Here is a 144179-nt window from a genome sequence, read left to right as displayed (position 1 = left end):
AAACTATGTCCAACTGTTGTTTCTTTTTTTTAATCCAGTGTCTTTAGAAATTGAGTGTAGTTTACTTTCTGTCCCCACTTTAGAATGACCTTCGACAGGCTTTTAATATAGCACAACTAATTATTAAAACTTAAAGAAAATGCAATTCCTCTGCTTAGCATTTAGTTCCGACAACGTACCAGTAACGGTAGGCTTGAAAGCCTGAGAATGGCCCGGCTGCATCTTTGTTTCTATGGTTTTTTCCATGTATAACTTGTATATGAGCCAGTTTCTCTTTGACGGTCCTGCATAAAGGCATCCCTTCCTTTAGGCAGATAGCCCTTGAGTGCTTTGCCATGATAAAATAAACCAAACCTATAAAAGGAAAATTCAGATCTGTAAATAAGGTGCACGTGTCACTTCTTAAATTTAGCAGCTGAAAAAGGAGCAGTAAGTGTAGATGAACAGATTGTTGATATTTATTATAACCTTGAAAGACATTCTCAGAGTTGCCAACTCTCCCGATTTAGGTGGGAGACTCCGGATTTTCGACAGCTCTCCCGCCAACCCATTTACAATGTATTTCTCCCGACTTTTCTTATTCTTAATATTTCTCACGATTTTTATGGAACTTGGCTTAATACTTCATTATACGAACAAAAAATAAAGTGATTTTGGACATCTGAAAGCAATTGAATTTTATCTAGATTATATCTAATACAAAACCTTGTGAATCAGATGAGAATTTCTACTTTGTGAGTGAGAGCATACGTATCCAAAAACGTCGTTCTCCAATGGGCATTGAGCTTCACTGCGTGTCATCTGGCATATATCAGCCAATGAGCACAAAGCAAGCTCAAGGCTGTTATTTATGTTCTTTAGATATTTCGTTCATCTTGTCCTGAGTTGTGTGAGTACAAGTGCCTTTGGGAAGTAGTTTTAGAAATTATCATCTTTTGTTATGTCTGCGAGAAAGGTGAAACGTTTCAAAAATCGTACACAGTTGACTTTCCTTTCGTTATTTCCTCGAAAATGTAATAAATTTGCGATGTGTACCGTCTGCCGCTGCGACTTTTCGATTTCGCATGGTGGAAGGGCAGATGTTCTCAAAAATGTGCGTACACAAAAACACAAGGACAACATGAGTTGTTTTGAAAAAAACGGAAAATTAAATTTTTCTTCGGAAACAAGACCAAAAAGTTATTAATGCAGAATGTCTGTTCTCTACCTTTTACTGGAGCACAACATGCCATTGAATGCATCGGATCATGCTGCAGCTTTATTTAGAAAAATGTTTCCTGATAGTGAAATCGCTAAGAAATACTCAAGTACAAGAACCAAAACAGGTGCAATTGTTAAAGAAATGGGTTTGAAAAATAAATATACAGTTATTGATTGCATTAAAACAGCTCCGTTCTGCCTGTCTATGGATAGAAGCAATAATACCGATTCAAAACTGTATCCAATTGTTGTTTCTTTTTTTTAATCCAGAGTCTTCAGAAATTCAGTGCAGTTTATTTTCTGTCCCCACTTTAGAAGGACATTTGACAGGCTTTAATATAGCATAGCTAATTATTAAAACTTTAAAAGAAAATGCAGCCCCTCTGGATAATTAGCTTAGCACTTAATGCCAATAATGCACCAGTAATGATAGGCTTGAAGACTGTTGTTACAGGCATCTTAAGAAAGGAAAATTCAGATTTGCAGATTATGAGGTGCACCTGTCACCTCTTAAATTTAGCTGCTGAAAAAGGGGCATCTTCTTTACCAATAAATGTGGATGATCACATTGGTGATATTTATTATCTTGAAAGGAGTTCTAAAAGGAAGGAAAAATTGAAACAGTTCCAACAGTTGTATAACTAATATTAGTGATGACGGATTTAGAAAAACTTTTATCACCAAAAGCAGGCCTATGTGGCAATTGCTAAGTACAAAATAATGAAGTTTCTTTCTTAACGAAAGCAAACTCTGCCACTTTTCATAACATTAGTGCGGAATTGATTAAAGTGTCTTTTTTTCCCTTAAACAATGCAAGCAATAAAAATGTTTTTTATGTGTAAGGTATTTTTGTGTTGTTTGCATTTAAGAATTAGTAACTATTTAAAGTTAATTCATTATTAAAAACTATATTTTTATCATTTAAAAAGTCTTTTTAACATTTTTAAAAAATCTCCTGATTTCATAAAAAGGTCTCCTGATTTTTGAGTGTCATAGGTTGGCAAGTATGCATTCTAAGCGTATAGAAAAATTGAAAAAATTACAGCAGCTGCATAGTACTGAAATCCGAAAAATTTTGAAATGTGTATTTACACACTGGCTGTCTTTAAAGAAATGTTTATCTATAATCGTTGGCCAATGGAACCTACTTCATGCATTTTTTAAAGAAGAAATGCACCTAGAGTTAAGATAAACTGCTCTATTGAAAGTTATAAAATACCTTAAGTGGAGATGCAGTGACTAGTTCCACTGTTAAAAATAGATTTGAGAAAACGCAAGTAATTTCTGCACTAGTGAGCAATTTAATTGGCAGTTCTCAATACTACAAAGTATAAGCACAAATAATTATATATTTTGTTATAATTAATAATTTTTCCATGTTCACTTTTATTTTCATAAAGCAATGTATCTAGTTCTTGGTGATTGAGAGCTTGTCCATAAAATTATTTTGTCTTAGTTCCTGTTTCTATAGTAGTATCCATCTACAAAGTTTTGGTGCAAAGTGCTGCTTGATGAATAATACAATGTCCAGTGCAAAAGTTATTCTGAACATTTTCTTCTGCTATATTTCTTAATTTTACCATTACTCCATTTTTTTACCTACTCTAGCAACTACACTGTTACTTGCAAATCTAGCCATTTTATTCAAACAATTTATATTTATTATTTTTTTGATTTCAGGGAAAATATCCTGTGCACCAATTTTTCCTTTTATAAGAATTGCTTCCAGTAATTATTCAAATACTTCAAATTCATCAGTAACCTTTCAGATAAAAATTCCAAGTTGTACTATAACTCTGATGCACTCTAATTAACTGCTATTGAGAATGCTGTAAAATCTATACTTTTTTCTTTTAATTGACATCGTAAATTCTTAGCAATTTTATGAATAAGTTCTGAAGCAAACTAATATTTTACTGTTTACGGAAAAACTGTCTCTCTCTGAGTGAAGAAATTCAGTAGACTTATTCAAACAATCATTAAGGAATTTGCCAACAGTAAATGATTGTTTTATACTGATGTGCATAGTAAAATGTGGGTGAACTGTTATTTCAATGGATTTATTTGCTTGAGGGGTGATTTGATGTCATTGTAAGGGGAAAAGAGCTATGTTTCGAGAAAGTGAAACTTTTCTTTCTACAGTTTGCCTTCAAACATTTCATGTTTTTCTCAATGATTCTTTTTGTAATATTAAAATACACTGTATTCTTTTGGAACTGATATTCCCTTTACAGTGAAATGAGGGGAGTCTCAGCCCTGGCTAGTTTGCAGCCATCTTACACAGTTAAAAATGCCCCAGCCTCCAAAGGCTATCTTAAGAGGGCGTCACTCTCCTCGATCAAACCAGCGGGACTTCAAATATATCAAAGGCTGGGTTAAATAACTCAACGCTTATAAATCATGGAAGTCAACATACATACAAAATCGGATACAGTCTGTCCCCAAGTGTTGACCAGAGGGAGCCCATCCCCTCGGATAACCTGCGATACCTGACAATGTAACGTTCCCACAACCAAGGGGCAGATAAGACAATACCAGTTCAGTCTCTGCCAAGCCTGAACCTACCACCGAATAAATGATGTTTCTAGTCCTGTGAAGACTGATTATTTACCCTAGAAAATATTGGCTGTCTAGACATTGGTTTAGCCAGTTTACTAGATAGAACCTCGGGTCTCCTCCCATAAAATGGTTGTTTCTGGAATTTCCAACCCAGTCGACCCCTAGTGATGGTATCCATCGTCAGCCCAGGCGAACCTGGTTACTAGTGGGAGCCATGTGGAGGCCGCGTCACTGCCCCTGTAGTTGTACTCACTCTCAGAAGGTCCAGATCGAAACCCGGGTCTCCTCCCAAAAATGGTCGGTATCAGAAATCTAATCCTTCCCAACCTGAAGGGAGTACAGCTATTTGTGCCACATTTCCTTTACAAACAAAACATGAAATTTTACTGCATATACAATACATACAATTTTACTGCAATACAACATACAATTTTACATCATTCGTAGGCTATATAAAATTCCTTTAGGAGCAACTTGCAGTGTGCAGGCTGCCAGTCTTAGACTGTTGCTCTATACCAAATGTCAGCGGTTCTAAACCTTTTGACTAATGTGTACCATCTAAACAAAAATTGACAAACTTTAATACCACCACTACATTTTTATTACTATAATTATTTTTCAATTTCTCAATAGAAATATTAAAAAAAATATTGCCATTGGCACAAGCTGTTGGTTATTTGTATTAAACATGCACACATAAAAAAATATTATAATAAAAATTGGTTACCATTGTAATTATCAAAATTTAAGTTATAATGCTTTAATTCTAAAATTTAGTGTGAAATTTGGGCCAGTTTAACAGAGATCAGTGTCTTTATATCTGGTCTTATTTCACTTATTTTTAACCGTAAAGAAAGAAAACACCTCAGATGTTAGGGGAGATCATGGATGTTAGAGAAAACACTCAGGATTTCGGGGTATTTAATTTTTGAATTTAATAGTTAAAAATACTTTGTTCCTTTGTATACCACCTATTTTTCTCTTAGGAAGATACTTGCATACCACCAGCGGTAAGCATACCACCGGTTGAAAATCGCTGCCATATGTGAATGAAAGGTCTGTACCACATTCCTTATGAGGATTAATTTGCACACATGAAAGTATTTTTACATGAAACAATATTGTATTGCAATCACTGCATTACACTAGAACACTGAGCCCAAAAAATGCATGTGAATCCATTGGGGGGGGGGGGGGGAGGGCCCTTACCCTTACTCTTTTTTGACATAGAATTGTGTATCTGTGATTTGTTGCATAAAACAAATTAACAGCCTAGGTGACAATAAAAATTTACACAGTGAATTATTTCTATTACAAAGTCATCAAATTAATGCACATTTCTTGGGTTTAAGGTTTTGCTAGTGTGAATGAACCTTTAGGAAACTCAAGGCCAAGAAACACCTCTTATTGCTGAGTCATCATTTAAAGTGGGATTGAAGTGTGATTGTGAATACAAAAAATACTGCACAAGGATTTGGCAATTTATTAAAATTGCACAACATAATTATCTTCCTAAGAGTGCAGTACTGTTTGATTGGTAGTTTCAACGGTATACTGATTTGAAATACATATATTGTTTCAGAATCATGGTGTATAATTACAGTCAAATCCTTATTTGCCATTTATCAAGGAACTATTGAAAATCATGCAAGTTTAATTTTAGACAAGATATATTTATAATGTTAAAATTTATGATATACGTATTATGCTAATCTAGCAGCTTTTTATCTGCTTTATGTTTAACTTTCAACAGTTTCAAGATGAAGTAACTCTTTCTTCCCAAATATGCTCGATATCTGTTATAAATTTGTAATGGGAACTGTGTTCATTTGTGCCCACAACTGTGCACAACAGGAATGATAGCAGAGCTTGTTGATGATTGGTTTAAAATTTTTTTCCCCCTCTTGATATTTTTTTAAGTTTTGATGTGTTTTTCATGGGGCCAATCAAAATAATTGTTAAATTGAATATAGAATGAAATCGAACATTATTAAGTTAGGGTTGTTCTATAATAAGGGTGTAAAATTTTTGTTAGTTACGCATGCATGAATATATAATTTCCATTCCCCATTTTAGGTACATTATGTATTAAATGAAATTATCACAGGTGGATTGGTTGCAGAGGATAAAATGCCAAATATATTGCAGGCTATTGAGGATCAGAAGAAATTAGAAAAAAATGAGGTAAACATTATTTTGCCTAAATTCATATATAGTTCTAAGTTGCCATGTACTACAGTTTTGCTTCATTTGTGAGTTATATGGCATTGCTATCAACTTTAAATTCGAATTTATTGCATTTTTAACTAAATATATATTTTTTAAGTCAATGAGTCAAAATTTACAGTTAGAAAAAATTCTGCTTTGAATATTTACAATGAGGTAGATAAATGATTAAAAATAATGGTATAATTTCAGCAATAGTACTTTAGTTAAAAGTAATCTCAAAAATTAAATTTTATTAACTTATTGATAAATTTTGCTGTAGCTGAACATTGGAAGATCTTGTTTAACTTGTGCTGCTTTTCTAACATATTTAAGAAATTTTTATTATGATAGCATTCATATTGTACTCTGTTTAGCAGTATTTAAATCCTATTCTGTTTCTTAATTTTTAACTGTATAGAGTTTTAAAAAGTGTTCTTGTAATGTACCATTTAACATATAATCTCAAGTTTGGTAATAAAATGGGGGGGGGAAACCTAGTTGAAGTGAATCTTACATTTAGTTAACCTCAGTAAGTAATAGGAAAAAAATATAATGTAATTCATAAATATGAAATTTATTTCTATAATAAATTACCTAATGCATATCAAAAATTGTCAAGCCAATATAGAAAAAGTAATTTAAAGCATTTTAGAGCATAATTGCAAGTATTTCAGTCTGTTGTTAAATAAGAAATATGTATTTTTGTTAATTTGATATTATTTGAGCTAAATACGTTTGTGTATTTTTTTAGATTCCTGTATTTTATCATGAAACTCATTGATATGACATCATTTTGCTGTTGTGTGTTTCATCTGGAATTTGTTTATTATATCTGTGCTATAAATATGTATGTAAATAGCTGTATTTGAATGTGCTTGGAAAAAAATTGAAAATGAAGATTATTTCTGACCTGTCCATCTCATTTTGTAAAGTCAAGTAAGGTTGTTTAGTAGTGACTGAATGATCAGATAGAGAAATAGATGTATGGTATAAATGAGAATTTTTATTTGCAATCATATAAAAATGAATCTGAAAATTTAAGCTTTCATCAGGTTATTTTAAATTGTGTTTGTCTTATTTATAATATTGCAGAATTTATCTATGTTGACATTCCATCATTTACTGTCACACGAACAAAACTGATTTAGCAAATATATGTACAGTACCTGATGCTTATTAAAATCACTTCTGTTCCAAAAACTTTATTAAGCAGCTGGTTTTAATAGATGGCAGTTAATGTATTATAAAGCATGATATCAGTTTTAAACTTTAAAGTAATAACTAACAACTAATTTATTATGTAAGCCAAAAATAATGATTAAAAATTAATACAAAAATTACACTATCTACACAGTTTTGAAATGCGTTTTTAAAAATTTTTATAAAAATATTTTCTAATTATATTCTTGATGAAATTTTCTGTTTTATAAACAATTGTTCTTTGTTTTTTTTTTCATATTGTTCAACACCCATTTTTTATTTGTATTTTCAACTTTTGGAAACTGCTAGTAGATTTGGATTAAAATCATTCAATTGAAGAATTTTTCATAGAATTTTTTTAGTGCTATTTGAGATTTGATTGATGATGGCATATCATTATGTTTTTCTGTATCAGTTTTGCTGTAAGTTTCTGCAGAATTTTTAATACTTTCATGGTCAGTTTTTGCACACTTTGTCTCAATATTGTTGTGAAATGACACATTTTCTAAAATTAAATCTTCATAGTAATCACTGATGTCTGAAACATTAACCGTAGTTTGCAATTCTTCTAAGGCTTCTACTTAAAAGCCACATTTTCGAAAACATATGTCTTTGGCTATAATATGTATGGCTTCTAGCTGAGATATCGAGTTACTTATCTTTTTCAAAGTGCTGGCATTTTCACAAAATTCAATTTTGTTCATCATTTACTGAACCTGAACAACTTTCTGTAATGACATTTGAAAGCTTTCATAATGCCTTAAAATTAAATGCTGAGTATTAGAAGTTATATTTGCAGAAGAGACACTAATGTTTTTCAGAAAGAGCCCCAGTTTTCTAATTAGCATTTAGTTTTTTATTTCTCTGGCTCATTTCAAAAGAAAATTAGTCAAAATACTATTTGAAACCCATGAATTCTTATTGTTATGATAAATCTTTGATCTTTTTTCGAACATTGAAGTTTTCTGCTTTTGTCCATAACCAGCCAGTTATTGACAAAACTGACCAGTTTTGTCAAGTGCGGCCTTATTAATTCTTGGGTACGTATTGCATGTTAACATAATAACTGACTCCTTCAGTTTCTTAAACCAACTACCATTTCATTTTTAAACATTGTGTGTACTGTGGTAATATTATGTAATCAAAGTTAAAAGTGCCAGAGCCCTATGGAAAATCATTGGGGGAAAAAGACAAAAATAAATAAATATCATATTTGTAAAATAATTAATAACTATAACTAAAACAAAAAATAGATAGTAATTAAAATAAAAAGGTAATCAATATTTATAAGTCAATAAATGTAAAGCGATAAATAAAAATTCGAAAAATTGTTTAGTTACTGATAAATAATTAAATAATGAAATAAAATATTGGGCTTCATCTTATTTGCGGCTCTGGCTGGAATTAAAATTTCTCTTAAAACAGAAATAATGGAAGTCAGACTCTGGGTGAATTTATGCCCTCAGTATAATGTTTTTGTTTAAGGTATGATGGGAATAAAGCTCATACTTTTTTTCAACACACCAGTTAGAAATAGTTTAATCATCACTAATGAGAACACAATGCTCTAAACAGTGATAGGATAGAGAGGAAATTTTAGCAGAGGATGTGTAGGCATGAAAATAAAGACATAAGAGTCTAAACTTTCCGACTATGCTCCCTTGCTACTATAATTCCAGCACTCAAGCAGAATGTGACTGAAGAAAGAAATTTCCCAGAATCTAGTGGTTAATTGAGAGCAAATTAACAAGTGATAATTTTCATCTCTATATTTAGTCGCATTAGTCCAAAAATTCTGCAAGTTCTCTTTCTGCTAGAGGCCACTCATAAATTCACTGCACTTCATGGAGAATAAGTCTTTGATATGTGGGTGAGATTGCTTACCAGCAGTCGAGTAGTAAAGCTGAATGCTGGTAGTTCTGATTTGGTGTCAATTCCAGGTGAATGGTCTGGCTGCATGGTCATTTTTGTGGTTTTCTCCATTTATAATGTGTATACAAGCCAGTTTTTCATAGGAAGTCCTCCATGAAGGCATTCTCACTCCTTACACAGATAGCCCTAGTGTGCTTTGCTGTAATTAAGTAAACCAAAACCAAACCAATTGGGTGAGACTGTTCTTTTCTTAAGTGCCTCAAACTCTGTCCAAGGATTTGCTTCTCATCCAAAAAGAGGTATGTATTCAGAAATTACAATCAAAGTTTCATTTTACTTTATTCATTAAAAAAGTTTTCAAGACCAAAAGAACTTTATGCTGTAATTGTGATTCAGTTGCATAAAAAAAGTGCAGGGAAACCTATTATTTTAGACCTCTGGTGTGTGAAATTACAGTTTATTTCAAAAATCAAGTAGTACTGGATAAGGCTGCAGCACAGTTTAAGCTCTGCCTATAATGCAGTCCAGTAATAATGTCTGTAATGAATTTCATATGGCTTCTATTCATTTAGCAGTCCAAGTAAAGTGTCTTGTATCCTGTTATCAGCTTCATGATAAACTGTTCTTTCTTCTTATCATACAGTTTGTGATGAATATTATTGGATTTGACTTTCTGCAACTTGTGAGCCTTACCAGTTGATATAAAATTCTCTTCTAGCATTTAGCAAATTAGTGAAAGGAAAGAACTTTTTTAGTTTCATAGTTTAAAACTGTTCTGAAAAAAAAGAAAAAAAAAAAAAAAATTTCATGCTTCCTTGAGATATTTGCATTTTTAATTAGTTCTTCAGTAATTATTGTTACTTTTTAAAGTAATCTGTATGATTCTGTTTGAGAATTTTCCAATTTAAATGTAGTTTCTCTCTCTCTGCAATTACCAAGAATATTAAAATCTTTTTAACAGTTTATCCTTTTCATTCAGCCTTAAGTCTTTTCGCTTGGTATTTCAACATGTTATAAGTTAAGCAGACGACAAATTTTTAAAAAAAAAAAGTACGTCTTCCAATGATTTATTCAAAATTTATTTCCTGTCAGCAGAAGCATTACCCTTTGTCTGTTTTAGTTAATTTGCATCTTAATAATTATAAGCATGACCAATGATTTCCTTGCTTTATCTGTAGTCTGCTGTTACTACTTCCTTTTCCATTTAAAGACTCTTAATGTAGAGTAATGCTTAGATGCATTTCATGAACTTTTTTACAACTCTTTGTGAACATAATGTGTCTGTTCCAAAACGAAAATTCTTAATGTGGAAATTTAAGAGATGGGATACAAAAGTTGCATTCCCACCTCCTCTCAGCTAGTATGGGCAAAGATCTCTAAATCAGTGTCTCACAGGCACCTAGACAAGAGGGTAGGAAAATTTCAGATAAATTCGTTTTATTGAAGCATTTACATTTCTGAACCATAAAGCTTCAGTCCACAACACATAGAATGAATGAACTGTGAAAAACATTGATAGGGACATATAGTACATTTTGGTTCTTTTGCCAGTCTGAGTTTAATAAGCGGCGGAGATGAGTTTATTAAATGATAGTTTTCTCTCGATTAATGGGTATTTGTTTTGGTTCGTAGAAATTTGAACTTAATATAAGCAGCTGAGTTTATTAACTAGGGAGTTTAATAAGCAGATGGTACTGTTATGCTAATATTGTGATTTTTTTTGTGTTATGAAAAGTTTCACACATGGCCATATTAAATAAGTGCACAGTATACCTATGTGTATTTTTATAAATATTTTCATAAGTATTAGTTGTATTTCAGATTTCTATGTGTTAAATTTATAAATTTTTTGAGAAATCTGAAGAATTGCTGTTTCCTGATGTAAAGTGATTTTGTAAATGAGCTTTGTATTTATACTTCTGTTGAAAACTAATGCAGCATTAATCTGAATGGAAAACTTGTATAGTGATATTTATATTATATGCATGGATAACCACCTCCCTCCCCCCAAAAAAACTGCACTAGTCAGCCAGTTTCATGGAAAATGATAATTTATGCTTATGATTACACTTTGTATCATTATTTCGCTATCTGTTACTTCCCAAGTAAAAATGCTACATGTTGTTGAATGTGCATATTTCCAAATTACAAATGTTTTCACATTAAATTAATTCTAATATATTTTATTTCCAAAATTTATATTGTCTTTAGATTTAAAAACTGCAGTGCAAATACTTTTTTTACTTAAAATTGTAAATAAAATCAAATTAGTGCATTTGAGAATGTAATGAAAAGTATAATTTTATATTGCAGTTTGTTTAATGCCTATAATTATATAATAGTTTTTCAAATATGGATTTGTCCTCATAAAACCGTTCAGAAAGTTTAGATTTTTTAATGTATTTCATAATGTGGTTTTATAGAAAATATATGTGAGATATTGATAAATGAGATTTTCAGAAATTACATTGATGTTTTGCAGTGTTACATTCCTTTTTCATAAAAAAAAAAGAAACTAAAATATAAATAAATAGCTTTTTACTTTTCAGTGTATATCATTTGAATCATATGACTAAGCCATGTGAGTAGAAGTTATATAAAAATAACGTGCTGTACCTGAAGAAAACTGTACAGTTTGAAAGTTTTGTTTCAGTGTAAAACAAACTGCTGGGAACATTTAGGCACGAGACTTATTCAGTTTTCTTGCTCTTTCAGTACAGTTAGTAATGAGAGGAGCAAGGGAGGAAGAACTACCTTTAAAGATAATTTTATAGTGTATATGCAAAAGCATTATTTTCTATTATTTATTTATTTGCATTGTTTTCTGTATCGGAACAAAATTCAAAAGGTTTCAATGTCTTTAAGTTACCGAGGTAAGAATATTTTTTCCTGCAGATATATTTCAAGAATTTCAATATAGCCAGGTGATCTTTACATCATATCATGGCTAGTATTCAATGTTTTGCAGCAACTTTTGGGATGTGTTGGCTAGGAAGATAAAATGTGAATTTTAAAGAGTTATTCTGGCAGAAGGATAAACATTCTATTGGGATTTGGGGCCAAGTACTGTTCCAGCTTTCAAAGAGCATATATGCCATTCTTAGTTATTTTGAATAATTTCCAATGCTTAGTTTTTTTTTTTAATAAGGGACCATTTTCTTAGTTTCTGTTAAGACAAAGTTATTTGCAGTGCTTTTCTTCTCCCATACTTCAGATACTCAAGTAAGGCATGATCTTATGCTTATGACATGATTTAATTTATTGTGCATCACTGCCTAGTATCATAACTGGGAATGGACAAGGTGCATGAATATCATCAATTAGTCAAAGCTATATATGTGAATGAAGACTGTATGCTTTGAAATAAACTCACTTTATGTTCACATGAGTGTGGATTAGCCAGATTGAACGTTGGAATTATCTGGTTATGTAAGCAATGTTTTAAAGGTACATAGATTTAAAATATGAGCAAGAAAAGTAAAATTAATGTCTGGAGCAATAGGATAATTTAGGTATAAAACTGGCGAAATAATCTGTGCTTGAAAGCATAAATTGTGATGAACTAACAGTATTAATGGAAGATGTCCAAACACTTTCTTTTTGTAAAGATGCAGCATCCAAACATCTAGGCCCATATTATAATCCTGATAAGCAGCTTATAAATTAAATAAACTTATGTGTATAATCGAGCAGATGTTCGTTATAACGATCCCGTGTCTTAAAGAAAGAGGACATTATAACAAGTGGCCTTTACAATAAAAATAACTTAATATATGCCCATCAGATGGGGATTTTTGGCATTTTTTGTTCTTTCTAAAGGCTGGGCTGTTAATATACTTGTTCAATAATAACACTCATATATATATATATATCATTTGTAATGGAAGATGTCCGGCGACAAAATCGCAGACGAAAATGTCGAGAAAAAACAATGCAAGGTCGCAATCATCGTGCAAAACACTGTGGCAGAAAATAGAGCAAGAACAAAACACCGTGTTATAATATACTCTTTTGAGAGAGAAAAAAAAAAAAAAAATCGAAGCTCCAAGAAGCACTTTGCGCTCGTGACGAAATTTGGTATGCAAAAAAATCTTGATCAAACATACAGATGATCAAAGTTTCAAGGCAAATGAACAGGAATTGCGATCATAGCGCGCAGTTCGCAAAGTATAAAACCAATAGCTGAGGTGGAAAATTTATCTTTTTTGTTGCTGCCATTGTAATTTCTTATAGAAGCAACTAAAGATGCTATTACGACAATATCGAAAACCTTACAGACAATTAAATGCCTTCGAACGTGGTCGCATTGTAGGGTTGCATGAAGCTGGGTGATCATACCGAGTAATAGGCCGCCTCCTACAGCGTACAGACACTGCTGTGCAAAGATGTTGGCAGCAATGGTTGCTACAAGGAAATTGCTGATGAAATGAAGGCTCTGGAACACCAAGGAGCACAAATGCGAGGCAAGTTAGGATGATTGTTCGCTAGGTCCCAACATCTCAACGGTATCATTGTCGACTATTCAACGCACTAACAGCCACGTCTATACCTCCCATGGTACCATCCACAATCTCACGGCGCTTGTCTGAGGCGAGGTTACGCTCACAGAGGCATTTAAGACGTTTGCCTTTGGCCCCACAATATCGCCGGAGTCGTCTGGAGTGGTGTCGCAGCCGATCATCATGGCTGCCATCACACTGGCATCGTATAGTGTTCAGCGATGAATCGCGCTTCACTTTTGAAGCAGATGACCACCATGTTCGTGTCTGAAGAGGACGGCGCCAGCGGTCCCAATCAGCCTTAGTTTTACAAAGGCTTACAGCCATAACCCTGGGGCGATGGTGTTTGGCGCTATTTCTTATGACAGCAGGCCATCTTTAGTCATCCTTTGTACATCTTTAACAGCTCAACGATATGTTGATACCATCCTGCGCCCTTTAGCATTACCGTTCATGGCATGTCATCCTGGGGCCGTTTTCCAACAAGATAATGCCAGAGCACATACTGCTCGTACATCTCTAGACTGTCTCCGTGCAGTTGATACTTTTCCTTGGCCAGCAAGGTCACCAAACCTTTCACCAATCGAGCATATCTGGAGCATGGTAAGCCGCCAGATTCGTGCGCCACAAAATATCGCAGATCTGGAGAGACAATTGATGAATGCCTGTCAGAATGTGTCGCAGGATGACATTAGGAACCTCTACCACTCCTTGCTTCGACGAATTCAAGCATGCATTGCCTCCAGGGGTTGTTCAACCAACTACTAATTTGAACACTCAATGAGTGATTGTGAGTCGTGAACAGGTACTATGACCTTGATTTTTTAATCATTTTTTTAACTGTGTATGAGCGATACACATTTTCAATTTCATCAAAAACAATCACTTCCTCACGGTGTTTCGATTTTTTTTTTTCAACAGAATTTATGTCGCCGTCGAAAATAAAGCGGTTCAGAAATATCGTCATTGCATCTGCAAATTATCATATAACGATAACATTGCAGATGTGTTATTCAGGCCTTAAAATTTTTATATATGTATTTGAATAGTGTTTTGGGAGTGAAAGAAGGAATGAGGAACATTTTTACCTTTATGTTTCATATTTTTGAGTTATTTTTCTGCTAAAAATGCAAGAACACTTAAGTATTAAAAAAAAACTGAAAATAAGTTGAAAATTAATGGTATGCTTAGCACCTAATAGAATTTTAAATTTATGTATTGTTAAAGGTCATTTAATTGGTATCTTTTATAAAATTGTATTGGCAGTTTCTCATGAAAAATATAGCCTAAAAATGATTAGAAAGGGAGGATGAGTAACTGCATGGGGTTATCTGTATGAAAATTGTTTAATTTATGAAATTATAAAATTATTTTCTTCTATAAAGTTCGCCCAAATGGTAGTAACACTACAGTTGGGTTGACAAATGGTTTAATGGTGTTGGTGTAAATAAGCATACAAAATAAAAAATTATACATACGGAATATATGGGCTAAGCATAGTTGCCCTGGAGTTTGAAACAGGTGTCCCAGTGGTCGACGAGATGATGGACACTCTGGCTGTTGAAACCGAGGGGTTGGCTGTGGAACTAGTTTTCAACAGCAGCTTGGACCTCATTATTGTCTGCAAATCGCTGTCCCTTCAGAACTTTCTTGAGTGGACCAAAGACATTTAAGTCACAATGTGAACGGTCAGGACTGTAGGAGGTATGTTCCAGAGTCTTTCAGCGAAATTGCTTTAACAATGCTTTGCACGCAACAGCCGTATGAGAACGAGCATTATAATGCAAGAGAATAACCCCCTGTGACAGCATGCCACGTCGCGGTTCTTGATTGTGGCACAGTAGCATTCCAACAGCAACGGGCTATCGACGTCAAAGAAGGACGTAGGAAGATTACAATACTGTTAATGTCTGATGTAGTAAGACCTAGACGATATATAAAAGTTGTTAAGGAATTTTCTGAGGCGTGAGTTGATTTGTTCTGCACGACTTTTCTAGCTGTCTTAGCTGAACAACCCGTTTTTTGGCCGCGTGGATGAAGGGTGTCGCTATTCCATTTTCATTCGTTTGGTGGGCGGATCACAGTGATGACACCAAGTTTCATCAGCGGCAATAATCAAAGAAAGAAAATGGGACAAAAAATTGTAAAGTTTTCCATGGAAACATCCGTGCGGTTACTCTTCTGCTCCTCGGATGTTTTGGAACCCATTGCACACAAATCTTTCGGTATTGCAATCCTTCATGCAGAATTGTGTGACCACTTTCTTGGTCATAGACATTCCAACCGCTACTTCGCGAGTGGTGATTCGCCAATTATTTCCCACGAGACTGTCCACAGCTGCAATTGATTCCTGGGTGATGACCACATGCGCTTGACCTGGTTGTGCCTTGTCATCTGTACTGCTTCGTTCTTTATGAAAATCGCTATATCATCTGAATACGTGACATCTATGACACTGTGTGGCATACACTCTGTGTCATGCACTTTTTGCATGCGATGATTAATTTCTTCAGCACTCGTATTTTCACCCGTTAAAAATTGCACAACTACACGTTGATAACGTTTGGAGGCATCTGTGATACTGTTACGGATTTTGTATTTAATTTGCTATTTTTAGCGGAATTGTAATTAAAATTGTTTTATTTCCCCGTGCAATGCAGCGCGTGACGAGTTTTAAGAGAAAGCTACGCCGAAAAAGTAAAAATACAGGAACACGCTCATTTAGCATTTCATAAATTGATATCTGGTAATTGTACTTTTTTGCTATCCAGAAAAATCGAGAAAGTACCAAAATGTTCTCAAGCATGATTAAAAAGCTTATAAAAGTCGGATCAAAACGTCTCAGTTTATTAATTGTTTACTTAGTTCTTGTTGTTGACTGTAGTGAATTCGCGGCGAGATCGGATGAGCTTTTTTTGCTTTGAATTGAGTTCTATTTAACGTTTTAGTAGTTCAAAATATAACTGTTGTGAGATATTGTACGAATATCTCTAGGGAAATTTCAGGTTTTTGTTTTATTTCTTGACATTAGAATAAATTTTATTAACTTTTTATCGACTTGTGCATTCAATCCATTACGAACCCATACGCACGCAACATTTTTTAGTGGCAGGAGTGGGGTTTGAATGCCAATAGCAAGAGCAATGGAAGAGTCGTTAAGACAGCTGATAGCAGCTTTTGCTGCATTTAAAGCAGAAATAAAAGCGGGCCAAGAAGAGATGGAAGCTGGTTAAGAAAAGATTGAATCAGGACAAAAAGGGATGAAAAGAGAAATTACCTGCGTAATAGAAAATAAATTTGAGGCTATGGAAGGCAGAATAGACACGGTTGAAAATAAAGTTGGGCAAACTGAAGAAAAAGTTTTTTCTGTCGAGGAACAAATAGAAGAGAGAGTTTCGGCTGTGGAACAACAAATCGATTACAGAGTTTCTTCTGTTAAGGAACAAATAGAAGAGCGTTTCTGTTGTGAAACAGCGAATCGAAGGAAGAATTTCTGCGGTACAACAACAAATCGAACAACAAATTTATGACAGATTCTACGGTCGCCAAAGAAGTTGAAGAAATTCATAGCGACGGTAGGGAGCAATACAGATAATTTAAAATTTTTACCCTGCCTGCTCGTCCCTCTCTGAAGCTATCTATATAATGGGAAGACCTCTTGGCAAGTGTATATGACACAATTTTCTAGAGTAGCGGATGGGATTCCCAAGTTAAGGCCTGTCATGTCGCTGCTTCGCTGAGAGCAGACGCTACAGATATCCTTCAGACTCTTCCGGAAAACCAAAGGCTAGATTTTGAAGCTTTATCCGGCGCGTTTGAGCTGCGCTTTGGCAAGAAATGTGTAAAAGGCTACAGTAAGCTTCAACTGAAATCCCGTTCAACAGAATCCCACGGAAACACTCCTGGAGCTCACCACGATGTTGAGAGGCTGTCCCATCTCGCCCATTTCGGAGTGCCCGACAGAAACAAGGGAAATCCTGTCGCTGCAATGCTTCATCGACGGCATTCGGGAATCTGAAATACAGAAAGCGCAGCGGATGTGAAGAACTGATGTTCATCGGTTGTGACCTTCGTCTGCCACTTGTTTGGTCGTCTTTTGGATGCACATTCAGGGCCTGAGGAATACATTCAAGATCTCCAGGCCCGGTTTCAAGTGACGCAAAATTTTTCATGAGAGCGAGACAATTGGCGACGGAGAAGATGAAGACCCGATACGACACCAGAGCTACTGGACATCGATTCAACAAAGGAGACAAGTGTGGTTGTGGAATCCGACTCGACGGAAAGGACTCTGTCCGAAACTACGGTCACCTTGTTATGATCCGTATACCGCAGTGGCTATCGCACCGACGGTGCGAATAGCTAAGAGGCTATTCACACCACTTACGTTCGCGCATGCGCACAATCAGCCCAGCTACCAGCATTTTAAGCCGATTTCCGTAAGGCAGGCGGTAGCGAGAGCGAAGGTTGTTAACCCTAACTCAGCAATAGAAAGAGTTGTTAATAGTTCACCAGAAAGAGAATAATTTGCAAGTAATAATTATCAATTATTAACACGAGGTCAATCTATATACATGATAATGTTCAGGAATTGATTAGATAAAATAGGGATTTAATGATGGTTCTAATTGCAAGCGAGGACGTGTAATCTTTAATGTATTGACAAAAAAGCTACAGAAGTTACTTAAATTCTTTTATTGAACAGAGGAATTTTTATGCAAACTTAGACCCTAGTCTAAGACTGTCAGAATTTATTGTTCAATAAGAAAACTTACTGAAAATTATAATATTCTTATATATTCATAACGTTTTCAGTATCCACACATGTTTATAGGTTCAAATGCCATATTTCAAAATCAAAGTTATTTATGAAATAAAACCTTATAAAATCTGATAAATCATTTGTGTGTGCAAATTTTTAAATCTAAATCTGTTACATTAAATTATTTCTGCCTTTTAAATTACATCCCATTATTTATTTCAATTTATTAATGAGTTTGTAGTAATATTTCAAAATTCTTTGAAGTACGTTTTGTGTCCTGAAAATGCCAAGTATTTCCATAAAAAAATAAACAGGGATACATAATTATTATTAACCAGTTTTATATGATTAATTGTTCATTTAATAATTGATTTAATCGCTTTTAACTTATTTCATTACATAGAAATCCTCTGTCTAATTTTTATTATCTTTTCTCGGACGAAAATTTTCAAAGAGGAATGAATTAAAGTCTTGATTGCGTAAAACACATCTTTGAAGCTAAATGTATTCTAAGAACTACAAAAAATGTAAACAAGATTTTGTCCTTCTCCCGAAATCAGTCATTTAAACTATTCCAACCGTTCAAGAAAACGATAAACACTGCGAACATAAAAATCTGCCGTTTTTTATATATACTTTAATAAAAGGAAATGTGTTCCTTCTTTTTATAAGGAAAGGAACCCAGTTTCCTTTCTAAACTTTTGAAAGTCGCCAACGCTTAAAAAATGATAAACCACGCCAAGGCTTTTACAACACTTATACAGTTCGCATACATAGAATCCCTTCTTTTCGATTGGGTTCAAATGACGGATCTGACAACTCAATGCGCATGCGTGGTTAATGTTGGTGCGAATAGCTTAAGCGGCTAATCGCACCCCTGGTGCGAATAGCATCGGCCTCCGTATATAGTCCTAAACAGGCTGAACGACGTCGTGGTTCGGATCCGTAAGCCATCGAACTCTAAGTCTAAAGTCATTCATTACAAGAAGTTATTTCCTTACTATGGCCATAATACGTTGCCTTTGTAATTGTAAATAGTAGTTTAAGTAGTAAAATTTTTTTTTTTTCGAAAACTTTATAAAAATTATTTTAAAAATACGAATTTTTGAAATAAAAAAGTCTGAATTTTATTTCAATTAAACCTAAATTTGGAATTATGTAAGGGAAAAAAATGAATAAATTTAATCTGAAAGTCGATACTATTAAATATGTAAGAAATTCAGTTAACACTGTGGGGGTAAAATTTTGACCGATAATTTTAAAAAAGCCTGCTGCGATTTTTACGAAACTTGACATTTTCCCGTAATATAAGGCATAGAATTGAAATACAGAAAAACATGAAATGTCATTTAAGAAAAAGTTCGATTTTGTGTCAAAATTCGCATGTTAGATTAATGCTATACATAAATATAGTATATATTTTAAATCATGCTTTGGAGACACGAAAAACGGTAGCTGAATTTCGTCAAACGTCCAAGTAGAACAAGAGATATAGGACTGACCCCCTTTTATTTTGAGTTCGGTGTATCAGTAATTTCCTACTCATTTTCGTTTTTTTTTTTTTTTTTTTTTAAAATTCTCAAGTTTCTTTCTTGCTTTTAGAGCAAAAAATTATTAATTAATTCAAAATCATGAAATATAACGGTAAAAATATTCCTCTTCTTGCGCTCCTAAATCATTATGTGAATACACATTTGCGGTTTTTAAAGCCTGAAAACCACATATTTGCGATGCTATCGTCATGCGACGATTTCTAGTAGGTGCTTTATCTTTTACAAATGTAGTTTCGACTACGATGTTTTATAGCATGATGTTCTAGAAATCCAATGTTTTCTTGCTTATTTTTTCTCTCATGATGTTTTGTTATGACGACGTTTCCACCATCCACGGTTTTCTACGCGATGTTTTTGCGTAGAAATGGTAGTTAAAACGAAGGTTGAAATGGTTAAAACGAAGGTACACTGCTCAAAAAAAAAAAAAAAAAAAAAAAAGGGACAGTCCTATATCTCCCGATCTACTGGGCCGATTGACAAAATTCAAACTGCGTTCTTCATGTCTCGAAAGCGCGACTTAGAATATATATTAGATTTATATATAGCACTATTCTAACATAGGTATTTTGACACAAAATCGGACTTTTTCTGAAATAACATACCAATTTTTTTACATATTTCGATTCTACGACTCAAATTACGCCTAAATATGAAATTTTGTAAAATTTGGAGCAAAATTTACGGAGAAATTCACAAATTTATGTTGGCACTATTTTTCAGTTTGCGCCAAGAATAGTTCACTTGGCGAACTTCTTAATATATGGCAACCTAGTTTCCTTTCCCGTGAGAGGAAAAAAGTCACCATCGTTCCTTTTTTCCAAATAATATTCTTTATATTGTATTTTTAATTATAATTTATTATTTTAAGTAATTTTTTCTTTTTCGAATTTCATTTTAATTGTTTAAGTTGCATGCTTTTTTTTTCGAATAACTTTTAAAAATTTCCATTTACCTATTCGAACTGCGTAAATAAAGGTGCAGCGTTTATTTTTTTTCAAATAGTTTTCTTTATATATATTTTTTGTCATAGTTATTATTTTAGGTAATTTTTAAATTCTTATACTTTTATTTTAATTGTTTGTGTTGCATTGTGTCTTCAGATAATTGTTTTAAAATTTTCTATTTATTCCTTCGAACTGAGCATTTTAAATAAATTTTCCAGAATTTGATTTTATGTATTTGAATTGCGTTTCTTTCGGAGGAATACTTTGTAACCCAGATTACGATGCGTTTGAAAACTGCATATATTAAAAGAGCAAATACAGTAAAGCATAGTTAACACGCCTTTCAATGTTCCGTTCAGAAAAGATATATATAAATAAGAGAGATGTATAACCGACATTTTAACTTAGGATGACTTGCATACACTGCTTTAGACAGTTTTATCATTGTGCCCATTGCTTTACACAATTTTATCCTACATTTGGTTTCTTAAATGTTATTCATATTTTAGTCAAATATTTTATTTTTGAAATCGTAAGAATCAAATATCATAAGATTAAAAAGTTTTAAATTAAAAAAAAAAAAATACAAATACTAAATTTTACCCAAAAATTTATTTTTTTTTCTCTTTTTCTTCAGGCATTCTACTTTATTCTTGCTCTTTTTCTTTAGGCATTCCGCAAGTATATTAAAAAGCATCCAACTTTTCGAAATATCTTGATATTTTTGACAATCATTTTAAGTAAAGTTATCGCCTTCCATTTCAAAAGGCCCACAAACGGCCGAGTCGCTGAACACTGGTAGTTCACTCCGGGGTTCGAATCCCGGTAAACGGGCTGGTTGCATGGGTGTTTTAGTGGATTTTCTCATGTGTACCGTGTATGCCAGCTGGTTTTCCTTTGAAAGTTCTTCACAAAGGCATCCTTCCTTTTAGGCAGATAACCCTGCTTTGACGTAACTTAATAATCCAATTCAATCCATTTTATCAATATTTGGTCAGAGCCTTTATCAGTCTTTAGAGGCTAAACATTTTGAAGGTATGAGATGAAAGAAAAGACTGGTTTCATCAAGAGGTTTTGGTTTATTTAATTATGACAAAGCACACTAGGGCTATCTGCCTAAGGGGAGGGATGCCTTCGTGGAGGACTTTCTAAGGAAAACTGGCTCGCATACACGTTACACATGGGGAAAACCACGAAAACGCCCATGCAGCCAGCCCGTTCGCGGGATTTGAACCAACGAACTACCAGAGTTCAGCGACTTTAGCGCTCGGCCGCTGTTTCATCAGGAGGGGAAAAAATCGCCTTTAGGTGACATTCACATACAATACTGGATAAACTCCTGAATCTTCAAATAATTCGGTTGAGAAAATCATGGGATTCTCCATTTATGGTACGATATGATGTTCTATAACGTAATTTAAATTTATACAACCATATAGTCTAAAACCAGTCGCTCTTCACTTTAATCTGCAATGATATCGTTTTTGTCTTTTCTGATAACACAAGCTCAATTGATGGTATTTGCTAGTGTACACGCCCAAGTGTTTTCTCTTTGAACGCCTAAATTCTTTGAAGTAACCTGAAAGTATATTCAAAAGCGTCCAACTTTTTGAAACATCTTGGTATGTCTAAGAGCCAAATTTTCCCTGCAAATTTTTGCTTGCTTTTCTCCCTAATTTTTCTTCTTTCCTTCTACAGTTATTTTAAGTGCTCACACAAGAAAATTAAGATTTTTCGATTGCTAGATTTTCATAAATTTTGCATTCTTGTCAATTTTTTAAAATATCAATTGCATCAACTGTGTTTCAGCTGAAGACAGCTTTTCATTTTCTAGACATTTTAACTATAAACAAAGTATAGAGCAAAGCCCAAAGGATAAATATTTTGATTAAAAGATTTTTTGCTAAATGACAAAGAAATAAAACAGTCCAGCAGTGTTTATTCTTCACCACCGAGTGACCCGATTCTTATATCGGCTGAAACAATCTAAATCATATTAAAGATCATGTTTTTTTATACAATCTATAACGCGAGGGAAAAATTAGCTTCTTAAAACATTTTTTCTAAGAAGATTAATATAAAAGATTATATTTTTATATATATATATTTAAAGCTGGGACTTGAACCAAACTGTGAAATTTTTAAAGTTTAATTTACATGGTGGTTATAATTAAAGTTCCAATTTGAAATGGTCATAAAAGGAAAACTACCGGACCAAATGTTATCAAACTTGGGAATCGTGTAAAGGAGGTTATGAAAATTTATTTTCCGCGGAAAAAAAAAAGAGTTCAAAAACTCACCACCAGGGGTAAAATGGCGCTGTATACAATATTGTTAAATGAAATAAGACACGAAAACATCTGTTTTAAAATGCGTTTAATATTTTGCGAAACGTGTTACAAAGCAGGTTCAACGTAGCGTCCAGCATTTTCCGAAAGTAAGTTAAATCCTGTTACTGCATTCTCGACAGCAGCTCTTAGCATATCAGGAGGAATGTTACGGACATGTCAGTGTATCACATTTTTCATTTCTGCCAAATTGTTTAGATTATCACCATAAACAGTGCTTTTGAGATAACCCCATAGCCAAGAGTCACAGAGGTTGAAGTCTGGTGGGAAGAGGGGAAGTGTTGGCTTATTAGACTTTCATTCGTGAAATGTTGCCTAAGTAACTGTGCGACACACGTGAGGTGGGGCCCAGCCCTGCATAAAAATCGTAGTATCTAAAATGCCACGTTACTGCAGTTCATGTATCACGAAACATTTTAACATAACTCTAAGTGAACTGCAATCACAGTGGTCCAGCTGTCGACTGCTCTTCAGAGAAAAATAGTTCAGTTATAATACTAGCTGTCATTCAACACTAAACGGTGTGAAATGACTGCTATGCAATCGAATGCAGTAGGAGAATGCAATAGAACTAGATAGATAACATGAGAGATTTCTTTGGCCCAAATCGATTAAAAGCGTTTTGAATCAGTATCTTCATGTTTTAGTGCCGAATTCAGACATCAAAAATTACTAATTAGCGATCTGTAAGAAAACGATTTCCAGATTGTACGCACTTGTGCGAGTGATTTGCGATCTCACATTTTCTAATCGCTAATTCGTGGTTTTCACGGACGAATTTCTCACTTACACGGATGGCGCACTCGACTTTTATCGAATTTAACGCCTTTAAATGGTAATTTGACTACTTCAAAGTTTCTTAAGGGTATACAACATATTAAACCCGTGTAACAAAAGTTTAAGTTAGATTCCGACCCATATTTCGTTTAACAATATTGCATACAGCGCCATTTTCCCCTGGTGGTGAGGTTTCCAACTTTCGTTTTTTCGCGGAAAATGAATTCCCATGACATCCTTTACACGGTTACAAAGTTTGATAACATTTGATCCAGTAGTTTTCCTTTTATGGCCGTTTCAAAGTGAAATTTTAATTATAACCACCCTGTATATTATTAAATTTTAATTTGAAGCTATGCGTAATATGTATACCATGCGTAAGATTTTCGCTTTTATGGAAAAAATAAAGAATCGAAGCAAATGTACTTAGGATATTAGACCAAAACTGAAAAAATTTCCCCTCCCTCCGAAAATAAAATATTGAAACTTCGACCATGAATTTATTGAATTATCGAAATATTCAATTTGACTTATCTTCTAAGTCCAAGTTCCGACAACAATTCCGTCAAAAATTCCGAATTACTGAAGCTGAAGTAAAAGGTTTAGTATATATTCACTGTATGTTAATAAAGTAATAAGAGTGTAACAAAAAATAGATTATAGAATTTACGCTGATGCAACTATTTGTCTGAATGCACAACATGTAATGGAAGAGAAGGCTTGTAGAGATCTGTTTTTGACATGCCTCTAAAAGTAGATGTCATACTCCTTTTGTCTCTTCAATGTCAAAAAACTTTCCTTTGAGAGACCTTTAGTTTTGGGGAGGAAAAAATCATAAGACAAATTTGAAGAACATGCAGGACAATTGAGTACACATACTTATTTTCGGAGCACAAGCGGTTCTCCGATTGGTTATTGAATAATGAAAAGATGCATTGTCATGAAATACAAAACATTTGGAATACGTTTTCTGACTGAAAACGTAAGATTAAAAGTCATCTGCTTAATTCGCAGCCATTTACAAGTCAACTACTCGGGCAATTGCAGAATCGTTTTGATCCTAAGCATGTAAGACAAACGTAATATCACTGGATTTAAACACTTCTTTAATCTTCCGAGAACGTTCCTTCTTTAGCTCATATTCCAAGAATATTAAGTGAATACAATTATTGCAAAAGAAATTGAATATTCATTTGCACTACGGCTTGGTAGTTTACTAACGATTTAACAAAACTTAAATTCTGCTTTTAGTGTCAAAGAATACAACAATATTTTAAATATTTACAAATAAAATATTAAATTGGAGATTTAATTGGAGCCTCACCAGTTGCCTAGCATTTGAAGATTGTTAAATACTAATTGTTTGTTGCGAAGTCTAACCCAGGCTGCATGGTTGGTTTTCGTAGTTTTCTAGGTTCTCTTTACAAAGGTTCTCTATGAAAGCATCTTAATAAAATAGCTCCCATGTTCTTTCTATGTTCAAATAACCAACTGACCTAGTTTAAGCGCGATTTCCAAGGGAAGTTACTAGCAAAACCCGAATACTCATTAAAAATCATGTAGCTTGCCAATCGGGAGTAACATGAAAGATACGGCGCCAATAATTGAATTGCTGTTACGGTACGCTGTTTCTAAACTTAGATGGTCATTCCTTAATTAAATAGCCCACCAGCGGCCGAGCGGTAAAGACGCTGATCATTGGTAGTTCGGTCCGAGGTTCGAATCTCGCGAACGGGCTGGCCGCATCGGCGTTTTCGTGGTTTTTCTCATGTATAACGTGTATACGAGCCAGTTTACCTTAGAAAGTCCTCCACGAAGGCATCCCTCCCTTTAGGCAAAGAGCCCTCGTGTGCTTTGCCATAATTAAATAATCCAATCCTTAATTAAATATAATTGATTTGTAACTTCTACTGGAACTGTCGGTAAGAATTGAAGTGCAAATAAATAATATCGTGTGCAATCTTGATTAATATAAAATTTAAAATATTTGCATAGAAAAATATTTGCATTCAGACAAAGTTTTTTGAAATATTTGCAATTACTTTATAAGAAGGATTTATTAATAACCGTAATAATTACTTATTATATTACTGATGATTAGGATTCAGTTCTTGACAATTACATTCTAAATTAGAATTTTAGGATATAATGAAAATACGCTACGCACAAAAATACATTTTAGGATAAAAATGAGTTGGTTTTTTATGTTTTAAAATTTCTTAAATTCATTTAATAAACATCGTATCCTCGTTGTTAATTGAATCCTGAACGTTGGGTGGCGTTTATAGAATTATTCTTACTTGTCCACAGAATCTGCTGACTTATCCAGCCATTAAGTAGCTGCAGATCATTTTTACATAACCATTGAACTTCCATTAATTCAGTCTCTAGAGGGCTGTATGTTTATATCATAATTTGACTTTTATAAAAATGATTATTCTAAATATTATGTTTCTATAAAAACATACTGTGCTTTAAAAATGTGGATGATAGTATCAGCCGCTCTTTCAGCCACTTCAAAAGAAACAGTTTGTTTAGAAATAAATTATGCAGTTAATGTCATAAAATTCAAATAAATATCAAGCGAAAATTCTCAGTTTTAGACAATTCGATTTAAACGAAGTAAAGTAGCAGACGATAAAACGCCGAAGGTCAAAATTTACTCTTGCGAAAATTTACTCTTATGTTTTTTAAAAAAGGAAGATAGAGAGAAATTAAAAAAAAAAAAAAATAGTTAAAAATTTGAATAATATCATTTACAATTTAAAAAAAAATAGCTTTTCATATAGTATTAATAAATATTTATTACGCTTCATTGAGGGAAAAAATGTCATATAATTAATTCTCCGTAAAATCTTACTTGAAATTGAAGGTTAAAAATAGCTGTGGCAATTCACTGTAACAAAAATCCATAGACCACATTTGGCGTTATTATCGCTCAAAAAAAAGATGCCAAATTTCAAAACTCGAATATATGTAAATTCGTGTATATCTTAGAAAGTTTTGAATAAAAAAGTCTAATTTTTTGCAGATATGTTTAAAAATACACCTACTTTAAGATGATGGTAAAAATTTTATAGGTTATAATTCAAAATTTTTTTCGAAAAATTTATAAAAATTATTTAAAAATAGAAATTAAAAAAAATAAAACACAAAAATTGAATAAATTTTATTTGGAATGAACCTAAATTTCGAAATGTGAGAGAAATAATCAAAAAAGTTTAATAAAAAAAGAGATATTAATAAATATTTGCCAAATGCAATTAACATTGAGGAGCTAAAATTTTGAGAGCTAATATTTTAAAAACTACTCGTACGATTTTTACAAAACTTGGTATTCTGGCATAATTTGAGACGTAGAATCGAATATGGAAAAACATTGGTATGTTATTTCAGAAAAAGTCCGATTTTGTGTCAAAATACCTATGTTAGAATAGTGCTATATATAAATCTAATATATATCCTAAGTCGCGCTTTCGAGACATGAAAAACGCAATTTGAATTTTGTCAATCGGCCCAGTAGAACGGGAGATATAGCACTGTCCCATTTTTTTTTAGCAGTGTACATCAATTCTGTTTCTATCTTCTTCCAAATAAGCTATTTTCTGATTTAGACTGAATTTGTGTGGATTAGCTTAACTTGCTCCTTTGCCGTAGACAGGAGTGTTAACTGTATAGATAATTCTTTATTTCGGTTGGACTGACTGTGAGGTTGGTAGATTTGAAGTTGTTATTTCTAACTCCACTATTTCATCTGTGATCTTGAGGGTTGAACTGCAGTCAGTTGATAAGAAACAAGATTTTACTTTAAAGTCAAAGGTGCACTTATGGCTCAGGAATTGATGTCTTGATCCCTTTAGCAATGAAGCACTGGTCGATGCCAAGTCCATTACACATTTTACTGATGAAATATTTTCTCTGTGTTAAAGAGAGAACAAATGACTTTATAAAATGGAATACTTCGTTGAAAACAAGTTTTATATAAAAGGGCAAATTAGTTTGAGGAGAATGTTATTCTCATGCTTTTTTTTAATGTATTGGTAAAATTAATGTAATATGGGTTCCCAGGGTTCAGTGTTGACCCCAATTTTTTTCTGCCTGTATTTGGCTGGAATTGAGAAGATTATATCAAGGAGATGTGAGGTTAGTCTATTTGCGGATGATGTTGCCCTTTGGAGCTATGGCTCAGATGTGAGTTCAATTGAGACCAATATCAATTTTATCCTTGAAGAAGTGTGGAAATTCTCGAAAGACCACAAATTGAGTTTTAATCCAACTAAATCTATTGTTATTTTTTTACCACTAATAAGAAGATTTATAATTATCATCCAAAGGTTTTTATGAATAATTAGCCTCTTATATATGACAAGTATCCCAATTCCAAATATTTGGGCTTCGTTCTCGATCCAGAGATCACTAGTAACAAACATGTGGATGCGCTGTTTTTTAAAGGCAGAAAATGCCTAAACATTCTGAAGTATATCTCGGGACGTGATTGAGGAGCCGATGCTTGCACTTTGAGAACTACTTACTTAGCTATCATACGACCTATTTTGGAATACGGTTTCCCCGTTTACTGTTGTGCCTCTTCCACCAACCTCCAGAAATTGGAAAGAGTCCAACTCAGTGCTTCTCGCATTATAACTGGCTTGCGCAACAGTTGGCCGAATAAAATTGCGTTGTATGAAACAGACCTTCAACCCCTCAGTCTAAGAAGAAATGCAGGCCTCGTAAAATATTATAATAAACTTCTCAGTTACGGTTCCCAGAATAGGACTTCAGAATTTCTGCAGCACTGGAGTAATAACCAAACACTTAAGAAAAATAGTCCACTTTGTCAAATTGAGTATGCTGGTATAATTGACCGTAATGTTGAGCAGCGTTCCTTGAAACAATGTTTAGATCCGTCTGAGGGACTTCCTGGAGTCGGGTTCCATGCGGAACTTTCGTCTCGAGTTTCCAAGAAAAATTATATTCCGGCCCTGTTACGACAATCTGCCTTGGAAATTATACATGCAATTCCCGCTGAAGCTACCCTCATCTATACTGATGGGAGTAAAAGCGAGGACTCTCGCTCCGGTAGTGGTGTTGTCATTAAATGCACAAATGGAAATATTGTTAAAATAAAGAAAAGAAATTCTGACTTCAGTTAGGTTTTTAAGAGTGAGCTTATAGCCATCAAAGAGGGACTAAATGCTGTTTTGTACTTTACAAATCTTAAGGCAGTATGGATTTTGTCTGACGGTCGTAGCGCTATCAAATATCTTTCAAACTGGCAAAGAGTTGGTGATAGGGCCGGAACTGCAATTCTTAGCAAACTTAGGCAGATCTCGTCACTATGTGAGGTGCATCTTCAGTGGATTCCTTCCCATGTTGATATATGGGGGAATGAAATGGCAGACATACTGGCGAGGGAGGCTTCTGAAGAACCTTTGCCATTTATCAATTCATTGACATATCTTGAACTGCATTCCATTAGAAGACATGCTGACAGGCAAATTTGGCTCGTTCGCCCGAGTCATCCCTGGTATCAAGCTGATTGTCCTGGAAGATCCCTTGCTATGGATTGCGAAAGATGTGTTCAGGCAACAGTTTCCCGATTCTTCAGTGGGCACTTGAGGGGACTTACTTTTGAGAGTGGTGTCAAGATGCACTCAATTTGTTCTAAGTGTCACAATGCACCCGCATCACCGGCACATATCCTTGAGTGCCTGGAGTTGTCTCTTGTGGACCTTTACGGGTCTCCTAAGCTTGTTTTCGATTTTCTAAAGGTGTATGGACTCGTGGACCTCGTCTAGTATATTCCTAGGCATGGAGATTAGTAACAACAACAACAACAACAACAATGTAATATGATAATGACCTTCCCACAGTAAATTGTCCCCTCCCAAAATAAAGAGCCAAAATTAAGGAACATGGCATAAAAAATCAAGAAAATTTAATATGGTTTTCATATGGTTGTTGGAAAACATAAAAATGTCCTTTAAATTTGAAAACTATTTTTAAAGCTACTGAAAGTTGCTGACAACTTTGAAAATCATTTATATAATTCTTTTTCATCTTATTCAGGAAATGTTTCTGATGAACTAAGGGGAGTATATAGTGTTTCTAAAAGAACTGAACACGGGCAGCATAATTGGAAAGTACGTATGAAATTTTATGATTGTTTTAGGTACTGGAAATAGTTGTGATGTAACTGTCCAATGAAGTAATTTAAAGAAAGAAAAAATAATTAAATTTTCAAAAATGTGTTATTGAAATTGGATTTTTGGTAAATAAAAACAATAAGGATGCAAAAATTTAAGAATATGGGTAAGACATGTCTTATATATTCCATGAATAAGTCTTAAAATTTCCATGAATTATTTTCATAAAATGTCAGAGTTATATGAACTATTATACGTTATTAATATATATTATTATGTGTTATATGAACTGTATTACATTATTTCTTTGTTGTCAGCTGGACAGATAGTTGGCAGGTTCACTTAGTCTGTGCAAATATAACCAAGAATTTCGTACTGCAACTTCTATAGATAATTTTACTTCTGGAGTATATTCTTCTGAAAGGAAGGATAATTTTTATATCCAGTTTTATTGCATTAGGATCATAACCTAAATGTTACACAAAAGATTCACTGGACTAGAAAATACTAATTTCTAATTCATGCAAATAATATTACGAGTTGGCTGTTTGCCAATATTTGAAACCCGTCTACTTTCTATAACAAAGATTCTATGAACAAGATTTCCTTTTCGAAAACCTTTTTAACGATTAATACGTTTTATGCTAGTATGCATAGTTATTGTCTCTCAACGTCATAAATCTTTTACTAAACTGATATTTCATTTTTAGAAAAGTAGAAATACATACATTTCGCTACTCGGTTAGTCTACGACTCCTGAAAACAGTTTCAAAATTAGATACCTCAGTCAGCTTTTACCGCAACCGGGAGTGAAATGTTTTGCATTTTATTTTTAAGAATAAGTATAAACGTTTACTAAATATAACCATAAAGATCAGTATAAAAAGTTAAAATAGTATAAAAAGTTAAATTAATAATTTTTATGAAACTAATTTTTAAGAGTACTTATACACGAGTATTTGTCTTACTTAAAATATTTTTGTAATTGGAAGTATACATCTACGACTGCCAAAACCAACGACTGCCAAAAAGACCGCGTAAGGACTTGTACGGACATTATTTACGGGCCCGTATTACTACTACTGTCTGTATTTCGGCATAAAAATATCATGATATCATTTGAGGCTAAAAGTAGTCTCGGCACCCAAAGCTTCTGATTTGTTAGAATTATGAAATATTTTCACGGAACAGTTAAAAAGGAACGCCAAGGGACAGGTAAAAAAATGTACTATGTTACGAAATGTAGAGGCACGGTGAGATGGCTTCCCCGCAAAGCAGTTTTAGGATTGCCACAAAATGGCAAGGGAAGGCAGGGTTGCCACATTTGGCGAGAAATCGCCCATTTGGCAAAAAAATTGGCGATATACCATGGACGGATGGAGAACCTTCTGGAACGAATTCTTACCGGTTTAGCTCAGAATGTTCTCGAACACAAGCCGAAAGGTATATAAACCTGCTGGTCCGCAGTCAGTCAGCTGCTGGTCCGAAGAAAATTGGCGATATACCATGAACGGATGGGGAACCTTCTGGAACGAATTCTTACCGGTTTAGCCCAGAATGTTCTCGAACACAAGCCGAAAGCTATATAAACCCTGCTGGTCCGCAGTCAGTCAGTGTGTTTGTGCCTCGTCTAGCGAGCTGATAGTCACTCATTGAGCGAGTGTCTCGAAGTCTAGCCCCGAGGTGGTCGTCGAGTGCATCGAGAGAGTCTTTTAGTGAATCGCGAATTAGTGCATCGTCGAGTTTTGTCTTAGACTGTGTCGAGAGCTATACTCTTGTGTATCATCGAGTGCATCGCGTGGGGAATCTCGAAAGTACGTGGCGTTCCGAGAACAACCAAGCAGAGTTGGGAGCTGTAGTCGGGTGCTTTGCAGTGAAGCTGTCTCCACCGTTGTTGCCTGACAGTGTGACGGCTGTGTCGCTGATCGTGTCAACGTGGTTTTAACAGATCGACGACTGGAAAAGTGATTTTGGAGCTATCTGATTAATATTGGCAAATAAAGTGTGTTTCGATACTTCATCAAGTGTCGTCTTTATTAACTCCAAATCTACGGAAGAAAATAATGTAACAACTATTTTGCATGGGTGTCCTTTGCAATACTTCTTATTGTCGCGAGAGGAGAGGAGGATCAGAAACAAGTACAAAAAATTATGCTAAAAATTAACGCTTACGTTTGGCACTTGCCATAAGTAACAATGCTCTTCAAAATTAACGCAACTGATCAATTTAAGTGTTATGTAGGGGTAACATTAGAAATGAATATGAAAGAAAACTCCAAAAGAATATGCAAAGTCTCTCCAAATATGCATTCAGTGATCACCAGAAAGACACGCAGAAAGCCTCAGATGGATAATCGAAAAACAGCGTATTCAAGAAAACCATAACGCTAATGACTATCTTTTACGTCAAGATATTTATATTGCCTTTATTTGTTAAGAAGCTTTGGTGTTTGCAGTTCAAGTTATTTATATCAATAAAGCACTTATGGAATATCTAACTTAAGATGAGTATTTTAATGGAGGATTTTGAAAGGAGGTATGGGTCTCATTCACCTTAAATGTAGGGAAAATGTAAGCCGTCCGGGTGTCCGGACCTGCTCTCATCTGTCACCTGTCAGCTCAGAATTATGCGGAATGTCACAGACTGATAGTATGCGATGTTTAGCGATGAGTGCTGCATCATGTTTGGGACAAAAATCATTGTGTCTTGATTTGGAGGTCACCTGGTGAATGGCATATTCCAAACCTTGCCATCGAATTACACACATCTATCACTACAGGCATTATAGTATGGGAAACCATAACTTTCGATAGCCAATCTGTCGTATTAATGGTACCTGGAATATTGACAGTCCTGCTACTCTAATAAAGAAGCTCACAAGAAATCTGAAATTTGTGTGAAAGGTGGAACATGCTGGGGTATTGACATGGTAATTATTTCATGGCATGCCCACATTACAGGCAAGACTGATGACTTCTTGGAGCAGTCTGAACCCCCATTCTACAAAGCCCGAGACGACAGATATTTTGTTCAAATCGCTGTTAGGATTCGTATAGCCAGATTACGTATCTCAGGAAATTTATTTACATAGTTACAGAGCACCAAATCCGATATTTGAAATGCATTGTACAGTAAGTGTTAGTTCATTTTCCGTAGGCTTCCTTTTGATTATAAATCGGAATAATCTGCAGCATACATCAGAGCATGAGGTGGGGCGGACCTTACTGAAGAAGCAACTGGACTGTATACTGCAGAACCTCGTGTAATTCTCTTAGTGTTGTGTTTCTGTGATCATGTGTATCATTCGTCTCTTTCATTATGTCAATAAAATTTTATGCTACAGAATATATGATACACGGTATGCTACAGAGTCTTCGGGCCCTATTTTAGAAAAAGTTGCTTTATTTACTTTCAGTTAATAATTAGTTGGTCTATCTTTTACTTATACGACAGCGGCAGCACGTTGATTCATGCTGTCAACGAGTTTCCGATAGGCCTTGGCAGGAATTTCTCTAAAGCTTCTCTTAAAGATGAAAGCAAAGTGAACAAGTGCTTGAGTGAACAGCGGGTGGACGCCCTTGTACAAGAAATAAATTATACCCCTATGGAACTGCGAATAAATTTAACAGTTGGTGATTCAGCAAAAAATTTTGGTGGACTGTACGTAATACATCTATTGGGTTTTTCAAAGAAATTTGATTCATTCAGTCTGTAGAGACATTAGGTACTTTTGGAAGCAGGCAACATGAAAAATTACAACGCCTTCGCCGTGCAGACCACCACACCACGAAGGCATGCGAAGAAGGCGGGAGAAATACCTTATAACTCTATACCACAGCTTTTGTTTCGCCTGCAGTCGGAGAATAATAGGTACATTAATAAAATGATATTTGCATTCATGATAGCGACATGTGAGTTGTATTCTTGAACTCCACCATAATAATGCAGACTATATAACTCTCTGCAGATTGTTATGGTACTAACAATCTACCCATAGGTACCGCTATTACTAAGTCATCACCGGTAGGAGGAGAACTGGAATTTTTTAACGTTTGTTTACTAAATCTCATTGGACATGCATCGTAAATTTGTGTCATTTGTTTTCTTTTCTTATAACTATACTTTACCCCATCCATGTCTCTTCATATTACCTTTTGCAATAGGTTTTGGCGTGTAAGTTTAGCCGAAGTGTCCCGTATGAAAACATCACTCATGCAAAACCGGCACTAGAAGTGGTGCAATAAGCGCAGCCCTACCAGTTGGCAAAAAGCCTAATGTTGACGTGGCACCATGTGTCAATTATTGTCAAAATGATACAGGATTTGATTTTCATACTCATATTTACCACTTCATTTACACTGTACGCATCTCTGATTTGAGTTAATGCAAATCTTTCGATGGGTCGTGATACTTTTGCTAATGAAGTGTACATATTCGATAAGAATATGTTCACTTTTCGTAATATGTGAATGTTTTGAATGCATTTCTGATAGAGTTTCAGCATATACATATATATATATATATAAACTTAAAGCATCTAAATATATTTATATACTTCTTTATATATATATGTATACACACCCATTTTCAGTATGAATGTTGTTCCTTTACTTTTGAATAAAGTTTGCAAAAGAATCCTGAAAACGTGATGTGCGAATGTAGTATAAAACGAGATCAAGTTCCGACGACTTTTGCATGCCGACGACTTTTGTTCCGACGACAGTTAAATGCGCTGAGCGAATGCTCAAAGGGGAAAATTTCATTAGCTTTAGATACAAAATCTGATATGATAATTGCATTTTCTGGAGTAAACATGGAGTTCCTCTTTAACATTCTCATAAGCTAGTTTAATAGGAAAATTTGATTTTAAAGGAGGATGGAAGGAAGTGAAAGATAAAAAAGAAACAGAAATTATTCTAGAAACTGAATGATTAGCGGAAATTTTCATGAGCTGAACAAAACTGCTAGTAATGGAAATCACTGAGGTGTTTTTCTTTAGCAGTGGTTCATTACTTTACATAACGGGAAAGCATTAGTTTTAGACAAAAATCTTTTGATAAATAAAAGTAAATTTCAGAAACTATGATATTATCGAAGTATATACTAATCTGAAATAAGTGTATAATAAACTGTGATAGGTAGTCTGTAATAGGGTAATGTACTTGTATAATATGTATATAACCTGAAATTTTAATATATCAAAGAGAAATTTGCAGCCTTTCGTAATAATTAAAGTTAATATGAAGATCAGTAGTAAAGTTATGAATGAATTATAAATGTTTCATCTGACTGAAATAAGGAAATAAAAACTTTCAGGTTTCTCGAATTTGTCTGAAATTACTCTAGGCAAAGAATTCGGGAACTTATCATTCTATTTAAGTATTTAATTTTCAGTACAATTCTTTTGGTCATAATATGAAAATAAATTTAACTGATGAGACTTTCTAACTCTTTTGGAAACTTATCAACTAGTCATACTCATTTGAGCTTTTACTATATTTTGCTATTTCAGATGCGTGATAAAATTGGTGACAGAAATTAAAATATGCTAAATTATCTGTAAAATCTAATTTTGGATGACAATAGAAAATACAAACTTTCAATTATATTTCCATTTTAGGTGGATTTCCTTGTAAAGGAAGGAAGAAAAACTCTAATTCTCAATCAAAAGCGCAAAAGAATCTTAAACAGTTTTGTTCTTATTTTCTTCAGATTTTCACTTTAATTTTCGTTTTACAGTAAATTAATCAAAATAAACTTACAGTTCCAAATTAGAATATTGATTCTGTTTTGCTTGTATTTGGATATAAGGTGTCTAAAATTCATATTAAGACATAAAGAGAATCTCATAAAGTATATTTATAAATATTCAGACTATAATTTGACAAGTTTGATCTAATGTTCCATTACATTTATAACTGTAAAATTATTATCATTAATAATATTAACTCACAGGCGACTGATATAAATGTATGCGAGCTTAGGATAATGGCAACTGTTATTTCCTTATTCAATAAATATATTAGTAGTCACCTTTGAGTACTAAGACTGTGCGTATTATTATAAAGGGTTCCTTCGTGACTTTGAATCCATATTCAGGCAAAGTTTTTTACTGAATTCGAGTATAATAGTAAAGAAAAATATCTGTTATGATAGTTTCATGAAAGAAAGAGTGTAAAATGTTTATTAACGAGTTATAAATATGTAAAATGAGGAATAAATATTTAAGATTTTGTAGAAAAGAATAATGTTCATGTACTCGCTTCACATTATTCTGTAATCCAAAACTCACTCAAAGGGAACGAATGCAAGAGGGCCGTATATAGAATGAATAAAAAAAAAATCGCGGAATATTTTATTTCGATGAATTTGTAAGGTACAGTAACAGACAAAGCCGTGCCTACACATTTTTTTCACCTGAGGCAAAGCGGTAAATGTGCGCTCTCTGTATACAATGCAAGGTTATTTATTTACCTATTTGTGGGGGTGGGGGAATAAATAAGTAATACTAAATGATGTTTGAAAACATAACATTATACAATACTGATTGTTTAAAAGTTTTGGATTTTACATTTATTAAATTCTTTGTTGCATTTATTGGAATATTTGAAATTTATTAATTACGAATTAAAAAAAATTCGTCTTTGTGAAACATTAGTTCTAAATTTCTTACTTTATGTCTTTAATATATATATATATATATATGCATTATTGCACACATATATATATATGTACATATAATCTTACATATAGAACAAATTAATTATATATGTTTTATGATCATTAAAAGTAACTATTCCTAGTGAAAATACAATAACTCTTTACAGAAATATTTAGTTATAATTTTGTATTTTCCACAAAGTGAAACATATATAATGATTATCAATTTCGAAATGGAAAACATCAAAAATATGCTTTTTGAAAAATGGCAAATAATATTAAGTATAAATAAAACGTCTGCTCAAAAATTTATGGCACAGATTTTTCAAGCATATTTATAATTTAATTTTTCTTGCTTTTAAAGAAGCAAAATCGTCAATAATTTTTCAAAATCTATTTGATTGCTTGACTCATGTTCTATAGAGATAATGGCCATGTTTGAATTTTTTTTTTTTTTTTTCGTAGTGAAGTTCTTTATTATATATATATAGTTCTTTATTATTTTAAGTTTGCTAAAGCCACTAGCTACAGTAACTGGCAACGTTAAAAAAATTCTTAACGCTGTTTCCAAATTTGGATAGGGTTGAACTAAATTATAATCTTAAATTATTTGTAGAAGCTCTAATCTTGTAACTGCTTTTGTGTTCGGAATTATTGGAATAGCATACATGGTTTTTAAAACTTCAATTCAGTTAGATATTTCTGACTGAATTTTTTCAGCGTTCTTATCATTCGGATAATTAAGTATACGCTGTCTTTAAATTACTTAAATCTAATGACATTAATTGTTCACCAGTTAGAAACTGAAAATCGGAAGAAATTTCATTTAATTTTTCGTATCGCCATTTCAATTGCGAAATTAAAACGTCGAACACTTCTTTAATTTTTATAAAAATATATTTTTCTGAAAAACTACAATTTCTATCAATCGATTCCTCACAATTTGATTTATTAACTTTTCATTTTCGTTTCTCTTCAAATTCTCATGATAGTGTTACGGTTTTTGTATTGATTTATTTAGTTTGATATTTTTAATAGACTTGTTATTAAATTGTTTCATTTCCTCGTGCAATGCTGCATGCGACTTATTTGAAGAGAAAGCTACCGCGGAAAAATTAAAATACAGGAGCACGCGCATTTAACATTTTAATAATAGGTATCTCGTTATTGCACTTTTTAATATCCAGAAAAATCGAGAAGTTTCTTGTGCATTTTAAAAAGCTTATAAAAGCGGGATCAAACCTCTCAATTCAGTTAAGCGAAGCTCTCAAGAAAAAATCTACCCAAGATGAAAATATTGACCCTATTCTTGATGTTTTCAATAATCTTCAATTTTTACAAAACATCCTGTTAATAGTACAGAAGATGCGAACATTTAAATCACAAATAGAAAAATTAATCTTAGGAATGGAAGCCGTGCAAATTATGTTAGCCTACTCTGAATTTGAAGATTAATTCTGATTGGATGCGTGATTCAAGTCTTCACCCACTCATCTAGCTCTTCACAGTTAAGTTTACTGCCATTGCCAATGATTCTTTACTAACTCTGATTTTTTCTCGTCAATTCTCCGCTTTATTTTCTCATCACACTCTTCCAGCCATGCAGGCTTTCCCTTCTTTTCTGTTTTTCCCCAACTCTGCTCATTTTTACTCTTCTGATGTGGTGGTGCGTGTTGTTACCACAGGGACTCCGTAATATTTCCTCATTGGCATTGTCATCAATTCAGATAGTTTGTTTAGAAAACTGATGTTGTCTACTGTAGCGAATTCGCGGTGAAATCGGATTAGCTTTCTCTACGTTTCTCTGTTTTAAATTAAGTTCTGTTGAAGTTTTTAGTAGTTTAAAAGATAACTACTGTGAGATATTGGGATATTGAACGAACTTTAAGCATTTTGTTTCATTTGTTGTGATAATAATAAAATTTATTCACTTTTCATCGGACTACTACATTCAATTCATAACGAACCCGTACGCACGCAACAATATATTCATCTCTAAAGCTGAAGTTTTACATTTTTCAAAAATGCATTGAGAAATATTTTCTCTCATTTTTTGTAATGAAAGATATAGTCCCTATATTAAGCGCGCGGCTTTATAGACAGTTATAGTGTTTGACTGCAAGGCTTTATTTACTTTTTCGATTTCTTGCAATATTAAATTCCACGCAGATAACAAACATAAAAATGTAAAAGCGATTTCTTTCAAAATGCTGTTATTTTCAGCCCATTGCAAAGATTTGTGATTAAATGCTATATCTTTCAATAATCTATGTACTTCTGTTATTTGTAGATCTAAATCTTTAACATCATTTACTCTTGATGACCATCCTGTATCCGTATGACCTTTTAATGTTCTTTTCAAAACAGACATAAGGGCATCCCATCTATTTTCTGAAGGTAGGAAAAAAATATAAATCCTCTGTACAGTGCCAAAAATATTAACATACTTGAATTTGTTGAAGCGGTTGATTTGTTAAAAAAAAGAAAAAAAGGGACAAAAAAGAAAATCTCAAAGGTTTCAGATTTTAAATTATATTCAAAGGGGCGTTTTTTAAACATTTTGTGTGTTACCTTTATTTATTAAATATCATGTTCTTTGCACTTAAACCATAAAATTCAGTTCAAGAGCAATATCAGAAAATAATTTTAAATTGAGCATATCTTTAGAATTTCCGATATACAGTCTCAAGATAAAAATGATAGAGATAAAAATGATTTTTCTGTACAATGTTGCCATTGCTCGCATTGAAATCCTTGAGTTTGTTAATCAAGAATTCGTATGTTTTATAAAGTTTTACAAAGTATGGAATCGATAATAAAACAAATTCCAAATTTGTGCTTCCAGATGTCCAGTAGGATTACGTAATTCAAAATTCGATGGCTCTAGGTACCGTTGTTATATCACAATGCGAGAAACATATATACATTTATGCAGATTCTCCGTTATTTAATTTCTTCAAATATAATACAGGGCGGTAATATTTGGTGGCAACAGTTTGAAAAGCGAAGCAGACGTTCAGAGTGATTCGACGCAAAATCGCAACTATAGTCTCTCAGCGACAAAGCTCCTTTGGACAAAAAGAAAAGAAATGGTAAATTTCATTTTCGATCACCCTTGTTTATTCTTCGGATGTTATTACAGAAGGCGTTTATGAAATTACAATTGCAAAACTCAGCAGTTATGTCGCCGTCTATGTTCAGTTAGTGGACTTTGGCAAGTTTGTTGTGACTAAGTAAAGAGCTAAGTCAAACTTAAAGCTACTTTCAATGTAAAAATTTAAGTGTTAAAAAATATTATATACACTACTGTGAAAGCTCATGTCTTTTGAGAATAAATTAATGCTATTAGTTTTTCTTTTTCTTTTTTTAGCTGGATTGTTTATAACGCAAAATTCTTTTAATATTCACTGTTGTATTCCGAAATTAAAAGTTAAAAATCTCAAGTTTTAAAAATAAATTTCTGAATTTTTGATTGAATAGCTAATTTGGCGCCTCTTCTATTTGTTCACCGGAAGCAAGTGCCTCACCTGCCTCACCCTCGTCTCGGCCCTGGTAACAGAGACCAAAAACATGTAAAGTCACGATTTTTTAGATTTTTTTTTTTTTATTTTGGACATTTTTTACTTTAATTATGTGTATTAGACGAACCTTCATCTGGAGCAGAACATAAAATACCTTTAACAAATGTGTACCATTATTGGTGAAGTCTTCTAAATGAGCTAAATCAGCTTACGAACGAAGCTTATGGGTGTAAGCTGTGTAATATATAGTATGTGTGTGTGTGCACACACACACGTTTGTACGCACATATATATTGCGCTGTATCTATATCCCTAATGTGTGGATATCACCCATTTATAACATGTTGGGTTACACGTGATGCGTGTTTGGGGTGTGCTATGTGTAAGTTTAATATATTCGGGAAATATATTTTAAAAATTTCATTTGCTTCAAACATAGTTTAGTTGAAAATTTATTTCAATAATATTCAATTGTACATTCTACAATGTGTTTCTCTACATTTACGTTTTTATATTTTAAACTTACAATTTTTTTCTTCTCTCCCGACTTAAAATTTAAGATTTTTTCTTTATGCCGAATTCTTCTTTTCTTCTACTTCTATAGGTGCCTAATCCCTTGCAGATGTTTCTCAAAATATAATAAACAGTAATAAAAGTAACTGAAGGGAAAAAATTCAAATTTATATTTATTTTTGCTCTGAAATCCAAATTTTGGTAGCTGCAAGAAATTTCTCTTGGGTCATTTATCTTTTCAAATGCAGTGGTAGCTAAATGTTATATTTTCAAACTAAAATTTCTTTCAAATAATTCTAGTGTATTGAACTAACCGGGGCTAAATTACTTATTTAAACTAAAAAGGAGCAAATTTTACTAAAACTTTTTAAGTTTCCAGAGAAACACCTTCGAAGTGGGACAAAACATGAGAATAAATAGTGCAATCGTCATTCTTTTATTTATTAAAATTTTCTTCGACATATGCTGAAAAAAGTATACATTTTTGTATGCAATCAATTATAAACTTCACATTTTCTTACTACAACTTGTGTACATTTCGATCCTGATAAAGTTTGTAGCTTTGGAGAAAAAATTATTAGAAACTGTCTTTATCCCACATTGTAGATGCTTATCGATCAATTGAGTTCTTTTCTCAGACTTTTTAATTTTCGCCAGCAAAAAACACTATTTGCATATGAATGTGCTCCAAAATAAAGCGATTATTCTCATCACAAAAATTCGTAACTGAAGGCATTTATGTTTTGACAAGCAGAACTAAAATTTAATCAAATATCTATCTTCAAATTCTTGAATACGATTTATATCACACTGGTAAATTAATTAGCTCCGTTTGTAGGTCTCCTGGTACATTATTCAAATTCGTTTAAATGGTAATGAAAATAATGTAAAACTAGGCAAAAAATCATTAAAATCAATAGATCTATCTTTCTTCAAGTTCTTGTCGTAATAACACTTATTTTATTTGGATATTTTTGAGATTTTTATTTGAAATAATAGGACAGAATTTAAGATGTAAGATATGTGCGAAATATCTTGATTTGAGTTGTGTTTTCCGTAACTGCAATTTAACTTTTAAAGATTTAATATAAGCATACATTTCAATGATAAATTTATTCTTTCCTTGAAGTTGTTTATTGAGAATATTTAAATGGTTAAGTCAACAAGAAATACTAAATTTGTTATCCATGTGTTATTATATAGCTCTCGATGGTTTTATTTATTGTGTCATGTAAATTTTGATACCATGTATTAAGTCAAAAATCTATTTTAATACAGCTCCTCGGCTGAACTAACTCACCTCATTATACTAAATAATTTCTCTGTACTCACTTTCGTTTTCTTCACACAATGCAACGAACAGGATGATACATAACTAGAAAAAGGATAAAATTTACTATTTAGTAATTGTTTTCAATAACTTGATCCATTTACAGACTTTTGAGATGGTATTTACAATAAATACATGACTAAAATGTATACGCGGATCGCAAAAATTGCTTCGGGGACCGTTATTTTGAGACCACTGAGCTAAAATATTACGAGTAGCATGAAACAGCATTTTAGGACAGATACTTGCCGTCGAGTAGCATCTTTTAACATATGGCCGGGAGATCTCTGTATTTCTCTGAATGGAAATAGCTCCATTATAAAATGGGCCCATCAGCGGCTGAGCGGTAAAGACGCTGAACACTGGTAATTTGGTCCGAAGTACGAATTCCGCAAAAGAACTGGCTGCATGGGTGCTCTCTTGGTTTTCCCCATGTGTAACGTGTATACAAGTCAGTTTCCCTTAGAAAGTCCTCCGCGACGGCATCTCTCCCCTTAGACAGATAGCCTTAGAAGCTTTGCCGTAATCACATTAACCAAAACAAAACCATTATAAAATATCATAGAGTTTCAGGGTTGGAGATTTGTATGACGTTCCATACCGAAAGTCCATTCTTTCTAAACATTGAAAGTACAGGAGAAGCAGTATAGACTAATTCCCGTTTCTGCATTGATTATTACAAAATCCATTTCTTGCCTTCTTTCCAGTTTAGGAGTAAAGCTGCTTCGTAAGAAATTAATGTAATACTGACCTTTCTATGGCAATTCAGAGGCAAAACCATATTCACAATTTTGATGTACAACGCCGTTTATTGGGTGTAATTGTAACTAATAACTTACACAGTAAAATTTTGTAATTTTATGGGTTTATGTAGTAATTGCGCTAGCATGAGTTGTTAATTCTTTGAAATAAGTCATTTTTTAAAATTGTTTACGTACTTCCGGACATTTTGTCACTGACTCTTGATGAGTATTTAAATTTATAACTTAGTTCAAAGGAATGCAGGAATGATTAAAGAGGATATATTTTTTTGAGATGCATGAAATATAAAATGGCTTTGTATTTCTGCAATATTCCAAAGGAAAGTAATACTAAATAGTTCCATTTCTAATGTTTAAGACTCATAGTACTTTAATATTTTCCATTTTATTTCTTCTTACCTTCAGCACAAGGCATGTGCCCTTATACATCTACTGTTCTTAAGTTATTGACCTTAAACTGAATAAATTGATTTTATTCTGATGAAACAGTCCTTTGAGAAAACAAAGCACTTAAGAAAGATTTTATTCTTTATCTAATTCGGTATAATAACCCCTGGTATAATTATGCCAATAAAACCACAACAGATAGGTTTCTCCTATTTTCAGGAAGGATATGTTTGTCACACATGAAGGAACTATTTCCTGACCTTAATCGAATGCAGTAAGTAAAAGAGTAAGAAGTTCCGCTTGGCCAACGAATTCTTACACTGACCTATACTTTGTAACATCCGAGATAAAACTAATTCGAGTTTAGTTAAGATCTTTGAACCGTCCGTATTAAACCGAAAAACTTTGTCTATTAAGTGCACTGTAAAAAAAAAAAAAAAAAAAAAAAAAAAAAAAACCTGTAAGGTTACTAAGAAAATTCGATGCCATGGGTTATTTGAGTAACAGCAACAGGTGTATTCTTTGTAACTTTACAAGAATTTTGCCTGTAATGGATACAGATCTTTTTCTTGTACTATCACAGCATATAGTTATGTAGTAGAACATATTTTTCTCATATAAAATCCCAAACGATATATTTGTAATGGTTAGATTATTTGCGTGTAATATTACAGAAAACAATTATGTAAAAAGAACATGTTTTTCTCATGTAAAATCCCAAACGATATATCTATAATGGTTACAGATGATTTGCGTGTAATATTACAGCAAATAATTATGTAAAAAAATATTTTTCTCATGTAAAATCTCAACAGATATATCTGTAACCGTTACAGATTATTTGCTTGTATTATTATAGGAAGTTATTATGCGAGTAGAAGATACTTTTCTTACATAAAATTCGAATGGTTGTATCTGTAAAGGTTTCAGATTATTTCCTTCTAATATCCCATTAAGTAATTATGCATGTAGAATATATTTTTCATAGGTGAAATACTAAAGTATATGTCTATAAAAGTAATACATGTTTTGTCTAAAGTGATGCTTATTATAATAAAATATATTGAAATCAATATGTTTTGAGTAAAAGAATGTTATCTGTATGCATATCTATATATACATACAGATATATGCAAGTGAATCATAATAGTTTGGTTTTTTAAATTAGCCAATATGACCTCAGAATAGCACTAATTTAAAAGATGTGCTTTCAACAGCATTCAATGTCCTTTTTCAAAAGGAAACATTATTCTGTTTCAGAGTATTTTTGTTTTATGAAGAGAAACTTATGTCTGATATTATTGAAAGGCCTTTAATATTATCATTTTTATTAATTTAAAAGTTCAAATTGATATGCTACTCCTTACATTAAATCACATGTTATAAAATACATAAAATAATACCTTTACATAAAATAATGGAAAGGCATCTGGAATTTATATTTGCCCTGTAAAATAGCTGAAAACAAAAACAGTATGTTTTATTTGCATGTTTTAGTGTAAATTAATAAGATATGTTCTAGAACTTCCATTTTAGTAATTTTAGCTAAAATAGAAACATTTTGCTTTAGATTTAACTTATATGAGTAAACGTGTTGCATGTTTATATGATCATATTATTACAGTAAAAGACACTTTGTGAAATATTTCTATGAAGAACTCAGAACAGCTGTTCTTCATGTTTAAAAAATATTATATTCTCCCCTTCTAAAAAATGACATTTTCAGTAAATTAAAGAATTCAACATAGCAATGAACTCCTTTTGTTACTACAAGGAATTCAAAATTTTGTTCATACGCTTGAATTACAACGTCCAACTAATCTTTTTATTCTTATCTGCACTCAGTGTTTGTCAACAGTCTGCTATTGTTTGAAATAATAGATGGTAAATGTATAACGTTTTTACCTTACCTTCATGTAATTTCCTTTGAATTAATAGATAAAAGTCTTTCATTAAAAACCTAATGTCATGCTTTTTGAATAAGCATAAAACTTCACCAACTAACCTTAATTTGTAAAGCCTTGCTTCCATTAAAATTCTTAATACTTAATACAAATATGCCTTTGACAGATTTGTTTAAAAAATTAATACTTCAGTTTGGCTTAAAATTTAATGCATTTAATTTTACCTGTAGTTTTTTACAAACATGATATGTAATAAATCTAAGCTTAATATTAACTATTTAGTATAAAGTAAAAAAGTATTCCTAGTTTTTATAAATTTACAGATTTGCATACAAAATTGTGAAATATACATGTGATAACAGAAAACAAACTTTATGCCCTATATATATATTACAGCATGTTAATTAAGAAAGTTTATTGAATTTATAATTTTATTGTGAAACACTATGAAGCAAATAATATGCTAATTAAAATACAGAAGTAAAAATAATTTATTCCTTAATTCATAAACTTTACATAAAAACCTGAAAAAAGAATTAATTAAAAAATAACACAATATAACATTTCATAAAAATTCGTTTCGACTGCTTGTTAAAAATGAATGGTTTTTCCTCTTTGCACATGTAAACCATGTCTCCTAAATAAAGAAAAAACATTTCTTTTAAAATCATAATCATGCTCTTAAAAAAAAGCTTATAAAAGAATGTTAATAGATGTTTTAAACATAGAGGTAGGAAAGGGAGGAGGGGCCAACCGGCGCTAGAAGTGAAGCACTGCTTTGAAGCTTGGGTCACCAGATGTAGTGTTCTTTGTTTACATTCAGAAGCTCGCTTGACAGGATTCTGATAGTATTTCGACACACGACAGTTCCATAGAAATCGAAAAAGGGACACTTTCGCATGAAAGAAACATTCATAGTGTGATGGATAATAGCAATTTGTATAGTTTAGTGACATTTACGCAAAAATTACATCTTGGTTATTTTTCGATAACTAACAACAGCGATTTTGATTATGAATCATGTAAAACTTTCGGGTGTATGCTAAATTAGTGTAAATTACTTTATAGTATAACATTTAATTCCGTTCAGAATGAAATGTTGTTTAAAAATATGTTGTTTTCATATACTTAGGACTCTGAAGTGTTGTAGAAAAAGAAAATATATACATTTATATGTATATTTACGACGTAATTACAAAATATTTACATCCGAACGCGTCAAATCCCATTGAAGTTAATGGTAAATGACCCAATGTTTTGGTCACCACGTAGGGATCGCCGGTGCTTCAGAGCAGGGTACGGGAGAAACTTGTTTAGGGCTACTTCATCTTACTTCTTACCTCCATGATTCTCGCTGGTAACCTTTTACGACTCATTTTCAAAACAAGTCGCCGCTTTTTCTTATCAGATTGATTTTTCCTTTCAATACTGGCAAATAATTACATAGAATTTTTATCAGATAGTACAGTTTTATGTCTAAGGCCATTTTCGGTAATTAAGTCAATTCGGATGCAATCACAGCGCTTACCCGAAGCCGAAAACATAGAAAAGGTAAAGTCAAGAGTTAAATTCATCAATTCTAATGAGAATGCATTAGCGAAGTAAAGCACTGCAGTTTTACATAATTTCTGAGTAAGCTATTCGTACGAATTGAAATATTTCTTGCATTTAAACTTGTGTTCCAAATTAAGATTTAACTTGAAATTAATGTAGATAATTACTGAGAGCATTAGATTTTTGTAGAGTAGTTTACGTGAGATGAGATCGCTTGGGGTCACGTGATATGAACCGGCGAATCAGGATGTTGAACCATGAAAGCATAGTAAATTCTTAAATTAATGTCTTTTTACAAATTTATTGGCTTTTTATAAAGTTTTAAGCGATATTAAAATGTTTATGCCTTCAAAATAAAAAATTCTTAGAACTAACAATTTTTTAATATTTTTTATATGTATACTGTATGTTGTCGCCAATAAAGTCTGCTTGGCGAGATATGCGCCGGCGAAACGGAAAAGTACCAAATTCTCTGCAAAACTGCTAAAATTACCAACACTTTGGCTTATTTAATAACTTTCAAAGTCACTCCTTTGTTTGCATTTAGAATTTATAACTTTAATTTTCCACAGAAACTTGTTTTTGATTTAAAAAAATTTCATTCACTTCTGCATCTATTAATAAATGCAGAAGGTTTTTGTACCTTACATAATTTTAAACCTTATGTAACCTTACGTAATTAATAAAAAAATCAAAACATAGATCAGAAACTGCATAAAATTTAATTAATAATTACTACAATTGTCACACGAAAGGCTATGAAATTAATCAATAAAACAAGAATGAGATAAAATGTATAGAATTAATATTCCACATGTGTGAAGTTTGGAAGTTTTACGTTAAATACTTTTTTTAAAATTAAGTATTTCTAAAAATGTCCCCTTAGAGAATGGGACCTTTCATAATTAGAAATTGCAAATCCTCTTCGCTAGTCTTTCATAACATTGCTTTTCTTTTATTAACAAGAAATATTGCATTCAGTTATTGAATTTAAGATTTCCAAAATTAATGCTACTGAAAGGCATGAATACTTAACTTAAACTTGAAATTAATTTGGGTACTATTGCGTTTTGAGGACCGTAAAAAAATTGCAGCGAAAATGTATGCGCAAAAGCGCCAAATCTTGCGTACGCGCTGATTTCAGATTGCGTAAGTTTATATAGTTCTATATTTCTTATATATATTAAGATATTAAGTTTTTATTATATATTAAGACGCCATTGAAATACTAGTTTAATTTTTAAATCCTTTTTTGATATCCTATGGATTTAACAACTTGGGAATTGCCCATGACGAAAAGTCTGCAATAGAATTTTGGGTAAAGTGGTAGAATCACCCACTGTTTGACGCGTTTTTAAGAATTGCGCATACTCGGTATCCATGTACACATCGACCTATTTTCACTTTAAAAAAAATCCCAGAATTGCACAAAAATGGCACTTTGCACACCCTTGACTTTATCTATGTACACATCGACCTATTTTCACTTAAAAAGGTAAAAGAAAATTGACAAAAATCCAATTGTTTTTACCCTTGTAAAAAGCGGCAAACAAATAAGTGAGCGATTCTGTACTTTACCGAGAATATTTTCAAAAGAAAGGCATCATTCATTATAGAAAATTACTTTTGAACAACCAACGAGATGAAATTATGCTTTAGCGATAACTCGGTAGCGAAATAACGATGCAGGCATCCATTCAGTTATGTTTAGCAATTTTTATATAAATTATAATAATGATCTGAAATAGTTATTTAATCTTATGCTTTTATTCAGTCATGTTTAGCCTTTTTTATATAAACTATAATAATAAAAAAGTACGATATGAAATTAACCTTTCATCTAAATTAAAACATTAATCTTAAATAATCATCTTAATTTGGTTAACTTAAAATAATATTAAAAAATAAATCTTCATATATATGTCTAAAAATAAAACCTTTATAATTTCCTTTTATTTGAAAGATATCTGAATTTTGCATTAGTTTGGAAGAGTAAATCATTGGGCAATTAAATGCCAAGCTATAAGTGAACTAATGTAGTTTACAAATGCACTGAATTTTATTTTCTGCATTAACTTTCAAAGAAAGTAAATTTTTTTTTGCATATTTGCATCATTTGGATTCATAGAATATGGCAAAGCATGCAAAGGCTATCAGCCTAAAGGGAAGTATATATTCATGGACGGCTTTGTAAGGAAAAGCAGCTTGCACTTCTATTGTATTCATGTGTATATATATACATTTTTAATGCTAAAATCAATGCTTCATTAAAATTTATTATTATTCTATTTTTAATACTAACATACAGAACTGTTTTAAATTCCAACAAACAATCATAATTTATTTTTAAGAAAACTTATTTTATGTTTTATATATTATGCTACATGAATAAGAGAAACATTTGTCAAGAAATGTATTAAACTTGTATTAGCAGATTTATGCTATCCTAGTAACAAGACTATCATACTTCAAAACTGTATTAAAACTGGGCAAAATGAAGTAAACATAAATATAAATTCTACATTAAAATGTTTAAAAACTTATAAGTATGCAATGGTAGTTATATATACAATATAATATATTTTGTCATTTATAAAATATTAATGAAATGATATTTTTGGAAATAATGTACAAAATTTTAGTTTTCGTTTATAGCTATTTTAACGAATTTTTAGAACACTATTTTAGGTCATTTCCATCTTTACCCTGTTGATATTGGTATATTAAAATATATGAAATAATTAAGTTGCATCTAATTAGTAAAACAAAACACTACGAAAAGTATGATGCGACATATTTTTAATCAATATAATTACTTCATTTTGGAATTATAACATTATCGTAAGAAATTAATACCACTGAAAAAATATTATTACACTAAAGAATAAACGAGATTCTCTCAAGACCGTGTTGTTAAGTTTTTGTAATTTTAATTCATAACACATCTCGTACATAAACATATCAAACTGAATTATAAACGAAGTATAATTAATCAGGTAATCCTAGAAAAAGAATAAACTAAACCTAGTAAGCAAAAAATATATACATTACATTCAGAATTCTAAATGTTTACATAAACTTTTCTCGCAAAGCCTGCTGGGAAAAAGATGTCAAAGGTTCTGTGGTCAGACGATTGCAAACGAACGCTAACATGATTAATTTTGTTTTCAACAACCACATTATTGTTTCAATTAAATACCACAATAGTGATTAAATTTTGGAATAATTAGTTATAAATAATACGGTCAATTTAAGGCGTAATTTATCGGATGGACAATGACAAAATAATAGTATTAGATCTGCATTTGGAATAAATATTTTATACTCTTTCAACTCATTAGACATTACGAACACTGATATTACTTAATAGCAAAGCTTAAACGTTAAAATGCTTACTCAATACATATAGCATTGCAAAGTGCATAAGAATAATCTGCATAAAATGAACAAAAAATATTTCAAACAGTAATTGTAACTTACTTACCTCCGTTATACAACCAACAGGCATTCAGCCATGTATTTTTTTGCAACTAGCTTTCAAACACCTTTCTCCTGATTGATCTCCAGTCAGTCACGTGATTCTTCCGCGCGGCTTCTGAAACATTATCTGTAATGCTACACGCAATTCATCTGTACTCGCCACAGATCGCTTTCCAACTGTTCACATTACAGGAAATTCTTGTGTAACTTTTTGATTTCTGTAACTTTACAAAACTTTTGCTTGTAAAGAACGACCTTTTTTTTACAGTGTGTATTTGATATCGCTAGTGGTTTTTAAACTGTTTCATTCGTTATTAATCATAAAATCGTGTAAGATATTTATTAAATTTGTCATTCCAATGAGAACAGGGGCAGTTAACTGGCGTTAAGATTACTATCTTCCTTCTGATTTATTTTGCCAAGTAAATCCTGATATACGATTACAGCAGAGGTTTTCAGCCAGGAAGTAATTACCCCCAAGAGATGGCAATTTCATAGTTTCAAGGGGAAATATGGTCAACCTTCTATTTACATGTTAAGTATTTGTTTTTGATTTATGACCATAAACTACTATTTTGTTCAAGTTTTGTTATTTATCAACATTTTCTATAATAACTGTATGAGTATGTTTCGAGTTTGTAAACGAAGGACGGGGAGAAAGGATTGTCAGGCAATGGTAAAAGGGGTGCACAGGGCGAGAAAGGTGACTACTGGTCTATAGCCTTCTACATTACAAGTGGATGGTGAGGTTAGATCCACTTCTAACATAACAAGGTGGTAAGACTTGTTGCGCTGCAAGTGATTAGATTTGAGTGATTTCTTTAATTTAGTCAAAACAAAGATTATTTGCTTTAACTCCGTCACAATTTTGATCGAGAGCTTCCCAATATGAGGATCTCGTACTTTTTCACGTAACATATCGAAAGGACTTGCTGCTCTACAGAACTATATAACTATATGTTTCCATGCTGCAAAGGCATTGCATTTGCAAATATTTATGCTTTATTAGGACTAATGGCATATGCGTTCGCTTTAGCTGAGCATTACAACGTCCAGGAAAGTGCTCAAACTAAATGTTCTTTCCTTCCTTCCTCTGAAAAAGAAAAAAAAAAAAAGTCAAATATTAATACCGTATAAGAAACAAAAACTACTATACACATACGTATTTAAAAAGTTTTTTTAATGCCTTCCGGTAAACAAATTATATCAGTAACAAGCAAAAACAGATCGGGAAAGGCCACCATACAATACAGATCCACCAAAAGTAAAAGCAGACTAATTTTATATTTGTAAATCAAAATCGCATTAGGAACGTTTATACCCACATTTATTTATTTAAGAAGTATATGAAACATGTAGACGTGTTTTATACAGTTATGTTTTTAAAAAAATTCTAAATTTTTAACTGTCATTTAGCTTTTATATACTTTAGTATCAAACTGAAATTTTAATCAGGGACAGTTACATGGTTTTTAATGGAATTCACTTATTTATAGAATGAGACTGATACTTATGAAAAATTACTGTCATGCTGTTAGTCGCTTTATTACAGGAAGTTATTTACATGCGGTTTTAGACAACAAAAGCGTATTACCTCAGATCGTGATATATCAAGAAGTATTGATATAGTATTATAATTACTTTTATTTTACCTTCAAGCTATTAAAATCATGCTTAAATGAGACTGCGTATTCTTACATAAATTTAAAAAGCTGAATTTGCTAATAAACTCTCATTTTCTTTAGTTCATGAGAATTGATTAAAAGCAAAATGTAATTTTATCTAAAACCGGTGCTGGCTGTTTTCAAATTATTTGTATCCTTTCGGGATCAATCGAACTTTAAAGTGAAAACACATTTAAATTTATAGAGACAGATGTCTACATTAAGTATGGTAAAAATAATTTAAATTCAATCTTGTTGACCATTGTGCAAAATTCTGAATGGTTCTGCAAAAGCATTTTGAAAGGTTAGGGAAGGAGAAGAGGCTAATGGCGATTCTATCCTCTATTCTATGGTATTCTCGATCAAAACTGAGACGCAGCTTAAGAAGACAGCACATATGTGTTTCACTTAAACAATCTAACCCAATCTACATGGTCTTTCGCTCACAGATATTTTTACACATTTATCTTCAAAAAATTAATAAATTTCTTTCTTTATATTGTGTTAAGATAGCCCGACTGCTTTCGATCGTAAAAATTAAGTTCTTATATTTAGATTACAAATAGCGTAAACTGAAGGCAGTTTTGTTATTGTTTGATTTTTGATTGTACTAGTGGTCGAAATTTACAGTTAAAATCAGTGTAAACTTAAGAATCCTGAAATAGAACGAAAATCACTTTTGACCCTTAGTTTTGAGTTTAGTCTTTTTTTTTTTTTTTTTTTTTTAATTTATTTAATTTGCAGGTTCTTTTCGTTTTTGATTTAGGATCTTATTACGAAATATTTATGCAATATTTGAATGGAAAAGTTTTTTTTTTTTTTTGTTTTTTTTTTTGTTTTTGTTTTTTTGTGTGTGTAGTACTGAGGTTTCTGTAACTGCCCTGAACAGTAATAGCAGCTAAAAGAAGCCAGCTACTACGCCAGCGGTCGCGGATCGAATCCCTAGCACTGGGCGAATAGAATGTCTTTGCTGAACAAGGACAATTTAAGTCCACTGATCTGCAAGTCCTCTCAAAAAGGTGATGGTAAGGCAAAATGTATGAAATCCTAGGATTCCAAAGAATAGGTGACATGGTACTTTTACAGTTTGTATAAGTGTTATTTTGTTACTAATAAAAGGTCTAAAAGATCAGTAGTAGATCTAGTCTAAAAGATCAGTAGTATATTCAGACTATGCATATTTGTTTATTTACGCAGATATTACTTAAGCTTCATTCTTCGTTACAGAATTATCTTGGACATACTAGTATTTGCTATTTAGTAGCGCTATAGCAGCTGGTATTTACAGTGTAATGCGCGTATAATGCGCACGTTTAACACAAAAATTGAGATGGAAATTTACGAGTGCCTGCTATACGTAGGATATAAAAACGATAGCTTCAAAATAAAGAAAAGATGAGAGTACAAAAATTAGATTTCTACATGTACCTAAACTTTGTTTATTTAAAAGAATGACATACCTTGTGAACTTAAAAACTTTCATTATCGGATAACATGAAATTTCGCCATAATTCCTTTTCCGTTATATCTTTAGGAACATCATCGAATTCTGTTTCATCTTCACCATAATTATTACTCTGATCCATTGATAAATAATCATCTTCCGTTCCATCTAGATTGTTAGATATGCTACATTTTTTAAAATAATTTTTGAGCTAAGTCGGTTTAATTTCATTCTATGCTTTTATTGTCTACTCGCACACTATTTCTAGTCTGGCTGGCATGACGCATTTGGTCTGGCGCGCATGATGCTTTTATAAATGCTTTTTCACTTTCTAACATCCATGTATCTCACCGACATTTAAAATTTTCTTTGAATGGTTTATTGATACACTTATCTAAAGGCTGAACTAAGAGCGTTAATCCGCCTGGAATAACTGCCATGTCTTTATTGCACTCTTTCAACAATTTTTTCGTATTATCCGTTACATAGGATCTAACTATATCCCAAACTAAAAGCCTTTCTGGATTCTTTAAGGCAAAAAGGTGCTTTCGCCAGACTTATTATCCCCAATTTAATGCCGTTTTGATTCATCCATCCTGTCTCGTAAACATGAATGAAAACACCATTCGGGAAATTACATTTCGGCATCGTCTTTCTTAACCACGTGCTTTAATTTTGTACCATCCGCTAAGCAGGAAAGCACAGGTGAGATTTTTCGTAACCTGTTGTTTTTATGTTACTGGAGTTTTACCCATATTTCTAATATGTGACACTAAGTAAGTTTTTTGCCTCCATAGGTCAATAATATACTTTTGGAAACTTATCAATATGTTGTCCAAATCTTTCGGAAGCCTATGCGAAACTTTTGTTTTCTCTCGTAGAACTAAATTATTCCGTGCTATAAGTCAACTACACTGCTTTAAAATTTTCACTTTCTTTTGTATTCTTTTTCCCCCTCTTAAAGGCAAATAAGTGTATGCAGTTTCTTGTTACAAATAATCCATTCTGGTGATTTTCTAGTCCCTAGTCGTAAGACTTTCTTCTAGGTTAAGCAATTTCGTTACTTCTTTGCAACAAGCATATTTATTCTTTGGCATATTAATTATCGTGATTTCATTTATTTTCACCCACGTATAGAGGTTTCATCAGTTTCAAACATCCTTGATACAGTACGATTTACCATTTTCTTTCGCAAATTGAATGATTTTGCATTTGCAATCAGCACTGGGTTTGTTTCGTTTGGCAGAAAACATATTTATTACTAAAAAGGAACATTAGATCAACTGTATTTCAACTAAAGCAAATGCGATTTACTATAAAGCCTTCGTTTTTCACTTCAAAATTACGGCTTCAAATGACTGCAGAAAGAGAAACATCTGACTCCTAATTCCGTAAATTCATTTGCGTCAGAAGTGCATTCGTACCCCAAATTATGTCCCCCTTTTCTCGAAACCCTTGAATAACATCCTCATGCACAACTACATTGAATACAACCGATCTTTTTGGAGAATTATTTATTCCTTCAAGCATTTGCCCCACACACATACTGTTTCCCTTATGGCTTGTCAATTCAATATACTATTGTTCGGAAACCTGGAAGAAATCTTCGAATGAATGACGTCAGAAGATACGAGTATCACACACGTATCTGTCAGCTTTGTTCGTAAAGAAAAGGGTGCACTTCATGCGGTTAATTTACCTAAAATTAAAAAAAAAAATGTAGTTTGAAATTATACACCATTATACACCGGTGCGCGTTATACGCCGGAATATGCGGAATGTACAATGTATATATTTGTTCTATGTATTACTGTTCAATACAGCTATACACTTTGTAAGATTCTCACTAGTGTATTTCTCAGTTACTGTAGAAAGTGACGAATCTTAAGAATTAGTTAGCGAATTATCGCTTAAGTTCGTGTAACAAGAAACAACAAGACGGAAGGGTAACTAACTCTTTATTGTTTCAATAAGATTTAACAAAACGCCGTCTTGGAGTGTACATTAAAAGCGACACTTGGGCTTGAACTTAAGAGACTAAGAAATAAACTAAAACTAAGATTAACTAAAGAGATATAGCAGAAGCTATCAAGATTCTAATCGGATTGGCTCCTTAACTCTATTTGACTACGAAGCTTATCAAGGGCCTGAGTACGGCCGAGCGTAATAACAGCTTTGAGAGAGTAGCCAAAAGGCAGACGCGCGCAAATCAGAAACTCTGATTCTCTCTAACTCAGCAAGTAGAACTTCGCGGTTTAAATACCACTCCTCCTCATTAAGTATTCAGAGTGATTCCAAAACTACGTTCTGGCCGGAAGTAGTAAGTTGAAGTTAAGAATCTGACAGGAAAGAAACATTAACTTAAAATTTAACTGTTAATAAAATTAACATAATCCTTACAACTTTCTGATTTGTCTTAATTAGAAGATGACCTGTATTCTATTTTAATAGCAATTATGCCTAGTTGTTTCTTCTACTCAGGAGTTATACAATTCTGTTACTGCTAATTTTCTGTATAATCAATACTTTGCTTTTCAGTATCTTGAAATGAATTGGATTGAATTATTTGAATAACGGCAAAGCACACGAATATTTTGAGTTTGTACAATTATATAATTGATTACTGTGAACGCATTAATGTTAATTTTCAATGTACATTTTTGTAATAATATTTCTGGCGAAATCACTTTTTTATACTTTTAATTTAATACCTTTATATTATTATCTTACATATAGATTGGTAATATTGAATTATTTTTCATATTTGATCCTTTGATTTTTGTTGAAAATTAGGCAAGAAAAGTAACCTTAGTTTCGAGTAAGTTCTGAATAAAAGTCTAGCGACTTCAGGGCGATCAGACACAGGCGCCTTTTCTTCAGGAGGCTATTTTTTTTTTCAAACTAAGTTTTTAGCACAAAGGGCGTTAGCTTAGAAGGGCTATTAATTTCGTTTTGGCATTTTTCGCTGATTCACTATAAATGGCGAATCACTTTTTAAATTGTTGCCTTTAAATATTAGAGCCCTGTATTATATTTAAAGAAATTAAATAATGAAGAATCTGCGTAAATGTATGTATGTTTCTCGCATTGTGATAAAACAACGGTACCTAGAGCCATCAAATTTTGAATAACGTACGTCTCCACCCGAATATGGGCATCTAGAAGCCCGAATTTGGAATTTGTTTTATTATCTATTTCATATTTTGTAAAGCCTTTATGAGTTTTTGATTAAGAAGCTCAACGATTTCAAAGCGAGCAATGGCAACACTCTACAGACCCCCCCCCAAAAAAATTATCTCCAGCGTGCGAAACTGTGTATCGGAAATTCTAAAGATATGCTCTTTTAGATATTTTGTGATATTGCTGTTGAACTGAATTTTGTGGTTTAAGTGCAAAGAACATGATACTTAGTAAATAAAGGTAACACACAAAACGTTAAAAAAAACGCCTCTTTGGGCGTAATATAAAATCTGAAAGCATTCAGATTCTTTTTCTAAATTTTAAACCTTACATCGTATTTCCTTTCCTATTTGATTTGTGTTTATTAGGAACTTATATATTGCAGTAAGTAATTTTCTTAGCTCATTATGGATACATACAATTTTTTGTTTGCTTATTTTGATTTAATTGGTTGCACACTGCAGGCTAATATCATGTGTTGGTACACGTAGATCTACATATATTATATTTACTTGTAATCTAGGGCGCATCGGTGGCCGAGGGGGTATGGTGCTGAATACAGGTAGTAGGACATGGTTTCGATCCCTGGTGAACGGGCTGGATGCACGGATAAATTTCGTGTTTTTTTTCCATGCTTAATGTGAATACAAGCCAGTTTCCCTTAGAAAGTCCTCCAATGAAGGCATATTAGACAGCCTTCCTATACTTTGCCAGGTTCAAATAATCTAACCTTACTCGTAATCTCTAAAAGATTTTCCTTGTTGTTTGTGTTTCTGAATTATATACAATTTTTTTTTTTTTTTTTTTTTTTTTGTATTTACTGAAATTTTGACTGATAAATGATGTACTGCTTGCTGATACCGGACAAGACAAGGGCCTTTGTAATTACAATAAGCACCGTTTAATGAGATCACGTATGTCCCTTACTATTTTGATAACATTAAGCGATGCGAAAGATATTTTTCAAAATATCAATGGATTTTAAGTAACTTAATATAAATACAGAGGGTTTTTTACAACGATTTCGGTAGAGAATTAAAGTTTTGGAATAAAAATTTCTGGCAGCAGCTTATTATCTGAACTGAGAAATATCGTCTACTACATTTAAATTTATTCTTCTTTCAAAATGTCGCGTATAAACAAGCTGTGAATTGAGGGCCATGTTTTTGTACTTTCCGAAGAGAAATGTTCCTTTTCTATGACTCAAAAACGTTTTAAAAATGCATGGTATTAGAATGTCTAATTGCAAAATAAGCAAAATAATTCAGCGGCCATATTTGCAGCAGTAGGTCGCATTTTCGTCGCTCCTCGTGTTTCGTCTTTAGCAGCGGAAGTTTTTATTTTCAGGTGCTGAAACAAGTTTTATTATTTAGCCCACATCAGTAGGAATACGTAGACACTAATGTTTTGGTTCTACGACCAACGGTTCATTAATTACGGATTCATTAATTTCTCAGTTTAACATCCAACGGGGCTGAACCTTAAATTGCTTTTGAGCGACCGCCGGAAGCCGAATCATATTGAATTTTATATCGCTGGAAAGAGGACCTTACAAGGAGTATTTACAGACCAGTTTCAAGACAATTGGTTAATTATACCGCTAGTAATTAATTTTTAAAGTAAGTGATTCTGCAGCCACGAGGTGTCCGTGACCCTCGACCTTTTCAAGCGATCCAACGACCACCTGCTGTCCAGCGACCCCCCGGCGTCAGCGACTTCCTTTCTATCAACAAAAGGGGAAAGAAGACCAACAAAAGGGACTGTGTTTTAATTCGTCTTTTCGCTAATTAGGCAACTAACTGAAGTAGCTCTTCGGAACCTTCAGTTTTGGACTCCTCATGTGACAGGGATTACAGGGATATAAATTTCAAATTTTTTGGACGACTACAACCCGAGTTTTCATTTTTTGTGACTTTATTTTGGACAGGATTTTCACCTTCGCGCGCCTGTGTTTACGTACAGTGTTTACCTGATTTATGTCCATCTCTTGGATTACACAGTGACAATATTTGAACGATTTCTGCAGAAACTCATTATACAGAAGAAGAGCAGAGAAAATAGCGGCCAAGTGTCAATTCGCTTACCGCGGCTGCTTATAGATAGTACAGAGAAGGTTAGCAACCAAGGTAGGATTGCCTGTTTCTAATTAAATCAATTAGTTTAATTAAGAATCGCATTACTTACTGGTTAGACTCGGCTAATTTTAGTCATTAACTTCATATTATAAAATAGGCTTCAGGTATAACACCGGATACTGTATAATTATCAAACTATGTCAATTTGTGTCATTTTGCGCTATCTAATAATATCTATTACTGCTATGTTAATTTAATTACAGTTTCTAACGCTACAATTTTGCTGTGATCGTGTGCATTTAATTTGTACTCTGCACAGAAGGCTCTAGCTCCCATTACAAATCTGTTTTATTTACCTCAGTTCAAACTGGCTCATTAATTATATTAATTGCCAGTATAATTCTCTTGTATCAGTATTTGATAATATGTTTTTACGGAATGCATAAACAGTAGCATTTCTTATCAGAGCATTGTGATTTAGTTTCTCTGTACTTTATTCTAAACTTTTACGTGTGGTAATTGGCTTACCAACGTGTTTTAATTAGGCAGTAATTAAACATAAATAGTAATACTATATTATTTGTGTGTATCCCTGTGCATATTATTTATTCCGTGAATGTATAATAGTATTATTACAGCATTCTGGTCACCTTTTGATTATTCTATTTTATTAATTAGCATTAATTAATTTGTTGACCATTACAAATTTCTTCGAATAAGAGCATTAGCGTTACTTAAAGTGCAAGTGTGTGTGAATTACGAGCAGAGTTAGTGTCACAGTGAAATTTTACTGCAGTGAAAGTGAATAAGTGATTATTAAGTGCTTACAGTGATACGTGTGCAAGCAATTAGTGCACAAAAAGTGCATTAGTGATTAGTGCTGATTAGAGTTAGTGTCACAGTGAAATTTTACTACAGTGAAAGTGAATAAGTGATTATTAAGTGCTTACAGTGATAAGTGTGCAAGTAATTAGTGCACAAAAAGTGTATTAGTGATTAGAGTTAGTGTCACAGTGAAAGTGAATAAGTGATATTAAGTGCTTACAGTGATACGTGTGCAAGTAATTAGTGCACAAAAAGTGCATTAGTGATTAGTGCTGATTAGAGTTAGTGTCACAGTGAAATTTCACTACAGTGAAAGTGAATAAGTGATTATTAAGTGCTTACAGTGATACGTGTGCAAGTAATTAGTGCACAAAAAGTGCATTAGTGATTAGTGCTGATTAGCACAAGTGCATTTACGTTCAGTGAGTGCATTTACGAGCAGAGTAAGTGTCACAGTGAAATTTTTACTACAGTGAAATGTATAAGTGATCTTTAAGTGTAACAGTGATACCTGTGAAGCGACTTCTGTGTGTCTCTATGTGATTTTACTCTTTGCATCAAATTCAGTGCGCCATCTCAAGTCCACAACTGTTTCTCGCACTGTATAGTGCAAGTGATTGCTACTATGACACGGCCATCAACCTCAGTGGCTGAGTACGACAATTCTAACTGCGACTCTGATCCGGCAACTCTTGCTGGCTCAGAATTAGACTATCACACAAAAATCAATAAGCTCTGCGAAAGTCTTAGAAAAACAGCCTCCATACAAAGACGAGGCAGATACCTTCTTCCTTCAGACGTAAAGGTATCTCTCCTGGATTTGATAGACGCAGTGCACACTTTGGCACTCGAAGGTCCAAATTACATACCGAAACCTGAAGCAGCAGACGCCTGTACCAACACTCCCTCCATAGTCTGTTGCGGTTCATTGCACGGCACAGCTCCCAACGATTCATCAGCGCTTAGCGATACCGTCGTCAGAGTCAAAACATACGCGCAAGCAACCAGACCGAAGCCAAAACATACGGTTTTAATTTATCCCTCTGAGGGTACTGCACAGGGTAATAAGGACCTAAAAGCTGTCCTTAACGAAAATTTCCCTATTCAGAAGCTTGGAGTTAAAATCTCCTCCATTAGAAATCTACAGAAAGGAGGACTAGCTGTAGACTGTGTTTCCAAAGAGGACGTGACCAAGCTCACTACTAGTTTACAAAGCACGCAGGGACAAGTAATAGTCAAGATCAAGCAACCACTGACTAGACTACCACGAGTGGCTATCCACAACGTATCTCCTGACGTCCAGCCAGAAGAGATAGAAAATGCACTCGCCTCAGAACTCCACCTCACCAAAACAACAGCCAAAGTCATGTACCGACTCAAGGACAGAGGAAACACCGTCAAATGGATACTTGAATGTCAACCAGCAGCATTTAGAAGCCTCCTCCAGTCATCCAAGCTCTTCATTGGGTGGAGAGGACATAGGATTGCTGAGCACTTCGACACAAAAAGATGTTTCCGATGCCAGGAGTTTGGCCATCTGCAGCAAACATGCACCAATAGAATCTACTGTGCCTTCTGCTCTGGAAGTCACAGTGTTAAGGACTGTCACGCCAGCAGGCCAACATGCATCAACTGTTCAGACGCCAACTATAAAACGCGCAGCACAATGCCATGCAACCATCCGACCTATGATACCAACTGCCCAACGTATGGACGATACATCGAACGCGTCAGAAGGAGCACTCTCTATGAATAATGAACAAGAGCCGAACAGCACGACAACAGAACAAGCGATACGCGGGCCAACCCAAGAAACTTCAAGTGCGGAAGCTAATTCTAATCAAGCACAGATAAAGTGCACACAAATTAACTTACAACGGGCGGTAGCCGCGACCACGCAGGTAGTCCAGCATGCTATTCAATATAACTTAGATTTCTTGATAATTCAAGAACCTTATTGTCGCGAAGGACAAGTGGCAAGCCTACCAATGGCATGGAAAATTTTTCAGAAGAAAGCCAATGCAGAACAAGCACCACGGGCAGCCATTGTCTGCTGCAACCCCTCCTGGTCTCCATACGTAGTAACCACAGAAAGAGACTTCGTTACTATTCTAGTCATCTTTGAAGAGCAGCAATTCCTCCTAACCTCCGTCTACTCCCCGCCCACGGAAGGTCTTACGGATGTGACTTGCAACTTTATACGAGTGAAACAGAAATGCCCAACAGTACCTCACGTCGTTGGATGAGATTTCAATGCACATAATACTATATGGGGCTACCAAGACACAACGCCTAAAGGGCGAGACATGGAAGACTTTATGGCCTGTCACGATCTACATTTACATAATAGTCAAGGGGCACAACCAACCTATGACAATACTTATCATAAAGGATGGCCTGATCTTACACTCTCAACTGCTAATTTTGCCAACAACTTTAGCTCATGGGATGTTCTAGATGATGAGAGTAACTCAGATCATCGATACATCCACTTCACACTAACACTTGAAGCCAGCATTAATATCCTCCAGAGATTCAAACTACCGGGCGGAAAGATACGACGACTGAAGAATGCCTTTCAGGAGCTGCTCATCAGAGAAGAAGACATACTAGAAGACCTTACCAACCCCCAAGAACTGGATGATTACACAGACCACATTCTGTCATTACTCAGACAAATATGTCAGCAGATCCTCCCTACAAGGACCGCCAAAAAACTCCAAGGCATATCCTGGTGGACGGGAAGACTGAGAGAGATGAAACAGAGGTGCAGAGCTCTGCGCCGCCGCCTCAGATCTGCTACCAACGAAATTGTAGCTTCCAACATCCTTACGGCCTTTCGGCAAGAAAGGGCCGCCTACAAGAAAGCAATTCTTGAAGCTAAAATTAACAGCTGGAGATCTTTCTGCACCAGTAACAGTAATCCATATGGAATTTTACACAAACTGGCAACGCAGAAGATCTTCCAACCAGCGCAAGTACCAGTTCAAACAACAGCACCACATACTATGGACGTAGCGGCCTCCACCGCCAAGGAACTTTTAAATGCTATCTTTCCCACAGATGATACACAAGCAGATACTTCAGAACAGAGGCAAATTAGAGAAGATACAAGCTCGCCATGCACACCGAACGATATACAGTTTTCTGCACAGGAGATACGTAATATATTCCGGTATCTGCCACTAAAAAAGGCCCCGGGTCCAGACGGACTCGATTACGCAATTATCAAAGTTGCATATCAGGCACGACCATCCTACTTCCATAAATACTACAACCAGCTTCTGCATTATAAAATATTCCCCACAGCTTTCAAAAAAGGCAATGTGGTATTATTTTTAAAAAAGGATAAAGACCCCCTAGTATCGAGTTCCTTTAGGCCAATTTGCCTTCTGTCAGCGATGGGAAAGATTTACGAGAAGCTCATCGTCAACAGGCTAAAATTTCATCTACATCAATACCAAAGCATTAGCCCAAGACAATTTGGCTTCAAACAAGGCAGTTCTACCATTCATGCCCTGCAGCGAATCCATGAAGTCATAATTCAGAACAAATCGCAGGGCTACCAGACGGCTTTTATATCGATAGATTTGCAAAGTGCGTTCGATACCCTCTGGTGGCCTGCCATCAGACAGGCCCTCAGAGAGGCAAGATGCCCAAGAAATATCTTTCAAGTTCTGGACAACTATCTGGCAGACCGGCAACTTATGATCTCTAACAACAGTAGTACTCTTTCAATAACACAAGTGAGAGGATGTCCACAGGGGTCCTGTGCAGGGCCTCTGCTATGGAACCTCACCTTTAATAAAGTCTTAGAGGCAAGGTGGCCACAACATACTGTGTTAGTTGCATACGTGGACGACGCGGCATTACTGGTCAGAGGCCGCACACGCGCTGAGCTTGAAGCCCATGGCAGTGAGTCATGCACTATCTTTGCCAACCTCTGCGAAGAGCTAAAACTCAAAATATCCACCACAAAGTCCACTGCTATCATCTTTCCAAGAAAGGTACAAATCCAACACGTAGCCCATGTATCAAACTACAAGGCCGGAATATTAAAGTCGTAAAAACTTTAAGATACCTTGGGGTAATATGGGACCCAGGTCTGACTTGGCTTCCGCATATCCAGGCACAAAAGATTAAAACATCTGCAATTGCCAGGAGATCACGACAATTCCAAGGCCGGAACTGGGGACGGAATCCCCACATTCAAAAGGTACTTTATAAAACTGTAGCTGAGAAGGTGGCACTCTATGCGGCAGCTATATGGGCACAACCCATGACCGCACGCAAGGTTAAGCAACTCCTATCACTACAGCGCCCATTCGCCATAGGCTTATGCAGAGCCTACCGCACCACTGCAACTTATGCAGCACTCACCTTGGCAGGCATCATACCACTTCATATCCAAGCGGAGCTAGAGGCCACATATACTAAAATAATACATCTACAGAAAGATGCAACCTTTGCAGGCACCTTACATAGCCCTGCAAATTACGAACATCCATGTACTCCTCTCCACACGCACCCAGCACACAAGGGACTTGGCATTCACACTGTCCTCAAACCGTCACGAAGTCAACCAGAAGGAAACCCTAATATGCACGCGTTCTACACAGATGGCTCGAAAACTGCTGAGGGTGTAGGTAGTGCCTTTATATACTACAGGCAAGGCCATGCTGCACACCATTGGAAAGGGCACCTCAATCCAAATAATAGCATTTTTCAAGCAGAAGTAGTTGCCATAACAGCTGCCATTGAATACGTGGCGCTCAACAACATCACACATGTGCAGCTTTATACAGACAGTGTGTCGACACTGCTTGCTCTTGACAAACATAGTCACGCCTCCCCGCTGATCATACGACTGCAGCATATCCTAAAAGATAATCGGCACGCACATGTTGACCTAGTATGGATTAAAGCCCATGCAGGTAACATGGGTAATGAGACAGCGGATGAACTCGCTAAAGAGGCTGCTTCGAACCAAAATGCCAGACCGATATCAGTATCAGCACCACCATCTTTCCTCAAAAGTCAACTGCGAAATGCCGCTATCCAGTGGTGGCAAAGAGAATGGGATCAGGGCGACACGGGAAGGAGAGCGCATAGCTTCTTGCCAAAAGTAACCACGGAGCGCCTTATGGCAATTGCTCCCCTTACCAACTTCATTACTGGTCATGGTCCCTTCCCGGATTACTTCTACCGCCGCACCATCTCAACCACGGATCGCTGTGTTTGCGGAGGTGAGGGGTCACCGGACCATTATATCTTTCAGTGCCCACTCACGGAACAGTTCCACTTCCCGATACCAGCCAATATCTCAGCATTTCACAAGTTCCTAGCCAAAAACAGAGCGGCCATAAATAAAATCTGCAAAATAATAACCACCATTGCAGCATATGGCCAGGACCTCTGTCAACCAGAGTAATATGGCTTACATGCATTACTTGCACTGACATATGCACTCTAATGCTCTACCATCTAATCTCTGACTGCATAGGGAGCAGAAGAAAATTGAACACCATTTTTAGGTGTTTAATTTTCTTCTTTTGTTATAACCTATTAAGTGTTTTTTTTTTTTTTTTTTTTTTTTAAACCGTGCCTGTATGTTAATTCAAATGTACTTCAAATGCCAGATGTCAAACAGTTGCCCCTGTATGGCCATGTATCCACACTTATAACTATTAAATAAACTCCAGGGGAGGACGCGGGACATATGCCTGTTAACCTCTGTTAAACTTCAGGCGTCCCCGTCCTCCGTCACCTGTCACCTGCAAAATAAGCAACATTATTAATCGGCGAGGCAAAAACGGTTAATCATTATTTTTATAGGGAAAGAAGACTCCAAACTATGTCCGAGAAAGTTACGTACTGTTTGTAATGTTTCTAAAGTTAAATCGCTGGTAAGAATAGAAAATCCATCGACGCAGAAATTAAATCCTTTAAATACATCAGTAAGGACAAAAAAATAAAATTATGTATGAAAACTATTTAGCAGAAAATAAATGGAAATACATTGTCACACTCGATGAAACATAGGTTTACTAAACATGTCTGTAACAACAACAAAAGAATGTCTATTTATTACCGAGAGCGAAGAGAAAATAATGTACGAACCTGGGTTTCGTCAATGGCAAGGAAAAAAAGAATTTTGCCATAATCGTGCTTTGCCATAATCTGAATAATCTAATTCATCATTATTTTTCATGCACTTAGATAACAACTTTAAAGTAATTTGAGCAAAAGATTCCACGCCTTTGGAAAGGAAGCTATCGAATTTATAACAGTTAAATTCTTGTAAATGAAATAAAATAACAAAGAAAATGCTTTTAGCTATCAAGGGCAGACTTTTTGTAGAGATTTTAAGGTCTTTATTTTGTGAATTAAACTCCGACGAATCTCTTTGTATATACATTTATACGTATATATAACCTCTTATGTGTTCGTTGTCAATCTAAATGAAACCTCATATGGAGACCATTTCTGAAAATGATCACTATTTTTGAGACCATAAACATAAATGATGAGCATCACCTACAATAATAGCGACCTAAGGTGAGCATTTGCGCAGAAGTCTTGAGCCGTGAGCATTCTTATTCAGATTAACGTATATAGGTATAGATATATTTTGATTTCTGATCTATTCTAGGACAAATTCCTAGATATGTATATTTGCTTGTCAGTGTTTGTAGCATGCGCAAGCAATGACAGGTTAGGAACATTTTCATAAGGTACTTGGGCAACTTCAAAATTGTTATTTATCTGAAAGTTTTTGCTCCAAAGGTATATGATTAAGAATTCCAACATTCTGCAACAATTAATTTTAATGTTATTCAGGTTAAAAATGTGAGATGAAAAGTGTCAGGTGTATGAACTAAATAAAATTATTTTGGTAAGTTTTTTCTGTAGTTCATTTTCTATCCGTCGTCTTTTCCCAAATTTCTTTTATTTTGCAATTTTAAGGCTAATTTATAGTACACGGATGTAATCTATTGACGATAAAATCTGTGAAAAGAGCTATTCTAGTAATATTTATTTATTCATTTAACTTATAAGAAGCTGTATTGTTTTAAATCATCGCAATATCGAGCGCATACCTTCAAATAACAAAGTCTGAAATTTCATGCCGATTAATTGAACGGATAGCCCGCTAAGAGGTTCATAAGTTTTATATGACAGTCCTGTGTTTGTTTTTCATTAAATGTGCTCTGCTATCAATATTTCTTGAGTAATTGGTTTTTAATCAGTCAAGCTGATTGCTAAATTCTAAAAATTAAAAAGACTTTTAATCCTGTACTATGTCTTTATTTTAAGATATAAATACATACAAAGTCTTTTAGATATTGTTTGAAATTATACAGCTAGGCATTAGAAATTAATAGATTTTACACTGCACTTTATTTAAACGAAAAATCTGATTCTTGAAATTTAAAAATCAGTGGAAAATTATGAATGACAGAATTATGGAAAAAGATCCTCGTAGTAAATTCATAGATGTTTCGACAAATAATGAATTTGTGGAAAGATAGGTTAGATTACTTGAATATGGCAAAGCCACTAGGGCTATTTGCCTAAGAGGGGAATGCCTACTTGGAGAACCTTTTGAGGTAAACCGACTCGCATTCACGTTACACATGGGGAAACCCAACAATACAGCCACCCGGTTCGCCTGCGCTGAAACTCAAACCATCTTGATCTACCATTATTCAGCGGTCTTAACTACTCGGCCTACTTATTTAAAGATTTGGTTTCCTTCCACCGTATTGTTGGACCTTGGTGGAAGGAATCCAAACCTTTTATTATATACTACAGAACTATAAAGAAAAATATAGCTAATATTCAGGAGTAGTACATGACCAAAAAATATGTAGCTTGCAATGTGTCCAAAATATATTTATTCAGATGAAAAATTTGCAGCATTTTTATTATTGGGAGAAAGAGCTCCAAAAGATAGTAGAAAAAAGTTTACTGTTTAACGGGGTTAAATATTGCACACAGGGAAAACAACAAAAAAAAAAAAAAATTTCCATCAGGCACCTTGATTTGAACGCATTTTAAACTATCTTTGATAAACAGCTTTACCATTTGGCCAAATGCTTGCAGCTCTGAAATTTATAATTCGATTTATTTCGCTAATTGTAGTTGATGTAGAACAGATTACTGCTTTGTTCATTATTTACTGCACCTCATCACAACTGTACTTTCAATCCATAGCGCATTTCTTTATTATTACACTGCGGCAAACCACAAAAAGAATAAGAAACTCATATGTGCGGTTCCCCACAGGGCTCAGTGTTCGAGCTGTTACGATGTGTGAGATGGCAGTCTGTGACACTGCAGAAGAAATATTTCATTCGGTTACAGCTACTCTTGACATTACAAGAATTGTAACGTCACGGCCAATGTCAAGGGATTTTAGCGATCTGCACTGTGTCTGTCACCACAGCTTCTCGAATTCAGGGAGGCTAACAGACCAATGCTCCTGTTGTTCTTCTAATATCATTTCAACTACAACGAATCAGAGGACGTAAAACACAACCGAAAAATTAAGAGGGCGTGACTAATTCAGTTTGAAAAATGTTTTAAACAAGGCAAGAATTCAGAATGTTCCTAAACTCTCAACTAAAGAGACTCTTGCCGTTAGCAAGATCCTCACATAATGACGGCAAAAACACATAACAGTTTTTTCTATGTCTTCAATGCTGTTATGTGTTGTAATAGAACTTCTCAAACATTTATATTAAATGTATTTCAGTTCTATATGCAGTAAGTAATACGCAACCTTAACAAACGTATCCAACACCAGTTACCACATGGAGTCGCACCATCAGCGCAGTATACCGTTATGAGACCACCATAAAGTGTGTACTGACCGTACCTTGCTAAAATATCTGCAGTATGAGATATCATTCCACATCAAAATGATTCCCAAAATGTCTTGCATTATGATTTTAATTTCCCCAAAATTTAACTTTCACCAGTTCTGTTAAACTTTCCATTTAAATTACCGCGTGTTGACAGCCTATATATATATATACTCGTATATATTATATATACATACGTATTTCGCTAACTTTTATTTCATTATTGTATAGTTTTGTTTCAAGAATTAGTCACCTTGACTTTTTAAGTTTTCCAAAATGAATTTTTGACGCTTTTTGATGTTGCCAAACAGGGCTGTATCGCATCGCCAAATCTGGTTATTTTTACAATACTTATAGAATACTAGCAGCTAATTCTTTTACTACTGTGTATTTCTAGATGATTACAGGGAGTATAAGTTAATCTGCGGGATTCCAGTGCAGAAGGGTAACTACAAGCTCGGCGGGACAGATAGGATTGGATTGGATTATTCATTTATGGCAAAGCACACGAGGGCTATCTGCCTAAAGGGAGGGATGCCTTCGTGGAGGACTTTCTAAGGGAAACTGGCTCGTATAGACGTTACACATGGGGAAAACCACGAAAACGCCCATGCTGCCAGCCCGTTCGCAGGATTCGAACCTTGGACCGAACTACCAGTGTTCAGCGTCTTTACCGCTCGGCCGCTGGTGGGTGAGGGGCAGATAGCATAGGAGAGAGTAGGGAAGATGAGCAACGGTGCATAAGGTAAATAAGGGATAGAGGAACAAAAAGAGTCAATGCAGGAGTGAATATTATGTGCTTGTATAGTGCTGTTATTCAACAAATAAAGTTAAAAAGTAAGAAAAAAATGTGGTGAAGGCCATATGATTAAGAAAATTGAATCTTGGTGATGAACTTAGAAAAAGATTTGGAAAAGGTATCATATTGCTTTAAAGAAGATTTTTTTTAACGCTTTAAAGAACTTTATTACTTATAATTATAAGAACGTTTTTTAACGTTAATGTCTTCAGCGAGTTAGCTTGAAGAGTCACTAGCATTTATTAAAACCCGAAAACACGAGGAATGAACAATGTCCTCTCCAGTACTCGAACTCCAGACCTTTCGATTATTAGTCAGATCTGCTATCCTGTTAATTCACGAAAGCACATGGTAAGGATGGAGAAAATTCCTTACATATTCCCTTCTTAAAGGGCTGGGGAGGAGAAGACTCATTCGCCAAATCCTGGTGATGACGAATTATGTTTCACCACCTTTTAGTTGGGACACCACTGTAAAGACCTTCAGAATTCTCAGTTGTCTTCAGGAACATTACAACTAAGAATGACTAGCACACGAAATAAATGTTGCTGATGGATCGTGTTGTCCTATTCTCATCCTGGAGACCACTCTACTTACCGCTGCTGTATGATTGTTTACGGCAATATTTTATATTTACTGGCAGATTTTCCAAGATAGTTAAAAAGGTCTTATCTGGCTACTCCAAATCGTGTTTTAGAGAAGAACTTTAAAAATCATTCTTCGACATCCCCATTTGCGATAAATAGGAAAACTATAAATGTAAGTTGATTCACGTGCTGAAAATAGGGTATAGAAACTAAAATAATACTATAATATTTTGTGCATTTTATTTTCTCCACAATGAGTGCCATAAGAGACTCAGCAATAATTTGCGAAAAGTTCATCACAAGTCCGATGCGATAAGTAATTTACATGTCCGCTACCTTAATTTCCATACGTTAGTGAGTGCAACTTAAAAAAATTCTTCATATTCATTCAAATACTCTAAATTAGTCTAATAATTGTTATTTCTAAAAGAAGCTGCATTATGGACTCTAAAAGCAATTCCAAACTAACGAGAAACTTTATAGTGTATAGAATTCTGCTCAGAATCTCTCTCCAATAATTTCCTTTTTGCAGGTTTTGGATATCGATGCGATTTAACGTAAAGGAGGGCTTGAATGATGTTGCACATTGATGCGAACGTGTTCTGTTGACATTTCATGTTCGAATGATGATGTTCCAATATTTTGTCAGCTTTGGAATCCTGTTCGCAACTTAATCTTTGAGCCTGAAAATATTTTGCATGGGAACAATAAGCGGAGCTGGATGTTTCGAAAAAAATTAATTACATCCTTTCTTCTTTTTCACCATCTGAAGTTTTTCTTGTAAAAACGTTCTTTGCACAAGCCTCTTTAGCAAATGCGGTCATCGTGGTCATCACAGACCGATTTAAAAGTAGTTGTATCGCCTATATTTTTTGGTTTTATTTGAAATTAGAAATTCAACCATTTCATTAGACTTAACATTAGGGGAGAGAAAAATCACTGTTACTGTTAATTTGAATGGAATATTTTCCGCTTAAGTTTCAATAATTTTTAGTGGAGTTTCTTGTATATTATTTTTTCTAATGGTTTTTCCCCATCTGATTGATTGCTGACTGGTTTTTTTCATCTGCTTCATCATTGTTGCTTTCTTCTGTGCCTTCGTTTTCAACTTCAACTTACTTTCTTTTGTTGATTGATTATAGAAGTTCTTTGTTCTTCATTCTCGTTCTCATTTTGATAGTCTGAATGGTCAGGGTCAATTATAAATTCGTTAAATGCAACTTTTTGTTGATTTCAACTCGCTCGCGTCTTCCTTTAATATGTCTTGGTAGATAGCGTGTCATTTTTCTAGCTGCCAATGAAAAGAAAAATATAAAATTTAGCAGTCTTTATGATTAGAGTACTAGAGAAGACATTTTTCATTATAATACAATAAATTAATGATTTAATAAATTTTAAAAAATATTCATAAGTACGAAAATCCGGGCGCTGATTAACAACAGGTATTAATTTTATCTTAATATAATTCCAACAACAGAGATTAATTTTATTTTAGTATAATTTAAACTTATCTGAATATTTATTTATCTACATAGAAAACTATAAAACTGTAAATGAGACTAATATATATACACAAACTAATTTACATCCTTACTTATTTGCTTATGTCAAAAGTCTGCACTGCAGGAGAACCTTCATAAGTACAAAATAGCAAATGCGATTTCATTACAATGAGCAGAAGTGCAGCCCTGCGAACCCTGTGCAGCGTAATATGTGTGTAATAAACAGCGGCGTAATAAATAATGGAAATAAGCGAATATAAGCATAATGTCAGGTTTTACCACCAATCGTAAACTTGTATGTAATTAAAATTGCATATATGAAAAACAACTTGGTGTTAATAGAGAAAAAGCTGCAAAGTTGGCGTTTTGTTGAGCCTTTCAAAAGTCAGGACATAGGGCACGAGCTCTGTGTGCCTGCCGTTAAATTCGCCTCTGAAAATATCCGTGATTCAACCATCTAAAGACAGAAATGCGTAATTCTTAAAACTGATGTTACTTAAAGTGTGGCCTTTGCTACTAAGCATCAGTACTAATTATCAACTAGAATTATTGATTGTTTTGGCTCGGTGTACCACGATTAAAAGGGAAACAGCAGAAGAGAGAGAGTTCACTGGTTGCGGTAGTTCAATATATACAACTCGTTATGCAAGTCGATAAATCTTCGGCCAAATTAAGCACTATATTTACATTTTAAATGATTGTTTGACCGGAGATGCATGCTCACCAGCGATGGAGTGGTAAAGTCGCTGAGCACTAGTAGAACGGTACGGGGGTTCAAATTTCGGAGAACTAGCTTCATGCAAAGGCGTGTTGCGTTGTTTTCCCCATATGTAACGTGGATACGAGCCGAATTTCCCCAGAAAGTTCTCCAAGAAGGCACCTCTCTTCTTAGGCAGATAGCCTTTACGTGTTTTGCAGCAACCAAAAACAAACCAAACTGAGTGGGGATGAACAGTTTTCTTAAGTTCTAAGGCAACCTGTTAAAAATTTAGGAATACAAAAATTTTCTTATAAAAATGTCTATAACGTTTGGACTACTGAAAAGTAAAAGTTGAGGACAGTGGTTTTGATTGTATTCGAAAATGAAGATGACTGGTATTTTAAACAATAATGGAAGTGTTCTTAAACTGTGATTTTCAGTTGAGCATGCGCAAACTGTAAACATTTGTACTGCACTGTTTTCTGCAACTATTCCTTTTCCATACGATGGCTATTATTTGTGCAAGCACTGTAGAAATGAGTTTAATTTCAATTTGTATTTCTAATATCAGTATGGGAAAGAAAATATATTGCTAATTTTAATAGTTTAATAATCTCAGTTTCGTTTTGTTATTGATTGCGGATATTACAAGACCTGAGAAGTATATTAAAAGGAAAGCAAAGGGACCCTTTCAGGAAGATGTTTATTTTCCTAGTGTCTTAGAGAGCTATCATATATATCAGAGAAATTCTTTCTTATGTGTCAGAGGGTCGAAAGTGGGTTACAGTTGGAGGGAAAGGTGCGGATTCGACCTAGATTATGAAGCGTGTCAAAACCTACGCCGGTGTTTTTTGCCTCTTGTCTTCTTACATACGGATGTGTTCCCGTTAAACGTGTTAAGGTTGTAAGCGGGTTTTCCCTTCTCGCTATTTCAAACAGTTGAGTAAAATAAGTGAACGTTTTGTATGGCGACATGAACTTATGCATCTGTTTTTGACGTTTTGATGCTTTCCTGTGCTTTTGTGAGGAAATCTGGAAGGATTCACAGACTATGAAGTAAGCTTGCATTCCTTAAGCAGAACTTTTGTTTAATACTGCATATAATTTTGGGAGATTTACTGATTTATATTAGGGAATTTGTCATGTAAATATAATATTTTTGAAGTTTTTATGGAGCATTATCTGCCGGCTTTCTAAAATATTCATCTCGAATCAGTAAAAGTAAATACGATTAATACTAGCAGGCAGTAAACAAAACTTAAGAATTTCAATGAAAATAAAGAGCGAGGACCTTGAAACTTTGAAGTGAAAAGTTCATCCTTGTGTAAACATGTTGCCGACTATTTGTTATGATTAAGTGTGAAGGTTTGATGACCGAGTCAAATGGTGCCAAATTAACTCTTAAAGAAAAATTTATCAATGTAATATAGGAATAAAATATGGCAATTATTGAGGACATTGAATAAAAGAGAAAAACGGTATTTTTAGGCAAACGCGAAGGATTTTTAAAATTAATTCCTGTTTATGAAAGTAGCATTTTACTGGATTTTTTTATGACTTGCATTGTAACCTTTCGAAGCGATTCCTTTCAGGTGACATGAGCAGCAGTTTGATAATTTTTTTTTCACTTCTAATTTCATTAACTTAAGCTTGATATAAAATTATTATTCTTGATATAAAGATATCTTAAAAGCCTAACTTAATAATATTTTTAAATACATAATTTAAAACATTGCTCAGAAATTTCTCTCTCTCTCTGGAACATTTTCTAGAAAATTATAATGAGCTATTGCCAATAAAAAATATTTGAACGTTATTTAAAAATTTCAAATGGTAGACTTATACATTTGAAAACGGCTCAATTTTCATAACCTTTATGATGGAATTTGATATTAAAAAGAGCAAACTGTTTGCCTATAAGGTATTTCTCCCGCCTTCTTAGTATGCCTTCGTGGTGTAGTGGTCAGCAGGCTCTACGCAAATTCGAGAGGTCCGTGGTTCGAGTCCAGGCGAAGGCATTGCTCATTTTTCATGTCTCCTGCTTCGAAATAACCTAATGCTTCTATATGCCTTTTCAAAAATATGCTAACTCGGAAAAACAAGAGAAGGTATTTTTGGGAACCAAAGTAGTCAAAGATTCTTAATTCATTTCTTATGTGATATCTATTATTTATATGTTTATGTAATATTTATTTCTTCTTATGAATGATGCAGGGTGTGATATGTTTGAATATTGAATGGCTGCTTTTTTAGTAATTTATTTTCTTACGGTTCCCTTTCTAGTGTTTCCGAAAATTTAGAGCAATTTTCAACTTATTTTACATTTAAAAGCTTTTTTATTTTTATTTTTTCTTTATCATGTATGAAATTTTCAATAAAACAACTTTCAAATGAAATTTAAAAACAGGGCTATATTTCCACATTACCTTCCTCCCCATGCTATGTATTCATGTTTACTATAAGCCGTTATGCCGCGAAACGTTTTCTTTACTTTCTTAGAATAATAATTACAAAACGTAAAGCTACATGTATGCTTGGATTACCAAAGGGTTTATCACTATTTTATTTATCTTATTGTAAGGCAATTATGCTTTAAAATTTGTTGATTTCCACAGAAAGTGTCCGAAACTGGGACAATTGGGTTTTCCCCTCTGTAGATGTTAAAAGTAGGTTGATGCAATGAGTAGTTTGCTTAACTTAAAATACACTGCAATACGTGATCTTTGATTCAACGTTTGGAACTGAGTATAAGACAAATGAAAGAAGCACTCTCTTTTACTTACATTATTGAATATCGTATTTATCCGAAACAAGATTAAATTTCACGTTAAGTGTTTTTGAAGATTTTACTAGCTGTATACAGTTAATACGCTTTTCAACTCCTTAACGCTCGATTTTCTTGGAGGGGGGATTGCCCGTTATAATTTTTTTAAGATAATTAAAATCTGAATATCTCTTGCTTTAGCGATCTTGAAAAGTTTATAGAAATGTTTAGCAAGTGCCAGAGCAGTATACACAGTAGCGTAGCTAGAGTTTCCAGCGCCCGGGGACAACTGAAGAATTTGCGCCCCTTTCTGTGTGCCAAGAATGGGAAACATTCATCAAAAAAATTCGTAGCATAAATTTGGCGCCCCTTGGATTCAGCGCCCGGAGACAGATGTCCCACCTTGCCCCACCCTAGCTATGCCACTGAGTATACATTTACACATATTTCAATAGCACAGACTTTTAAACCCCCCCCCCCGGGTCACTGTCGGTTGCTAAAGATTTAATGGATCAGTTGCAGAATTTCTCTAAAATACTTTCACTCTAATAGTTTACATATCTTTATAAATTGTAGATCTTGTTTTACATGCAATAGAGTATAGAAGTGATGCTAGTTTTACAGTTCAATTAGTTTAACTAAATAAAGGAACCAAAAACCTCATTAAGATGATTTTCCCTATATTGCAAATTAAGTGAAATAAAATCTTAAACTGTCTTGGTTATGTTGACTAGTGCAGTGAGCTTGATTATAAAAATATCTGAATGATTAACGAATTAAAATCAGAAATAATCATTTATCGATTTATGAATCTTGATTTAGTGAATTGTAAATTTGCACGGCACCCGTCTGCTGGCAGTTACACGTTTCTTCTTTCTGCTCATTATGTAAGAAACATTAACATCGACTTTCTTCCCTGAAGGCATAAGTCACGAAGTGCATCATGTGCTGTGGTTTTAATTTTCTTTCTTTCTTTTTCTCTCGGTCTCTCTTTTTTTTTAAACACATTTCGGTTATTATCTTTTCTCCTTGAGGAGGGAAGGAATATGTAACAAGCAAGCGCATTATTATTTAAGTTAAAGTAGACATTAGAAAGGGCCAGAAACACAGGTTAAGGTAAATTAGAAGTTATCAAAGAATTACAAAAATTAATTAATAGTTTTTTCTTTTTATGTTTGTTTAGTAAATTTAGAGGCTGTTCGTATGATTATTCACTCACATTTATTTTTTTTAGAAAAACATTAAGAATACTCGTATATTATGATAGTTAGCTGTTGTTTAATAGCTTTATTTCGTAATTTTCACGGTTTTGAATGAATCTGCTTACTCAAGTGCTTCGTGGTTAGAAAGTTTCCTAGACCTGCTGACTGTAGAAATGGATAGGATTTTTTCTTATTAGCGTTTAAGTTTATTAAAATAAGAGAGTTTGTATTTTAACGTAATACACTGAATTTTCTTCAACATTTATTTTTCTTTATTTTAAATTTAAAACCATTTTAAAATCTGTGCGATTTTATTATGCATAACAAGAAAACTAGCTCTGTGATAGTGAATTTATTTTTTAGGTTCTCTTCTCCTGAATCATTTAGACATACGAATAACTTGAATGTTAAAAATAATTTCCTAGTTTCAATATAGTAAATTATTGTCATTTGTTCAATTTTATAATAAAAAAGACACTAATTAATTGACTATTAATGGATGAAATGCCAGTTTGTTGAATTATGCTGTAGAATTATTTTCTATAAAAACACAATTATTCAGCAATGAGTGCATCAAGATAATAAGCATCTACTATAAATTACTAATTTGTAGTAAAAAACATACCAGAGATACCAACAGTACAGCATTAAATTGTAGGGTCTTGATTACTTCATTCCTCTATATCCTCTCACGCTTAGCTTTGATTATAATTTATTTATTTATTATCTGAGAAACAAACGGCTAACCCGAAAAAATCTAGATACACAGCACAAATTTCAAAATAAGCATCATAATTGATGTAATTTCAACTCGGTTTTTATTAACTAATGTAAGCGGAATTTATTGCGACTTGCTTCAATAGAATATACGAACTTACATAGCTGTTTCCAATGTAGAGTCATTAGGTTATTTTCAAGCAGGAGACAGGGAAAGCGTAATGACAAGAGTAATGTCTCGCCTGCACTCGAATCTGGACCTCTCGAATACGTTTCGAGTGTGCTACCGTTACACCACGAAGGCATGCAGGAAGGAGGAAGAAAATAAACAACAGAATCTTAACTTTCACCTTCGGGAACGTGATGTTCTAGACTCTCATGCTACGTAATTTCTACTCAAATGATTTGAACTTCAATAAACTTACATTGAGCATACAAAGCCTTCGAAGTGTCTCCTCACCTCTCGAAGCAGCTAAAAGTAAGTCTTCAGCAGCTCAAAGTATTGGATTAGCAAAAAAGAAAAAAAAATACCGAATAAGGTTATAGATGAGCTACATTCAAGTCAATCAATCAGTTGTATTCGCGTCTACTTTTTATTTTACTCATCATAGCTATATGTCTAGAGAAAGCAGGAGTTACCACAATGAAGAGAGTAGAACTTACAAAAGGGGCTGGAATCAATGATGGAACGATGTAGGTTTATTGACAGAAATGTATCTCTCCAAAAACCTAAATCCCTTCAATACCGTTTCTTATTTCTTTTGAAAGTTATGCGGGTAAGAGGAAATAGACTGAACTTATCCTTCCACTGCCTTGCTCTCTTCTTTCCTGCGATATGGGAGAGGTTCTTGGAAGCAACAATCGGTTTATAGACTTTCTTCCGCTGTCGCCGTTTGTTTTGTTCTTTCCTCCCTTTCTGCTTTGTAACTGTTTCTTTTGCATCTTTTTTATTTCAGTAGCTTTTGTATTGCTTTATCTTTTATAGTTTGGTATCCTTTGCATTGTTTCCTTTTCATATTTTTGGCTTTAAATATCTTTGTATAATCCACCATTGGAACTAAAATTAAAGAAAATTCTTTTTTATAAAGATTGAGTTTCTTACTTCAGTAAAGATTCGTAATTATTAATAACATGAAGGTTTAAAAGGTTTATGAGGCTTTCAGAGAATTAGAAAATAAAAGAAAATTTTTTTACTTGGCTAATGAAAAATATAGTACTTTGCTGAGTGATGTTGTGATAATTTCACTTATTTATAACCATCGAATCAAACAAAAAAAAAAAAAAAAAAACTCTAATTTGCTTTCTTGAACATTTGAAACGCTATGCTGTTTTCAACATATTGGACAAAGAGAAATTTATAATACTCGACGCCGGTGGAAAAAACTTAAATATAAGGGATAATCGGCAGGGCTCAAAAACGCTCCAGTTTTCGTATGCAACAAGCGTACAAAATGGCTGTTGCATAAAAACTACGTTTCCCGTTGCGAAGTACGGAAAAAACTTCATAAATATAGTTTGGGGTTCCTCTCAAAGAAATCTTCACTCAAAGTTCAGATTAAGCTTTCGAGAGTATGAAGTTGCTCTTTACCTGAAGAGACAGAAAATGGAGAAGACAGATACTCTTACAAATGAATTACCCGGAAGCGTAAACTAGCTCCTTGTAATTTTATCCTGGGCTCATATTATCTCACCCTGACTAATTAATCCGACTTTCATAGGTATGAGTACATCAATCATAATATCAAATAACAGAATATTATAGTTTTTATTACCTAGTAAGGGCGCCGTTGCTCTTTTATATATAATAACGTTGAATAACGCTCTTTTATATATAATGATTGATGTACATATATATAATAATAATAATTATATATATGCACAACAATCATAACATCAAATAACAGAATATTATAGTTTTTGTTACCTAGTAACGGCGCCGTTGCTCTTTTATATATAATAAAAGAGCAACGGCGCTGGTCCACTTAGAATCTGATAAATCGTTTTAAGGTTGACATCAGTGACACTAATGGGACGAAGGCATTAGAAATAACTGATTTAAACACGAAACAATACGTATGCAGTTGTGCAATTTTCTTCAAATTATAAAAATTTTGTCAGAAAACAACGTAAAACTAAACTGGACTCAAGTGCAATTGTTTTACACTAAAACAGCTGTTTCCAATTGCTAGAGGAAAATATTTTTCTATGCTCAAAACCTCGATCCAATGTTTTTACCTTTTTACTACATTTAGTCTTAAAAACATATCTCGATTCTTAGCTTTAAAGAAATGAATATTTAAAAATAGATTACCTAGTTTCTTACAATTTATACGCTTCTTCCTTATCTTAAACATAGGCGACGTTTTTTCTGGGGGAGGGGGATTTTAATGAGAAATCAAGCTCCGCTTCGTTTACTTTATTCTTCTGTGAATAATAACGAGCTCAAAGTAGAGCAAAACGCCGCATCTAAAAAAGTGACGATGTTGAGCTTCATGGATACACTGGTTTTGTTTTTCTGTGAAGTAGCTGGCTGTGAATTTCTGTTTCTCTGTGTATTTCTATTCGCTGTTCTTCGAATTTAAGAGTACTACTCTAATCTGAAAAGGCTTAAATAATTTTAGTTAGGATCAACTAACTGATTCAAAATATAACGCAAATTAGCTTAAATTATGTTTATATGTACATGCCGAATTTATTAAATCGCATAAAAATAACTTCCGTGGAATTAAAATCAGACAGCAATAATAGTTAATTTCTCTTTCTCATTTTCCAGAGTCAGTATATTTTAAAAATACCAAAATTGCTTTTACTTTGAACCCAGGATTTGCATTTCTCTTTCTGTCTCAGAGATGCCGTTAAACTTGCTGTTATTTTTATTTTCTTGTACGAAGTAAAAAGGAAGTATTGCAATCGCGAAAAGCTTCAGGCAGCATATTTCAACGAAAATATTCATTTTGACCGCTATCGAATGCAATTTAACGATGTTTTTGCCTGACATCGGTACGTAAGGACAGAATAAAAGACTCTTTTCCTTCAAAAAAATTATAAAACTGATTTAAAATGAATTCTGATGAGAATTTTTCGTAGCGTCTGTACGTACGTACGTATCTCGCATAACTCAAAAAAGAGTAGCCTCAGAACTTTGAAATTTTGTATATAGGACTGCTATAACATGTAACTCAATCGTCTGTGAAAAACTGTTTCTTTTTTGTTTTGTTTGCTTAACTTCTTTTATACATCTTTCTAGATTTATTATAGTATTTAAATAGAACATGTGACAACAATAAGCTAATTCTTGAAATTATATAAATTTTGTGCATTTTGAGTTATAATATGAACGAAATATAACGCTGTTAAGGGGACGGTGGACTTTAAAATTAGTTTTTTAAGTTTTTGTGTTTTCAACAAGAAATTTTACACATATACATATTATAACATCAATTTATAAAATATATGCTCAGAATTTCAATTTATTTTTAATTGAAATTTTTTAAAACAAATAATTAATTATTTTAATTGAAGATTTAAAATCCTCCTTGCGCTCTAATTTTCAATATTTTTCCTTTACGTTAGTTATAAAAACTTAACAAAAGATTTTGTGTATCCGTTATTGAATATGATGAATTCAAAATTTTTAAAAAGGAATTTTGTGAACTTAAACCCAGTTTTCGGAAAAATATCACCTTTTGTTAAACATTATCACAAGTTTAAACTTCTTAATAACCTCATATCCAAAAATGCATCTACTGTAACATATAAAAAGTTTGTTTCTTCCAAATATCATTCATTTTGAACTAAACATGAGTCGCATGGAGCATTTTCAAGATATAGGAACTGCCAAAAAATTTGTTTTGCGAAAAGCGAATTTAAAGTTTTTCTTTAATACATGGTCATGAGAAACAACAGATTGACTTTAAATATAACAAACACGAGATTGTAAACACGAGATAACATTTTCGTATCATTTACTATTTTTAATCTCGTAATATGAAATATGACAAATATAAACATATCTCAAATTGGTATGTGATTCAAAGTTATAGGGAGAGACAATTTATGCATTATATCCAATGAAACTTTTAAAATTCACCCGCACCACATGGTTTACCTTCATTTATCACATTTACATGATCTTTTAATGCTTTACAATATTTTTTACTATTTCTGTTTTTTTTTTCAAACAGGTAAACTTCTCTTTTTGCTTTGGTTCAAGCGACGTTGATCCCGCCTTTTTTTGCAACGAATAGGGAAAACGAGTTTCCCCATGCTCTATGCGTATAGCATTTACATAACCAAAGTTAAATTCGTTAATAGTTGTCAATCCTGACATTTCTAGTCTTTTTTTTTTTTTTTTTTTTTTTTTTTTTTTTTTTTTGTTTTGGAATTTAACACTTCTTTTGGGCAAATATATAAATTATAACTGTTGAAATACATTTTTTAAAACATTTTCTCCGAAATTTAAAGGGCAAAGTTCACATTGTTTATACATTTTAAATGCTTTAACTTCTTTAAAAATTAGAATATTTGAATTCGGCTTTTTTTTGCATACGATGTAGTTACGTATAATGGAATATTAAGAGAGTAAAAAATCAAATTCAATATTTTGATTGGTTTTTAGCTATTTTGAAGTCCACCGTCCCCTTAAGTGAACCTAGCGCCAGAGTGTCGCTATGGTAAACAAATATAGTGAATTTTAAAGGGTGCATTTCTTCTGTTGTGGTTTATGCGCTATCGACGAAATAGATTTAATTCAGTGCAATAAGTTTAAATGAAATGCAAGAAAAAATGTTTATAATTTAACATTCCGTATAAGGAAGTCATGTGGTGTACACATCAGATTTTTTTATGTGGATTTTCCGCTCAATTGTTTGAATTATTTAATTTGGGTTTGAATTTTAATTAACGTATAAAATTTCATTTTTATGAATTAATTACCTTATTAGTTTGACTTCTGGTTTCATTAGCTTCCATCAGAATTAAAATTAGTTTCAAGTATAAATACGTGTAAAATTTCAAAGCTTATCAGCTAATCTTGGTAGCTTAGGTATTAGTCTACCTTGAAGTTCTGCTGCTTACATTAGTCTGCTGGCAAAGATTTGCTTACTGGGATTCTTCGGCAGTGAACAATCAGAAGAAGCCAAGGTTTAAATCAGGATTCGCTGACGCTGTGAATAATATTCGATTTAACTTGAATTTGTATTCAGAAGCTTATATTCTATCAGCAAGCTAGCGGACGTTGTGTTTGTGTTAATTTCAGTTCGCTTAACCCATTCCGGCACGCTAATTTTTAAAGTCGGAGTTTTGATTAAAAAAAGTAGACAGTCTAATTAGACCTAGAGGAGTACACAAGTAAAATTTTGTGAAGATAGCACTTATCGTTTTAATTCTGTGGGTGTGCCCAAAGTGGCACACTGATTGAATAGAGCTTCGAAAAGGGTGCTGAAACGAGCATTGTTGTCAATGAACTGACCGATGAGATGCGGAGAAACAAAGAATACAGACTCTGAGTTGTCCTAGATTATCGATGAGCCCTGTCTGGGCACAACTAGGGTTCGCCGTTTAATTTTAGGCAAGATTTCAAGGTAAAAATTTGAAACTAATATAGAATAAGGAGATTAGCATACAGCCAAAAATAACATAGATTCTTTTCAAGCAATTCCTTTTATACCCTAAAAAAGTCTGGAAAATTTCTTTGAAAAATGAGGGTCTTAAAAAACTAAACATGGCTAAAATATATGGACTGGTTTGTGTTGAGCTGCCATCTACTATAAATAAAGAAGGTTCAGAGTAACCTGCGTACAGAAGGAAATTTTTAGGTGTGTCCAGACCGGACACACTATGCCGCAAAGGGTTAATCATCAAGGCGATGTGCTAATAAGTTTTTTTATTTGGATGTTATTTGGTTGGGTTACTTCCAGATAAGAAGTCAGAACGACGAAAAGTCATTCGGCAGTTTTTCAGGTTTACATTAGTGAGCTGGAACTTGTATATAAAATACATAAAGTTATTTACTTAACAGAATAAATAATTAAAATTTAGTCAAGTTTAGATCGTACTAAGTTTAGGGAGCGGTAGATAAGAAATCTAACAAGTAAGCTGAAATATTCATAGAGTTGGGCAAAGTGTAATTACAGTTACAATTACAATTACATTGTAATGTGAAATCTAATTACAATTACAATGCATTTTCAGTCACACTGTAATTGTAATTACAAAGTAACTGTATAATCAAATTAAAGTTAAGATGTACTTGCAAATACATAATCTAATTACACAGTTACGATGTAATTGCAAATATATAATCTAATTACAGTTACAATGTAAATGTAATTGGAGTAGTTAATTACAATTACTAAAGTAGGAAAGTAACTGCTGCTAATAATTTCTGTTGCACAGCCTAGTGGAATCGTGATCGTAATTGAAACTTACAGTAAATGACAGCACATCCGAAACGGTTCACCACTTTGGAAAGCGAATTGTCTAATAATACAAATCGCATATAAGAAAATTATCAGTGTGTTACATCAGGAATCATCCTGCTTAATTTTTGTATTATTAAACATAACTGATATTTTTGATAAGTTAATATAAAAAACATTATTTATTTATTAGTGATTTCACTAGTACGATCTATTTTCCAAAGCTTCAGGTAAAAATAAACAAGCATAATTTTTAAGTGTCTGTAGATGACTGTTCCGGCAGATTAGTTTATAGGGATTATGGCAAAGCACAAAAAAGGCTATCTGCCTAAAGAAAAAGATACTTTCATGGAGGCTTTTCTAAGGGAATCTGGCCTCTTTTCACATTACATTGGAGAAAACCACGAAAAGGCCTATTCAGCCAGCCCGTTTGCCGAGATTTAAACTAGGGTCAAAATAGTAATGTTTGCGATTTTACTGCTCGGTCGTTGGTGGACGCTGAATGCAGAAAATTTGCATTATATTCCATCCGGAGACCATCCTGCATACTTATTGAGTGAACTCAACTTGCAGTAACGATATTAACTATAAATAAATAGGCTTTTATTAAATATAACCCACTTTCAGTAAATAGTTGAAACGTATTATTTTTTACAGTTGGATGCACCTGCCTGAAGTAAAATAATGCGTCTTCCTCAAGGTATAATAAACCTGGAGTATCAAAAAACTTATTACACTGGAATTCTAGTTAATGTACATATGCAAGATAATTATAACTGCGGTTATAATTTTATTGTAGGTGTCATTGTAATGCTATTTCAATTACAAATCGTGCAATCATAATTACATTGTAATTCAATTATCTGCAATTAGAATTATGTTGTAATTGTACAATTTATAATATTGTTCCAATGTAATTGAATTATTTATAATTGCTTGATTTCTGATTACAATTACATTGTATTAGAAGGATTTCAAGTTTCAGTTACAATGTAATTACTTTGAATTACATTGTAATTGCAATTACAGTGTAATTGATGATATTGTAATTCAATTACTTATATTTGCAGTTACACTGCAATTGAATTGCTTACTTATATTTGCAATTACATTGCAGTTCAATAATTAATCAATTACATCGTAACTGAACTATGATCAACTCTGCATACAGTGAAACTTTCTCACAGCGTAAACTCTTTTCTGTAATATATGAACTTTTATAAGTAAACCATTTCACATTCTGGTTATTTTGTGTTAACTGGGGTTCCTACCATGCCGATTTCATATTTTGACCGTGGTAGTGAACTCGCATATTACTGCAAGGTATAACCTAGATGACTTCACGCTATCACGCATGATTTTATTCAAGCATTACTTCATTAATTGCGATTTTCCAGTTTTGGACTTAGAACCTAGTATTTTTATTTTGAAGCTATTAAAGTTTTGGACTTATAAAATAATAACTTCATATATTTTCTGGCAATTTTTTTCATATTTTTCTGACAGAAGAATAATTTCTTCAATTATTTTAAACTGATTCTAAATTAAAACGTCTCCTTGTCATTTTTGCTTCTACTTCAACATTTCTTAGTGCTTTGTTTCATACCGGTGATTAAAGGGCTAAGAAAAATGGAATTTATTTCTAGTGGATCAAGTTGAATCTAATGTTACTTTTACGATTTCTCCATGCGTATAGAGGAATATGAATTAATTAGTTTATAAATCTTCTTTAAAGGCAGTTTTTAAGGGAACTAATAGTGATTTTTGAAAACTATGAATTGTTTTCTTTTCAAGGAAACTCTGCTATAACTGATGAAAAATTATTAAAGCATGTGATAAAATGTTTCTTTCCATAGCGCGTACTAATGACATTTATTATTTTTGTCAACATAACTGAGTTTTATTTATCACTTTTCTGTCATCTTTCGATTAATAATACTGAATTACGCTACGTTTATTAGTTAAAACATGTTCTGAAATATAGTTTTTCGATCCTTTTTGGTTCACTGCTCTCTTTTCAATGAGTTTTGGCTCAGGGTCCTACTCGAATTTGTTGAGTGTCTCTCCCCTTGCAGCAATCATATGTATATTAGATGTCTTCTGAATGCGATATGTGGGTACCGTCTGAAAACGCTTAAAACATTTTGGTATTTATTGCCTTTATTGGCAAACGATTGGTAGTTATTGCAATAAAAAACTCATCACGCAGTACAGAAACAACTTAAAAAACGTGTGTGAAGGATCGGTTGACATGTTTTAGTAGGATTCTTGTAAAGATGCCTGACTATAATATTTACCTAATCAAGTGAATCTTCAAAAGTGTTTAAGCAATCAAATTTTTAATTGTATACGTATTACTCACTTGCCTTCTGGTGCCCCCTTATTGCTCCTCGGACCAGTAATGGGCCGTTCCCATTGGGGTTTATCTGAGCTAACGGAGACAACTGACGTAGCCGACCCATCTCCAAAACCAGTTTTTTCCTATAGGGCAGCAAGTTGAAAAATCTGAAATGTAGGCATAGCGGAGCTAGCCGACACATGGAACTGACTCCGTTAGCTCAGATAAACCCCATTGGGAACGGCCCTTAATGTCTCCCTAGATCCCCTCAGACCGTCCACCGTCAGACGATAAAAGCTAAGCTGGGAAATTATATTTTAAAACAACAAATAACTGAGATTCAAACCCACTATGTTCTGAATAAGACGATAAGCGATACATGTTTGGAAATAAACGCATGCTGTATTTGAAATGTTATTTTTATTATTTTGATATTTAGAATTAACATCACCTATTTCTTGGTGAGAAATTCTTCCTTAAAATGCAGCAACTTTGTTAACTGTTGCATTCACTTGTAACGAAACTTGGATATATCTACGTTTTAAGTTAAATTATACTTTTATGCTTGAATCACCAACGCAAATAGTTTTTTCCGTTTTGGTTGGCAGGTGCTTTAATTTTCAGTGATTTAAAAATTATTTTTTTTCTTTTTACTTCAACATGAAATATATGCCGAGTCAAATTTGTTATTTTTTCATTTCATCCTCTTTTATTCTGCAATTAAGCCCACTAGCTGCCTCGCTAAACACTGGTAGTTCGACTCGGGTTCTTATTCCACCAAACAGGCTGGCTACTTAAGAGATTTCGTGGTTTTCTCCATCTGTAACGTGGTTACGAGTCAATCTACGTTGAGAAGTCCTCCATGAAGGCATCCGGCCATAGGCAGATAGCCCTCACGTATCTTTACCTTAATTAATTAACCTTTAACCTGTTATGAAATCAGCCGAAATTATAATACGCATAATCATCCCAAAGTAGTGAAAATGCATCACAAAATTTTCTTGGCAGGCACTGAGGGACATTAAAGGAAAATAAAAAGATCATCGTACATGACCATTACTTGCATCAGTGACAGAGGAATAAATATTACTATTATTCGATAACAATTTACAACAGAAACAGAGAAAGAAACCTTATTAAATTTAATTACAATAAATACTGTGCACCAAATTATCCCGTACATGAAAAATACGAAAGATATTTCATAATTCTTAAAGCGACACTGGCCAAATGCTGAAAGTGACAAACGGTTATTCTTTTATAAGTTTTTAATGTCAGACATCTAGCCTTACTGCATTTTACAGGAAACTTTTACTTTTTACATCAAGAACTTCCTTATAAAACAGGAAACCTGAACAGCTTTAATCTTCTTATAAGTTAATTTAATCTTGTACTTTATCGAATCAGTTTAGGCTAACTGAATTTGGACTCGCATTCGAAAAAAAATGTAATATGTACTACTAAGGCTGGGGCTAGGATGTTCCGCTACAGCCTACGAATTAAAAAAAGCGCGCTTCAAGATCAGTTTTTTTTTTCAATTTTTATTTTATATCAATGATAGAAGATAATTTAGAAGAAGAAATAAAACAACAGAACCATAATTTAAATAACTGAATTGTACTTTAATCAAAAATATATAATTAAAAATTAATTCAGCATTTATGCCAAAAATTTAATTAATTAAGCAATAAATACATTTTTTTTAATCTGAATTTTTTAGAAATTATTTCTTTTATATCTAAATATTCATTGACAAAATTTCACCTGCTATTAATGTAATTTCAGAAATCTTTAGATATAAAAGAAATTATTTCTTTTATATCTAAATATTCATTGACAAAATTTCACCTGCTATTAATGTAATTTCAGAAATCTTTCTAGTAACCTACTAGTACTTAAATGAGGCTTTATTAATTTTAGTTTGGGAAATGATCTTTCATTGCTGGCAGTATCAACAAGGCAAAATCAATACTATTCTTAATGAAATGAGCAAATTAGATGCAAGTTAGAGCAAGTTAGAATAAGCAAGGAAAGATAAATCGCTGAATGTAATTAGCTGCAGAATGTTAAAAATTTTGAGTTTTAAAATTACATTTCTAGTTATCTTTACACTTTTAGATTAGTTTTCCAATTTTTAGCTCTTTTGTAGATCTTCATCAATTTCCACCTGCAATGTAGGCCTTGCACACTCACTTCCGCCAACTTTATGAATTAAAATTCTTTACAAATATTGATATTTTGTGCTTTGATATTTTGTGATAACTCAGGCTTCAATAAGACATTCTGTATAAAAGATTTAGGAGAATATAAAACTCTTAAAAATGATTTGCAGAATTTGATTGGCACTGATTCATTTTATTTGAAGTCTTACCAACCTTATCTATAAAAAATTAGGTGAAAATTCCAGTTTATATCACATGAAGTTCTTCCTAGTATTGCCATTATGAGCGCGAATAAACTTCTCAGGGAAAAGAAGAGAAAAGAGACTGTCGGGTAAGATTGTATGAGAGAGGATTAGAACTTAAAAGCAAACATAGCTATTGGAAATAGGGTCAGTTTGAATGCCTAGCAGACATCAGACCACATGCAAATGTAGCTATTTCAAATTCATTTTACTATTTAATAGGCTAAAATGTAACATCTAGCTTATCAATAAAAGAGCTTGGATACGTTGAAGAAATGGTGGCGATTTATGAGAAAAAATGAGTGATGCCTTCAGAATTATTTCTTATGGATGGATAACATTCAGAATGATTTGTTATGGGTGGATAACGTTCATAAATAATTCAAAGCATTACTTACATTATGGAATAAAGTATGACTTCTGTGAGGTTGAAAGCTTATTTCGTGGCGATAACAGTTACTTGCTGTTTATTAGATTCAAATTTCTGGTAAAATGTCGCCCATAATTCCGTTTTTTTGGCCATTTTAAATTTTCCGATAAAAGTAAATTGACTTATTTGTGTATATAAAATGCTGTATAAATTTCGTTTACAATGTAAATTAATTTTTTCAGGTCACTGCCTTCGTTAAAATGTATTATTTCAATATCATTCATTGGAATTCATCTGACTTTGGGGCAATTGAATCACTTGCCCGACAAAGCACAACAAAGGCAACGTAAGTAATATTTTGTTTTTCAGATTAATATTTTACTTTGTCTTTCATCAAGTCCCAGAATTTATTACAACACAAAATTTGTTGTTTTTTTACTACCCAATGACTTTTCCTATTTTTGAAAGCTAAGGATCAAACGTTTTAAAAAATATCGTATTAATTTTTTGAAATGTCAATGACTGATGGAGGGAGAGTTAATATACTTACCAAATCGCTTATAAACATTTAGTAATTTTGCTCTACTTAGCCATCAACAATTTTTACAACATTATATTATTTTTTTAAAAATGATAATTTAAAAAACTAGAGAAAAGAAGTAAGTAACATTGCTTTATTTCCACAATAAGATTGTAGTGCTCAGAAAAACAGGTTAAAATCACATATATATACATATGTATATAATTTAGTGCTCTATTCGCAGTCCAGGGATTGGTTTTAAACAGTAAATCTTTAAAAGCACATGTTATATATTTAAGATAATCCTATACATTCAGGAATTACAGTAACATTAAGACTACACTGCAAAGTAATGATTAAAACATATTGGCTCAACGTATTCTACATCTCTAGGCAACTAGGCCAATCTCACATATCTTACAACTGAGCTGAATTTATATTGCAGAATAGTAGACGTTTCTAAAACTACAGACGCTCCAAGCTGCAGATATGTGAAGGCTGTGCGTGTAAACTATTAAATATATACGAGTATATATATATGTAATGCATCTTGAAATTGTAACTGCTCATCAAAATCAAAGGATAATCTGAAAGAAACTGTGCTTGCTAATTAAAGTTTTCAATCAATGTCCGATTCCTGTGTATAATGTTGTTTAAACTAATATTCTCTTTGACAGTATTTACTGCTCCTGAATTATGACTCACAGGCATCATGTAATTGAAGGGCAAAATTGGCGGTTAATTGGTATACCCGAGGAGGAGGAGCGCGAATAGAAATGGAAGTTGCCCAAGATCTGAATATATCTCAAAGTGTCATATCAAGTAATTGGAACTGCCTTGAATGCAGTGAATCAATTAGTAGACAGCTTTGTCAAGTGTAGCTAAGAGCAATGACTGCACCCGAAGACCGTTTTCTGTCATTGACGCCACCCCACATGCTGACAGCTCGTAACGTCCGTATGTTTAGAGTGGAGAGCATTGGGAAGATTGGCTGCTTCACAGTGACTTGATCATCGTCTATATGGTAATCCGTGCAATCTCAGCAGGGACTTTAAGGGTGCTGTCAAGTTTGTCTCGGGCTATGTGATCGTTAGATGTTCTTTTTAGATAAATTTTTGGGGGCTGGACATTATCACCATGCATCACTCGATGGTCTGAAACAGGTTGCCCTTCTCTCTGGCGCACTGCCATTCATGACTCGAAGAAACCGTGAAGCGAGTATGGAATTAAGTATTCTACTGCTTCACGAAGGTTTCAAAGTGAAGTCTTCATAAAGGTTGATCTTTTTAGCTCAATCATTTCTTCTTTCAAAGGGGCTTTTTAAGGTAGTGTTATCAAATATTTGAAATAGCCAAGTAGAATAGGACCAATGCACTGTTTACTGATAAGTCTAGATATAGCCTAAGCGCTATGCTGAGATATGTTTTGATATGGAAGGAGCGAGGAACACACAACTTGTCTTTCATTAATTACGAAAGGTTTCATTTCCAATGAAGCATTTTATGGTTTGGGATGGAAGCATAAAAAATTGTCGTACCGAACTGCATATCTTTGATGGAGGCTTTTAGCTGGTATCATGTGTGTGAATGAGGTCTTGGAATCCCATGTGAGGCTGCTTAAGGGCTGTTCGTCCAGAACGGATGACAGTGCTCGTCCTCATCGAGCATTTCTGGTGTCAGAGTACACGGAAACAGATTATATTACTCTAATAGATTGTCTTGCTTACTCACCAGGCTTTGAACCCGATAAAGCAAGTACGGGATGCAGAGCTCCAACCGAACTGCAGAGAGCCAAATGCCTCTTCAGAGCACCTAGAATCTGAAAAATGCACTTTTAATAAGAGTGGCGTGCAATTTCACAGGTCTTGATCAAAAAGTCATGAATTCAAGATGCGAGTTTTGCATTTCTACACCATGTTAAAGAAAGATTTGTTATAAAACAAGGGAGATCGTTTCGCAATCACATTTAAAATCCTCATAAATTTCATACCTGAATTCAATATTTTGAAATTAATCAATTGGCAGGCAAAGCAATTTATGTTAAATATTGCTTTCACACAAATTGTTTTTAATAATTTTTTTAACAAACAACAGTTAAGTTTTATTTCTGTAGGTATAATTTTAGTTTGATGAGCAGTGTAATATTTTTGAATTTTTTAATATAAGGCGCCATACGATTAAGTATCTGTACACTCATTTTGGTCAAGAAAATTCAGTAGCTTATGTTTCAGTAGTCCGTCTTCGCTTCTCTCTGTGTGCAAACATAATTTTTGCGACGGTTATCTCAAATTCGGTGTTTTAGCTTCTTCATTCTACATCATAAGGAACAAAGATAGCTGACAGACTTTTCTCAGTCATTGTAGGTCGAGGGGCTAAGGCTGCTGAATACGGTATTTTGACCTAGGTTCGAATGCTGGTGAACGGCTGGATGCATTTCCTTGGGTTTTCTCTGCATATTGTAAATACGAACAAGATATATTTATAACGTTCTCCACGGAAAGACTCCTCCCCATAGACACATAGTCGTAGTGTTTTGACCATAATTTAATACATCTCAAAATCCAATTACTTAGGAAGTCCTTTACAAGGGCATCCTCTCTAGGAAGGTAACCTTCGAAGATGGTGACTTGAACAAAACAAAACATCAAAAAAGGTTATATCCTGGTCAACATGCACACCACATTTTCTTTACAGCAACGTAAACGTATATAATAGGAAATAAACTTCTGAGGAAGGCGAGACATAATTAGAATTTGATTGTCGCATGCTACTAAGCACTTGAACTAATTCCTCCTTTTCGATCAGCCGTGTCTATAAAAGGATTGATTAGTTTCTAGAAATTTAAAGGCCCAGAGGTTAAGTTTACTTGGAAAATTTAAATTTAAAGGCCCACAGGTTAAGCCCCGATAAATATCTGTTTAATTAAAGTTTACTTGTTGTGAGATTTTTCGGGAAGAGCTAGAAAATTTTCATCACTATAGATGGCTTTTCTGTGTTACATTTGTATTCCAGAATTGTTAAGTTTGGATTATTACCTCACAAGGTTCAACGATACTGCCGTCTGATAAGCTTTTAGATTTAAGAAGGATTTAAGCGATTATCTTTTTGTTAAACTTGCTCTGCAGTATTTTTTTTGAAGTGAATACTCATTAAAAGGCGCTGTAAAGTGTTGAATTAGACACACGAAAAGTTAGAGAAAGTAGAAACAGACTTTACAAGAAATATGGTTTTTGTTAGGATTTAATTTCCTTGAGTGATATTCCTACGAAACCATGAGAAAATATCGCACCTCCTCAAATTGGGAAAAAAGTGCCAAAATTTAAGCTATTAAATAAACAGTATTTCAGACGAAAATGTTTATCTAAGCCAAAGACAAACCGATAAACACTAATACAGGTTTACAAAACCTGATTAAAAGTTCTTAGCATTTATTACTTGTTTTTAGTGAAAGCAAATGTAAATCAGTCACTTACAAAAACGTACTTTAAATTATTATGTACTAATTTATTCTCAGATAAACATAAGCAAATACTAATATCCTGTTCTGCTTCAAGCTGTGCATTCCCGATTCATATTTCCCAGAATGGAGATTTAGTTCTTTGGCCAGACTGCACAATGACAAGTCGACTGTTAGATAAAATAGGTTATGAGTGACTTAATCGGCTTACGGGGAATATTAGCTCCAGATATTTTTTTAAATATTTATTAATTAACTAACCTTTGTTTAGGAGCCTGAGTTAGAAAATGTAAAGTTCTTCGCAAATAAAGAAAGCTCTCTGTAAAATTCTCGAGGAAAGAAATTAACATACAAGGCACTTTTGTGCAAAATGTATGAAATATGCGCATAACATTTTTAAGAAAAGAACATAAATCAGATAATAAAAGTGGCGGTATATATTGTTAAAATTGTATGCATATATTTTCAATAAATGAATTCAGGAATTGATAAGAATACTAAACAACAAATAGATATTTATTTCCTTTTTTTGTCTTAACGAGACTTCTTCATCAGTATTCAAACGGGACAATTCAGCTTTATTGAATCTGTACCGGTCATTATTAAGTTTTTACAGTCGAAAACTGTTACAAAAGGTTCAATATAGGCGGATGACGCATCTTCAAAAATAGATCAAAAATACGCAACTCTTTCTGCGTCACCAAACCGGCTTAATGAGCATCTTTCTTTTCTCTAGTGAAGAACCTGCTTTCGCGGATCGTTGGAGAAGTCAACGGTCTCGAATGATGTATTCAAACGCACGCAGTTCCGTTTTCAGCTGAGAAATCCTTTCGCTGTTCCGCACTTAGCATGGCGGTTTTTATTATAGCCATTATTGTTTTGCTTTTTTATTGGGAAAGAGCATATTCAAAGCTGCATTCCATTCCAGGCACGGAAAGGAATGACTAGAAATGAGTGAGCCCGGCAATATGGCATGAGGAAAAGTTTTTCGACCTCTTCAATTTTCTAAGAATTTTAAAGAGAAAGCAGTTCCTCAAATGTAGCAATTATTGAATGTTATTTTAAGAATAATTCTGTTTATAAACGGACTGAGATTATTTTGATTTACATATATTAATCCGCAATTAACGGTGTAAATAAGAAAAGTAAAAGAACATACAAGATCAATTTCAAAGACTCTAGCATTGTAAAATTTAATAAATCAGACCAGTTTCTAATATATGGAATATACAAGCTCAAATTTTATGCAGCGCTATGAAAGAACCATTAAAGCAACATTTCACAAACTAATGAGTTGAAGACTTCCAAAAGTACAAATTCCTAATGACCAAACATAAAAATCCTTTGGTATTAAGGCTTCGCCTCACAATACTGAATAAGACATCAACTTTTCTGTTATTGTTGTCGTTCTGGAAGTTTTTTGTTGTAGCCAGTCGTTTGTTTGTATCCGATAAGGCAATAAATACACCATCACCAAAGGACAGTATCGCCTATAATGCGATGCATTAATTCCCAGAAAACAACCTAAAATAGTTTTCAGGTATCTCTCTCGTTTGTTGGGATTTGTTTACATAAACGGAAAATGGAAAAAAATGGTCCACAAAAATGAACTGGCTATTTCTAGAGCTGACTGTTGATACGTATTCTTTATTCTTTATGCCGTAACAAATCTAATCCAGAACCACGGTAAATAGTTTTCAAGACATTTCTTTTAACATGAAAACTTTCAGACGTAAACGAATAGGTTTCCCCTCATGAAGAATCTGCATTTTTTTTTTTTTTTTTTTTTTTTCTACATCGCTTTTGGACAGATCACTTGATATTTACATATTGCCATCGACGGCAGTTGTGTGTTTCTCCTTATAAAAATCCACGATTTCGTTCGTTTTTGAGAATTTGCGTTCGCGAGTTCACTCTAGGGATGTAGTTAATATACAATGTCACTTGATTCAGATAACAACATGTATTACGACTGCACTACGAAGAGTTTTATTATGAAAAGGGACGTATAATACATTGGAAAAAGCTTCATAGATGTATATGAATTTTAACAAAAGACTTTTACGTGTATAAATTAAATTACTTCTGAATAGAAAAATAAAGCAATTTCCTTAAAAAATAAAAGAACAAAAATGTTTATATCTGAATCTTATGAATCTTACTACCGAAATTTATATTTCGATTCTAAATGCATAAGGAACTTTACAAAGTCCTTTCTTTAAAAGAGAAACTGTATAGAGAAGTACCTGTATTATATCGCATAGTATATTATATGGCCTTCTCCATGCCGTATAATTATTATTATATGGCATGGAGAAGTACCTGTATTAAAGTACCTGTACTACTCGTGTTATTTTGATAAATTAAATTTTGAAGATAAAAATTATAATAGGCTCTAACAGTTGTAAATGAGTGTTTTTTTAAAGACTACCGTAATAAATCTAAAAAGAAACAATATGCAGATGAGTGTTTCATTAATTATTTGCAAGAAAGCTAGAGAAAGTGAGCTTTGAAGATACTAACTTTTGTAGAGAACTTTCCAAAGGGAACTCGTTCAATTTTATACTACGATTAAAGAAAATCAAGTCACAACCAACCCTTTTGTTAATATGTGAAGTCGAGACGGAACTATTGGTATTATTCTGTTTAGATATTAGCACGCACATATTTGAAGATCTAAAATTAGGAAAATCAGCAACTTTAGTTTGGCATTAATTTGCAGTAAAACGCTATTGATTTTGAGGACAATCAGACAGTTCCTCGTTTTCAAAGGAAAAAAAATGCAATACTTTTTCCTCATTTAAAAATTTTTTATTGGCGTGTTTCTCTTTCCTTTAATAATGGGAACTCATATAAAAAAATAGGTATTGGCGCGGAAAATAAAAGATATTGAGTGAAATGCATTGAAATATCTTTCACTTCATAAAGCAATATTTTCCAGCAAGTGTACCGAGATGATAGTATAACTGAGATAGCAGTATAGCTATGCTTCTGAAATTTAAAAAAATTAACGACAGAATTTGTTTGCAGTATAGTTATTTGAAATAAAGCAAACAATAACATGATCGGAATTTACATTCCTTTACAGATGTACATTTTAAGCCCCAGAATTAGCATATAAATTGCTTCATACGAATTGCATACGTATACGAATAAATTGCTTCATAAATGTTGCATTAAATTCTCTTTACATCATATATTCTCAGGGGACCCGCTTCTTCTTCTAAGATAAGAATGTGGGGAGTCAATGGGCTTATGAGATCTCGGTTATTAATAAGCTAATAAAAATTCTAACAAGATGCGCTACGAACTTTACTTCAGCTTCCGTTTAAGATGCATTACGAAATTTTACTCAGCTTCCGTTTGTAAAGATATAAGCTTCTAACATTTAGCTACAGCTTAGTTTAAAATTTGACTTTAAGCTGAATATTTGCTTAATAATTAATCAAATACAAAATCCTTATAGCAGAATTGCTAGTGGTTACATCAAGAATTGTTCCTGACAAAAATGATTAGGTTTAAGAAAACAATCTAAAATTATTCATTAGAACTTAAATTTTATTTTCTTTTAAGAAAACTGTTGCTTTTGTTTGGGAAGAAATAATTTGATTTATTTTGATAGCACTGTTTTACATTTCATTGCGATTTTTGGACTTTTTCCAGAAGTTTAATGTGTCTAATCATACATAAGGCTCAAAACGCTGATGAGCTAATATTAGGGACCGATAACAATCGCTAACCCGTATTTTCAAAGCACTTACTCGAGCAGAACATTTTGTTTGATTGATGCAGGTGAATAAATTCATTAATAGGTTATTGCAGATAACAAGAAACAAATTAAAAGAGTTATTTGAAGCAAGCACTATCAATGGCGGAAGTATAAATAGATAAATCTAGCGGAGCTATTATTATATTCTTTAAAAGCAGGTGTAACAAAAGGTGAAAGCATTTCCATGGAGATGTATGCAGGGCGTAACATTAATAAAGCGTCCCTCTCATTTACGAAATTTATGTCAATGTGATTCCTTATCGTATGCGCCTGTATTATATATATATATACAGGTTGCATTTTCAGCGCAACTTGTTCGAGTACGTAAGGCATCATCTGTGAAAATCTACCGAACAAAACACATTTCAAATTTATATAAAACGCGAACAGGAAAATTCATTATTTTTTCTGACACCAAAAGGAAATTCATTATTTTATTGCACATTATTTATTTAACACTAAAAAAATCCGAAGTACATCATATAGCTGGGATATCTAAACATCATGACAGTAAAAGCCGAATTTTAGGATTCGGAAAATTTCGAGAACCGCAGCTATATTTTGAAAAACCATAATTTTGTATTTATTTCATTTTAAAAGTAAAAAAACACATTTTTGCGTAAAAAAAACCACTAATGAAAATTTTGCATGTTTTATATATTTAATATAGTTACATATAACCATAGATAAAAGCTGTAATTTCTCCTGTTCTCTATTTAGGATAGTGTGTTCTTACGAACGCATTTTTTTATTTTTCGAATGCTAACCTAACAAATCGCTTAAAGTTTTCTAGAAACCTTGGAAACATAAAGATTTAGTTTCACTGACAATCAGTAGAAGCTATAAATTCCCTGTTGCAATTTCAGTGGTATCTGAATCACTAAAAGAGCTCTAAAACTCAGTCGTGGTTGTTGAATTTGAACTGTTAATTAAAATATGAGGTGTTGCTGAAATGTTTGTCAAACTATATTGAGAAAATGAATCACAGAATTCGAAAGCTTAATTATAGACTTCATTTATAAATATCATTCGCATCTTTTTAATAAATACAATAGTGCATTTTAAAAATATTTTCCTAAACTTGCTTTTCATTAAATGCAGATTTCAAATTTTGCTTTATATTAAAACTTTTAGTATTAAGCTTTTATCTTTTTACCTTTTTTCTTATTCGTATTTTAAGGATTAGAAAGAAAAGAGATAAAAACTTCCCTTTCCTTTTTTCTTATTCGTATTTTAAAGGTTAGAAAGAACTGATATTCTAAATATTCGAAAAATTTTTAGAATTAGAATTGAAATTAAAGGAAATTTAGGATCCGACCTATCTGTAGTTTTTTCCAGTGCAAGTTAAAATCTATACATTACATTTGTAGTACTTTCATTCGAGATACATTTTATGTTCCTTTGAGACACACTACCAACATATCATAATGTCAATATATGTAAGTTCATTTAAAAAATAACATACAATCGATAACAATACTCCCAAATGGGTGATACCAATCGGAATTAAATTTAACACCTCCCCTTTCCCAGCATCGACTTCGTTCTGAAAACTCCGACAACAAAAATGAGTAAGGTTTCAAAAACGATGTTTTAAGAACTAAGCGTAAGCGGATGATAGAACAGATGGAATGGTCAGCTATACGAAGGAATAATTCATAACAATATTCCTGTCAAATTTCTTGTAGAAAATATGTTTCAGATAGATATGTGAATTGATCTTTTACCATTGAAAGACATTTTCAGATCTATTATGGAGGATTTAATTACATATCCGTACTGTAGGTCAGAGGTCAGTGCTATTAATATTATTCTAGAATCCCCTCTGCTTCATACCGTATGGAGAAACTACCATCTAATGATCGTAAGAAATTTTTAAATGCAGACTAAACAAGAAGAAGGATTAAGACACAATAACACGCCGAATAAATACTAATTCAGAAGTCAAACAACAAAATCAGCGTTATACATACAAAATTTTCACAGGACTAGTTTCGATGGTTTTACCGAACCATCATCTTCAGCTGCAAAACCGCAAATGAACAAGATAGGAAATAATGATTAGATAAGATAAGAAAGCCTGGACAAGAATAAGCAAGTGGCGCCATCTGTTGGCGAAACCAGAACTAAAACATAATTTCTCTAAAAGCCGAAGGCAAATTTGGATTGGAATTAGGATCGTTAACTAGAACAGAAAGATTTTTTTGAATGTGAAATGCCTCTAGAAAATCCAGTTCTCCAATGGAAGATGTTTTTTGAATAATTTTGGCAGCAGAAAAATTGAAAGTGTGATTTTCGGACCAACAATGTTGAGCAAAAGAAGACTTCTGTGTTTCCTTTTTTCTAACATATGCCTCATGTTCTTTGACGCGAAATTTTAAGGCTCTCTTAGTTTGGCCAATGTAAATTAAACCACACTGGCAAGGAATCCTATAAATACCCCAGGAATTCATATCCGGAATGGGGTCCTTGAGTATAGAAGTTGGAATTTTATTGATGGGAGAATAAACAACCCGAAAGTTAAATTTCTGCAAAATATGTGCAACTTTATAGCTAATTGATGGAAAGAAGGGAATGACAACAGAATTTTTATAATCTCCTAAAATAAGAGTGTGGCTTTTATTGTGTTGAGATGAGAATTTTTTAACTGCTTGATTAATAATGTTGGGTGAAAAGCCCCTGTCAATAGCTATTGCTTTTAAATAATTTAGTTCTTCATCAAGGGCTAGTTTGGAGGAGCAAACTTGAAGAGCACGGAAAACATAGGAATAAAATGAAGCTAACTTTTGTTTAGTCGGATAACATAATTTAAAGTGTGGTGGAAGGCAAACCGATGAAGGTTTACGGTAAACTGTAGTACTGAAGTTGGATGTGTTACGTGTGACCAGAATGTCGAGAAACGGAAGAGAATTGCAAGTCTCAAGTTCAAAAGTGAACTGAATAGCAGGATCAATAGAATTCATTGTTGAAAGAACTCTATTTAAATCATCTTTATTACCTTCAAACAGGGTAAAAGTATCGTCTACGTAGCGGAACCATGCCGGGAAGTTTAAAGTTTCAAACAATTTTGATTCATAATAATGCATGTAGATATCAGCCAGGATGGGACTGAGGGGCTTCCCATGGCTAATCCCTCAGTTTGCTTGTAATATTTATTTTGGAAAACAAAATGTGTTTGTTTCAAACAGAGTTGAGTGAGAGAAATTAGCTCATCAATTTCGATGCAAGAGAAATTAAATTCGCGAAGTCTGGTTTCTAGACATCTTAATGCACCCTCCACTGGGACATTGGTGAATAATGATTTTACATCAAAAGAAACCATGAGTAAATTACTAGGAGAAATGTTTTTAACCTTTTTTTACAAAACATGGGCATTTCACATTCATAAAAATCTTTCTGTTCTAGTTAACGATCCTAATTCCAATCCAAATTTGCCTTCGGCCTTTATTGCCTTCGGCCTACAAACTCTATTGAATTTTTTATGGTGTAAATGTTATTGTCTAATAGAGTGGAAAATCTAGACACTAAATATTTAGCTAAAGGATACGAGGCAGTACCTAAATTTGAAATTAGACAATAACATTTACACCATAAAAAATTCAATAGAGTTTGTAAAAAAGGTTAAAAACATTCCTCCTAGTAATTTACTCATGGTTTCTTTTGATGTGAAATCATTATTCACCAATGTCCCAGTGGAGGGTGCATTAAGATGTCTAGAAACCAGACTTCGCGAATTTAATTTCTCTTGCATCGAAATTGATGAGCTAATTTCTCTCACTCAACTCTGTTTGAAACAAACACATTTTGTTTTCCAAAATAAATATTACAAGCAAACTGAGGGATTAGCCATGGGAAGCCCCCTCAGTCCCATCCTGGCTGATATGTACATGCATTACTATGAATCAAAATTGTTTGAAACTTTAAACTTCCCGGCATGGTTCCGCTACGTAGACGATACTTTTACCCTGTTTGAAGGTAATAAAGATGATTTGAATAAAGTTATTTCAACAATGAATTCTATTGATCCTGCTATTCAGTTCACTTTTGAACTTGAGACTTGCAATTCTCTTCCGTTTCTCGACATTCTGGTCACACGTAACACATCCAACGTCAGTACTACAGTTTACCGTAAACCTTCATCGGTTTGCCTTCCACCACACTTTAAATCATGTCATCCGACTAAACAAAAGTTAGCTTCATTTTATTCCTATGTTTTCCGTGCTCTTCAAGTTTGCTCCTCCAAACTAGCCCTTGATGAAGAACTAAATTATTTAAAAGCAATAGCTATTGACAGGGGCTTTTCACCCAACATCATTAATCAAGCAGTTAAAAAATTCTCATCTCAACACAATAAAAGCCACACTCTTATTTTAGGAAATTATAAAAATTCTGTTGTCATTCCCTTCTTTCCATCAATTAGCTATAAAGTTGCACATATTTTGCAGAAATTTAACTTTCGGGTTGTTTATTCTCCCATCAATAAAATTCCAACTTCTATACTCAAGGACCCCATTCCGGATATGAATTCCTGGGGTATTTATAGGATTCCTTGCCAGTGTGGTTTAATTTACATTGGCCAAACTAAGAGAGCCTTAAAATTTCGCGTCAAAGAACATGAGGCATATGTTAGAAAAAAGGAAACACAGAAGTCTTCTGTTGCTCAACATTGTTGGTCCGAAAATCACACTTTCAATTTTTCTGCTGCCAAAATTATTCAAAAAACATCTTCCATTGGAGAACTGGATTTTCTAGAGGCATTTCACATTCAAAAAAATCTTTCTGTTCTAGTTAACGATCCTAATTCCAATCCAAATTTGCCTTCGGCTTTTAGAGAAATTATGTTTTAGTTCTGGTTTCGCCAACAGATGGCGCCACTTGCTTATTCTTGTCCAGGCTTTCTTATCTTATCTAATCATTATTTCCTATCTTGTTCATTTGCGGTTTTGCAGCTGAAGATGATGGTTCGGTAAAACCATCGAAACTAGTCCTGTGAAAATTTTGTAGGTATAACGCTGATTTTTGTTGTTTGACTTCTGAAGAAGAAGGATGCCTAGTGTAATTAAATATAATGAATGTTACACATTAGTTAAAGATTGAAGAAATCTACTGTTTGTACATAAAGCGTATATATATATATATATATATATATATTTCTCGTATTTCCATTTTTTTCTTTTTATGTAGCTGTTGTATGTTATGCCGCATATTTCGGTATAAACCTATTTGATGATGGACTTACTGGGTTCCAGTTCGGAAGGCGCTGCTACAAATTTTTTATACACGCCTTTCTTATACCATATAAGAAACCTTATATTAATTTTTGGGAACCCTTAATGGCAGGTCAAATTTCATATATTTATATTATGTGAAACTGAAAATTTTAGATGAAAGGTAAGTGTCCATTTGAGGTCTTTAGAAATGGCATTTTGCATTAACGAGTGTTTTAAATGGAGTCGGCAGGTGTATGGAGTACTGTGACTGTAGAAAATAAAAAACCATATTTTAAAACTGAAAGATTTTCGGAGCAAAATTCCAAAAGAAAAGAAATCATTATAATGTGAGGTTTATCTATTTATTTTTAACTAATAGTTCATTTTAAGCTGGCACTTTCCTATTACTCACTTTTCATCCACGTTTTTCATGCCAGAATGAGACAGAGAGCGTTTATTCAGATTAAGGCAGAAAGAAGTGCCATTTTAGCAAAAGCTTCAAGAAGTTAGTTTTAGAGCGTGTCTTCCTATTCTAGGCCACCTTGTGCCATAATTAGAGACTTTATTTAATGACGGTGAGTGCCTCTAGCCATTTAATTTTATCTCGCTAGTTTTCTATAAACCAGAGCATTGCCTGCGCGTTAAATTATCCTATGAGCCGTTAGGCTAATCTACAACATTTTGAATTTGTTCATCGTTTCGTATTTCTGTTAAGCCAAAAGTGCTTGGCTTGTGTAAACCCAAGTTGGGTAACTGTGTTAGGAATAAACGAATAAAAGCGTTCGAATAAAAGGCTAACGAATAAAAGAGTTAAACGAAAAGCTAATCGAAAAGGGTCTAATACACCCTTTTTCGGACTTTTGTTTATATCAGAGAATATATCATAGATAATACGTATCAGTGAACATAATAATATCGGAGAACGAATAATACATATTAGAGATTGATTACGAAAACTATGAAGAAGAACACACAAAAAGCCTGACTTGCTTAGCGATGGAAATTTTGAACGCTAAAACATATCCGAACGTGAGAAGATTGCCACAGGTTGAGTGAGATATTTCACTCAGCCTGGTTTTGCTGACCAGGTTGAGTAAGATATTTTATCTTAATCCGCCATAAAGTCTATACATGGCTCCATCAGACTTCAAATAATTCCCTGGTTCGAAAGAACTAAAGTGTAAATTGCATCTTATCTTTCTGAAAGAAATTTCTTCGGCGATTACCGAAGCTATTAAATGATTCTGGGAAGAAGATCTACAAGGAATCTTTCGAGACAAGAAACAATGTAGGACTGTAAGAAAAAACTACCTGAAATAAAATAAAACTTGAGAGGGGAAAAAGCAATTAGACTGCATTATTTTTAAACAATTTTCGCGTTTACCTTTTGTTGTGGCCCGATGGCTATCACTTGCTTTAAAAATAACATAGCCATTACACTAATTAGCAGAAACAGAATTGTTTACCGTCTTGTTTACTCTATTAGCGGATAGTGGATAAACTGAAATCGATTAAATTATTACACATGTGGCGATTTTGTTGATTTATTGCTCACACTCGTTCAGCGCTTTGGTGTTTTATCGGAGGCTTGCTCGGAGCGACATCTATGAGTCGAATTAATAGTGCTATGTGAAAACCACGCATGGCGATGGAGGCCAGAGCTTGAGTCCGCTTCATAGGAGTGAAAACTTAACTTCGTCACAAATGTGCTCTTCGGTGGCGAATTCAAGTACAAGTAATTCATCTCTTTCGAATTTGCGAGCATTGGCTGCCCCTCCCCAGGCTGCCATATGCACATAATGCAATTTAAGGACTTAAATAATTCCTAATTAATTAAAAAAAGCGTCTTGGTACGTGGTTTCTATTTCAAAATGTAACTGCATTGCAAATATAAAGCTGCTATGCTTGTCTCACACGATTCGCAATTAGGAGGCAAAAGATCCTCATGCGGATCCCGAGTTCAGTTAAGGCAGTTGACTGCCTCATTCGGCTTGCGATCAGATTTGGCAGATCAGATTTGGCATTCCTTTAACAATTGAATTAAACTTACTACTCTTCCAAATTCTGTTGTCCCTGAGATCTAAAATACAATAATTATGAACGTTGTATTAATCAAATTATAGCATATAACAAATAATCATTAATTAATAGCATATAACTGTGATTAATGCAAACTATTTTCTTCTCGAGAAATTTTCTATCTTGCCTTCCAATGCTTCTTTTTTATATTTCGAGCTATTTTAAGCCCTCTTTGCTTCGATAAAATCTTTGGCAATAGCTTCATTGTTGGACATATTTTCCTTCTTATTTGCTCTCAACGAGCCCTTTTTAACTGACAGTTCCTGCTTTCTCAGCCGAGAGTCTTCTTTTCCTGGCTGGTGTCATCCCTTTCGATATTCGTCACCTTTTGGGCAGTGATATTCATACTTCCTCATCTACTGACTGAACGTTTAGCTTTCTTTAGTACCTCTTCTTGACGAGTATTTCTTTCTGATCGGATATCCTTTTCCTGACTGAACGTTTCCTTTTAAATGAAATTTTCCTGAGTGGTGTTATATATGTAACTGTATCTATTATTAACATTAATCATAACTGTAATATAGAATAGTAGATTAGCAATGTAGAATAAACGATGTTTGTGTACATCTTGTAATCATCACTGAGCACTTAGCTAACGTACAAAAATAATACAAGTGGGTGAGAATGTTTCATAGAACCCCACTCCCTTTATTTGAGAAAATCCCTTGGTATATAGCCGTGCTTTGAATCGGCCAGTTCTCCCGTCAGTAAATATTTCACTATGAGCATTCACTTTGAATTAGTTAAATTTTTTCCTTCTGAAAATGGCGAAAGTGTTCGGGTTTTAATATTGTCAAGAAAATGAATTTCTTTGTTTATGGTCCTTTGCCCTTTCTTTTGACCGAGAGAAATTCATTCCATCTTCACAAGTTTGCGGTGCGAGTAAATCTGTTATATTTACTTAAAAGCGAGAGAAATCTTTAGGGTGTTTCTGGGCAGAAGGCAATAACGCTCATTTTCCTTTTCTTACATTATCTTCTTCCTCATCGCAGATAAAGTGTTGTGAATTAACTTTCTTTATCGAGAGCAAGGAATTTGAACTGAGAAAAATATGTTGTAGAGTGTTCACTAAAATAATATTTCTACATATTTTAACTATTTTAGTGACAGGATCAATATATATGCCATTTTTAGATTCTTTTTCATATGCAGCAAAAATCAGTTTCTTACTTTTCGGACTATTTTCAATCGGTATCAGGAATATGCAGGCACTATCCTTATATTACTGAGTGATTATTTTTCGGTCCATATCTAATATAGATTAGAATTAAGAGCTTGTCGTTAGAATTTTTATCTATCATCAAACGTGCGCTTTTCACTTATTATGAGCATGTTTCTTCCAGATCTTTTCATTTTGTTTTGAGGTGCAGGATACTGAAGCTTCTAGTCGAATTCTTTCCATATTTCGAAAATTACCGAAACTTGGATTAATGTATTCAGTCCTGCTGTTCACTTCAAGTTCTTTGACTTTGAAACCAAATTTATTACCATGCAAATGAGAAAAATTCTTAAAATAGTCCAAAACATAATTTTCGTGCTTTATAAAATAAAGCATAAAAACCTGTACCTAATGTAATTTTCTCCCATTATAATAAAACATTTGCCACGTCAATCGACTGTGTGGACATAGGATCACATAATCATTGTGGATTAATTCTTCTGGTTTTGGTGTTTGGACTAAATGGAAACTTACGTTGTTTATTGTACTGATATTCGTCACAGAAGAATAGGTCTTTGTCTAAAAAATATTTTTTCAGTCATTCCCTTGCTATCCAATTCACATAGAGCTTTTAAATTTATATGTCCTTTTCTTTAATGCCAGAGTCTGAGACAACCCTTATAAGCAGTATTTTCATCGCAAGGAATTACCTTTCAAAACAACATATAATGCAGGTTAATGATAGAATAGATTGATATATTAGGAGTTTAACTATTGCAGCTATAGGTATTATTAATTTTTACTGCAGTTATACATATTATTAATTTTTCATTCCTGTTCCTATGATTATAATTTCAGAGAAAAGCGTTCTAGTTAGGAAACATTGGGTGCATGTACGTTATAAGGTTCCTATTATTTTAAATAACCAGTTATTTTATGATTTAGGTCTATACTATCACTTCCGTTTTCCATTTCCCTACGTAAATTAGTTTGAGATTATATAATTATGTGAGATTTTCAGATTGTAAGATAGAGCGTGTTTCTGCCTTTTGACACCCCGCTACTAGGTTTCGCTAGCTCATATAAGATGTATACAATCTGCATACAATCTAATTGATTGTATATAATGCAGTATTATTAATTATACAACCTTTGTCTACTAAGTTTTAATTTGAAATTGGAATTTATTATTACTTTAAGTTACATTGCCGCAAGTGACTGGCTGATCCTGTTAAGCACGAGACGTGCATTTGTGTTCCCAGTTCTAATTTAATAAAATGGTTTTTAAAACCTTTTTGAGACTCTGTAGTTCTCTCCAGACATAGCGATAATTCAGTTAACCTATTAACGACCGCATTACCTTTCACTTAAGTAAAATGAAAAAAATAATTTTTTTGACATATTAGAGGGTAATTAAGAAAAAAAAAAGTAACAGGAAAAAGGAATTTTTATTTTTATTGAAGCTACACAATGTTGTGAAAATGCAACGTCAGTCAAAACCGATTACTTATGGGAAGCATGAAAATCTTTGAAAGATTTCGCATACAAGCGCACATAACATTTACTACAAAGAGTTAGCGTTTGACTACCCCAATATTTGCAACTTTTACTTTTGTTTGATGATTTGTTTTTCAATAATATGATTTGTAGGATTCTTTCTTGTTTCGCTTAAGGCCAAATTATGAAAGAAAGGTGATCGGCCAACACAATGAGTATATGAAGATGAAGGCTGAGAGATTTCAGAATATTCGTCCCTGGTTTTCAGCAATGTCAGAGCAACACTTCTTTGAAAATAATTATCAGGACTGCTATTTCTTCTAATTGCTTTGGCAAACATATTAGAGCCCTGAGTAAGAACAGAAGTTTACTAAAAACTATGTTCCTAAGCATGTAGAAGATATAACACAAAAGGGAAGGGTTTAACTACTCTTTATTCTTCACAGTTTACAACTGTTCCCGCACTTCGGGATACAAAGACCAGTACTTATGATCTGAAACGTAAAAAAATAAGAACTACAAACTAACTAAATTTAAATAAGAGTTAAACTCAAATACTTTACAAAGACTAATAACGCTAAGATTTGCCTTTTAATCTTTACGTATGTAGCACACAGAATGCGAAAAAACTACAATACGTCTTCAATATCAAGAGGACTAAATTATGGCCTTAAAGGCGGACAGCAACTGACTGAAAAGCGCGCATGAAATAAGGTGGCGAGAAGTCTCTCTCTAACACCTTCTTGGCTAAAAGCCACAACTTAAATACTTAACAGTTTGCAAGCTCAATTTGCATACTAAAACTAACCACGTTTATTCTGGCCGGAAGAGGAAAACAAGAGGGAACAGTAAAGTTTTAAGTAATAAAAGTAATCCATAAGTAATAAGTATGTAGGGTTTATATTTATTTTAACTAACATTTATTTTAAGTTTAAACTATCTTTCCTGTCAAGCCTTACTTTCCCCTGGAATTGCCAATGCCAGAGTATGTAAATTTTAGTAGAACGCGCAAAGTATTCAAATTGTCAGCGGAAGTAATTTGAGTTAAATAGAAGGGAAACGAGTTCGAAGGTGTGCTCTCTTGCTTCACGAGCGTGGAGGTGGCTAGGTAGAATTTGAAGAACCACACGTTTCGGCCTGTGTGCTTACCTCGGCAGATAGTTGGATCTTTCAACTTAATATTCAGAAGTTTGCTGAAATATCAGCGGTATCTTATAACGCGGTTAGGTTAGTTACGTTTAGAGAGCCTCGTAGGTAGTAACTTGTTATTATTCATTTTTAGTTTCTTATTTTTATTTTACCGCCGGTCGGCGTAGTTTGTGAGCGTCAAGAGCACGCATCTGTAATTTCTAAAGTTGAATAAAAAGGGATTTAAACCCTTCTCAAGACTTTGTGTACTTTCCAGTTCATAGCAGTCACCACTACTGTTGCGTGCAGGTTGGGGCCGCGCAACATTACAAGTAAATAAAATAAACGTAAGTAAAACTTAAAATCCTTACAATATAACAGAGAAACTTTAGGGCCTATAGCAATCTTATAATGTTTCCATGCATTTCATACAGTTTTATCAATAAAATTCGTAAAAATGGGCCGCCAACATTTCCTACCTTTTACTTGGAATATATGCATCCCAAAAAATTGTTCGAAAAGTCCACACCATCCGTACAGTTGTTGTAATTTCCGATAAGTTTAGGTTGCTGTACGGATAAAGATTTCTTTTCTTTTCTTGAGTACCTATTGGTCACTGAAGGCGGATAAATTATATCAAAGTTAGTTGCCATAGCTATGAAATAATTGTTGTTAAAGCAAATTACTGCGATGCCATGTCCTTTATCAAATATATGTTCCACTTTCTGCTTTGTCCATTTTCTTTACAGGTGTAATAGGGCAGTTTTCTAATGTACTCGAGAATGGTTCCAGCCGCAATTTCAGCTCATTCCGTCCCGACGACATCATGCGTGACGTAAAAAGTTTTCAAAATATACCTCGTGATCTGAAAGAACCTCCACTGTACTTAAATGATCTATTACAACATCTTCATCTAGTCCAAGACTAATCAATGTCTTTGAGGATTTTACTGAATGTATATCAAAATGATACATATACTCTTCACACGATCGTTTCGTTACAGTCATTGTCGTCATTTTGTTACGGACAATATTACCAGAATATCACATATAATATTTCCTCTATACCTTGTTTTCATTACATACGAGCACACTAATCAACATGACACAGGTCCCGCCTTAGTGCCTCTAGCTTCTCCATTATAATTTTTATTTAAGGACGGCAGGCTGTTTGATGAAGAATCGCTTAAATGAATCATCAGTGTCTAGCAACCGCATGTGCCACCTATCTGTGAGTGGGAACGTTGTTATGTAATGATCCGGGGATCCAGCTTCGCTGCACGCACAGAGGTTAGAGGAAATAAGAAACAAATCACAGTTTCAGAAGCATTCTGGAAAGGAACCATGGCTTGTGACAAAGCGAGTTATGAATGGAGCTAAAATTAAGCGGTGTGTGGAAATTAAGCAGTAACAGACAAATTCAAACGTTGAAACGAGTCTAAAACTATATATAAGATAGTATGAGAAATAAGTTGACTCGAAGTATTTTACCGGCGCCTAAGTTTAGAGCATCGGCTAGCGAGGATATCACAGCCGGAATATTACCTTTAAACAGAGGTGGCTCAAATTACTAACAGCAGACAGCGATTGACAGAAGTTCTCTGAACTAAAGATTCATAACCCTCAGCTTAAATACATTTAAAACTAATTTGCATTGTAACGAAAAATACGAAAATGAAAAGTTATAGTAAAGAACAAAATCGTAATTAACGTTAATTAACGTAAGTTACCTTACAAATTATTTAAGAAGTGCAATGTCAGAAGAAAGATTAAACTTAATGGATCTATTGTACATGAAATAATAAATGTTAAATGATATCGATATTTCGAAAATAATTGTTGAATCTGCTAGAAAAAATTTATTAAGCCCTCTACTCAACAGTCATCTAGTTTAATAATCAATCATTTTAATTTAAAGGTGTTCAAGGAAATTTTATTTATTTGTTTTTTCATAAAATTCTATTTTATTTATTTATACATATTTTCGCAGTTTTATATTTACTTTTCTTTCCCACAGAATATTGAATTTTTTATATAATTTTAATTTTGTTAAATTTTAGTTTTGATGTGCAAAGGAAATTATATAAGAATTTTTAAAAATAATAACATTAAATCACTAAAATATGAATAATATTAAGCAATTATATTTATTTAATTATTTATTAGACTTCATCACTAATTGCGTTTCAAGCATTTAGGTATGTAAATATTTTCTTAAGGGTCCACAAAATTTTACGACTAGGTGCCCCCAACTAGCTTAACCCATCTCTGATTATCATAATACTTTTAATACGTGAGGATTTATTTTTGCAGTATTGATAGCTTGTTTTTACGCATATTAATTTATATTTAATATTCGAATCAATAATTGTTTCCTTAATTTGACTAGGTAATAATAAACAAAGGATTGACTCTTGCTCTCTTCAATGTTTAATGTTTCATATGTTGTATACTTATATGTTGTTGTTTAATTGTTGATTTAGTTTCGGCTTAGTTTACTCAGCATATTTTGTATTTTAATCAAATGAAAGGTTTTGATGCTGTTTTTTACAATTATTTTCGTTTTTGAGACTCATGAAAAATTGGGCAATTATGCTTTTCTTATTCCAAACTGTAGGCGTTAGATTGATAAAGGCACAAAATTGCTTTTGCACTTATTTGTAGTTTAATCTGTAAATCTGTGTCAATTAATTTGTAAATCTGTGTCATTGTCAATTCAGAAATAGGCTGTTCCTGTTACTTCTCTGGATACATCAACCCACTGATGACGATCTGCTGGGAGACGTAAATTCACTATAATTCATTTTTCGTTATTATTTACACTACCCTTTTGGCTTGCACTGTTTCTGTTTTTATTATTTGCATTTTTATGCAGTTGTTCACTATTGATCTCAATATTTTAATTTATCTATGCATAGTGCTTATTGGTTATGCAAACAATTTTTGAATGTGAGACGTATTTAAATGTTTTATTTTTACTTTGCAAATATATATATATATATATATATATATATATATATATTGCAACATATTTTTACTGTACAACATATATGTGTGTGTAATCAACAAACCAAGCTGCAAAGGAATGCTTTATGTGAAATTTTAGAGGATAATTTAGTGCTGAGAGTTCTTATGGATCAAGTGACATTTTAATTTCTGAATTCGTGTCTTTATTGCTTTTCTACGAATTCGAATTTTATATTTCAATAATTTCAGCTTTCTATACATCTTATTCATTTGAATCTTCTTCATACTTTTTATTCAAAAGTTTCAGTTAAAAGGAAATGTCTCCTTCATAATGCCCGTTATTTTTAAGATTGGCTGTTACTTTTGGTATATGTGGCAAAGTCGCAAATTATGACCATAGCATTTCAATTTGAAGTGTTTATTTTACAGAATGAAGTTTTTACCTTTTTTTAAAATTATTTTTATATGCATTTTTTTATCGATTCTTTTTTGGTATAGGGGTGGTTTAGGTTTTTTGCTTATAGGTTTTTGATACTTTCGCTTTGGGCTGGTTCCTTTCCAGTTTAGTTTCGCTAAGTCGGGGAGATAGCATAACAAATAACTATTCAAATTACTTAATTTATAGTTCATTTAATGTATCCACATTCCTCCATTTATTATAAATTTATCAACGGTTATTTACTGTACTGTTCGGGAATATAATGGGGATTTGGTTGATTTGTTGCCTCGCGAATCCTTCTTCTCATAATGAGACAGCACGACGGAAATAATTTCAAACTTCGGCTTTAATTTAATATATTTTTGTTCAATCTATTTGGTGCTTCTGCTTTTTAATTTACTTAATTTAGTGGCGTTGAGTTCTAGCCCAGCTTTACTGGATTCTCTCAAAGCATTCATTTAAAATTTGATTTGTCGATGCAATATTTAGGTTTATACTAAATGGTTGACTGGATTTCATACTAGCATATTTAATTATTTCTTGCAGTGATTTGATAGACATTAAACGAAAAGGAAAATATCCGAGTTTCAGAGTAATGTCAAAGTATTTATGTGGGCCTCCAAGTTTCTGAACTGATTATTATCAAAATAAAATTAAAAGTCTTGTAAAGGGCTCATTCTATGCTTGACTCAGTATTTATGAAAAACCTTGTTATATCTGCGTGGTTACAAGTAATTTAGACAGCTCAGCGTCAATAAAAATAAGATGTTGCATAAATTCCAACGTGAGATTTCACTACAAGAATTCCTAAGCAAACAGATATAGAAGTAAAATCTTTTAAATTTATTCTACTTCTCTGCTTGCAAGGAATTAAATAAAAATCTTGAAACACAAGTTTAAAATGGATCTGGCTTAAATACAAAGCTTCTCTCACAGTTTCTGTAAATTCGGCAATTTAATTGATCCTGAACAGAAGCTAAAAGCATCGCCTTAATCCATTAATTAAAGAAATGCAAACGTTCCACTTACCAAATCTGATTTATACTCAATCTACAATTTCGAAATAAAGACCAGTATTGGACTCGCCAAACAGACAACTCGGCAAGGCGGAACTCAGCAAGCTAAACCTCTCTCACATCGTTATTCGTAATTCCTCTACCTAAAAATAAAAAAACCTGCTTGCCACTCAAATCTATATAGGTTCTGGAATGAGCGAACTTCGTGACGAAAAGAGGCAGAAAAGAAAGAAGTAAACTAAGTTAAATTCCTCAGTTAAGAGAAGGAATAAACGGTGTTTCGGCGGAATATTCTAAAAGTTGAAAAAATGCGACATATTGCCAAATTGCAGTTGATTTTCAAAAATATGAAATTAATTTTGAATATTTTCCCAAGAGGTATTTTTCTCTTGAAGTTCAAGCCATTCATATGGCTTAAGACGTTGCACAAAAGATAAATCTTAGTTATAATTTCATCAATTATTTTTTGAAATTTTTAATGTACTATATCCGAGATCCTAAGTCTCATTTTCTTCAGTTTTAGAACGAAAAGGCGTTCCAAAAATTTAGTATGTATTTGGTTTGATTTGTGTGATGATGGCAAAGCCTCGAGTGCTATCTGCCTAAGAAGAGGACTTTCTAAGGGAAACTGTCTTGTGTACACGTTACGCATGGGGAAAACCACGAAAACGCTCATGCAGCATGCCCTTTCGCGGAATTCGGACCTCGGACCGAACTACCAGTGTTCAGCGGCTTTAGCGCTCGGCCGCTGGTGGGCCTTTAACACGGATTTACCAACGTACTTAATGAGGTACGACAAATCTCTATTAGAAATAATTTTCTTTTATATAAAATGTCTGAAATATTCTGTGTCTCAATTTCTGGCTGGTATTTAATCTGACCACTCAAATTCTTTTTCATACATGATCGAACTGCAAAATCTTTGATTACTTACTAGTGAATTGCAGTTAAATTTTGCCAATGGCTTATTTGCGCACATACTAATAATTGCTAGAGACCTGAAAGGTTTTCTATACATAAATATACATCATTAGAACTAAATACTGTTTAATTTTTGAAATTTAAAACTGGAAAGTTCTCGAAGGATATATTAAAATTTTTATGCAGTCGTATTTTTTTAGTTGTTCTCCTTTTTGTTAGCAAGTTCTTCTCTCAACTCAAATGTTTTTTTAACGTCTCTTATAAATTATAGTAGCCGTGCATTATGATCTAGGAAAAATATTAAGAATTTAAAGTTCCTTCGCATTTTCTACGAACAGAGTTACTGTTAATTAAACTTTCTTTATTCAGCGAATATCTTACCAAAAAAAAAAAAAAAATATTTGAAAATTTACGAACTGAAAGAAATTTCGAAATTTGTATGAAAGCACCTTTTACCCGAAGAAAATAATATTAGTTTGAGGATTATATAAAATAGAATTTCAGAGAAAAAATATCGAATTTCATGAAGAGAGATACTAGCTTGATATAATCATGTCAATTGTATGCATTTAAGAAAAATTAGTAATTTTTGTATCACACACGATTGTCATAAATTTAATAAATTATGTGTTAAGTAGAAATGAATGTAGTTTTTATTGTTCAATAAAAATTATTCGTCCGGTACGCATAATTCGCATATGTACATCGGTATGGCAACCGAAGGATGGGCTTCTATAAAGCACCAATGGACTTCTATTTGTTGTTTTGGCCACACGACCTTTGCCAAATTGAAAGCAAGATGGTACCAAATATTTTGTTACCCAGTTTTCCTCTATAAAATCATTAAAAATTCTTGGATTTCTTGTGAAAATTTCCAGTGCGAAATCGGGTCAAATATAAGTAATAGTAAAGATATCACTATATGATTGAAAAAAAAAATTTAAAGGAATATGAATAACCTGCTGGATACAGAGAAATAAAATGTAAACAGCAGCTTAATTATGCGTCCAGTATACCCCCCCCCCATTTAACAATGTATCTAAAAACATTTATCTTGAGTGCCGTTTCAGTCTAGGAATGATTATTACATAACTTTTAAGTATTAATGTACAGCTACTGGTGTAGAGACATCAGGATATTTTTGGAAGCAGGAAAGATGAAAAATAGCAACCGCCTTCGCCGGGAATCGAACCACGGACCTCTGGAATACCGGCCCAGCGTGCAGAACCGCTACACCACGAAGGCACGCTAGGAAAGAAGGACAGATACTTTATATACTCCTTTTTTAAAGGGCGACTGGGGTTTTTAGGGGACCCAATCGCCAAATCCTTGACGCGGAAAAACCTCATCCAACACCCTTTTAGTTCAGGCGCCACTGTAGAGACATTAGGATATTTTTGGAAGCAGGAAAGATGAAAAATAGCAACCAGCGTGCAGAACCACTACACCAAGAAGGCACGCTAGGAAAACGGGAGTTGAAACCTTATACTGGTAAAGGATGTTTTTAGTTATTTTTATCAAAACAATTTTTAAACTCATAGCTAAGTGTTTTTACTTCCTGCAAAAAAAAAAAAAAAAAAAAAAAAAAAAAAAAAGGCATTTGTAAATAAATAAATAAAATATTCTTCTAGCCCATAAAGAACTAAGAAATAACAATAATATTTACACTTTCATCAAATACTTGTTATATGCAGTATCCGACAAAAGTACAGCCTTTTCCTTTAAGAACTAGTAATCTGCTCCAAGTCTTTTATTACACTCATGTCTATAAATTAAGGATAATGCCAGCTTCGGCAAATAAAGGGCTCAGAAACAAAACAAACGTGACTTAATTTATAAAGCCCATTTATTAAACAAAAGATAAAGAACAAAAAAGATGATGTATGTATGATACCATTCATAAAATCTACGATTTTTGTTCCCGGGAGCAATTAACAAAATATATCTCCCTTACAAAAACTGAACATTACATGGTTGATATGGTAGTTAATAAATTACATGCCTGCAAGACGATGAAATGCAGTCCGTAAAACGCCTAAGCATGCTGAGCATCAAATTATAGAGCTGATCTCGGGGAAGATTACTCAACAAGCAATGCCTAGGAGGTGCTTGATGGAATGCAATTTGTCGGCTGAGCATGCTGTATCGGATATAAGACAGATGAGAATGCTAGCCGTTCCATACGGGTGAAACGGTTCCAAACGAGCAATCCTGCCGTAACGGTGTCGTTCAATGATGTTGTCTTAGTGGTAGCGGGTACATAGAGTTCTCCATATGAATGTCCGACGGGAATCAGACTGAAAGCTAAACTTGGACTCGCCGGAAAACATCACACATGCCCACTGTGACGATTTAAACATTGCATGTTCTCTACTCCAGGCTAACCGCTGGCGACCGTGAGTTGCCGTAAGCAGAACATATCTAACACGCCTGCGAGCATATAGACCAGTCTGTCCCAAACGTCTGTACACGATTTGCCTGGAAACTGTAGTCCCCGTGGCTGAAGATAGCTGACGAGACAGATCTGATGCTGTGCTCCGTCTGCTTCTTTTGGCAGTTACTGCCAAATACCGGTCGTGATTTCGTGCTGTAACTCGTGGGCGACTTGTACTATAACGTCTGCTGACATTTATATAATTTTGGAATCGTTGCCAAATACTAGAGACGACACTTTGGGCTATTCCAAGTTCTTCGGATAATTTTATCTGAGTACACCCACATTCCAAGCTGCCGATAATTCTACCATGTAAAAAATTATGCGCACGCGTCCTCTGTGCCATAACTATTCGGTTGTGGCACCGAACGCCTTACAGAACGCTTATGAAAAATTTTAGTTTTCTCCTATCATTCCTTACATACACTTCTCTTACACTCTCGTCATTGTGACGTACTGTAGGCGTCATCTGATGGCTTCCTCTAATTTGCATATTATTCTTGAAGATGTGTACGATAATTCTACAGGTGAAAGTTTTACTTTAGAGTTCGATTTCCGTGTTATTCTGAGTTATCCTAAATTTACAGACATGGGCGTAAATATATAATCATAACTGCACATTTCTTACGGAACATCATAAACATATAATAATAAAGTATATCATACGATATTTTAGAAGAAATGTTCAAAACTCTTATCATATCTAGTGACTACACTACTTAAAAGGTGACATTTCTCTTACCGAACGCTGCATTTATTTGAAATATGTGTCTGTGTATCAAAAATATTTAATGTTTTTTACTAGTAAGTAGCAAATTAAGTTCAAAACATAGAAATATGTGAATAAATACTTCAATGTAAAATAAAATAAAAACACATTGCTCACATGTGGTTTTGCATTATTCCCAATTTTTTTCCTTAATGACGGGCTCTAGCCGTTTATAGCGTTGGCCACTACTAAAGCCAGTAACGGTGGTCTCTTTATTATGCAGGCATGTAATAGGCACACTACCGTTGCCTCCTATGAATGGGCGGACAAATTAAATCCATTCCTTCTCCGTGGTTCGACCCCAGGCCTTTTGGTACGGCAGTCAGACTCACTAACCACTTTCCTGTCTGAACAGCGCTATTCCCCCTTAGAGCTATTTTATATTCACAAGACTTCTAATTTGAAGAACATGTCGGAGATTGATATTTAACAAATTATAGTCTGTTGGCATCTTCCTTTAAACCCTCTGTCAGAAATAAATAAGGTGAATTCGTCTATATTCATTATTTATAAATTACTCAAATCAGAAGAGGAAGGCACAAAAAACTTCTTCTTTTTGTTTTTCAACTCAATATTATTTAATTTTATCAGTCGAGATAGAAAGAAGATCATTTCATTTAAAATGAAATGTATGAATTGAAAAAATTAGGATTTCCTTTCAAACTTAGATTCCCTCATAATATATTAATGAGTGCAATATGGCTCCTTTAGACTAACAGGAAATAATTTGACAGCGATTGTTGACAATTCCTTCCCTCCCCCTTTTTTATACATTCGAAACAAATTCTTTAGAATAGCTGAAACATATCATTTATTCCTGACGTTGATGAGAAGGAAGTTATTGCACATATATTTTGCTTTCAAGTATTACATAATTCATTATTTTGTGATCAACATTACACAAATAATTCAAAGGCAGGATTAAAAATAAAGATATGACTATATGAAAGATGAAATTGAGATTAATAGTATACTTCTTTGCATATTTATTTGCCTCTTTCTAATTTTTTTTCCTGTAGTTGGTCTGTTTAGCGAGCTGGGATTATCCCCCTTAACGTCCGTGAATCATTGTCGAACTCCTGACGGACTTCCAGGAGAATGTGGAGAAATAAGCAGGTGTCTCTATCTTTTATTCGACGTAGTTCGATTGCGAAGATCTGTCTGCTTCAGAAACCTGTTTATGGTAGGAATATGCTGCCCTGGTTTTTCGGTAAGATGCATTTAACATATACTGGTGTTTATTTCTTGTTTATTTGTTATCTTTTTTTTTTTTTTTTTTTTGCTCAGCCGGAAGCTAAAATGCATTGTAAGTTGGTGAAAGTAACAGGAAAAGTGTAGCAACTCATTTGAAACGCACCAATTAGTTTAATGAAACCTGCAGGAGGATGTAACTATTTCCCGAGGTATCAATTTAGAATATCAAAAAAGAATACCGTTTTATTGTAGAATTGTGGAATAGGAAATGTAGAATATAGTTAAGTATTTTTGAAGGCTATAAAAACATTTACCGATTATGCGATTATCTTATACTTGATGGAAAGTATGATGAAATTGCTTACTTTCGTTAGTGCAATGTGGATTTGAATCGAGTTCATGCTTAAGCTTCTCATAAAATACAAGTTACAAAATCCTTATAAGAAATAGACTAAGCTAGTAGGCGGGGCATACGCTTCCCACAGAAAGGAGAAGTTCTCACAATAAACTTAACTATAAAATTGAAATATATGGCATTTACATTACGTAACTGTTTTAAATTTTTTAAACCGGATATTTCATGAATCCCAGGATTTGAAATTCATAGTTTTAGTACATATCATTTAATATATCTCATAAAATCCTTTTACACTATTCTTTGTGTATTTGTTTAGTTGCAATTCTTGTTTTTGTATAAATATCTCTACTTTGTTAAAGCAACGGAAATATTTATACTTAAAAATTATATTATTCTAAAAATTTGGTGTTTAAAAAATTTGGATCTTAATGATGACATTATATGGATCTTAATAATAACATTAAAAATGGAAAAAAATTATTTGGAATTGCTGTCGTGAAAAGGATTTTTCTTTCAAAATTTACTGAGTAAAAGTTCTTCTGAAATGAATGCCTAGAAAAAAGTTTAGGTGTAGCAATCATATAAAATGCCATTTCATATTTCATTTAAATTCCTGCTACTTCGATTGTTCTACAGAGAGGAATAGCTGAAAATTTTCTTAGAGATTTATTTTTAAATATGCATATTATTTATAATTTTTTTTTTGTATATTTGTATATTTCCTTGCAAATAAATTCTGATACTACAGGAATGGGCATTAAAAATTACTTCAAATCTTACCAGAGCTTACTAAAGAAATTTTTAAAAGTATTCCATTAATGAATTATATATCTCAAATACACCCATTTTTCAAATTTTACCTACAAGGAAAGCATTAAACATGTGTATTTTAAAAGGATTTCAGGCTATTTGTACAATTAGTAACTTAATGGTAATTAGTATTTAAAATAGTAGCAATAAAAATGTGAAGCATTTGTTTTGAAATGATTAATCAAGGAATTTTTTTGTATTTGCAGGCCTTTTAAAATATGTATATGTGGTACGAATCTGAAGCTTTGCACATCGTTATTCAGAAACAAAATAGTATTTTCTTATTTAGGAAGAAATTCATTTTAAAGCACATTTTGGTGGGTATTAAATTTAATGAAAAACGAACTCTTTCAAAACATTTTGAGATGGATTTTTGTTAATCCGGTGAGTCTTTAAATTAATGAAGGGATTATGGACTCATTCTTTATTAAAGGCCAGAAGCGAATTTACGGGGTTCAAGTGTCCCCCAAATCATTATTTAATTAAAAAAAATTAGCAAACATACACTGTCTGAAAAGGCCTACAAAAGTTTAGATGAAGCGAGATCCTTAGAAAGTTACCGAGTTCTGAGAAAACTAATTGCAACCTATGTTACCTGTCTAGAAGAGAAATACGCTAATATGACAATCAAAATCGTAAAAACAACCTTGTATTTAGCGTAGGTATAATGAAACACTCAATCGATTTCGAGGATTTTGTGCAGTGCTGATAAGGACCACGTGTTTCTGTGACTCCTTCTCCTTTATTTTCTTCTTTCTAGGTATTTCTTTCTCCTGATGAGGAGGGACCTTTAGCTGCCCTTGAAATCGATTGAGTGTTTCATTATACCTACGCTAAATACAATGTTGTTTTTACGATTTTGACTATGTTACCTATTTTTAATGTCACAATAACATGAATTTAAAATACTAAATATATATATATATATATATATATATATGTTCAAGGAAATATAAAATGTAAAATATACATTATGCCTATATAATTTAATGAAATGTCTAGAAAGAAAACGCAGGGGATGCTATGTTAAATGTTATTATTTTATTGAAGAAGAGCAAAGAATAAATAGGATGGATTTAACTATTTTACATCCACTGTGCAGTATAGTAGACAGCAGCAAATACTTTTATTGGATTCATCTAATTTTCAAGACAGTCAGCAGTAATACTTTGGATTTCATTCCACTAAATACATTCACAAAGCATGAAGGGGATATCCCTTTTCAATCAGGCAACGCCATGTGCTTAATAGTGGCTGATTTTAAGAGTAGCCAGAAGAAAGAATGAAAAGAATTATGAAAAGAATGATAGACCCAAAGAAATTTAGTTTGATAAGGTTTCATAGAAAAGTGATAGACAATATGAGGAAAGCTTTTGACATTATTTAACTCAAAAAAATAACTATGTCATCTTTAATCTCAAGGAACATGATATGAAATAAAATATTTCACTTTAACAAATGCCACCAGATTAAATGAAAAATGACAATTAATAGAAATAAAATAAAAATATCACTAATAGTTTTATGATGTGAACGCAATTTTTGTGGAGGAAATTGCATATCCTGCCTCAGAAATTATTTCCATTACACTCCATTGCTCAATAATCAAGCATTTTCTTAAAACTATAGAATATATAAAAGAAAATCTAAAAGTGTTTTTACATTAATACTGAGGTACATAAATTTTCAAGATCGTAGAAATTTGTACGTATAATATTGTGATAAATCATGTTGATAGTTGTTTTACATTTAACGACAACTATAATTTTAAATGTATTATATGAATGTATGTGTATGAATATACTTAATATAACTTTATTTTTTTTACCTTTTTTTCTTTGCAAAAAGTCCACAACGACAGTACTACCCGAAACAAATACGACCGTTCAGTTGGAAGTGACAACAGAGGCAACTACGGTTACTACTGAAATTGAATCAACGACAGAAAAAGTAACTGAACGGCCAAGATTGACTATAGCTCCTCTTAAAAGGTTTCATCATAAATCCACTAAAAGACCGTTAACCACAACCACCACGGAAGAAGCAACAACACTCGGTCCTCCGTCAACAACAGCAAGGACGATAGAAATATTCACGACAACAGCAAAGCCAACGGAAGCTCCGTACATTTTAGCAACTGAAGCTTCATCTCAAAATATTACCTATGCGTCAGCTTTAAGTAAGTCTTAAACCTAAAATTTTGTTTTGAAATGCAGTTAATTTATCCATGATGCAACGTGGTACAATTCAAGCAGAAAGAATGTTTAATAATTTTGAAGTAAGTTACTAGTTTTGAAAGTTTCCCTCCTTCACCTTTCCGACTTAACATAAAAAAATTAAGATACAATAATCTGTGTTGAACGTAACCGCTTCCTCTACGAAAACGCCAATAGTAAAGGCTTAAAAATTTTTATGTACAGTTTCCAAGCATAATAATAGCATCTTTCGCTTACACATTTTCAGAATTATAAAGTAATTGATCACCATCTACAGATAGCAATTCAGAATCCAGGCTGTCATCATTGTACACTCATGCTAAAAAAATAAGTAACAAAGAAAAAACACGGAATAAAACAAAAACTATTTAATGCATATGCTCGAAATTGATCCAAGAGGTTGGTGTGGCATTACTAGACCATACAGCAAACAATAAAGCAACGACATACAAAAACACATGTGTTATGACCATCACACTGCGAAAGACCAAATGAATCGTAAGAATGTGCAATGGAAACATCACGCTAATAAGGGATATGATACTCTCTATCTGAAATGTATGCTTAACATCGGCGAGGCAAGCTGGCAATACTTTTTTGATCGCTTGTTGTGGCACTAGCGCCCATTCCTGTAGTAATGTATGTCAGATCTCGTAGAGAGTACCTGGCGGCGCACTGCGACCTGATATCCATCGTCCCAACATGCCCTACACATGTTCTATGAGATTCAGGTCCAGTGTACTAGCAGGCCATGGCAGATGTAGAATGGTTTCACTCTCCAGATAACTCTGCACCACTTGAGCTCTATGGGGGCAGACGTTATCGTCCATAAATATCGCACTACTCATTGCAGCAATAAAAGTACACACAGGATGGTGGAATTTTGTCGCGATATTGGATTTCTGTGACGAAACCACCAGGAATCACGTAGAGGGAAGTGCTGCTATCCATTCAAGTAAGCCTCCTCCTTTGTAATGGTCTCTTAGGATGAAGTTTGAAGCCTGATAGCGTGTCCTTGGCTCTCGCCATATCACTGTACTCTGGGAATCATTCTGGATGTTAAATTGAGACTCATCCGTACGTAACCGCATTGTTCTGGTGTCTAGATCCATGTCTTCTATACAAGGGTTTTGATCCCTTTGGTAACAATTGATTCCACAGCCTATTGATTACACTAGAATGTACAGTCAGCTCTCTCACAACAGCAGATTCTCTTGCACCAGCTTGCAACATCCCGACAGCCCTCAAACGCATTTCATGGTGCAAATGGAGTCTTCTGTTCATGCTTTCCGCTTTGACTATCTAGGATTACACGGAACTATCGCTGCTTGCGAACTGACGCATAGGTCCAGCGTGCCCCTTTTTAACTTGAAAACTCTCTACTTCAACTGTAAAGTTTTACTATTTAGGATCCATTTCCATATAAACCCATTTTCGTTTAAAGGTATTGTACGTAAGTGAAAATAGGGAAGTAAAAACTCATGAAAACTATAAAAATATATCTTAGATTTAATTGAAAGTAATGACGTGGTACAAACTTACTGCAAGTTCCTTAATGGTACTTTCGCTTTTCGAAGCCACTCAACTCAACATTTACAAAGCACTGAAAAACATTCCATAAATTAAAACAAAAAACGGATTTTATTAACCATACCTTTAACCTTTCAGCAGTGCTGATGCCATGATATTTAAATAAAGCATGCTTTTATCAGCGCTTGTTGAGTTGAGTTTCCTTTCACTTAACCTTTCTCAATTTAAAATGTTTCCTTTCTCAATTTAAAATGTGCCTCCTGGTTTGAATACTCTTTAATTTGGTTTAGAGATTTCCTTAAAAATAAAAACTGCTATGTTAATTAGTTAAAAAAGTCTGCCTTTGCATCTCTTAGGAACCATGAATCTGTGAATCTCAAAATTCTTAACTTTGTAAGGTTTATGCTGATTAACCTATTGTCTTATTATTTGATCTATAGTATCATGTCTATCTTTCGTAGACGTTTACCAGAATGCAAATTAGATGCGTGTATATAACAACGTCATTCTTAAATTTTGGAAAGAGAGCTTTGGCAACATGCTGTTGCGCTATTTCCTCACTCAGCTCTGTATTTCGTTAGACAGGAGTTAAATCTTTTAATAGCCAAATTAGCTTAGAATTGCGCCAGCGATTGTTAGGCTTTTGCATTTGCGAATATCTAGCCTTAAATTACTTTGAATTAATTAGATTAATTTGTAAGCGCAAGCCGTGCATTTGTTAAGTTTAAAATTTTAAACAAAAAGCTTTGTATATACCTTCTTCTGAGTTAGAGCTGATTTAAGAGACGGGACGGTTATTTTCCTGACAGTCTCACTAGGGATTAAGTCATATTTAATTAAAATGTGGTAGCCTACAACTTGAACAGTATTAGTTTAATGCTGTTATTTAATTTTGTATTCTACAAACAAGGATAGCTCTAGAAATGCTTCAGTAATGTATAAATTCTATATAATTTATAATTACAAATGCACACATATCCTATGCGATTTTAATAGTATCTTTCTTTAAATCTGCGCTTTAATGCAAAAATATTGCTATAAATACGAGTGTAATAGAGATAGTAACAACTTAGCATCAGGAACTATTTTTAACTTCAAAAACGTTGCAGCTGAGTCCAATATTCGTATGTAAAATATTTCTTATCTTAGATGAGGCAGATTTTAAATCACTGCTGCTAGGCATAAAACCTTATTTAAATCTCTTTTTACTGAATAACAAGAATTTCTGACAGTTGCCATAGAAGCTTTGGAAAACAGGTAGTTATTTAAACTTTACATTTGGCCTGTGTTTAATTTTTTTTTAATGCAAGATGTTTCAGAAAGAAGAAATAATTTTAACTTGCTTGAAAAATATTTACTTCTCTTATTAAAGAAATGTGTTAAACATGACCTGGGAAAAAATATAAGAGTTTGTAGAGACATTAGGATTTTTGGAAGCAGGCAAGATGAAAAATGAGCAAGGCCTTCACCGGGAATCGAACCATGGACCTCTGGAATACGTGCCCAGCGTGCAGACCGCCACACTACGAAGGCATGCCAAGATGGTAGGAGAAATACCTTATATACTCCTCCTTTTAAAGGGCGACTGTGGTTTTTAGGGTACCTAATGGCTAAATACTGGGTGTGGAGGACCATCATCGAACACCCTTTTTTAGTTCGGGCGCCTCTGTAGAGACATAAGGATTTTCTGGAAGCAAGCAAGATGAAAAATGTGGGTCAATACCTCCCTGTGGTTAAGAAGAGTCTTTCTGCAAAACTTTATATCAGCACCCCCTTCTATATAATAGAACATTAAAATCATAATTTCAAGAAATTTTTATTTATTAAATATATAACTGTAAAATACATATGTATGTGTACATAAGAACAGAACATCTAAACAGATTCAATTATCTTATTATAAAGAGCTAATATATTTTGAATTTTGGTTATATGATGCCATTTATTTCATGTTCATCGTCCTAGTTTTAACCGCCACAAAATTCTTAATTAAATAAGTTATATGTAAAGTATCCATAACATCCTTTTTTATTCATATAATTGATGAATCGGTAAACTTCGAACGATATTTTTGAAGCTTTGAAAAAGTGATTTTTGCATAGAAGACCCAGATATATGCAGCTTTTAAAATGTACACTATAAGAGCAGCCTCTGAAAATGTATCAGCAAATTATCCTCTATATATGTTTTAGAATGTACGCAAAAAATTAAATTATTCGGTGGTTAATAAAATTCATTAAAAAGTAAAGAACTGTAATATCTTCAGCTATCATAGCATTCTTATTTTCTGTATCTAAAAAATAAATTGCAGAGATACTAGCAATAAAAATTTTTAATTCAAAATTATAAAAGAGAAATATAAATAGATAGAAAATAATCATTGATAAATATGCCTTTTCTGTGTTACTATTTCTATTGTTTCTTAAAATTCTGTTGATATCTTAGGTGCATGACTCTTTGAAACGAAACATGGATAAAAAAAAGTATTTTTAACTTTATAATTACAACTTAATCCAAATCATGTTATTTAAAAGTTCTTTCTATTTTTTTATTTTATTCTATACCTTTTAGTGCGCAGAAGGAAGAAAATTAATAAAAAAGATGTTATCTCTGAGCAAAGAAATATATTTCAAGATTTTCCGAATTTCCTAATGGTGCAAGACTGCATTCCTCTGCAAAAAAAAATCTCTTCAAATTCCTTTTTGAAATCCCCGATTAAAATATGTGTCATTTTCAGCAGCCAAATGACCCTTTCTAAGATAATCTTGAAAAATCTGTAAATTATATTAGTTTTTAAAATTTTAATTATTTCTTCGATTAGGCAAAGCATGCAAGGGCTATCTGCCTAAAGAAAAAGGATATGTCCGTGGAGAGCATCATACTGGGAAACTACCTTGTTTATACGTCACATATAAGGAAAATCACGACACCGCCCACACAACCAGCTCATTTGTTTGAGTTCGAAATCAACTCGAGCTTCCACTGTTCAGCGAACTTATCCATTTCCCTAAATTAAGTTAAAAATTACAAACTAACTTCATATAGAAGATAATTAATCGACCTAAATTTGTAAAAGACAGCTTCAGCAATCCGCAAAAGAGCCTCTATAGAAATTTTAAAAGATTGTTGAGAAATATTGTATTGTCATCCAAATTACTCATGTATGTAAAATTTCAAGGCAATCACTTCAATAGAAATGGGCGCAAAGCTGATTTAAATGTTCAACTTACACTGGTGTGCAAAAGTTTAGGACGAGACGGTTTTTTCAATATAACTTTGTACAAAAGCTTTCCAAATCAACAAATTTAATACCGTAAGATCCCCAATACGTAAGGACATGAGTAATGTAAGCAACACTTACTAAAAGAGAAATCAGAGGGATAAAAAGAAGCTTTATTGAAAACGTAGCATGGAGCACAATGCGACTGAAGGCCGAAACATCCCTGTGATGGGTGTCCAGCAAGAAACATCCGATCTTTAATAGGGGATATGATCTCCCCTGACTGCTAGGCAGGTTTCACAGCGTCAGCCCATGCTGAGAATGAGGGTGTCAATGAGTTGTTGAGGCATTGCTGCCCATTCGTCTTGCAGCGCCAATCGAAGCTCCGGAATCGTTACTGGTGGTAAGGTACGAGCTGCCAAGCGTCTGCCTAGAAACTCCCATACATGCTCGATGGGATTGAGATCCGGAGATCGTGCCGGCCAATCCATGCGTTCAATATCCTCACTCTCTAAGAGCTGTTCGGCAGCTACTGTGCGATGACATGGTGCATTGTCGTCCATGAAAAGGAACTGCGGACCCATAGCGCCTCTAAAAAGACGCACATATGGAAGAAGAATCTCGTTACAATAACGGGTCCCGTTGACTGAACCTGCGTCGAAGATGTGAAGGTCTGTACGACTACCAAGCATGATGCCTCCCCAAACGAGAACATCGCCACCTCCATACCTGTCCCTTTCAATGATATTCGAGGGATGATTGCGGCTTCCCCGCTCTCTCCAGATGAGTATGCGATGAAAATCGCTACTCAGACTGAATCTGCTCTCATCTGTAAAGAGTAGTCGTTCCCATTCATTGTCTCTCAAATTCCGGTGTTCCCGGCACCACAGAGAACGCCTTCTCCGATGGACAGGCGTTAGAGGTACACACCGTACAGGGCGTCGTGCAAACAGACCACCACCGTGCAGTCTTCTGGCCACGGTAAAACACGATATCAGTCGTCCAGTCGCCTGTGTCGTGTGTCTAGCGATTTCTCCCGCTGTGTGCCGCCTGTTTCTTCTGGCCTGTAAGGCAATGTACCGGTCATCTGCGGGTGTGGTTCCTCGTGGACGACCACTACTAAACCCCCGGATAGCTGTTCCTGTAGTTTGAAATTGTCTCCAAAGTCGTGAAACGATGCTGTGAGCAATTCCGAACTTTGCAGCCACACTTGTCACACTGCGGCCTTCCTCAACTTCCCAATGATTCGACCTCGGGTAAAAGCATCCAGATGTCGTCTAACAGATTGATTATTCGCCATTTCTCGCTGAGGCAGCAACTCGGTGTGATTTTAACTGCTATACGGCGTGCAACCTCTTTGCCAGAAATATTGATCTTACACCGACAACATGCTTTATACTACTCAGACACTCCCCCATTACATCTACCTGCATATCTGCGCATGTGCTACTGTACATAACCTTACTTAATCTCCTGATTGGCCTTTCTGTCCGTTCTGCCTCTTCGTTCAGCTGATATGCTAATTTTTCGACTTCGTCCTTAATTTTTGCACACCAGTGTATATAAATACGGAGACCAACCTAAATAAAAACTATGTAGAACGATCATGAGGTGACATACTTTTTTTTAACAAACTTTGTGAGGTCTTTTGTTTCTGAAACAATGTCATATCATCAGTATCCCAATTGTCTCTCAGTTTCATATATTTCCAGTATTTAGAAATCGTTTAATCGACGATTCTTGGAAGGGGATGGCGAGATGCAATTGCCCTCACAAGAGCCTCCCAGACATTGTAGAGTCATTAGGTTAATTGGAAGCAGAAAAGATGAAAAATCTGCAACCGCCTTCGCTGGGAATCGAACCACGGATCTCTGGAATACCGGCCCAGCGTGCTACCGTTACACCACGAAGGCACACTAGAGAAGTGGGAGAAATACCTTATAACATGATCTATAGGATCTGACTTATAGGAACATGACCTATAAGTCAGAAGATTTGGCTGGCCAACCCAGCGTATTACTGAAAGTAGACAAAGCAAAATCACTCCTGAAAATTAGAAATTTGCGATCTCATAACGACACGTTGATATCGACACGCCAAATGTGTTCAAAATTCGCTCTGGCATCCTACTTATGCAGCATTTTGTCAAATGAAAGTTGCTAATAGCTTGTTAAGTTAATTTTTAATTTCTCCCGTCTTACTGTTTAAGTCCTGCAATTTGTTATGTAATGAAATTTTATGTCGTGAATTAAGAATTGCATAAAAATGTACTGTCATATATAGCAGCGCCAAATTAAAGGGCTGTAAGGGAAGCCAAGAGAACACTAGGTTAAATATGACAAAAAACTTTAAATTGTTTAAAAAAGCTGCTTTTGTTGTGCTAATACTATATCGAAGAGGGCCAGAGATATCTTCTGCAGAAGTGCAGAAATGTCTTCGTCTGTCTCTGATTTACCCTTCTGCAATGGCGCCTGTCCTGATTAGGCTTATATGGAACATAACCTGAACATTCGCACAGAGTGGCCATGGTTCTTGTCCACACATTATAAGAAAGTTTGGCAGATAATTGTTGTTTTTCATAACTTCGGCAAGTGTTAACGCTTCTAAACGAAATCGACTATTTCTTTCATGTATATCGATTTATGAGGTTGATAATCTAGCAAACTTTCATTTTTTTCCACATCCAAGGAGGTGTGAAATTTTTTTTTCTCTAAGAAAAAAGCAAATTTCAAGCAAGTAAAATAAATCTATTCCTTCTTTTGAAATACACAATATATTTTTGCTTTAAATGAGAAGGTAAACTCGAATTTGCTTTTAAATCCTGAAATACATACATTTCGGAATTGCTAAAATGTTAATGTTTCCACAATGTTAAAAACAATTCTCAGTGTTAATAGTATTTTCTTTGAAAAGGATGCGGGACGTCCGGCAGAGATGGTCGAATTGTGGGAGGATACGAAGCAAATCCTGGACAGTGGCCTTGGATGGTAGGTAAAGATGGTAGGTGTATCTGGTACGATAGTCTTTTCTGGATGATTTTTTTTGGAAGGGGAGGGGGCTGCTGAATTGCAACTTGCATTTCCTCTTTATTTTGCTATTTTGTAGAAGTTTGCACTAGAAGTAGAGCACTTGATATATACTAATTAAGCTTCTAATTATTAACTAATCATCATCATAATAATAGCAGTCACAATTATTAGTCTTCTAACAATATTATCCATTGCAATAGTAGGGGAAGTAAACTGGACAGTAGGCTTAGCATGTAGTCATTAATTAAGCATTTTGCCTAAGAAAGGTAAAAATAAAAATTCAAAAACTCATTTTTGCATTTCATATTGCGAAAAAATAACGATTTTTTTATATCGCTTAATTTACACTGTTCTAGTATTAAAAATTTAAGTATTGTAAAGCTTAGCTTTACTATTTTAGTATTTCAAAGCATTTTAATTTCGAATGATTCGGGAATATTGCTTAGTCGGAGTTCAGTTTCATAAACTTCCTTGTCATCTTATCATAATGATGCGACTGTAAAGTTTTATTAGTATTTTATTAGTTGATATATTAAAAGAAATTCACCTAAAACTAATTAATATAAATTTTCTGAGAACTTAGAGAAATAAATTTTTTATAGAAATATCAACCGATTATCATATGCAATTTTTTTTCACTTTCAAAACCAGAAAGATATCTTAACAGAGACTGAAGCTAAGTGACACTCTACGTGGTGTTTCAGAATATCTGAGACTAAAGCAATCTCATCCTTTCTAACAGTTTTCTCAATCTTTCCGTTTATAGGCAGCTATATTTTTGGACAGTCATCGTGGACGTGAATACTGGTGTGGAGGTGCAGTTATTGATCCTTGGTATATCCTGACTGCAGCCCATTGCCTATCAGACCAAAGAGGTCGAAAGTGAGTAAACGTATTAAAGTTTCGGATATGTAGTAAATATATTTAATAATATGAACACCTAGTTATGCATTTTGTTTGCATTTCTAGTATTTTTTTCAAACGTTCAGCATATTTTTACGTTCTTACGTTTAATCTAAGGTAGCTATTCATAATATGTAATTTATTTTGTTTTGTAAATTAGCAATAAAAACTAATAATAAATAATAATATTTAATATATTTTCAAATATAAAATTAATAATAACTGGTTATTTATTCAGAAGCTCAGCAGCTACATCCCATTTTTTTAGTCATCATATTTCGCATTACCTTAAGCAAAGCAGATGTGGGTTTTTATCTTTATTTATTAATAAAATCATAGTTAGTTCAAAATTCCTGCTTTAATGTATCCTCTAAGCGGATCTATCTCAGCGTGGTGTGCTTATCTTCTAAAATTTATTTATTATTTTGATATTATTTATATAATTAATGTTATGGATCTTAAGGAATACAAAACTTTTTTTTATCAATTTCCGTACTCTGAGGAAGTAACAGAAATTGTTCTTAAATAATAATTATAGTTTCACATTTTAAAATAAGATCTGCCAAGGAAGTAAGCGTGTAGTCAGAAATCATAAATACCTAAGCAAAACGAGCAGATACAAGCTCATGAGAAAGCTATCCATAAGTATTTTTACATTTTAAGATGAACTTTCAAACATTGGAAGCCAACAACTGTTTATCCATTTTCCAGTTTAAGGTGGAACTGGAAATTACGAAAATTTTAGATGCGGCCTGTTTACTTAAGTACTTTAACTCCGTAATTTAAGCATTTAACAATCCCGCTTTTTCTTCGGGTTCCTGGCTAAGTGGAAAGATGTTAGAAAAGACCCATAACTTAGATGTTTTTTCTGTATCCGATCGGGCATCACCGTAAAAGCTTGGTGATCATTTGAAATTTGAATCCATGACTTCTTTGTTGGTTTTCTGTTGGTTGCCATGATTAGTTGTTTTTACACACTATAATATCTCAAGTACTTCACAATGTAATTTACAATAACTGCAAGCAAGTGATTACAGTAATTTATGTCAACATAAAGAACTGACACCATAAGCAAATAACTGGCGAAGACGTAAAAGTATTTTCGCAGTAATGATCATTGATCGAGAAGCCGATGCGCCAACATTTCCTTCATTGTGTAATGGAAGGAACTGCCATTAAGTTTTGTTTGACGCTTGAGAAAGCAACATGCCCTTAGTAAATTCGTGATGATTACTTTCCATTAAGGCGAATTCATGCAAACTATTCTTCATAGAAATATGAGGATTGCATGCATACTGCTTATGCTCTGGCAAGTTCCCGCTCCAAAGGATAAAAGGATAAAAGATATTATTATATTTAATATTTCATTTAATTCAAGCTGAACAGAGATGTGAAACCTACGAAAGTTGCACAGTCATATTAACATCCATCAGACATTCGCAACTACATTAACGCGTACATTGTATAATAACTGTACGCAGCGACACGTTCGCATCGAGATAGGAAAGACAGGTTCGAATCACGGAAAAGGAATATATATATTTGTAAGAGTATGATGTCTGCGGCATGGAGGTACTTAAAATACTGTCGAACCTAAATAGTCTCTCGAGAAGTCTGACAGTGAAAACCCTTGGATCCATCCTTCGGGTAATTCTCCTTCAAAAGTGGACGGGGATGGGCAATATCCTACTGTTGCATCTCAAGGCTTAAGCCAACAACAGGCACGGTCCTTCCTTCTTAGCCACCATAAAAGGCATGGATTGGATCTGATTTTACTGTCAGACAAGTGAGATAAATCACAACAGTAACATAATTGATGCTGTAGTATAGCGAAGTCTTCGTCTTACCATAGCCATTAATATTATTTTAGCAAAAACCATTTTAGCATTTTTTTTGCTTATTTAAAAAAGCTTTCTTACCTCCTCTTCCCCCCAAAAAACAGAAGTTCCTTTCTTCGAATAGACATCTTATCCCCCCCCCGGGGGAAAAATGCAGTACATGACAAAAATTTAAAAGATTAGATAAAATAGCTATTATAATTATTGTTCTCTTATAGGTATCGTAAAGAACAGTTCACTGTGCGATTAGGAGACCATCATCTTTTCAGGACTGATGATTTCATGAATCCAATAGAGTTTAAAGTTTCTGCTGCCATCCCTCATCCTGAATTTTCAAGAAGTGGATTTTATAATGATATTGCTCTTTTGAAACTGAGAAATCCAATCACATATTCAGAATTTATAAGTCCGGTGTGTTTACCAACTCCAGGATTGAAAGCAAATCCTCTTGTTGGATACATGGGAACAGTCACAGGATGGGGAACCCTTTCGTACGGTGAGTTTACACATTAACGGATTTTAATGACTTATTACCAAGTTTTTCTGATCTTCGTTATTTATTGAAACACTTTGGAGGGAAAAACAGTGACCTTATGTAACTGTCAGTGTGTTTTGGGATGCAGCTGTACTTTTCTGAATTAAGGTTTTCCTAAATCATTTGTCAAAACTACATAACCAATTAAATGAATCCCCTAAATTTATCACCAGCGCTTTCATTAGTAATAATTGATAAAGTTATATTCAGTAGTATAAAGTGATTCGCAGCGATACCCACCAACAGTCAGCGTATTGTTCTACAGTAGTCTTTTAAATCGGCGGTTCTCAGCCTTTACGACTCTTTAACCCCTTCTCACAAAGTGTCATCCCCCTTCTCAAAGTATTTTAAGTGATGAGTCCCAAATGGTACGTAAAAGCTTAAAATTGATTTTTTAAAGTCTCTTCTGCTATAATTTCATATATAAGCTTTATTAGATTTAATAAATATATACTGTGATCATATAAATAATGCATAAATTATTATTATATAGGGTTATTCATAATTCCATGAAGAATTTAAAAACCGTAATAAATAAAACACACGATCCACGCCAAATATTAATGTACTAAAATAAAGGCAAAGTTACCAGACTTTTTTAATTCAAATGTCACAATTGCTCAGCGTGATCACTTCTGTAGATGAGGCAGACATCTATGTGATAATTCGTTTAAGTGCCAGTATATGCATAACTAATATAGATGTCATGATCCTGAAGACTAGGGAGCAGTGAAATCACAAAGTAAAACCTTGATCAACCCCCATAAGAAAAAAATCACATGTGATTAAATATGGAGACTTAATCCTCTCAGCGTTACGGTCGGAAAATTCCGTATAGAAGGTTGCCTTCTATATTCATGAAATATACATGAAAATATACATGAACATTTCTGCTAGCTTTTAATGTATATGGTTTCAATTTGGATGTATATCGGAAGAAAAGGAATCAAGGTACAAAATGAAAGAGTCATTTTTTAATTAAACTCAAGAAAATATCACTTATTCATGACATTTTGAGGAACTTTGAAATTTCAGGGCTAAGCCCGTAACGCTCGGAAAAAGGCCACTGCATTAACACGTTACAGCAATCTGTGTGCATCCTTATCCAGTTTAGTCAAATATTTTGATTGAGATATTCTGCGAAACATTCTCTAACTTTGTGGCAAATTCTGATTGGCAAATGATCTCGATAATGATCCAAGCAACAGTGAAACGGACAACTCTCATGGTAGAAGGTAAAATTACTGATTAAGTTAATTAATTACTGATTATTAATTACTGATTAAGGCACCAGTGCTTTACCATGGGGTCGAAAGGTACCCTTCGACTGTAACTTTCAGCGAGTGTAACGCTTTTTTCAGGGCTCGTTTCTTAACGAGCTCAATTTAGACATCATTTTTTAGTTATATTTGTATGCAATGTAATCTCTTAGTTTTCATATTCGGCAACTGGTGAGGGTGATATCTTTGGCGTTAAAGAATAACAAAGCGGTGTAATATAAACTTCACCTGCCAAGAAAAATTTATGTGCATATATGAGTCAAAAAGTATATATATGAGTTATGTACTGAAGTAGGAAAAATTTGTTTGATGTAATTTGATTGTCATAAAATTATGTTTTGAGTAGGAAATGGAAATTATATCTAATATTTATATTTTTATTAAGCTTTTATATTTAAAAATGCTCTAAAATAATTTAGTTTTATGCAAGAAATGAGAGGACAGAAATTATTTTAGAGATTTTACAATTAAAAAAATATGTTTTCCTTAGCACTGGTAATATAGCCGCCTTCGCCTGGATTCATTTTCTGAGCTGTGCACTCTCTCCTTCTATTTTAGATTTCGTGGTTTTACTTTTACGTATATCAGTCTCTCAAAATCTCTTTTTTAGAATATTTGCCTTTTAATGAACTCAGTAATTTAAAATAGGTATGAACTCAATTATTTGAAACAGCCTGCCACCGAAAGAAGATTTTATGCCACGATCCTTAAATGAGCCTTTAAAAAATTCCCTTTACTCATCATGAAAGACATTTTTTACTAGAAATAATCCTAAAAGTATTCTTATCATACCATTTCATCTTTCTATAAATTACAAATTTGCTTGAATTTTCTGAAGTTCAGTTTTCAGGTCATATTCTCACCTATCAGTAAAATTTGTAGATGGATTCTTAAATATTTCATCTGTGATTTTTAATTCTTGGAGAATTACAGCATATCTTGTCAATGTGATGTGATACATATCGGCGAAACTGAAAAGTTTTGAAATTCCTTATCAAGGAATATGAGTCTTATATTCTAGAAGGACAAATAGACAAATCTTTGACAGCTAATCACAGATTTGTATTTTATCCCCTTTCTGATCGTAGATTGCGAAGATTATGAAGCTTCTTCAGTTAGTAAATGAGATTTTCATAAAACCTAACACATTTTTTTTTATTTAAGTAGTAATAATAGTATAGTTTTTCACATTTTCATCTCATATCTCAATCCTGTCATCTCATCTCATTTCTCAAATCATTCTAATAATTTCAGTTTTTCAAGTTCCATTTATATTTTTCTTGATAGAGCAGGTTACGTTTTTTTTCGCTTTGCTCTATCCGCATCCATAATTTGCTCTGCTCCAGACTTTGCATGTAAAAATCGTTTCGCTCTTTCCATTTCTGTCATTTCTATCTCCCTTCTGAATTACAGGGGCCTATGCTTGATTGCTCTCGGAATTAATTTCAATATGTAGGCCAACGTAAAGATTTTTTTGGCGTGTATGTGTGTTATTTTAAAATCTATACTCTCTCTAGCATTAAATAAAGAAAATAAAATATGCTACTTCTCTATAAACTTTCTCGCTATATATCCTGGCGTCGGTAACGCCCATTTAGCGGATAAATATGCACAAATTTTATTAACACATTATCGCATGTTTTCATCTAAATGTTCAAGTTGTCAGCTAAATGTACTGTCGGCTAAACGTATTGCCGGTTGAACATGCTATGGGATAAATGTCTTGCTGGTTAAATGGACTAGTCGGACATCGTGCCTTCGCGATCTAGTTGGAAGCACGTCCGCCTGGAAATCGGGAGGTCCAGAGCTCGAACCCAGGCCAGGACACCGCTCCTTTTTCATATTTCCTATTTTGGAAACCTAACAGATTCTACATGCATCTTATTTAAGAATACATATTACTCGTACATTTATAAAATTAAATTCTAGTAGTACAAACGAAAATGAGATAAATTTCTCAGAAGTTTTAAAGCAAATATAATATTTTTATGCAGAAAATCAGTCAACTATAGTTAAAAATTAAAAATGCTGTTATGGCTATTATTAAGGATTTGTTCAATTAGCTGCATAAAAAATTCTAATAGCAGTTTTTGTTAAGTACTTTTATTTCACTTAGAACACATTTCAAATTAAATAGAGATTTTTGAGTCCAAAATTAGAAAGGAAGAAAAACTCAACATACTGGGTTTTCAATACCGGTGAGTCAATAGCTATAGCACATTTTTCCCAATGAATAAGGAGGGCCTGAGCACGAGACGGGGTCCCACTAATATATATACATCAAGAAAAGGCAGACAGGTTGACTTTATATCTGGTTTTCCTCAAATTCTTCTACGACATCCCCGATCATACTCCTGGCATTTAGTTAAAATATTTTTTAGATATCTAGATAATCGCCACTGGTTTTTACTTTTCGAAAGAAAGTAAAATTTTATCATTTTTCTTGTAATTAAAAGTAGATTTCTTTGAAATTTTTATTGTGGCATCCAAGTGATCACTTGGATTTCATGTGATGACACTCAATGCATTTAACTTCACGAATGTTAAATTGACATATATGATTTTGCAGTCTCTTTTCATTGCCTTATACCAAAAGTAAATATACATCAGAAGATCTAGATTGCACAGTTGACACATTGCGTCAGCTGACACAGACCCTTCGCGACATATTTTTACAAATTTGGGATTTCAATTCTGATTTTTGTATATGTATCGAGCGCTTCTTAACAAGACGCCAAACATAAGAGCTCCCGAATATAATAAAAAGTTCCCGAATACATTCCGCAAGCATTCAACAGATATCTAATTAAGAAACAGCTCTCCCAACACGAACAGCTACTGTGTTACACTGCGTAACAATATAATTCAAAGCACAACATAAACAATATCCTCTATTTTGTAGCATAGCTGTGCTTCTCTGAACAATATGCTAATGAATGCTATGGTCCATTCTAGGCATTCTCCCACTGGATAGTGGATAGTGTGAGGCAACTCTGGCCGACGTATTATAAACAGACATATCCCAGTCTTCCATTAACGTTCTATTTTTATTTTTTCACATTCAATAAAAGGTGCCATATTGTCATTTAGTTTTCCTTTTCAATACCTCTGATCCTAAAAAATGATATAGACACATTTTTGAGCAATGGCAGATGATAATATAGGACTGCAACTACATACCTATGTCTATTCCACATTGTCCTAACACGCAATAATATCACTTATAGTAATCAAATAAATAGATCGAAGCATGTGGATATACAGCGGCCTTGAAACAACATTAGTGTAACTTATATTAGGGTCGGTTGTAGAGCCAGTGCTTGAGTACCAGCAGAAATTTGGGGCGACAAAAGTTTTAAAATTAAGGAACCACAGGAGGCAGAATTCAGTAGCCTCAGAGATTCAACTGAGCGGCAAATAGCCTAGCGGTTTTTGAAAGCCCTGGCCGGTTATTGAAACTTAAAGTAATTTCTAAGATGCTGATTTTGAATTAGTTAAGTATATAGAAACATATTCTAAAAATCAGCTCAACAAATGGCATACAGCACTGACTTATTTATTTTATATTTATTAATATTATTAATTTGTTCCCTTGTAACGTAGAATTTTTATCCGATGAAGTAACAGGAATTTGACAAGTTCAGTTTTTAAGCTTCTAGCTAAATTAACTTTACTTTGCTGGCTACATCTTTACTTGAACTGTGAAGGGACTATTCGCTAAGTTCAAAATGTATCAATGACAGGACGTAAGAAGGGCGAAAAGACCCTTCTATTCAACTCAAGAAAGAATTTACAGACGGCATTCCTGGTGCTTGCAGACTTAGTCAATACTTATGGTTACAACTCAAAATAGAAATATAAAAAATAAAACTAAATAATTAGCCGAAGTTGCACAGAGATAACGCGAGTTGGCTCAAGCCCTACTGTTGATGTATACCAATCGGCAATTAATATTAGCCGTAAAATAGCAAAATTAAATCAGCGTAAAAACGTGGTCGAACGGAAGAACATGCTCTGTCTGAAATAACTCAGACAGCAACTTAAACAGTATCTTTCTATCCTAGTCTGCATAACACGTGAAACTGAACTATCATTCTGGTAGGAAATGGAAGTAAGGGAAGAGAGAAAAGATAAGTAACTAAAGAAAAACTGGTTAGTTTAAAATTAAATGATTCTTTACACCAGCGTCTCTTAAACTGTGGGTCGCGACTACTAGGAGAGTCGCGGGATCTACAGAAGGGGGTCTCAAAAAAATTTAGCAGTTTTGATATTTCTTTAACTTATTATAATAATTTTGCAATTATCAAATATATTTACACAATGTATCTGAGAATAGATAAAAATAAGCCAATACAGACAAAGAAAAAAGGGAAACGTTTCGACGCATTCTTTTTATAATAGAAACGTTCATTTTTATTTGCTTTGCACGTGACGCTGTCATTTCGTCTGTTACTTATTTAAAATTTTCACATTGTTGTATGTCTTAAAATTAGAAATAAAGTTAATGACCTAAAACTGCAGTAGTATATTACAGCACAAGTGAAAAAATTGACAGTTTCATACACGCGTGTGTCGGATTTGCGCAATGCTTATGCATGCTTTATGGGGGTCCTACAAAATTTTCGTAAATATTATGGGGTCCTGGGGGTCGCGAAAAAAGCTCAGTGATAAAAAGGGGTCACGACTGAAAAACGTTTAAGAAACCCCGCTTTACACAATAACATGCTGTACAGTTAACAAATAAATCAAAATTAAAGATAGAAAATATGGTGAAACATGTTTCATAAGTTGAAATTCCTGTTATTGTAAAAGATATTTTTTCAAATTTTCTTTTTCTAATTGCTACTGAGCTGCAGATAAAGTAATATAACTGTTTCGATTATTGCTAACGCATTAGTGAAAATTAGCTATGAAAAAGTACCTAGAAAATATCCAATATATGACCTTTTTTTGGAAAACTGAGTAATTTTACACTAAATGACGTTGCTGGCACGACAGCCCTAGGGCTATGGCTGCTTGCGCGCAGACACGCACTACATGTTTGTCAGAACCAACATTGGTTTTACCTTATTTGTGTCCTTAAACCAAAGACAAGTTCCTTAATTTCATATTAAACTTTCCAGGATGTCTTATTATTTAGATGAAGTAGGTAATAATAATTCTCAAAGAAACTACGTGAAACAAATGAAAAATTATTAAAACGTAGTAACGAGAAGTGAAAAATTGCAGTAAATACATTTTTCTTGAAGATGACTCCTAGATGACTTATCAAAATCTAATTATTGAGGCTTTTTGATTTTTGGTTTAGGAATAAAAATCAGAACACTAACTGTTTGCCAAAATTTCATAGTAAATTTAGAGTCTTGAAATGTTACTTCTCTATTTTAGCTTATTTAATCGGATTAAAGAAATCGCAGAAACAATTAATAACATGTGGAGAAGTGTATAAGATATTTTAAACATCGTGAATTCCCAGTATTCAAATAAAATTGAAAGTCATCAACTATGCTATTTTTCCCCTTGTTTAATAGGTGGTTCTGGTAGCGGCTCCTTACAACAAGTAACTATGCCTATCTGGGATAACACGGATTGTAACAGGAGGTATTTCCAACCAATTACAAAAGGTTTCATATGTGCTGGATTTTTTGACGGTGGGAAAGATGCGTGTCAAGTAAGTATCTTAAATTTATTATGAAATGAGTTATATTATAAGACTTACAAGTGTTATATCATTTCAAAATCAATTACCCATTCAAAAATGCATTTAAATAATGACATTTAATGAAATATGTTATTTTAATGATTTAGAGTATTGCGTTGCTTATTTTAAAATTGCGTGAAGCTTTACATACAAATCGGGTAAAATTTGATAATTTAAATACTTCACTAAATTTTGAAATTTGGCGATTTGCTTAACTCTCGAAATTTTCAATAACCATCCAATAATACAGCCAATAAAATGACTTGGTTTTAGTCATCCATATTATGTCATTAAATATTCAGTATCCAACCTAACTCTAGACGAATATTAATTATATAAGTCTTCTGAATTAAAAGTTGAAAATTAATACCATTTTAATGGTGGAGTACGCCAGGTGGCGTCTTAAATAAAGCCTACGCAGTCTATGGGAAACGCCAGCTAGCATTTTATGTGAAAAAGAAATATTTCCCAGATATTGAAAATAAAACCATGAATCGTTGTTTTTAATTATTATAGTTGCTAAATTAATTGAGATACTGATTTGAACTCTAAATGTGCATTTTTTTACGTGTACCAAAGCACTTTATGAAAATGCACTTTTTTGTGAGAGCCAGAGGACATGACAATGTCATTATTTTAAGTAACCCCAGCCCACCAGTGGTCGGCAGTTAAAAATGCTGAGAAATGGTAGTTCAACCCGGTTCTCGGCGAACTTCACAAAAATTTCCGTGGTTTTTCCTCCATATGTAACATCAATATAGGCCAGCTTTCCTTAGAAAGTTGTCTAGACGTATAGTTCTCGTGTGCTTTGCCATATTCAAGTAACCTAACTTAACTTAATCCCACGTGTGACGTGAATAGGACCTAGTTCCTTTCAAAAAATCGGCCACTAGCGACCGAGCGGTAAAATCGCTGATTACTGGTAGTTCCAACCTGAGTTAGATTCCAGTCGAACGGACTGGCTGCATGGGTGTTTTCGTGGTTTTAGCCATATGTACCGTGTATACGAGCCAGTTTCCCTTAGAAAGTCCTCCATAACGATATCTTTCCCCCTAGGCAGATAGCCCTACTGTGCTTTGCCATAATCAGTTAAACAAAACCAGTTTTGATCTGATTGATATGGATCAAAGTTTTGATCCATATCAATCTTTCAGAAAGGCGTCACTTCCTTTAAGCAGATAACTCTTGGATCTTTTACCGTAATCTAAGTAATCCGCTCCATTCAAATAACACCGATTATTAGAACTCCGAAAACTAACTCTTTTTTACAGGAAAAACACACACACATACAAAATGTATTTTGTACCGGGACTTGAACTCAGATCGAACAATCAGCATTCGAGCTAGTGCTAAAAGGATTTTACCACTTGAGAAATGGAACAGTAAGCTGTCATTTCTTTTGATTGGCTTGGTTTATTTAACTACGGCAAACAACTAAAGGTTATCTGTCTAAGGTAAGGGATGATCTTCTTGAGGACTTTCTAAGGGAATCTTGCTCGTATACACGTTACATATGGTAAATCCACGAAGAAACCTAAAATGTCAGCCCGTTCGCCTGAAATCGAATCGATATCGAAGAGTGTCCACCGACTTTAGCGCGCTGCCACTGCTGGGCGACAACTCATCTGAATTTGGAAAAATATTTTAAACGTTGTTTTACGATAGAAAATACTTAGTTCTTGTAAGGAACTGGATCAGAAAACTCTTTCACTGGGATAGGGTTTAACATGAAAAGCAAAATTAACAGAAACCTTAATTTATTTTCGTAATTAAACAAATTTTGATCTACTGAACCGTTCTTTCCGTTAAGTTACCAATATTGCCCATTTTCCTTAGAATATTCTCTTCGAAGGTACTTTTTTCCTTAGGCAAATAGCTCTCGTATGCTTTTCCGTATTCATTTAAATAAACACCAGATCCTTAATGTAAAATAATATAACTCTGGTACTCTGGTCGTAAATTTTTTTAATTGGAACCCTCTTTGTTCTCAGAATTTCAACTGTCACCGCTAATCTATCAGTAAAAGAAGAATTTTAATTTGCCATGCAATATTTTCTTTTAGTTTTCGTTGAAATTTATTAACATATTAAGTTTAATCGTCTTAAACCTTAAAAAGTAAAAAAAAAAAAAATATTTGAAGAAAGAACTGCATTCGAAATTTGACAAACATTTAAAAAGGTCGTTTTATGCGGCAAAAAATATTTCTGATGAGTAGTTTACCAGTTAGACAGTTGCAAGGATCCGTTTAAAATATCTGCAAGCAGCTTTTGATTTTCGTTGAAATTTCTACCAAAAATACCATTACATCAAATACCATTATACCAACTACCTAGCCACTTACTACTATTACATCAACTTCGAATCAAGTAAAATCTTAAGAATTTTAATTACAGGATAATTAACTCTTCTTAGAATTTTAAGCTTAAGAATTTTAATTACAGGTTAATTAACTCTTTACACTCAAATTGTTTTCGGGACTAACCTACCAGCATCTCGACGGTACTTGTTCGCGAATATGTCGATTACAAATAACGAAATTACAAAATAAACTTATGAACAAATATAAAACTCAGTGCAAGTTTTGATCCATATCAATCTATACTTACGAGTTGCGTTCATTTTTGAAGGTCTATTTCTTTTAGGCGACAGTTTTAAGCCTTACTTACCTCTCTTTTGAAACTATACAATGTATTACGAGCAGCAAAATCAAATTTACGTTACAAACACAACTGCTCATTATCCCTCTCTTTTGAACTTAAGTGATCACACGTTCTTTTCAAACGTAACATCGGCTGATATTTTATATATACCTTGGTATATAAGTGAAACGTTAGTTTGATGTTGCATGTGATTTCAAGGGAAAAATGTAAGGAAAAGTACATTTTTTCAAAAGCGTTGTGTTGTGGCAACTTATGCCAGTGCAATCACTAATAGGCTTTAATGCAGCCTGATATGGGACATTCGAATGGTATGCTAGACTTACAATGTCTCCTTAGAGGGAACAACCGAATGCAAACGGTTACAAATAAGAGTTATTAATTGCACAATACTGTACAAATAAAAACTGGTTATAATAATAGAAACCTGCAATACAGATGACTGTCGCAATGTCGGAAGCTAACATGACAGTGTTCCTGCATTCAATATATTTTTATTCTCACTAGTAGAAAAATAGGTGTTCTAAAAATTAATTTCAGGATATTTAAAACAGTAAAAACAAATAACAGTAAAGTTTTTTCCTTTTGCAGGGAGACTCCGGCAGCCCTATGATAATTCCCGACAGAACAAGACACTGGACTGTGGTGGGCGTGGTTTCTTTCGGAAGTAAATGTGCCCAAGCAGGTTATCCAGGTGTATATACCAGAGTGACAGAATATTTAGACTGGATTAATGAAAACATGGAATGAAAGGTCCATGAATATAGTCATTAAGAAGGTAGCTTGTGATAAGTGACCAAATGTATAAAACTTAAGACAAAGAATGCCAGTCAAAATGTGGTAGATTTATGTTCTTCTATTTATATGTAAACTAAAAGTCACGAAGATATGAAGCCATCTGAACTGTTACACTTTCATTTAATTTAAATTTGACAGAAGTTTAAAAAAAGTTTCATTTACAACTTCACCATCAAAACAGCATTTTCTGATGAATGCATAATCATGAACCAAATTTCAATTTTGGAGAAAATAAGGTAGTTTTCATTTGAACTCTTCAAAGCTTTCAATTATGATTTCATCATTTCCAAGAAATAATGTTTTTAGTTTTTCAACAAATTTTTTCTTTTATCTCTGCAGAGCATTTGTTTAGTCACTATAAAATCTGAATTAATATTCATACTTAGGTTTGACAAATCATTCTTTCAGAAGTAACCATATTGCTTGTTTTTCCTGTAACAACATGTCGACGGTGGATTTTATGAAAAATGTTTGATGACGTTTTGATACTGTAATGATTCTAAGTCTTAACACCATCTTCCATTGATTAAGATATAAGTAATACGTTATTACATCAGCATAAGCTAGATAAACCACTAACTTTGCTTTAAATTACTCCGTTTATTTGTTTTGTGTTAAACGATACATTAGACAACTTTCCTGTGCTATGGTTGCTTAACATCCTAAAACAGGCCACTCATTAAAAGATTATCTTTCCTTTCTATTCATACGTAAATTTGATGATTGATTTGTCTCTATGCTGCTGTTCCCCGAAAGCAGCTTTATTTCTACAAACTGCCAAAGACAAAGTAATGCTAATACGACTCTAGTGTCAGTTTTTAAATGTTTTCTAAAACTTATGAGATACCGATAAAATATTCCATATTTTTAGTGATATACAAATGTCATGTACTTTCTAAATGAATTAATGCCGGTCCATTAGGCCTTCGATCAAATACTTCGGCAAGCTCTTTAGGAGAATAAAGGTCTAAGAAAAGAACCACAAATAGTGCTTTATTAGCTTGATGGTCACAGTAATTAACTCGAGGCCGATAATTCTCTGTTTTGATTTTCGGTCTTCGAAGGGTCTGTATGAGATATTTAAATGCTAAAGTTTAGATCGCATGGAAAATCTCCATATGGTTTGGCTTAAAACTAATTCAAACAGAACTATCAAATGCAAACAGAAGGATTTTTCCCATAATATCGATTTTATATTCATAGCGCTGCATATTTATTAAGGTAACACGGAAGCACCATAAGCTGAGTCTAATTTAAACACTAGAAAAAGTACTACGTATGATATATGCTAAATGCAATTCGTAAACAAAACAGGAATATTAGGATAAATTTTTTATTTGTCATTTAGTTCAATAAGCACGAGCTTATGTAAGTTGTGCTTATTTTAAACTACGTGTAAGTAACAGATTAATAGTCATTAACAAAGCTTAATTATAATTCCCTTAACTGCTTGTTTATTTAGTATAACTTTAAATGCTGAAAAAGCTATAATTCGGCCACCACAACTTATAAAAATAACAGCTGATATTAGAAACAAAGGGCAGAAGAGTATAAAGCGACGTTATATAAAAAGAAGAAATTTTAACCTGGAAACAAAAGACAAAATTTTTGGAGGTCGGTTGCGTGTTAAATAGCAAAATTTCATGATCTATAATTTAAACTAATATTTTCGCTGCCGTGGATTTAAACTAACATCTTCCAAGAAGGGAAAAAATTTCCGCCAGTTTCGAAACAATAATGCAAACAACTAATACATAAGTAAATAAGAATTATGTAATACGTTTCAAGACTGACACGAGCATTTAAAAATCAGTCGAGTTCTGCCAATGTATCAATACAGTTACAGAATCAAGATTTTCATTTAAGTATGCGTAATATTGATACATTACATTATACATACATAGTTTTCTTACCTTACTATATGTTTTTAAACTTAGATAAAGGAATAATTTGACACTGAAACTATTTGTAGGCATAGACAGACAACGGAAAACGATTTTATGTAACTTTAGAAAACATTCTTTACTAAAGCTGAGAGTAATTCAAATGTTTGGATTCCGATTTTGAAGTACAGTTAGTTTTCGTATAATTTCTACTGAGAGGTAATGTTAAAGTTATTAAAATATCGAAAATAATAACATAATTTAACAGAAATTAAAAATAATAAGAAAGAAAGCCCGAAATTCAGGACTGATTTGACATTCGCGGGAAATTTTGATACTTGTGTAATTACAGAAAATTTTCTAAAATCTGAAAAAAATTATCCGGAAATACGTGTCTGAAAAAGTTACTATTATAATCTTTGCCTATTTGCAACTTTATTATTAAGAAAAGAAAAACGGTAAAGGGCATAATGAAACTAATTTGAGAAGTATACAAATTAATGAACTTTCATTTTTTAACATATATTGACGTCTTGTCATACATTGAATAAAGAGAACTGTATTTTTTATAGTAATAGCAGTTTCATTAAAGTTTCTAGTCTACCTGTGTCTTTATTTACTTTCATTTTACCTACACTCTGAATCCAAAATAAATTTGTGAGTTTAGAAAATGAAATTTTATCTCATCCATTAAGAAATATTGCAGCCAATGTGTGATTTTTTTCAATCTCATCAATGGCTTGAAATCAATTCAAATGCTTTTGTTACTTATATTTATAAAATCATGGTACCAGTAACCATGGATTAATCTCATTGAACTAAGAAAGT

At 33.4% G+C, this 144179-nt stretch overlaps 1 protein-coding gene across 1 annotated transcript; it reads left to right on the top strand.

The window, feature by feature from the left end:
- The first annotated feature begins 72694 nt into the window (after positions 1-72694).
- On the top strand, positions 72695-143954 carry LOC118186833 (proclotting enzyme-like). Its single transcript, XM_035356993.2, has 9 exons — positions 72695-72878; positions 88279-88382; positions 116419-116609; positions 119610-119940; positions 127641-127714; positions 128523-128638; positions 130716-130993; positions 137844-137983; positions 141262-143954. The coding sequence occupies exons 1-9, from the start codon at positions 72874-72876 to the stop codon at positions 141418-141420; spliced, it is 1398 nt and encodes a 465-aa protein (XP_035212884.2). The 5' UTR covers positions 72695-72873; the 3' UTR covers positions 141421-143954.
- The last annotated feature ends 225 nt before the right edge of the window (positions 143955-144179 follow it).

The sequence above is a fragment of the Stegodyphus dumicola genome, chromosome X1, assembly GCF_044657685.1.
Source record: "Stegodyphus dumicola isolate Sdum_Otavi_A_Nest chromosome X1, ASM4465768v1".
Taxonomy (NCBI): Eukaryota; Metazoa; Arthropoda; class Arachnida; order Araneae; family Eresidae; genus Stegodyphus; species Stegodyphus dumicola.
Note: the sequence above shows the minus strand (reverse complement) of the source record. Positions and strands in the feature narration are given on the sequence as shown.

Excerpts from the sequence above, each read along its gene's own strand:
- LOC118186833 (XM_035356993.2), top strand. Across the intron at positions 130,994-137,843 it reads ATGGGGAACCCTTTCGTACG|GTGGTTCTGGTAGCGGCTCC; the intron begins GTGAGTTTACAC and ends CTTGTTTAATAG. Across the intron at positions 137,984-141,261 it reads GTGGGAAAGATGCGTGTCAA|GGAGACTCCGGCAGCCCTAT; the intron begins GTAAGTATCTTA and ends TTCCTTTTGCAG.